The sequence below is a fragment of the Lonchura striata genome, chromosome 37 (genome assembly GCF_050655825.1).
Source record: "Lonchura striata isolate lonStrDom1 chromosome 37, ASM5065582v1, whole genome shotgun sequence".
NCBI lineage: Eukaryota > Metazoa > Chordata > Aves > Passeriformes > Estrildidae > Lonchura > Lonchura striata.
In genome coordinates, this window is record NC_140739.1 from 1,588,213 (window position 1) to 1,731,434 (window position 143,222).

General features: G+C 50.4%; 1 protein-coding gene and 1 pseudogene across 1 annotated transcript; both read right to left on the reverse strand.

The window, feature by feature from the left end:
• Positions 1 to 17,192: 17,192 nt before the first annotated feature.
• Positions 17,193 to 18,125, reverse strand: LOC144246404 (olfactory receptor 14A16-like). Its single transcript, XM_077783802.2, has one exon. It carries the CDS (start codon positions 18,123 to 18,125, stop codon positions 17,193 to 17,195), a length of 933 nt encoding a protein of 310 aa, XP_077639928.2.
• A 9,780-nt stretch (positions 18,126 to 27,905) lies between these two features.
• LOC146763953 (uncharacterized) lies at positions 27,906 to 81,228 on the reverse strand (annotated as a pseudogene).
• Between the last annotated feature and the right edge of the window lie 61,994 nt (positions 81,229 to 143,222).

The window sequence follows — 143,222 nt, forward strand, 5'->3', positions numbered from 1 at the left end:
TCCTCCTCCTCCTCATCCTCCTCGTCTTCCTCGTCCTCCTCCTCTTCCTAGTGCTCCTCCTCCTCCTCCTCCTTCTCTTCCTCCTAGTTTTCCTCCTCCTCGTCCTCCTCCTCGTCCTCCTCCTCATCCTCGTCCCCCTCCTCCTTTTCCTCCTCCTCCTCCTCCTCTTCCTCCTCCTCCTCCTCCTCTCCTCGACCTCCTTCTCGTCCTCCTCATCCTCCTCCTCGTCCTCCTCATCCTCCTCCTCCTCCTCTTCCTCCTCCTCTTCCTCATCCTCATCCTCCTCCTCGTCCTCCTCCTCCTCGTCCTCCTCCTCGTCCTCCTCGTCTTCCTCCTCCTCCTCGTCCTCCTCCTCCTCTTCCTCATCCTCCTCCTCCTCGTCCTCCTCCACCTCTTCCTCCTCCTCTTCCTCGTCCTCATCCTCCTCCTCCTCCTCCTCCTCCTCCTCCTCCTCCTCCTCCTCCTCGTCCTCCTCCTCCTCCTCGTCCTCCTCCTCCTCCTCCTCCTCCTCCTCATCCTCCTCCTCCTCCTCCTCCTCCTCGTCTTCTTCCTCGTTTTCCTCCTCTTCCTCCTCCTCCTCCTTGTCCTCCTCCTCCTCCTCGTCCCCCTCCTCCTTGTCCTCCTCCTCCTCCTCGTCCTCCTCCTCCTGCTCATCCTCCTCCTCCTCCTTGTCCTCCTCCTCCTTGTCCTCCTCCTCCTCCTCGTCCTCCTCCTCCTCCTCCTCCTCCTCCTCCTCCTCCTCCTCTTTCTCGTCCTCCTCCTCCTCCTCGTGATCCTCCTCCTCCTCCTCCTCTTCCTCCTCTTCCTCCTCCTCCTCCTCCTCCTCCTCATCCTCATCCTCCTCCTCCTCCTCCTCTTCCTCCTCCTCTTCCTCATCCTCATCCTCCTCCTCGTCCTCCTCCTCCTCGTCCTCCTCCTCGTCCTCCTCGTCTTCCTCCTCCTCCTCGTCCTCGTCCTCCTCCTCCTCCTCCTCCTCCTCCTTCTCGTCCTCCTCCTCCTCCTTGTGATCCTCCTCGTCCTCCTCCTCCTCCTCCTCTTCCTCCTCCTCATCCTCCTCATCCTCCTCCTCCTCCTCTTCCTCCTCCTCTTCCTCATCCTCATCCTCCTCCTCCTCATCCTCCTCCTCGTCCTCCTCCTCGTCCTCCTCCTCCTCCTCCTCCTCCTCATCCCCCTCCTCCTCTTCCTCATCCTCCTCCTCCTCGTCCTCCTCCTCCTCCTCGTCCTCGTCCTCCTCCTCATCCTCGTCCTCGTCCTCCTCCTCCTCCTCCTCCTCCTCCTCCTCCTCCTCCTCCTCCTCCTCCTCCTCTGAGTGTGGTTCTCAAGATTCAATGACTTTAGGACTCTGGAACCTGGAACTCTGGGATTCCATGGCTCTGTGACCCCATGGATGGATTCATGACTGTCTCCAAGGCCACAAGGGAATGTTGGTGCCAGCGGGAGGGGCTGCAGTGCAGGGGCACCAACAGCTGAGAGGCGACTGCAGCTGCTGCTGCTGCTGCTGCTGCTGCTGCTGCTGCTGCTGCTGCTGCTGCTGCTTGTGGGGGTGCTGATGGCAGTGGCAGGGCCCTGGTGTGGCTGAGTGTTGCCATCTCAGCCTGTGAGCTCCTGGGAGCTCAGGACAGGGCCAGGACTGACCCAGGTTGGCACTGCACTTGAGGACAGACACAGAGAATGGAAAGTGCCCATGGAGTGGTTCCGAGCAGATCTGTGGGAAGGAGGAGGGAGGGAGGATGAATCCCCTGCCCAAGGCTGCCAAGGGAAGGCTTTGGGAGGGAAAGGAAGCCTTGACCTGACACTAAGTCCTTCAAGGGCCCAGTTGCCCATGCTGAGCAGGATTTCATCGGGCTTTGTCTCATGACAGTGGCAGGGTCAGAAGTGGTGGGAGCAGCTGGAAAGCAGGGCTGTGTATTCCCTCCCCCCAGCCCATTTGGGAATATCTGGGCAAGGTCTCCATTGTCTGCCTGCAGCCAGCTTGGGGGGCCCTTCCTCTTCTCCTCCTGCTTGGGGGACTGGGCTTGGTTTCTTCTGCCATCTGCAATGCTGAGCTTCTCTCTCCTCAAACCTGGTTGCTCAGGTTTGTGTCCCTGTGTCTCGCACCTTCCTCCTCTTCCTCCTCACCACGTGCTCATGGAGCCTCTTTGGGCAGCTGGACTGGAACTGGCAGCAGCAGGCGAGCCCTGAGGAGCACCTCTGGCCTCCAGCCTTTCTGCAGGGCTGGCCAGAGCCTTCCTGCCAGGGGCGAGCCTCTTTCCTCTCTCCTCCCGAGGCAATATAGTCTGGATCTTGGCTCTGTCCTCCTTTCTTTCTCTTTCAGGGAAGGATCAGCCATGGCTGAAGGAATCTTCCATAGGTACCTGGTGCTGATGGCCATTGTCAGCATCAACCAGCCTTCTGGAAAGAATGGGATTTCTTCTGAGGACAGCAAAGGAATTTTCCAGAGGATGAAGGAGCAGGAGGTGATCCTTTGGCAGCACCAGCTGCACTTGGAGAAGGAAACTGCAGACCTGGAAGCCAGACAGGAGTGTCTGGCATGGCCTCTGTGGGAACTGGAGGAAAGATCCATTGTCACACATGCATGGTGGTTTGCTTGGCTGTCCCTGCCACATTCATGATCTGGAGGCAGCATAGGAATGGAGCCAGAGGGAAGCACAGAGAAGAAAAGACTGACCCGGGCTCCTGGGGAAAGCCTGGAAAGGATTGGCCTTCCCGACAAAGCCCTTTGTGCTTCTCAGGGCCATTTGTGTCTCCATGGGCAGAACCGGAGGATATCTTCCAGAATTTATGGATAGACTTGTTGAATTACCTTTTAAATTACTTCATTCCTGTAAGAAAAACTTGCTGCTTGAAATTCCTTAAGTTCCTTAGTTTAAGAATGTCCTTATTTCTGTGTAATGATTGTTAAATATGCTGTATTGATTGCTATAATCTCTGTATTGAATGTTAGAAATACTCTCTGTATTGATTGTTAGAAATACTCTCTGTATTGATTGTTAGATATACCCTATATTGTTTGAAATACTGTGTACTGATTGTTAAAAATACTCTGTTTTGATTGCTATCATCTCTGTATTGGTTGTTATATTCTGTATTGATTGTTAGAAATAGTTCCTGTATTGATTATATGAAATACTCTCTGTATTGAATGTTATAAATACCAGACTTCCATTAATAAGATGGATTTAAGCAAAGGAATAAACTTTTCAGAGTTGTTTCTTTGCAACCAGATGACTTCCTGTTATCTTTTGCCTCTGGCATTCTCCTTGCACCCTGTGCTCCCCTTACAGGCTGAAATGCAAACACCGCAGAAACAGAGACCCAGTGTGCAAAGCACAGCCAGGGGTGTGTGCTCCTCTGAAGGGACAGACATTTAGGGGAGGATGTTTCAGAAGGAGGCTGTGGACATTGTGGCTGGAAAGCAGGGAAGGAACAGTTTGGCAGGAGCTTTCCTTCAGCAGGAAGGGAGCACACAGAGGAGTTTGTGTCGAGTCTGACACTGCCATCCAGTGCTGGCAAGAGAAGTGGAGCAGAGAAGCTGAGAAAAGGGCCTCAGCATGTTTAGTGATGATGTCTGGACTTCAGTGATGGGGACAAAACCTTCCTAAACTGAACACTGAATCTCAAACCCATAGCATTTTGGGAAGGAATGCTACTTTCTTAACTGGTATCAATATATTTTCCTACCCTCTTCAGGTAAGAAAGGATTTCACTACTCAGCTGCATTAGTGGATGTTGGAATTCCTAGTGCTCCCTTCAGACTTCCAGGGATTGGAGGCTGCACTGCGGGCTGTGAGGAAACACTTCCCAGGCATGGCCCAGGTTGTACATCTGTTCAAACAAAGGGGAACTGGAGAGGGTTCTTTCAAAGCTTGACTCCTCCCTATTCCATCAGCAATAGTCTCACAGGATTTATGGGTCAGGAACATGTACAACACATGGCAGAGAAGCTGGGCAAGCAGTGAGTGCAAGAGCCAGCGCCAAACAGGCTGAGGCAGCCAGGCCAATCCCATCTTTCCAGGGCTCTGGTCTGAACACAGCTTCAATAACGTCAGGTGTGTTCCCCACAGAGCCTTCTTCAGAGCTCTGTGTTAGGACTGCCAGCTTTCCTCTTTATTTCATATCAGAAAGGGAAATTTTTCTCTTGTTTTGCCCATTTTACCTATGCAGATGTGATGGGAGGCCATCTCTCTGTTTGTGTAGGTGTTGAACCTGGGAAAGACAGTCTGTAGTGTCAGATGGATACCTGAGGGCTGTCACATAAGCAGTAAGTGTGAGCTGTCAATTTAAATCATGATAAGGAATGTAGTATGTTCCAATCCTTCTTAACATTAAAATTCAGTGCCACCTGTGGCTCCAGTGGGCTGTGGATCAGGCATGTGTCTTTACCAAAAATGTAATGGTTATTATAATACTTTTCAATTGGGATTGCGTCCAAAAGCAGGAGGGTCTTGGTGTGAAATTAGTATCCAGCCTAATCATTGCAACTAATTATGAGTTTTATTGAATAAATGCACATGTACAAATATGCCAGCAGTTAGTCTCTGTGATGAGTAGGTTTGAGGCATTTTTTCATTTAGTCTGTAGTGTGAACTTCAGTGCCTGCAGACTTACATATTAAATTTCTCTCTTGGTCACCACTTGATGATTATCGTCACTAGAATGAAATTCTTAGTGTAGTGAGAAGGTGGGAAATAGATAAGAAAGTCTGTTGGGTTTGCATGGCCAGGTTTTGGTAGGTGAAGTAATGGTTTCTGTAAGAAGCTGTTGGAAGCTCCCCCATGCCCACAGAGAAAATGCCAGCCGGCTCCAGGAGAGGCCCACTGGCCTGGGCCGGGCCCGTCAGGGATGGTGCTGATGCCTCTGTTATTGCTGTGAATATGTAAACTCACTGAAGAAGGGAAAAGCAATTGCAGCAAAGGAATTGTGTCCAGAAAGGAGCGAGGGTGTGTGAGAGGAGCAGCCCTGCAGACAGCCAGGTCCCTGCAGGAGGGGCAGGAGGTGCTCTGGGCACGGGGATGCTGAGATTGCCCTGCAGCCCTGGGGAGCCCTGGGGAGGCAGCTGAGCCCTGAGCACAGGGAGGGCACGGGGATGCTGAGATTGCCCTGCAGCCCTGCAGGAGCACATACTCCAGCAGGAGGATGCCTGAGAGGAGGCTGTGAGCCCGTGGGAGGCCTGTGCTGGAACAGATTGCTGGCAGGGACCTGCAGACCTGTGGAGAGAGGAGCCCACCCCAGAGGAGGTTTCCTGGTCAGACGTGTGATCCTGGGGGGACCCGAGCTGGAGCAGGCTGTCCTTGAAGGACTGCGCTCTGTGGAAGAGTGATCCCTGTTGGAACAGTTTGGGAAGAACTTGTCAGGAAAATTAATCCACAAACACCAGAGGTTTATGTCATTGTCACAGGCCTCCAGCTGGGTAATAATTAGCACTGACCCCATGATTCACAGAAGGCTGATCAACCTCTTTATTATATTATATATCATTATTAAGAAACCCATTGCTTTTATACAGTTATAATACACCTGGACCTAATTGGTCCACTAATTCAAACACCACCACCATTCGCTAATTAAAAAAAACACCCTTTGGCAAACAAATCTCCATAATACATTCCACATGTTCACAACACCATGTGCAGCAAGTGAAGATAAGAATTGTTTCTCATTCTTTTTTCTGATCTTCTCACAGCCTGCCCCCAGGACAATGCCTGGGAAAGTTGTTTCTCTCTGTGGCCAGAGAGCTGCTGCCACAGGTTTATGTCCTAAACAGAGACAGAGGAGTCCTTTGATTTTATTCAAATAAAGGGAGAGGCCATGGGGTATTCTCTTGAGGTCTTTCCAATTTTTGGAGGACACAGTCTCCTTTTTATCCTAATTTCCCTTCTGTCTTTCCACACTGGATGAGGTACTTAAGCGGTACAGACTTCCTGATATGCCTGATACCAAAGATTCCCCTCTAATGTATGACCTTCACTTTTAGATTTTAATTTTCATGGAATCTATGTTTTTTCCCCATCGTTTACTTAATCTTTCAATATCCAATTTCATTTATCAGTAAACCTACACTTCGTTTCTTGTCTGAGATTGAGAGGCCAGATGTTTTCTATTGCCATCTGTGTAGCAGTTGCCTCTGGACTGTTTTCCTTATCTCCTGTGAATGGGCCCATCAATGTCTCCCCACATGGCTCAGAGATAACTCCCTCCAGAGCCATTTCTGTTTAACAGGGGATCAAGTGTTGAAGCATTTCTGAGACAGAGGTCATAATTTATGTTTGGAATGAGATTTGAGCTACTCCAGTCTGGGCCTCATATTTGGGCCTTGTGAGGCCTTCCAGCCTCTGACGCAGTTAGAAATTAAGAGTTTGTGGTGCAGTTAGAAATTGTATTAAGGTGTGATGGGGAGCACTGGGCTGTCTGGGTGTGAAGTAGTATAGGTTTATAGTGTAAGGTTTCAGCCACCTTAAGACAAAGATAAACAATGTTAGCTTTCCAATCAGAGTGCCTTTTAAATTGTAAACTGTGTAGATGTGTATAAAAACTGCCATCTTCTCTCAAATAAGCGGAGAACGTGGCATTAATAATATTGGTTGAATGTGCGTTCTGTCTGCCAGCTTTCCTGTTTTATGATGTCCCTGGCTTTTATCAAGGACCCACTGTGTTACTCAGAATGACATCAGCCCATGGTGAGATGCTCCACCCAGGGGGAAGAGCTAAACATTCCAACCGAGATATGTCCTGGGATTTCTACACAGAGAGGCAGCCTTCCCACAGGTTTCCAAGAGGACACAGCTGGGGTTTTCCACTGGACCAACTACACCTTTTCTACAGGACCACTGCTCTCACAGAAACCAGCTTTGGCTGCCCTCTGGCAGATAAGCCCTTTTGGGGCACAGGTTTCTGGGGCAGGAAACGGGCACCGGTGCTGCCAGGGCTCGGGGGAACTCTGCTTGGGCAGGGACTGTGCCTTACCTGCTGCTGTCAGCGCTGCCCAGGCCCCAGGGCTCAGAGCAGCATTCCTGCCCTGGCCCACACGTTCCTGGTCTGTGTCCCACGGCCGTGCTTAGGATGGCCACCATGTGGGACGTGTCCCGAGGAGGCCGTGCCAGCTTCTGTGGAGGCCCCGTGCCCTTCCCGCCGCGGCTGCGTCGGCAGCTGCGGGGGCTCCTGCTGCTCTGAGCCCGCAGAGCAGGGCAGCGTTTGCTGATGGGCTGAGCCCTTCCTAAAGATCCTGTTGGGCTGTCTGACACACCTGGGGCAAGGCATTCCTTCCACCCTGGGCCACTCTGGGGGGCTGGGGCTGGCCCCAGGGCAGGTGGCAGTGCGTGCAAGGGCCCTTGGTGACACGGTGCAGCATGGTCACCGTGGAATGGAACGGGACAGGGGATCCAAGGGCCCTTGGTGACACGGTGCAGCATGGTCACCGTGGAATGGAACGGGACAGGGGATCCAAGGGCCCTTGGTGACACGGTGCAGCATGGTCATCGTGGAATGGAACGGGACAGGGGATCCAAGGGCCCTTGGTGACACGCTCTGGCAGAGGTGTTGGCAGTGACATGGCCATGCCACAGTGCTCAGTGCATGCGACAGGACAGGACAGGACAGAGCAGTGCTGTGAGGAGCCCTCGCACAGCCACTCGTTCCTGGCTGACCCAGAGCTTTTCCGAGGTATTACTCCTGCAGGTGAGCTCGTGGCCAGACCAGAGCACTTGGTGACCCCTGGCCTTCCCGAGGCATCTCTTCTGCAGCTGCCCTCGAGAGCAGACTGTGGCATTTGCTTTTCACTGTCCTTGACAGGAGTCTCCTGTCCTTGTGGCTGGAGCCCTCAAGACCAGAGTGCAGGACTTGCTGTCCTGTAGCCTTGCCAAGACTTCACTCTTGCAGGTGCCCTCAAGGCACAACTGCAGCACTTGCTGACTCGGACCTTTTCCGAGCCACCTTCTCCTACAAGTAGCCATGAATCCAGGCAGTGACGTAGAGCTCAGACCTGCGAGCATCCTATCCCATCCCATCCCATGCCATGCCATGCCATGCCATGCCATGCCATGCCATGCCATGCCATGCCATGCCATCCCATCCCCTGGGGCCATGCCCATGGACAGGATGGAATAGGGGCCGGGCAGACACCCCACAGCCGTGCTCCGTGCCCTGGGCCGTCACGGGGCTGTCCCTGCCTGGGCAGCGCAGGGCTGGGCTGTGTTCTCCGGCCTCTCCCGCAGACCCTCAGCTCGGGCTGCGCTCGCTCTTTGCCAGGTGCAGCCGTGCAGAGCACACGAGAGCAGGAACGCACCCGTGGTCGCTTCCGCAGAACAGCACAGGTACCTGCAGCCATCCCCACCTGGGCTGGGCCTGCTGGCACTGCTCAGCCCAGCAGCACGCCTGCAGCATGCCATGGCTTCTTGCCCTTCTCCTACAGCTCGTTTGCAAATTCATCCAGAGAATTCGGCAGGAAGAGACCAGCGCCATGGGCCCTGGGCTCAGAGCATACTCAGAGCTCCTCAGACATGAGACCAGTGCCGCCCTGCTGGATTTGCTTGTGCAGAGGGGTGTTTCCAGAGCACAGCAAGTAGGGAGCTGTGGCCAGGCTTCAATTCCCCCATGACTCACACGGCTTCCCAAGCCACAGTGCTGGGCCCTGTGAGCCTTTGAGGCCATCGCAGTGCAGTGGGAAGGGAAACACTTCTCTGGGGACCCTGGGAACACTGCTCCCTCTGGCAGCTTTCCAAGTCTCCCTGTGCCTTCTCCAGGTGCCCGCCATGGTGAGGTACATCCACCATTGGCTCATGGCCAATGATTCTGCTGAGCACAGGCTGGACACCGCCCTGCTGTATCTCACAGAAGCGCAGCCAAATAACGCAGTAATGACACTCCTGCTGTGGCCCTATCCTGTGACAGGTATGGGGCCCATCTGCCCAGAGGGCTCAGGGCTCACCCCAACCCATCGCCCTGTACAGCCTGTGCCAGGTGTCTGACCCACAGAGAGTCCCAGGGCCCTCTGGCTGCTCCCTTTCCAGGCCCTGGCATGTCAGCCCCAAGCCTGCTGCCATGCTCCCTCGTTGTCCCACAGGGGCCTGTCCCCACAGGGCTGGGCTGCCTGGCTGCTGCTGGAGAGGGGCAGTGGGCAAAGGCAGAGCCAGCGGTCAACCCAGGCCCCTAGAGATGCCCAGGCCACGGTGCTGTGTCTGAGATCCCCTGAGACAGATCTCTAACCCTGCAGAGCAGCCATGGCCATGCTGAAGAGCATCATGTGCATGCCCTGGACTGCAGAGCTGGCACAGCAGATACTCCTGGATGTGCTGGGGAGCTGGCCAGAGCACAGCACAGGCACCTCCGATAGGGACAAAACAGGTGTCTTTGTCCTGGCTGTGAGTTTCTGCCAGTGGCCTTTGCTGGCCCCAAGGCCGCCTGTCCAGCAGCTCTCCATCCTCCTTCCCCCACTGCATCTCCCTGCCTCAGGCACTGGCCTGAAAGCTGGCCTAGGGACAGCTGCAGGGCCACCAGGCCCGCTGCTCCCCCTGTGTCTCTCTGGGCCTCTCCCTGCCACGCTCAGACCCTGTCACATGAACACCTCGGCACTGAGCCCTGTATTGGGGGGGGCTTTGTCCTTTGCAGGCAACTGTGGTGATGTGGAAGATCCTCCAGCAGCCCTGTGTCCCAGATATAGTGGATGAGCATTTCCCGCAGTTATTTGTGCATCTGCTCTTCCAAGTGTTCTTCAGCTCCAAAGAGATGCCAGAGGCAGTGGATACCTTCTGGAAGGGATGCCAGGAAGAACACGGCCTTGCCACCAGCCCCAGCAGGTGCTCTATCCCAGTCCTTCTGTCCCTGCCACACGGCCAGGGCAGGAGCCAGTGCTCCCAATGTGACCCGGGCTTTGCTCTGCACTCAGGTTTGCAGTGAGGACCCTGAAGTCCCTGCTGTGCCAAATGGACTATGAGGATGTGGTGGTGTCAATGGAACGCAAGCGTGGCTGGGACACGCTGCCCTGTGCTGACACCCACATTTATGCCGTGGGTCTGCTGGCCAGGTGAGACCCCCTTCTCCTCATTGCTCCCAGCATTTGTGCTCTGTGTCTGGGGTATCCCACTCAGTCCCCATGGCCGTGGGCCAGAGGCACGAGGGACGGCCAAGCAGACTGGGAAAGGCTGGGAGAGGAGGGTGCCCAGTAGCAGCCACATCTCCAAGGGCCCAGGTCCCCCTGCAGGGTGGGGGGTAAAGACAAGAACTGCATCAGTCTGTCCTGGGAGGGGCTTCCCCCCAGCTCAGGGCCGTAGTGTTGTAGGAGCGGTCCCCCGGCCGGGTAATCATTATCACTGACTCCATGTATTGCAGATGTCTGATCAATAATAATCTTTATTAAGAAACCCATTGTTCTTATAGATAGTTATGATATAGGTTGATTTTAATTGGTTTTCTAGTCTAAACACGATCACCATTAGTTAATTAAGAAAGCACCCTTTGGTAGACAAATCTCTGTAACATATTCCACATGTTCAAAATACCAGGTGCAGCATGTTAAGATAAGAATGTTTTTTCATTCTTTCCTCTGATCTTTCTCAGACTTTCTCAGGGGATGCCTTGGAAAGTTGTCTGTTTCTCTCTGAGGCCAGAGAGCTGCTGCCACATCTTAGTGCCATTTTCCGCCTTCCAGGAAGATGCGCAATGAATCCATCTGCTTGTGCAAGAGCATCTCAGGCTGTCTCCTTGAGTTGCTCAGCAAAGAGATGCCATACTGGAACTTCCCTGCCATGGCATTCCTTGTGGAGGTGAGTCTGAAGGCCGGCGCTGCCTCCCAGCTCTCTGCCCTCTCGTAGCCGCAGCTGCCTGGGACGGTGCCCATGCCCTGTGCTGCTGCCTGGTCCCTGCCCTGTGCGGTTCTGGGCTCCTGCCGGCTGGGTCCCCTGTCACTGCCCTGTGCCTTTCAGGTCCTGCATTGCCTGGACTTGGGTGCATGCAGTGACAGCATCATGGATCTCTTGTCGAGACACTTGCTGAGTGAGCGCACAGAGATGCGCCGCCAGGTTCTAACGGCCCTCCTCTTGCTCAGGGATAATCCCTCGCTGGTAAGGAGGGGCAGCAGCTGAAGCCGTGCAGGCAGCGTGGGGCTGGGGAACGCAGTCGCTGGATCTTGGCTGGGCTTCAGGCACTGGGGCAGCCGCTCCCAGCTCTCCTGCCTCCCACTTCAGCTGCCCAAGTGCTGCGGGACAGGCCTTTGGCCTCTGGGTACTGTGGCAGCAGGGTGGCCTTTCACACACTTTTGTTCCAAACAGGCCAAAAGAATGTGGAGCCTGACTGAGGTCTTGCAGTGCTCACCAAGGATCCTTGGATGGTGAGAATGGGGCAGTGGCTGAAGCTGCGCTGGGCAAAGCAGCCCCTTGGGCTGGCAGGCTTCAGGAGCTGAGGCAGCTGCTCCCAGCTCTCCTGCCTCACCTGCCCCAGTGCTTTGGGACAGGCCTTCGGCCTCTCTGTGATGTCACAATGACCCTGTGAGGTCACAGAGGTTTTTGTGATGTCACAGTTACAACTCTCTGTGATGTCACAGTGACATCTCTGTGACGTCACATGGACATCTCTGTGACGTCACACAGCTCTCTTAGATGTCACATGGACATCTCTGTGATGTTACACAGCTTTTTGTGATGTCACATTGACACCTCTGTGATGTCAAACAGACATTTTTGTGATGTCACAAAGTTCTCTGTGATGTCACACGGACATTTCTGTGAAGTTACTCTGACACCTGTGTGATGTCACAGTGACCCTGTAAGGTCACACAGTTTTTTGGGATGTCACACTGACACCTCTGTGATGTCAAACAGCTGTCTGTTATGTCACACAACCTCTGTTGATATCACCGAGACATCTCTGTGATGTCACACTGACTTTTCTGAGTTGTCACACAATCTCCCTTGATGTCACAGAGACATCGCTATGATGTCACACAGCTCTCTGTGATGTCACAGTGATATCCCTGTGATGTCACACAGACATTTCTGTGAAGTCAGTCTGACACCTCTGTGATGTCACAGTGACCCTGTGAGGGCACACAGGTTTTTGTGATGTCAAAGTGACAACTCTGTGACATCACACACCTCTCAGTGATGTCACAAGGACATCTTTTTGATGTCACACAAGCTCCACTTGATGTCACATAAACATCTGTGTGATGTCACTGTGACATCTCTGTGATGTCACACAGCTCTCTCTCATGTCACGCTGACATCTCTGTGATGTCACACAACCTCCTGTGATGTCACAGACACATGTCTCTCATGTCACAGTGACATCTCTACAATGTCACACTGACACCTCTGTGATGTCACACAGACATCTCTCTGATGTCACACAACTATCTGTGATATCACATGGACATCACTATGATGTCACACTGATCCTGTGATGTCACACAGCTCTTTGTGATGTCACACAGACATCTCTGTGATGTCACACAACCTCCTGTGATGTCACAAAGTTTTCTGTAGTGTCACATGGATATGTTTGTAATGTCACACTGACATCTCTGTGACATCACACAGCTCTCAGTGATATCATATGGACATCTCTGATGTCACACAGCTCTCTGTGATGTCACACTGACATGTCTGTGATGTCACAATGACATGTATGTGATGTCACACAGCTCTCTGTGATGTCACATTGACATCACAGCCTGGAGCAGAGCCCGCGTGGCCTCGGGCTGCAGCAGCGGGCAGGGGCACAGTCTGCTCTGCAATTTCAGAGCTCTGTCCTGTGATGTCAAAGCCTCTCTGTGATGTCACTGAGATGGCCTATGATGTCATAACTTCTTGATGACCTCACATAACCCACTCTGTGATGCCATAGCCCACTCTGTCACCTCATGTTACCAGGTGATAAATTGTCTCCACCAGGTGAGCTGACACCTGGAGCTTGTTCTCCAAAACCCCAGGCCTATGGAAACCACACAATACCCATTGTGTGAGAAGAGGAACTGGAAGTTCACCAGTCTCAGTGTCTCAGTGTCCTGCCAGCTCAGCCAGGCCCATGGGAACATTGGGGTCCACGACCACCAGGGACCACCAGAGAGACCCCCAGGACAAAAGAACACATGGGTAAAGGGGAGGGGAAATATGTTAATGATTTTGGGGAAATGATTATCAGATGTGTGTTTAGTCCAGCACAATCAATGAATATGTGTGCAAAATACAGAAGATGAACAGAAACTTTCCTGTACTCAGCATGCTCGGCTTTGGGAGGAGCTATCCCCCGTGCATCCCCCTGAATAAAGAATGCTGCTTCTTAATGCTGCACTGGTGTTAAGGAGTTTTCTGTTTTACCCAATTTTTGGTAACACTCCACTCCCAAGGAAAGCTCTGTCTCCTGCTGTTCACAAACAGAGAAGGGGTGGGGGCAGATGTGGGGGTCGGAGGCTGCCTGGGGCACAGTGACCATGAAATAATCAAGTTTTCAATGATCTGTGAAAGAAGGAGGGGCAGCAACAAAACTTCCACACTAGAATTACGAAGGGTAGACTTTGGCCTATTTAGGATGCAAATTTAGGGAGTACCAAATCAGGTACTGATTTTTTAAGGGAAACAGCCTTTAAAAATAAAGGGGTCCAGGAAGGATGGACACAGTTCGAGAAAGTAATCTTATGCGGGAAGGAGCAGCCACTGCCAGTGTGGAAAAGATGAGCTGGTGAGGAAAATGATTGCCCTGGCTGCTCATAGAGCTTTTGTGGGAACTCAAGGAAAGAAAGAGGGTCAATTAACTTTGGACAGGTCAGACAACTTAGCAAGTGTTTAAGGATGTTGTTATGTCATGCAAAAAAAAAAAAAAAAAAAAAAAAAAAAAAAAAAAGGGGTGAAATCTCAATTAGAGACTAACCTGGCCACTTCTGTGAAAAATAATAAAAAATGTGTCTTATGAATAAACTAATATATGGGATAAGGAGAAATTCTGTTCTTTTTTGGATGCAGTGGAAAATATATTAACTAAAGATAAGGAAAGGCCAAGTTACTTAACATCTTGTTTGACACAGTTTTCAATGTATGGAGAGGTTGTCCTCAGGACAAGAGTTCTCCTGAGCTGGTAGATGGGCACAGGGAGCAGAACAGGCCCCTGTAATCCAGGAGGAAGCAGCTGGTGACCTGCTGAGCCACTCAGATCCTCACAGGTGTATGGGATCAGATGGGATCCATCCTAGGGGGATGAGGGAGTTGGTGGATGAGCTCCCCAAGCTGCTCCCCATCATTTGCCATCAGTCCTGGCTCACCAGGGAGGTCCCAGAGCACTGGAGGTGGAGGTGCCAGTGTGAGCCCATCCCCAGGAAGGGCTGGAAGGAGGATGTGGGGAGATCCAGGCCTGTCAGCCTGACCTCGGTGCCCAGCAAGGTTATGGAACAGATCACCTTGAGAGCCACCACAGGGCACCCACAGGATGGCCGAGGGGTCAGAGCCAGCCAGTGTGGATTTAAGAGGGACAGGTCCTGCCTGAGCAACCTGATCTCCTTTTATAACCAAGTGACCCACCTGTGGATGTGGGAAAGGCTGTGGATGTGTCCATCTGGACTTCAGCAAAGCCTTGGACACTGTCTCTGACAGCATTCCCTGGAAAAGCTGCAGCCCATGGCTTGGGCAGGTTCCCTCCTGGCTGGGAGATGGAAGAGCTGGCTGGAGGCTGGGCCCAGAGAGGGGTGGGGATGGTGCTGCACCCAGCTGGTGTCCAGTCCCTGGTGCTGCCCCCAGAGATCTGTGTTGGGCCCAGTCCTGTTTAACATCTTCACCGATGATTTGGGTGAGGGGATCGAGCCCACCATCCCCAAATTTGCAGGTGACACCAAGCTGGGTGTGAGTGTGGATCTGCTGGAGGGCAGGACAAGAAGACACAGCCTCCAGCTGCACCAGGGGAGGTTTAGGCTGGACAAGAGGAAGAAGTTCTTCACAGAAAGGGTGAGTGGGCATTGGAATGGGCAGGCCAGGGGGAAGGTGGCAGAGTCACTGTCCCTCTCCAGTGGCACTCAGTGGCATGGTCTGGGTGACAAGGCGGTATTAGGGCATTGGTTGGATTTGATGATCCCAAAGGTTTTTTCCAGCCTATTTGATTCTGTCATTCTGGGGTGATTGGGACACTCTGAGTCCATTGTGACACTGCAGGGCCCCGTGGAACTAAGCGGACCATGGTGACCCTGTGCAGCCCCATAGAACCAGGGCTCCATTGTGGTGCTCTGGGGCCAAATGGAACCAGGGAGTCCCCGTGACACTGGGTCCTGGTGGAACCACAGAGGCCATGGTGACACTGAGGGGCCTCTTGTGACCGAGGGGTTTCACCACTGTGACACTGCCAAACCAAGGAGAGCATTGGGAGAGTCCAGGGCCCAGGGGAACCAAGGGGCCCTTCTGACACTGCGGGGCCTCATGGAACCAAGGGGACATTGTGACACTGCAGGACCTTGTGTAACCAAGGGGCCACTGTGACACTCTGGGGCCTCAGGGAATCTGGAAGGCCATTGTGACACTGTGTGGCCTCGTGGAAACAAGGAGACATTGTGACACTGAGGGGACTTGTGGAAGCACAGAGAGCATTGTGACAGTGCGGGACCTCGTGTGACCATGGGGCCTTTGTGACACCCTGGGGCCCCATGGAACCAAGGGGCCACTGTGAAACTGCGGCACGAACGAGGACATTGTGACACTGTGAACCCCATGGAACCAAGTGCCTTGGTTTGACAAGACAGGAGTCTGTGAAGGAGGGCTAAAGCCTCCTGTGCAATGGAGAAGGCAAACCCCCTCCCTCCGAATTACTAGGATTTTTAAATTAAAAGGCTCTCAGGCAAAGATACGGGAATGGGAGTAACAATTCTTTACTAGGAGAAAACTAGATAACAATTTAAAAAGGCAAATGCAATCGGTACAAACAAAACTAGTGAAAAAAAAGTCCACAACCTGAGGATTCGGGGTGTTGGTAGCAGTCCGGTTGGGATGATTGCTCCTCTTGCAGTGGATGATGAATTGTAGCTGAAGTGGTGATCTTTAGAAGGGTATAGTTTTCTCTGAAGATCTGGTGGCAGTTGGGCCGGTCTTCCTCTGCACCGGGGCTGCCACTGGGCTCCGCCACCACTGCCTCACCGCGCTCCAGCCGCTTCTCTGGGAATCCCGCCGAAGGAGCCGCTTCTCTGGGAAATCCCACAAAGAGAGAGAGAGCTGCTTCTCTAGGAGTCCCGTAAAGAGAGAGAAAGCTGCTTCTCTGGGAAATCCCGCAAAGCGAGAGCTGCTCTGTCCCCCAAAAGGTACCCCTTTATACAATAAAAGAGTGCTTGGCTTCCCCCTCTGGGTGGAGCATCTCACAGTGGGATGGTGTTACGTTACCAGCCCTGCATTGAATCAGTCAATGGCCCATTAACAAACCATTACCTCTTCGGAGCAAACCATTGCTCTTGGAAGAGATAACAAACCTGCCCAACCTTAAACAGATGGCAAATAGAATACAAGCTTATCTTACAACCCAGGACACCAAGGAGTCCATTGTCACATTTTGGGGCCCCATGGAACCAAGGACATTTTTGCTGACAACACCAAGCTGGATGTGAGTGTGGATCTGCTGTAGGGTAGGAGGGCTCTGCACAGGGCCCTGGACAGGCTGATCCAGGGCCCAAACCCAACAAGGTGAGGTTTAACAAGTCCAAGTGCTGGGTCCTGCACTTTGACCACAACAACCCCTGCAGAGCTACAGGCTGGGGACAGAGTGGCTGGACAGCAGCCAGGCAGAAAGGGACCTGCAGGGGCTGATGGACAGCAGGCTGGACATGAGCCAGCAGAGTGCCCAGGTCGCCAAGAAGGCCAATGGCTCCTGGCCTGGATCAGGAATGGTGTGGCCAGCAGGAGCAGAGCGGCTGTGCCAGCCCTGATCTGCCGCCAGCTCTGCACACAGACATTGCTGCTGCAGCTCCAGAGAAGGCAACAAAAGGGCATCTCTGCAGAAAACTCTGCTGGGAGATCCTTTAGTTCCTTTAAATCCACTGAGAGGACAGCCCCTTATTGACAGAGTCTGTGGCCACAGGGAAGGTGGAGAGAAACAAAATTACAAATGGCGCAAAAATTACATTTATTGTGGACAATATGAAAAAAGGTAAAACACAGGAAAAAAAATCCCCACAACTAATTCAACAAGAAGTACCAAATATGACTTTTATTACAAGTGATTTCAAGAAATTGGCCGGCATTTTAATGTTTCTGAAAGCATCCAGTCATCAGTGTCCACACTGCAGCCTTGAGCTCCTGGTTCCTCAGGCTGTAGATGAGGGGGTTCAGGGCTGGAGGCACCACCGAGTACAGAACTGACACTGACAGATCCAGGGATGGGGAGGACATCGAGGCGGGCTTCAGGTAGGCAAACACTGCAGTGCTGACAAACAGAGAGACCACGGCCAGGTGAGGGAGGCAGGTGGAAAAGGCTTTGTGCCGTCCCTGCTCAGAAGGGATCCTCAGCACAGCCCTGAAGATCTGCACATAGGAGAAAACAATGAACACAAAACAACCAAATGCCAAACAGGCACTAACAGCAATGAGCCCGAGTTCCCTGAGGTAGGATTTGGAGCAGGAGAGCTTGAGAATTTGGGGGATTTCACAGAAGAACTGGCCCAGGGCATTGCCATGGCACAGGGGCAGGGAAAATGTATTGGCTGTATGCAGAAGAGCATTGAGAAAGCCACTGACCCAGGCAGATGCTGCCATGTGGGCACAAGCTCTGCTGCCCAGGAGGGTCCCGTAGTGCAGGGGTTTGCAGATGGACACGTAGCGGTCGTAGCACATGATGGTCAGGAGATAGAACTCTGCTGAGAGGAAGAACAGAAAGAAAAAAACTTGTGCAGCACATCCTGTGTAGGAGATGTTTCTGGTGTCCCAGAGGGAATTGTGCATGGCTTTGGGGACAGTGGTGCAGATGGAGCCCAGGTTGCTGAGGGCCAGGTTGAGCAGGAAGAAGAACATGGATGTGTGCAGGTGGTGGCCGCAGGCTACGGCGCTGATGATGAGGCCGTTGCCCAGGAGGGCAGCCAGGGAGATGCCCAGGAAGAGGCAGAAGTGCAGGAGCTGCAGCTGCCGCCTGTCTGCCAGTGCCAGCAGGAGGAAGTGGCTGATGGAGCTGCTGTTGGACATTTGCTGTGGCTGCACATGGGCACCTGTTCATGGAGAAAGGACAGGGACAAGTCAGGAGAGGCTGCTTGGAGCCAATCCTGGGCCATTCCCTGCAGCCTGTCCTGCTGGCACTCACCCACCCTTGTTCCTGCTCTGGGAAAACCTTTGGTTGCAATCAAAGCACAATCTCAATCCCAGACCACCCTGGGAAAAAGCATACCCTGCCCAGAGCAGAGGGATCCCTGAGTGTCTCACCCTCTCCAAAGGTCTCTGGGCAAGGTCTCAGCACCCCCTTGTGCCAAGGACACTCACGGATCCAATGGCCAACCAAGCAGCATTTCCTCACCTGTGGCAGCTCTGCACTTCCCTGTGGGACATTCAGAGAACTCCCAGAGGCTCTGGTACAGATCTGCACCCAGGAGGGCAGCTCAGAGCTGGAAAGGGCACAGCAAGGAGATCCCTGGCTGTGCCCATGATGGGATCTCAGGGAGGGGCTCAGCACATTTCCCTTTCCCATGGACTGCTTTATCCTCAGCCCCAGAGGTCCCAGGGAAGCTTGGACACCCCATTCCCATGGACAACCCTGCCTGGCAGGAATGGCAAGGGCAGTGTCTGACTCAGCTGCTGCGAATGCCAGAGCCTCCCTGAGAGCCCCAGATAACAGTGGCAATACCAGGGGAGTGCAGAAACAAGAGAAGATGTTGTGGGGCTGTGCCTGAGAGGGCAGGGCAGAGACAGCTGGTCACTCAGGACAGTGTTCCCGTGCCCAGCTCTGCCTGGCACCTCCCACAAAACAACACTGCCCTCCTGCCCCAGCACTGCTCTGTCCAGCCCCCTCTGCTTCCCTGAGCATCTCCCTGGGCCTGGACATCCCCTCCTGAGAGGTGCCTTGTCCCTGCCAGTGCTCACAGAGCCCATCTCACCCTGTGTGCCCTCGGCCCACCCTACAGAAACCTGCCTGTGTGCAGGGCCCTGGCTGGGGCAGGCTCTGTGTGCAGCTGGGCAAGGGCAGCTCAGGAGAGCCCTGCTGGGCCCTGCAGAGGTGATGCTGCTGCTGCCCAGGGCTGAGGAGTGGCTGAAGGCCCTTTGGGAGGCTCCCAGCAGAGAGACTGACCACCCAAAGTCACAGTTCTGGAATCTCTGTAAATGTTCAAACATTCCTTTGATGATTCTGTGTGTCCCTTTCAACTCAGATTGTTCTGTCACTCTGGTATTACAATTCCTGTTCTGCTTCTCTCATCCCTCTGCTGTCTATAATCAAAAGAGAAAAAAAACCCCTTGCAACAGCGTTAGAACAGTGAAGTAAAAACCAGACCTTTATTGCAAGCTTCCAGGTGTCCCAGGGGGGATGAGACAAAATCAGTCCCTGATTTCAACAATTCATTAAGGTTGATTAATTAGGATATTTAAAAGGGACATCCAATAGGAGATTCAGTTGCCCCACTTACACAACCCTGTCTCAACCCATTGGAGTAGGTCCAAAGAGTTCTTTTCCTTCACTTTTTTTATGCCTGGTCACATTATGGCCAGAAACCAAAATGTTGTTCTTGTAGGTCCTCTTCCTGATAATAAGACTATACAGTATTTCAGAACTGTGTTTACATGGTTAGCTTATTGTTATTATTATTCAGTACCCAGTTACACACCCCTGGCTCAACCCACTGGAGTAAGTCCAGGGCCTTTTTTGTCCCAGTTTTTGTTATCACTGCTCACATTCAAAAGCCAAAATATTCTTCTTGTGGGTTCTTTCCCTGATAAAAAGACTATGTAGCACTTTAAAAATGTATTTAGATAGGTTATAGTTCTAAAATCTAAGACAAGATAAGGAAAGGTACTAGAGTTAATTAAGGACTATAATTACATTAAGTATATAATAGTAGTTAAACAGAGTTAATTAAGAGTCTAATAGAGTTAGGTAAGGATTATAATTTTATAACTAAATAACAGTAATTTACAGAACTATGAATATATGAAAAATATATGAAAAGCAAAAACATTTTTGTCATCATCCCAAATTTCCCATCCTGCTCCAAGAAGGAAATTGAAAACACTCTCAGGAAAGCTCCTGATCATTACAGCAATCCCAGGCTTACCTTCTTTGGGAAGTGTCCTCCGGAGCTCTGCCCAGGCAGGTCTGGAGCTGGGAGCAGCCCTGCCCCAGCCAGCCCCTCTCAGCAGCAGCACCTGCCCTGCTCAGGGTGGCTCCTTCCCCCCACAGCTCCTGGCCAGCGCTGGGAGCAGCTCCAGGGCCGGCTGAGAGCTGTCCCTGGCAGGCAGCAGAGTCCCTGGCCCAGCACAGCGCCCTGGGCTGCAGGACCCTGCTCTGCAGGACAGCCCTGGGCACCCCTGGCTGCTCTGCACAGGAGATGAGCAGAGAATGCACTCACAGGGTCTGTGGGCATTGGCATGTTCCAGCTTTAGGAGATCTCTCCAGGAGCTGCAGCTGCATTGTCCTGCAGCCAGAGGTTCCTGTGCCAAGGGCTGGCAGTGATTCTGCCCCAGGCACTTCTCAGCCCCTTCCCAGCCCTGACTGATTGAAGCTCTCTGTGCCTCTGTGCTGTGCCCGCGCTGGCTGCAGGCAGTGCCCCAGCCCTGCTGGGCTGGCAGAAGAGCTGCTCAGCAAGAGAAATGTGCTTTTGAAGCTCTGCTTGGTTACCAGGCTCACCCTCTGTGCCAGGAGCCCAGCTCAGCAGCACAGACACAGCACAAGGACTTTAATGACCCTCTGGGGCTTTGTGCTCAGGCCCTGAACATCAGGCCCTGAGAGGCAGCTGCAGAAACCTCTCCAGAACTCCAAGTCAGAATCCAACTCCAAAGTTTCTCTGACTTTTAATGGGTCCCACTGAGGGACACGACTGAGAAAGTGTCCCCAGGCCCCAGGCAGAGCAGAGAACTGGAGGCACTGATGGCAGGTGGGGACAAAGAGAAGCCAAGTCTTGGTGCCCTGGGGCACAGCAGGGTCTGTGCCACCAAGGGCTGTGAGGAGACACCTTGTCCTGAGGCCCTGGGGCCTCCTGGCACAGCTCCAGCCAGGCTGGGCACTGTCAGCCCCTGCTCCTGCCCTCAGCATCCCCCCCATGCCCACATCCCAATGGCCTCAAGGATCTCCTGGAAGGAGTCCCTAGGGAGCCCTGGTCAGGAATGGCTCCTTCATGCTCCCAGAACTTCAGTTCTTTGCAGGTAATTGATATTTCCCATTTCATATAGACTCTGTGAGAGGTGTGGGCAATCATGGGCCCAATTATCTGCTTTAACAAGTCCCTTGAGAGCTTTGTACTGACCCTTAGTGGGGCTCATTAATGCTTTGAGATACTCAACTTTTTAAAGGTATTTTGGATTGTCCTTTCAAAACTGAGAGGTTTTTGTGCCATTTTCAGTCTCTGAGAGGTTTTTGTGCAATCCTGGACTCCAATTCTCTCCTCCAAGGAGTCCATGAGGAGCCTGTGTTGGGGATGGACCTCAGTGGGTCCCATTAATGGCTGGAGATACTTTGGGGTTTTCTTCTGACTTGGACTCCTGGAAAGGTTTGTGCAATCTCCTCTCAGGCCCTGAGGTTCCAGGGTTCAGCTCCAAAGGCACCATGGGGCTCATTAAGATCAAGCAAGTCCTGACAAACCATGGCTCTGCTTTGATATCCCTCTTGTCTTGGGCAGTTCATCAGGAAGTTTCTGTAGTGGTTTTGGTTCACCAATTTGAGATTTCTCGGCCAATGCATTAATTAGTGTAGTGGGTTCACTGTTGGCTAATTACCAGTGCACTCACTGGAATATACTTACTAATTTCCCGCTATGAGATAGGATTAGGAGAAAGGCATAGTAGGCTCAAACTTTAAGAGTATAAGGAAAAGTTTGTTAAAAAAACTAAAAGCAAGAGTGATAAGGATCAGAACAAAACTTTCAGAACACGTCCCCTCTCCATACAACCTTTTCTTACATACTGATTATATAAAAAGACAAACCAAAAAATTTTCAATCACTTTACCACCTCTAGAATAGTCTTTCTTTACTTCACTTAGGGAGTGGAGTCTCTCTTTCTTGCTATGGAGACTTCTCCACAAGAAAACAGTGCTCTTCCGGCTCTCAATTTCCAGAAAGAGCAGCTGCCTGGAGAAATCTGCAATTTCGAAGTCCCTCACATTTTTTCACAGCTTTTCCCAAGGCTGTGTTTATGGGTCGTATCAGCGTATGAGGTATTGGTTTAAAGATGAGCTGTTTAAGAGCAACACTTCTCTTAATCTCTTTCTGAAATCATCCTCATCTGTGGGAACAGAGGTCTTCTCTCCCTGGGGCACAGGGTCTCATCACTATGCTCTCTTTCTCTGTTGAAACATCTCATGAGATCACAGTTATTGCAATATTTGCTTAATTTAGCATGGAGACCATTAATGAAACAAGTCATCTCCCTATACTTTTCAATGCGTTATAGGGAAAAATAGAATCTGATGTATCAATGACATTCTTCTCCACAGCTTTACCAGAGGATTTCAGCCCCAAGATCAAGGCATCTCCTCATCTCTCCCATCTGGGACTCAACTTCCTCTTCAGTGCCCTCGGTGTGTCCATGTTGCTCCTCTGTGTGCCTGCCCTGTGTCCTTTTCTCTCACTGGAGGGAGGATGGCAGCACTGGCAGAGTCAATATCTCCTGGGGCTGCAGATGGTTCTGAGAGCCCCGCTGGGCTCGGTGCTTGCGGCCGGAGCTGTTTAGCCATGGAGGTTTCTGCAGTGGCTGCGCTGGGGCTGTGTCAGGCTGGGCCGCGCTGGGGCAGGGCCAGGATCTCAGCAGCCAGGCCAGAGCCCAGCAGCAGCACGGCCGGGGCCGATGGCTTCTCCTGCCCTGCCCGCCGGCTGCGGGCGAAGCCCAAGGGCGGCAGAGCCTTGGCCGAGCCGGCCCGGCCCGGGGCTGCTCCTGGGGCCCGGCGGATCCTGGCCGGGCCCGGGCTGGCGGCGGGGCAGGGCTCGGCAGGGCCAGATGTCAGCACCCGCAGCCACGGCCCGGCCTCGGCCCCGCGGCCTCCCCTGCCCTGCCTGGCAGCCGATGGCGCCTGGCGGCTCCCTGGGAAGGGGCCCGGCCCCACGGCAGGAGCCGCCCGGCCCCACGGCCGAGACGGGGCTGGGCCGGCCTCGGCACCTCTGTGGGGCCAGAAGGGACAGAGACCCAGCCAGGCTTTCTCATCTGCAACTTGTCCATATGTAGCGGTCATGTGCTTGAGCCCCCAAAACCTCTCATTGGGAGATCTCTGGGTCCTCTCCAAGGTATTTTCTAATAAAAATATTAAGCTCATGGTCTGTGAAAATTACCAGAGGACAGGGCTAACCCATCCTGTCTGTCCTGGCTACTTTTGTCTGGGGGCAATCCTTGGATATACGGACTTTAGGAGGCCACATTCTAATTTTGGCCATGGACCATGGAGAAGAAGACCATTTCTTTTCCACAGGAATGAAGGAACAGAGCCCCAGTGTTTCAGAGGCAGATGAAAGGTGACCACCACAGTGCAAGGACAGCCAGAGCTGGCTGTTTTTTCCTAAGACATAGCCTTGCATACAGGAAATTGTTTAGGGAGAGAACCAGTTTTGGCAATGGGCATCTGAACACAGACAGTTCTTTTCTATAGCAAGGAAAGCACAGAGCCCCTTTGCTCCAGGAGCTGATGAGAAGCAGCCCTTGACATCCCAAGATCAGCCAGACCTGTCAGGTGGCCCCTGGCAGGCCAAGCCAGCCAGACCTGTTCCATGTTCCCCTCATTCCATGGAGCCCCACAGTGTCCCAATGGTCCCTTGCTTCCAGGAGGCCCTGAGGTGTCACAATGCCCCCTTGGTGACACCAGGCCCTGAAGGGTCGGAATGGTCTCCATGGTTCCATCAGGCCCCACAGAGTCATAATGGTCTCTGGGCCCATGAAGCCCCACGGTGTCATCATGGCCCCTCGATTCCATGGGCTCCAGTGGTGCCACAATGGTCCCCTTGGTTCCATGAGGTGCCCACAGTGTCACAGGGATCTCCATGGGAAGGAAAGAACCGAGCCCCAGTGCGGCAGGGGCAGCCACCAGAGGCCAAGGGCAGCCAGACTTGATGGTACTGGCAGATTTTGTCTGGGAGCAACCCTTGGATATAGGGAATTTTAGAGGTGGAATCCCAATTTCAGACATGGACAGTTGAAGGAGGATGGTTCTTTCCATAGGAAGGAAAAGATGGAACACCAGTGTTTGAGGGGCAGATGAAAGGCAGCCGTCAGAGGCCAATGGCAGCCAGACCTCTCTTTCCTGGTAACTTTTGTCTGAAAGTAACCCTTGGATGTAGGGAATTTGGGAGGTGGAAGCCAAATTTCAGCCATTTCTGCATAGATAAGGACGGTTCTTTTCCATATGGAGGAAAGCACTGTTGTGTTCCGCCACAACAAAGGGCACAACAACTGCCCCAGGACCCAGAGTCTCAGACATCAGGCAGACACCAATAACCAACAGCGTAAGGAAGGCAACAGGACAGGTCTTGGTTTAAAAAAAACGAGGATTCTTCATTTTCCCACGGACCAACACAAGAAACGAGGTGGTAGGGTCAAGATTTTCTATTACAGGGTAGGGGTGGAGTTTAGGATCAAGGTCCAATATTAAGAGGAGCAGGAGACTGCAAAGGGGTGGATCGAGGAGGACAATCAATGGAAAAAACTACAGTGGTGACATTGCAGCACAATTGAAACCAATAAGGGTACAGAAAAAGAATATTCTGGGGCCTTTCCTCATTTGATCAGATAGGGTGGAGTGTCTTTTCCCAGGCTTTCAGGGGCACACCCCACAGCATGGAGGGGTGGAATCTTCTTTAAGTCACGCTCTCACCGGATGCTGTGTCTGGGTAGAATTCCTACCTCATTGGGCAGGGGCACTCTACACCTTTGGTGCCATTATTTCTTTCTCTGGCTGTTTTATACAATGAAATGAAACTCCAGCATTTGTGGAACCACCCTTCAATCCCTCCGAGGCTACTCCTGTTCTGTCCTCAGTCTGCACACAACTGAGCCCAGAGCCTGCAGCCTCTACCTGCTCGTTATGTGATGCAGCCTTCAAACCCCATCTTGGGAGATATTTGGGTCCTCCCCAAGATCTGTGAAAATGGAAAAATAGTTATCAAAATTATTTTCTCCCAAGTCTAGCAGTGGTCAATATCTCTAAACTGAATGAGAGTGGATTTAAATTTGTTAGAAGGAGGAAATATTTTACAGTGATGAGAGTGGCACAAAATGGCAACTGTTTTTTCCAGAGAAGTGGATTTCCCATCCCAGGAATGCTCAAAAATCAGGGCATGTGTGCAACCTGACCCAGTGAAATCCCCTCCCCTCCCCAAGGATGGAATTCCTGTTGTGTGGGTTCTCGGATGTGCTGGGTGCCCTCACAACTCTTCTGACCAGAATGTCTGCTGAGGGCAGCCAGGCTGCTGCAGGGCAGTGACCTCACAGCCATCACCATGGCAGCCCTGTCCCCTGGGCCTGGCTCTCCCCTTTCCTCTGCCCCTGCCTTGTCTCTGCTGGCATGAAGAGTTTTGTTGATAATATCTTGTCCCCAAGGTGGTGGGCCAATGGCTTCCCAGTCAGGCTCCTGGAGCAGAAGTGGCTTTTCAGAGCCCAGCCAGAAATGAGCCCTGAGGCAGCAGCTCTGCAGCGCTGGCCACCAGGCCGGGTTGCAAGGGAGGCTTCTGGCCATGCCCTGCAAGCAGCTGCTGCTGCCAAGGTGCCTTTGGTGCCTCGGGCTGTCCCTGGCACAGCTCCCAGCACGGCACTCTGCCCTTGTGCCCGAGGCCTTCCCTGTGCTGGGGCTGGCCTGGGACTGTTCCTGCAGCGGGACCTGCCCTGCTCCTGGCACAGGAAAGGCAGTTCCTGCTGGAGCAGGAAGCTCTGCCTGCAATGGGCTCAAACCACTCCAGCAAGGCCCTGCTGACTTCAAAATTGCTTCCTAGAGCAGAATATCCTATAATTGTTATAGATTCTGGACTGTGGAGTAAATAACTCTGGTTAAGAGCTTATTGTCTAATCATTATCAGATTGTATTTATATAAATATATCTGGTATTACATCATTAATCCTGTATGAAAAATTGCATTGACAAATTGTTCAATTCTACCTGTCCAATTGTTTATACATAAACCTTTGAGAAATTCTGGGGCTGGGATTGGATCCAGTCACTCCCAGTCTCCTCTCTTAAAAGGAATTTTAGAAGTCTGGGGGCTCTGCAGTGCTTTTATTACTCATGGTGGCTGCTGGGTGTCTCCATCTCATGACTCAGCAGGAGTTTCTCCAATAAAGAAATAAAGCTTTTGCCTGAAGCTCCCACTCTGCACATGACAGGAGTGTGTGTGACATCCTGGATCTTTGGCAGCCTGGGGACTCCTGGGATGTCACTGTGGAGCCCCCGTGAGTGCCTGTGACAGATCGGTGCCTTTGCAGCCCAAGGTGCCCTGGGATGTCACCATGGAATGGCTGTGACTGCCTCTGACCACACGGCTCTTTGCCATCCCCAGAAACCCTTGGGAGGTCTCCATGGAGCCCCTGTCTCTGTGTGTGACATTCCAGCTCTTAAACAGCCTGGAGACTCTTGGAAAGTCCCCATGGAACCCCTCTGAGGTCCAGTGAAAAATCTCATCCTAAGGAGGCAACCATCACCAGGAAACCCTGTTGCTATGGTCAGTTTCCACAGCAACCATCCCCAGTCCCAGTTGCTATGGTCATATTCCATGGCAACCATCCCCAGCCCCTGTTGCTATGGTCAGGCCCTGGGCAGCTCCATGGAGACCCCATGCCAGGGGTGGCTGCCATGGACACCAGCTCAGGCCTGGAGCCAGAATCTGTTTCCATGGCAACAATTGGCACACCCATCCCCAGGGTCATGGATCCCAGAACCACAGAATTGGCTGAGCTGGGAGGGACCCATCAGGATCCTTGAGTCCAACTGCTGGCCCTGCACAGGACACCCCAACACTGCCAGCCTGGGCCTGGCAGCACTGTCCAAACGCTGCTGGAGCTCAGAGAGCCCTGGAGCTGTGACCCTTCCCTGGGGAGCCTGGGCAGTGCCCCAGCAGCCTCTGCGCAAAAACCTTTTCCTGAGATCCAACCTAAGCCTGCCCCGACTCAGCTGCAGCTGCTCCCTCCACTCCTGTCCCTGGGCACCAGAGTGAAGAGGTTTCCTCAGCCCCAGCCAGGGACCCGCTCCCAAGGCTGCTGCCATGGCCACCAGGGCTGGCACCAGCTGGGATGCTCCATTTCCAGGGGCTGGGGTTCAGGAATGGGATTCCCCAATTTCCTGCTCCCACTAAAACCCCGCTGGCACTCATTGCCCTCCCACCTTCCATTGAAGGAAAAAAGGGAAAGATCCCTAGCTAGGATAAGAACAATTTACTGGGAACAGGAACAAGATAAGGAACAAAGAGAAACAGAAAAAATATTGACAACAGAAGGGATAAGAAAAACTATTTACAGGGAAAACTACATCACCATCAATTGTATCTTCCTGGCCACATGTTTCCTCCTGCATGGAAAGGACACCCGTCTCCTCAGGGAAAGAGAGAGTCCCTTTCCTGACCCTGGCAATGACCTGAGGTGGGAGTGAATGTAGTGACAGGGCCATGGACAGACCCTCATGTCCTTCAATCCAATATCAGGCCATTGGTAGGGGCAGGAAAAGGAACAGGTGTCTTCTCAGCATGGATCACAGGAAACATGGATCACCAAGGCTCTTCCCAACGTGGTCCTCCAATGGGGGATGAAGCTGGAGCAGTGCACAAAGCTCTTCCTGCAGCTGGGGAACTTTCAGGATTTCCCTTACTGGTGACTCTGTTGGTGTTTGGTCAAGTCAGAGCTCCAGGTGAAGCTCTTCCCACACTGGGGACATAAGTAGGGCCTCTCCCCAGTGTGGATGCGTTGGTGGCTGACAAGATTGGACTTTTGCTTGAAGCCCTTGCCGCAGTCGGGGCAGAGGAAATGCCTCTCCTCGGAGTGACTCCGCTCATGCCGGAGGAGATCTGAGCTGCTGTAAAACCCCTTCCCACAGGTGGGGCACATGTAGGGCCTCTCCCCAGTGTGGATGCGCTGATGTGTGACGAGGGTGGAGTTGCGCTTGAAGCCCTTCCTGCAGTCAGGGCAGCGGAAGGGCCTCTCATCCGTGTGAATCCGCTGGTGTCTGAGGAGACCAGAGCTGGTGTGAAACCTCTTTTGACACTCAGGACACTCGTAGGGCCTCTCCCCAGTGTGGATGCGTTGGTGGATGATGAGGTCGGAGCTCTGTCTGAAGCCCTTCCCACATTCCCCACACTCGTAGGGCCATTCCCCGGTGTGGATGTGTTGGTGGCTGATAAGGGGAGAGTTGGAGCTGAATCCCTTCCCACACTCCCCACACTTGTAGGGCCTCTCCCCAGTGTGGATGTGTAAGTGGCTGACAAGGTGGGAGTTGCAGCTGAGTCCCTTCCCACACTCCCCACACTCGTAGGCCCATTCCCCGGTGTGGATCATCAGGTGTCATTTCAGACTGTTGCTCTCCCTGAAGCTCTTCCCACACTCCGAGCACTTTAGGGCTTCTCCCCATCATGAAGCTTCTCAGGGACCACCAGCTCCGAGCTCTGGCTGAAGCTCTGCCCACCTTCCTGGCCCAGAGTGGGTCTTTCCTCCTCAGAGCATCCTGGGCTGGGCTTGCAGCCCCTCCTCCTGTGAGATCTCCAGGGATTTTCCTCCCTGTTGGATTCCTGCGCTGTGGAGTTGCTCAAAATGGCCTCTTCCATGAGGTTCTGCTGCAGGGATTTGTCTTTCCTGGTCTCCATCCTCAGCTCCTGATCTGGGGGAGGAAGGACAAGGAGTAGGTGGGATTTGCCTCCGTGCCACAGGGAAGGGCAAGGAGATCCCCCCAGTGCGTCCCCGGCAGGAGGGCACCGGCAGCGGGGCTGTCCTGCAGCTGGGAGCCAGGCTGGGCAGGGAGATGGAGCAGGAGAGAGGGGGAAAGGGGCACTGACTTCCTCCTCATCTGCCTCAATGTGCCAGGGCATGTTCCTCTTCCTCACAACCTTCTCCATCTGGCAAACGTTTGGGTATGGGAAATCCTGTTTTTGGAGGAAATCAAGGGATGAGCACAGTGAGTTTTGTACTGGCTTCAAAGCAAACCAGGGGGAGAGTCTAAGCCAGAATGACAATTGAATAAGAAAATTAAGATCACGGCAATGATACAGAAACACTGGTTTAAACTCACAGAGTCAGGATATAACCTGACACCCCGTTGGTCAGGGTGGTGGTAGCAGTCTGATGAGATGGTGACTGCAGTCCAGCTGGAGTGATGAACGTGATTCTGTCAAAGCGGCGATCCTGTAGAAGGGTCTGGTCTTCCTCTGAAGGTCCAGTGGTGGTTATGGAGCTCTTGTCCTCTGGGAATCCAGTAGGCAAGGTGGTCATGGTGTTGCAAGGGTGAGATTATATCCAGGCAGGAATCCTTGGTTCCTCCCCCTGGGCGGAGCATCCCCCAATGGGATGATGTAATTTTATCAGTGCTGCAGTGACACTCAGTGGCCCATTAACAGAAGATGGCCCCTGGAGGGCGTTATCAGGGCTGAGCCATGGAAGAGATAAAGAACACTGCCCCACCTGTTGACAACAGTTTATGGAGATGGTGACTGAAAACACTTTTGGTTACATCTGACATTGTAACCTGAAACAGTGAGGCAATCCCTGCTCAGGGTGGGGGGTGAACACCACCCCCCTTACCCAAACTGGCTCAGGTGTAAAACCCCCACCCTGGGAAGGCCACGCACACAGGGGACAATGTCACACTTGCCCCACCCCAGGGGAGATCTCTGTCCTTGTCACTCCCTTGCTCTCCCCCCTTTTCTTTTTCTTTCCATCTCTCTCTCTACCTCACATTTACTGTTCAATAAAATCCACTTTGGATTTGGTCTTGTGAGCACCTTAATTGGGGCAGGGGCATCTCTCTAACAATTTTATTAACCAGACTGCAATATTATTTTGCACAGTGAGTTCAGGGCACTGTTGTCTGACCCCAAGTTCCTTTGACAACAGCCTGGTTTCCTCCTCGCGGAGGTTCTGCCTCTTTCCAGAGGAACTCTTGGAAACTTGGATGCAGCTTCCTCTGAGCGACTTTTGGGAGAACTTATGAGGAAAGTGGAAGTTGTGGGTGGCCAGGGTAAAGAAAATATCAAAGACTTTTCCTTCTTTGAAAAGTCTGTTAAAATCACTGGAGGAAAGGGACCAAATTATACCAGCGAGACTGACAAGGATCGTTCACCCCAAGGTGAGAAACACAAGGCTACTAAAGTCCTACAAGAAGCCCAGCTCAAGTTATTCCCAAATAACTTCTGAATTCACATGCTTGGGGGGAGAATCATTATTTTCTTGGTCCCTGTCACCTTTGTGTTAGCTACACAGACCGTTCCCTTCCTTTTAATAATCTGTATTGGGTCAAATTTCCATATTTCTTTTTTTGGAACCTGCGAGCTGTGCAGAAACTGATGAAATTTGGAATTACCACAGAATTGCTTCTGTTGTTGGTCTATTAATGTTTGGGATTTGTTTGTGTTTCCATCAGAAGTGACTTGTGGGAAGAGCAAATCTTCCTCAAGGCATTTTATGGAGGGTTAAATTTGATTTCTGCTGAGTTTGTTTTGTCCAGTGCCCAGGGGATGCTCAAGGGGTCTCTAGTTTTGGTTTGGACCTAATTTTCTTCTGATTTGTCTTTATCACTTAAAAACACCTGAAAAATTACTAAAAAGAGTATTGATCAGAGATGTCAGAAGTCCCACCATTTTAGAGGTATTTGAGGTGGAATTTACTGTTTGGGAACATGTTCTGGAGGATTTGTGGGTTCTTGGGGGATATCTGGTACTATTCTCCATATCTTTGCACTCCAAAATCCAAGGTGGATTTATCTGTCACCTCAAAATTACTCAATCCCACTCAAAACCCCTCAATCTTACCGCAAAATGACTCAATCCCATCTCAAAATGGCTGGTTCCCACCTCACTCCCATGCCAAAAATACTGAATTCCTCAGCCTCCAGGATGAGATGGGGTTGGAAGGTGATCGGGAGAAGTGAGATCCAAATTTGAGGGTGTGAGATCAGGATTGTGTGGCGCTGGGTGGGTGTGATTTATTTTTATAATAAATAAAACTTTCAGAATTACTGATTTCTGTCCCATTCATTTTCTGTCAGTTCTGATTTGATTTTCAGAGTGCTGCCTTCTCAGCTGATTTTATTTGTGACCTCCTGTCCAAGACTGAAAAGCAAGATGTGTTCTATTTGCCATCTGTATGGCAGTTGTCCTGTGTTAAGTGGGCAGTTTTTCCTTATCTCTTCCACAATCAATCCTCCCTCAGGGGAGACATCTGCTGATAATGGGCTATTGAATGTCACTGCATGACTGAGAAGAACTGTAACATCCCATTGTGAGATGCTCCACCCGGAGGGAGGAGCCAAGAATTCCTACCTGCATCTAGGCTTGAGATTCTGGCCCACCAACACAGCTTTCTCTGTGCTGGATTTCTCAGAGGAACAGCTTCCTCTTCAGAAGAGGACTCCCATTCCTACAGGATCACTTCTCCAACAGAACCACACCTGACACTCCTGGAAGACTGCAGCCACCATTCCAATTGGACTGTGGCTGACACCCTGTCCAACAGGGTGTCAGGTTGTATTCTGACTCTGTCAGTGTTGTTTTAGTTCACTGCATTGTTTATTTTATCTTTTTTATTTTCTTCCCTAATAAAAAACTGTTATTCCTGCTTCCATATTTTTACCTGAGAGCCCCCTTTATTTCAAATTTATAACAATTCAGAAAGAGTCTACATTTTTAAATTTCAGGGGAGACTCCTGACTTCCTTAGAAGACACCTGTCTTTCCAAACTAAAACACCTCCTTTCTCTCCTGCTTTCCTTCACCTGCTCTGTTTCTCTCTCAGTGCCTCCTTTGACCTAGGGCAGCTCCGACCAAAGACCCTGCCCTGATTTAATTCCCAATCCATGAGCTACAACAACCATGGGTGAAGTTAGGAAGGCTGTCAGTGAAATGTCCCTGTAGGATCTTGCTCCACTTGGCTTTTGGCCCCCTCTTAAGAGCTTTGCCTTCAAGGGCAGGAACATCTTTTTCTGGCTGGGAACTGGACCCTGAGAGCATGTGCCATGGATCCCAGAGGGGCATTCCCGAGGCTCCCAGGGTGCTGCTCCTGCCGTGCCTCCCAAGGAGCTGTGCAGGGCAGGGGACAAGGTGCAGCAGCTGTGTTGGTTCTGCAGTGCCACAACAGCCCCGGGTTCCAGGAGTTTCTGCACTGCCATCAGCAGTTTCTGGGTTCCATGATGCCCTGCTGTGTCCCCATGGATATTTGGTGTCATGAAGTTCTTCAGTGTCACAATGGCCACCTCGCTCCATGAGCTTTTGCAGTGTCCAAATGGCCTCCTTGGATGGGCAGTGTCACCATGGACCATTGGCTCCATGCAGCCCCACTGGGTCACCATGGACTCCTTGGTTCCATGAGGTTCTGGGGTTGTCTCCATGGTCTCCTTGGATCCAAAGTGTCACAATGGGCCACTGGATCCACATGGCCCTGCTGTGTCACCATGGCCCCTTGGTTCCATGGGACCCCAGGGTCACTACTGACTCTTTGCTTCCATGTCACTCCCTCAGTGCCAAAATGGCCCCTTCGTTCCATGGGGGACATAAAAGATTTATAGAAACATTGAGCAAATCCTGCTTAACACAGCTGGGAATATCTGCCTGCATTCTAGAAAGAGGTTAAAGGTGAGGATGGCAGCAGCAGCTTCCATCTGCAACAGAGATCCAGGGGAAGGACAGGGACAGACAATTTAGCTGGGAGACTCAGAGAATTCTGCTTCCAGAGATAATTTCTGGCCACACTGTCCCTTGTAGAAAGGTGACACAATTCCAGGCAGCCTGTACTGAGCAGGTGGCTCCTGAGTGGGGTTTTGTGGTGGTGTGTCTTTAATTTGATTTTTGTTCAGTATCTGTTCCCCCCTCCCGCCAATCCCTAATCTCCGCCTCTCCCCAGTTGTCAGTCTTCCCTAGCTCTCCCCTAACCCCCTCATCTCCAAGTTGTCAATCCTCCCTTTTCCTGCCCCTTTCTCTGGAACCTTCCCTGTCATTCATCCTAGCCCCCTCCTCTGCTTCCAGAGCATTCCCTGTCTGTTTAGTGAGACTCAAAACCCTATTGCTTATTTTGTGTTATTTCACTTCCCTGCTCCCCCTGAGAGGTTTGTGATATGTTAGTTCTGCCCTAAACTCCTCCCCTGCTGTTCCCTCATTGGTTGCTGTTCCTACACCCGTCTCCCTGAATTCTTGTATAAAACCTCTGCTCCCGCTCCCGAGGGGGTCTTGGGGCTCACTGAATAAAACCATCCTGTTCACCCCCAAGTCCCGGGTCTCCTCCATCTGTTCCCGCACCACCGACTGGGACTGCAGAGCTTTGCAGGGGGAGCGGCCGCCCGTTCTCTTCCCTCTCACCGCCCAGCCCGGCACCGCTCGGGGAATCGCGGCGAGGGGAGCGCATTGCCACACTACAACAGGGTTTGTTGTTCAGGAAACCTGCTCAGGCTTTTCCATTCTTTCCTTCCCACGAGGAAAACTTCTCCTGGGCCTGTGTGCAGGCAGAGCCCTGAGGAGAGCAGGTGGGACACGGTGCAATGGGCTGGGACGTGGAGCTGCAGAGCTCAGGGACAAGGTTCTGCTGTAGGGCACAGGGATGTCAGTGCCAGGTGGGCGATGTCAGACATGGTGAGGCTGGGGGTGAGGAGCAGCTTGTCCAAACAGGGTCTGCTCTCACAGGGCTGATACTTCTACATGCCCAGACCTCCTCAGGAGAACTTCAGTGTCAAAATCACCTGGGGAATGCTTCTATCAGCTCTTCTCCAAACTGGGAAATAAAAAATGCTCTGTTAAAATAAATAATTAATGTTTTATTAAAACTCTCTTCTTAAAGGATCTTTAAACTGACTCCAATCTGCTGTACAGGGCCTGAAAACTTGTAGAGAATTGCAGGAAGAGGAAGCCTGCCCCAATGAGGGTTTTGTGTACTTTAATGAGCCCTACAATGGATCTTCAGCTGAGCACAGGAGACTCAGGCACTGAGAGAAGGCTGAAGGAGCTGCTCAAGGAGTCAGGAGCAAAAGTCCAAGTCCCTTGGAGCATCACAGGGCCCCACTGAGGACAGGGACTGCCAAAGGCTCCCCAGGGACTGGTGAGAGCAGATCCTTGAGGCCAGGATTGCAGGGAGCCCAAGGCTCAGAGCAGGGAACTGCAATGCTGTGCAAGGCCTGGGCTGGCTGGGGGAAGCAGAAAGGCCAAGCCCTGAGCCCAGCCTGGCACAGCAGGGCCTGTCCCTCACGGGTGGGTCAGGGTTGTTTGTGGGGCAGGGGGATGTGAGGGGCAGCAAGGACAAATGTCACAAACCTGTGTGACCCTGCAGATCCTCATGGAACCAAGGGGCTAGTGTGACACTGTGGGGCCCCATGGAAAAAAGAGGCCATTGTGAGTCTGCAGGGCTGTAACACCCCAGAACACTTTGGGGTCACCAAAGTTTCCTTTACTTGATTTTGTTGCACAAGAGAAACACCAGCCAGATATTCTCATCATGGCCAGATGCAAAGAATATTTTGGTAGGACGGGACCCACAAGGATCATCAAGTTCAGCTCTTAAGTGAATGACCCAAACTGGGATTAAACCCACAACCTGGGTGATACCGGCACCACGCTCCAACCAACAGAGCTAAGAGGTCAAAATGACACAAATTTTTACTGGCAAAACATAGACAATCAAGGAGCTTGAGCAAAGGGTTTCATACAACATCCACTTCAACATAAAACTCTTATCATAGCATTAACTTCATTAACTTTGCCCACTTTACCTAAAAACCTTTAACCCCCAAGATGTTACATTACCAAAAAATGTTCCAGGTAAGCAGGATTAGAAGGAGAAGAAATAGAGAACAGCAGAAAGGGAGGAGATCTATAGAAAGACACACTCAGGCACCAGCTGCTCAGGTTCCAGCATCACCAACAGAGGAACCCCAGGAGAAGGCAGGATCCAGACCATGGGCTGGCCTCGTGCTCCGGCTTTTAACCCCCTGGGCCTCCATGGGCCCGCCCCTGGGGTGGGACTGCCAGGTGATTGACCAATCAGAGCCAGGGTAGGCACCAGCTGCTGGTGTGTGATTGGTTGACAGCTCAGCCAATCAGCACCAGCCCTGCTGTGTGATTGACAGCTCTGCCAGGCCAGGCTGGGGGCGGGGCTCTGTCCCACCACAAACCAAGGCCTGACCCGCCCCCGCCCCACACGGGCATTCCGAGCATCCCAAGGTGTCTCGGGACATCGATCTCATCCAGCCTCTGACAGCGACCACGGTGACACTGGGGAACCTCATGGAACCAAGGGGCCATGGTGACACTGTGCTGCCTCATGGAATCAAGGAGACCATTGTGGAACTCGGTGACCCCAAAAGAACCAAGGGTCCATGGTGAGCTTGTGCAGCCGCAGTGTCACAGAGGAGCCGTTGTGACACAGCGAGGGCACACGGAGCCGAGGGGCCATTGTGACACATCAGGGCTCTGTGGAACCACGAATCCATTGTGACACTGCAAGGCCTCATGGAAGCACGGGGCCATTGTGACACTGGGGGGTCCCACAGAACCAAGGGAACATGGAACAGGTCTTGCTGGCTGGGCCTCCTGGGGACCACCTAACAGGTCCAGCTGACCTTGGCATGTCGAGGGCTGCTTCTCATCTGCCTCTGAAGCACTGGGACTCTGAGCTTTCCTTCCTATGGGAGAGAACTGTCCTTTTCCTTCAGGGACCTATGGCCAAAATTTGGATTCCTCCAAATTTCCTTATATGCCAAGATTGTTCCCAGATGAAATCTGCCAGGTCTGAGACAGGTCTGGCTGCCTTGGCCACCCAGGGGACACCTCTCATCTGCCTTTGAAACATTGGGACCATGTGCTTTTCTTTCTTATGGGAAAAATCATCCATTTTGACCAGGAGCCAAAGCCAAAATTGGGCATCTGCCTCCAGAATTCCTTATATCCAGTGATAGTTCCCAGAAAAATGATGCCAGGACTGACAAGTATGGATGGCCTTGGCTTCCTGAGGACTGGCACTCATGTGCCTCTGAAACACTGGGGCTGTGTGCTTTCCTTCCTAATGGAAAGAACTCATCTTCCTGTCCAGGCACCCACAGCCAAAATTGAGATTCCACCTCCAAAATGCCGTGTGTCCAAGGATAGCCCCTAGACGAAAGGTGCCAGGCGAAACAGCTCTGGCTGGCTTGGCCTAAGGGTGGCCACCTCTCATCTTCTTTCAGAACACTTGGATTTCACGCTTTTCTTATAGGAAAAAACCTTCCATCTTGACCAGGCACTCATGGCCAAAACTGAGATTCCACCTCCGAAACTCCATAAATCCACGAATTGCTTGCAAGTGTAATCAGCCAGGACAGACAGGTCTGGCTGCCCTTGGCCTCTTGAGAGATGCATCTCATGTGCTTTTGAAACACTGGGACTTGGCGCTTTCTGTCCAATGTAAATAGTTGTCCTTCTCAAGGTGACCATGGTCAAAATTGAGATTCCTCCTCCCAAATTCCATGTATCCAAGAATTCCTCTATAACAAAAGCTGCCAGGACAAACAGCTCTGGCTGGCTTGGCCCCCCAGGAGCCAACTCTCTCCTCTTCTGCCTCTGAAACACTGTGGCTCTGTGCTTTCCTTCCTGTGGAAAAGAACCATCCTTCTTGTCTTTGCAGAAATGGCCGAAGTTGGGGTTCCACCTCCCAGATTCCCTATATCCAAGGGTTGCCATCAGACAAAAGCTACCGGGAGAGAGAGGTCTGGCTGGCTTAGGCCGCTGGTGGCTGCCTTTCATCTGCCCCTGAAACACCGATGTTCTGTGCTTTCCTTCCTGTGGAAAAGAATTGTGTTTCTCCTCTGGGTGTCCATGAATGAAATTGGGATTCCATGTCTGAAATTCCCTATATCCAAGAGTTCCTCCCAGACAAAATCTGCCAGTACTGTCAAGCCTGGCTGGCCTTGGCTCTGGTGGCTGCCCCTGCCACACTGGGGCTTGGTTCTTTCCTTCCCATGGAGATCACTGTGACACTGTGGGCACCTCATGGAACCAAGGGGATCATTGTGGCACCACTGGAGCCCATGGAACCAAGGGGCCATGGTGACACCGCGGGGCTTCATGGACCCAGAGACCATTATGACTCTGTGGGGCCTGATGGAACCATGGAGACCATTCCGACCCTTCAGGGGCTTGTGTCACCGGGGGGGCATTGTGACACCTCAGGGCCTCCTGGAAGCAAGGGACCATTGGGACACTGTGGGGCCCCATGGAAGCGAGGGAAACATAGAACAGGTCTGGCTGGCTTGGCCTGCCGGGGGCCACCTGACATGTCTGGCTGATGTTGGGATGTCAAGGGCTGATTCTCATCAGCTCCTGGAGCACTGGGGATCTGCGCAATTCTTGCTATGGAAAAGAACTCTCAATCTTTTCAGATGCCCTTAGCCAATACTGACATTCTGCCTAAAACATGCCCTATATTCAAGGGCATCTCTCAGAATAAAATCTGGCAGCTTTGGCTGGCCTCGTCCTCTGGTGGTCACCTCTCATCTACCCCTAAAACATTGGGGCTTTGTTCCTTCATTCCTATGGAAAAGAACTGGACTTCATGTTCACGAACCATGGCCAAAATTAGAATTGGCTACTGAGCCCGGCTGGGCTCACGGAACCATCTGCAGGCCCCGGGGGGATACTAACCCTTCCAGTGCTGCAGGGTAAAGGTGAGCCCAGCAATAACATGTCAAAACAAACACTGGGAATCAGGAGATAATGATAATCAGATCCTGGGGCAGTCTGGACTCCACCCTTGCTGGCAAATTCTGTGCATATTAGTTATATGTTGTACCTGGCCTGGTCAAGGGGACTATGCATACCAGCCATTTAATTGGACTCTGACCAAAATAGACCAAGGGAAAGTTGTTGAGCATAATGCCACCACTGTAGCTCCTATTTTTTTTGTTACTAAGAAAGACTCGGCAAACTCTATGTGGGGATGGAGTAAACCTGAACTCCAGGCTACCTATTGGTGCCCTAGTTCCAATCCTGGGAGGGGATATTGTCATTATCCTGGGGAATATCTGTGTGGGTACTGGGGCTGTGAAACCATAGCAACTGCCTTGGCTGTCACCCATCCAGGTAAATGTTTAAAGGTCTCATGGTACCCTGAGGGGTGCAAAACTCTGGGGTATGGCACTCAAGGAGAAATTCTGTATAAGGGGGATTGCTGGTCCCGTAATATTGTTGTTACTAAATTTAACTTTCAGACCTTACATTGTTAATAAAATCATAGACATTGTAAAAGGAAGACTAGAGGCAGCTCATCTAATGCTTATTAGAGATAGGTAGGAAACATTGCCCAGGGACTTAGAAGTAGATGAAACCCTGGTCTTAAGCTACCAAGAGTTAAAGCGTTTTAATGAACAAATTGGTAAAGAGAAAAAGGGGGGATTGTAATAAATAAAAAGGTCTTTGTTCATCAAAATGAGCGTTAAAGGAGATAAGAATTTGAACTGAATAGGGAATGCAACTAGCATAAAAGACTGTGTAACTAATTATATACAAGTTAACTTTTAGGCCAAGGACAATCTGCAAGGAAGATGAGGAATCTTCATTCTTATGACCACCAAGGGCAGAAAAAAAGTCCCCCAAGCAACCAATTGCACCGGCGCAGAGTGCATTGAGAGAAAATACGCCAGCTGGAAAAAAAAAAGGGACTAGAAAAACAAAAAAGTCAAAGGGGGAAGGTGCGCCATGGCAGAGCAGAGCCTCCCCAGCCGCCCAGCGCTGTTCTTTTGCTTAATACCACTTGCTTAATAAATTCTTGTTAATTTATTTGTCTATAATTAGTCTCCCCAGTTGAATTTGTCCATAACAACCTGACATCCTGGTGTAGAATGTGTCCTGGAGGACCGTGCCGCACCCGAAGTCGATGAGCTTCGCCTCGCCCGTGACCAGGTTGACGAGGACTTTCTCAGCCTTGATGTCGCGGTGCAGGAGCCGCAGCTGGTGCAGCGCCGCACGGCCTCCAGCACCTGGCGGAACAGGCCCGCGCCACGGGCTCCGTCAGGAACCGCCGCTCGGCCAGCGAGTACCAGAGGTCCTGACAGCGCTGCGGATGCTCTGTGGCCAGCGCGGAGCCGTCGGGCAGCTCGAACCAGTCCAGGAGCTGCGGGAGCCAGGGCACGACGCCATCCACGGCAGCGCCGGCTCCAGGGGCACAAGGGCGCTGCTGCACTGCGGGGGGACCGCGATGCCTCAGCGGGGCCGGTGCTGTGCCGCGCCTCGGGCACCCCTGCCCGGCCCCAGCCCGCTCCCATTGCCCGGCCCGGGACGCTGCGGGCCCCGCTCGCTCCGCGCTCTCTCCCCTCGCAGCTCCGGCTGCCCCCCTGCCGGGCCTCGCCTCAGCCCCGCCCGGCACCCCCGCGGCTTCTCCCGCTGGCCCCGCTCACTCAGCAGCCGCGCCCGCTCCGAGATGCGGTCCCGGCACACTCGCTCGATGGCCACCTGCGAGCCAAGGCCAGCGCCGGGCTGAGCTCGCCGCCCGCCGCCCGCCGCCCCCTCCGAGCGGGTCCCGTCTCTTCCCGGGGCGCTGCCGGCGAGCCGGGTCCCGCAGTGAACGCTGCCGCAGCCGCCGCTGCCCAGCAGAGCCCTCCCCTCTGCGGGAGGGTCCCACGCATCCCGGCCCAGCGCCGGGGCTCTGCCGGCAGCCAGCACCGGGACCCCAAAATTCTGCTGTCCCGGGGCCACGGAGCGGGCACCCGGCCCTTGGCCCTGTTATAGATACATATTATAATATTGGCTTTTTGCAAATATTCCATTGGATTTTATATGTGTGGTGTTACAATAACTTTGTTATATAGTTTTTATTTCTGCTGTTCATTCATTAAGCTCAGACACAGTAGTGCCATAGCTGAGAGAAGCATGCTTGTGTTAAAATTCCTGCTTGGATGGGATAACATCCAGTGAGCACAGGATGAGGACACCTGTACAGATCTGCCGACCATCAGCACTCACCGCCTGAAGGCAGTGTGGGCCGGCGCCAAAACTGAAGAGGATGATAAAAAAGGACCAAAACCACAACCAAGGAATACACATGCCCTAAAAAGGTGGAACCGAGGAGGAGCCATGCTGAACAGTTCTTGGAATATGTAAACTAGCTTGGGAATAAGTTTACTATGCATAAGGGACTATGAATATGCAACCGGCTGGTGTAAGGGAAAAGGTATTCAAGGGGTATCTCCGGAGATAACCGTGTGCTCTTGGCTCAGTGCCGAGATGCACCCGGCCCTTTGCTCTATGGCCCTTGTCTCCTCTTGTCCTGTATTAAACTTTTTAAATGTTCCCAGGGGAGTGAAGGTGTTTTTCCCAGCCCCGAGCAGAGAGCTCTGCCCGGCGGCTCCCGGGAAAGGCGGCGGCGCTCGGCAGCGGCCCCGGCCCGCCCGGCCCGCGGGAATTCCCCGAAGCGGGACAAAATCCTGCCCCGAAGGAGCGCTCGGAACGCCGCCTGCGGCTCCTCCGTGCCCCGCAGGTGCCGCAGCTGCCCCGCTGCGGCAGGCGCGGCTCTGGAGCGGGGAGGCTCTGCGGGACCCCCGGGCTGTGCCCCTCCCGGGCCGTGCCCCGGGGCTGATGCTCGGCCCGGGCTCTCTCGCTGTCCCGGCTCCCGCAGGCTCCCGGCGGGAGCGGCACCGCCCGCCCGGCGCCGCAGGGCCGAGCCCTGCCCAGCAAAGGCTCCGTGTCCACGGCCGGGCCCTGCCGGGGCTGCGGCCGCTGCCCGGCCCGGCACAACCCGCAGCGCCCGGCGCGGCTCCCTCCAGCCGGGCACTGCGGCTCCAACCAGGCGGAATATTCAGCGCACGGAATCTCTGTCAGCGCTGCTCACATTGCAAAACCAGCTGCTGCCGAGGCAATCCCAGCTCCCACTGAAGCCTCCCACCCAAAATGCTGCCTTCAGCTCGGACACACCAGTAAGAAACCCAAGAGCAAACTGAAAGCTGATTAGAGAATCTTGCACAATCACACCCAAGAACATTTTGCTATAAAATCACAAATATTAACAGAAGCTGAGAAAGTCAACAATGTTAGAAAACAAGCTTCCAACAATGGGACTCGAAGAGCTAAGAGCATGTGTTTGAATGGAATGAACTTTCTCTTTCTGACATGTGAGCAATGCCATGGAATTTCTCAAACCAGAGAAATAGGGAGGCCTGGCAGCAGCAGCTTCACACACAGACACAGCAATGACACAGAACAGGGCAGGGCAAGAGGCTGACAAAACTCTAACTGCTACTTGCAATGAAGTACCTTTGTTTCCAGTTCTAATCTAGCCACTATTAATATAGAGTCCAAAAGACTAAAAATACTAGTAATAATAATAACTGTACCATTAATAGCAAAAATAGAGGTAATAGAAATAATAAGAATTAATAGTGGTAATAAAACTCTACCATACTTATACCAGGTTTGCATGGCCAGGTTTTGGTAAGGGAGGAGCTCTAGGAGCAGCTTCTGTGAGAGCAGCTGTTCCTCCATGTCCCACAGAGTCAATTCTAGCTGGCTCCAGGACAGACTGGCTACTGGCCAAGGCTGGCCCTGTTAGAAATGGTGGTAACGCCTTTGGGATAAGAGATTTAAGGAAATGGGTGATCCTGGAATTGTGGCTGTGAGCAGGGAGGAGCAGGGTGAGGATGTGTGAGGGGAACAGCTCTGCACACCCCCAGGGCAGGGCAGGGCAGGAGGGGCAGGAGCTGCTCCAGCTGCTGGAGCTGATTGCCCTGAGATTCCCTGGTCAGTCCCTGGTGAGGCAGCTGGGCCCTGCAGCCTATGGAGGGCACGGAGGGCAGAGATGCACCTGCAGCGCCTGGAGGAGCCCGTGCTGGAGCAGGGGGATGCCTGAGCGGAGGCTGCGACCCCATGAGAAACCTGTGCTGGAGCAGGGACCTGGCAGGGACCTGCAAACCCCTGGAGAGGAGCCCACGCTGGAGCAGGGCCCTGCCAGGACTTGTGAGCCCATGGAGGAGCGAGCCACGCTGCAGCAGCTTGTGGAGAACTGCTGTCCGTGGGATGAACTCACCGTGGAGAAGTTCATGGAGAAGTGTCTCCAGAAGGGACCCCTGGCACAGCAGGGGAACGACTCCTCTCCCCAAGCAGCAGGAGAAACAACCGGGGATGAACTGACCAGAGCCCCCATTCCCTGTCTCCCTGCACCCACTGTGGGGGGAGGTAGAGATGGGAAGGAGGGAGGGAAGGGCAGAAGGTGTTTTTAAAGCTTGGTTTTACTTCTTACTATCCTGCCCTGATCCAGATAGCAAAAATTCCATTATTATCTCCAATTTTGAAAATGGTTTGCCCATGATGGCATTTGCTGAGTGATCTGTCCCAGTCCTTAGCTCAACCCATGAAGACTTCATTCTGTTTTCTCCCTCCTGTCCATCTCTGGAAGGGAGTGAGAGAGCACCTTTGGTGTGTGCCTGACATCCAGCCAGGGTGAACAGCCAACTCTTCCTTTCCTTCATTCATTCTTTCTTTCCAGAGGTCACTGTGTAGGGGTAGAGTGGGTTTGAAGGAGGGAGTGAAGGTGGTGGGGAGTGGTGGGGACAGGAGCCACAGGGACGAGGGACAGGCATCAGAGGGGCCTGGGCAGCTGGCAGGGGGCACAGCCTGTCCCCTGGCCCAACAGCAGGGGACAGGGGGCACAGCCTGTCCCCCGGCCCAGCAGCAGGGGACAGGGGGCACGGCCTGTCCCCCTGGCCCAGCAGCAGCCCCGTGCCCTGCCCAAGGTGCTCCCAGCAGGGGCTGGGCCCCAGAGACAGGGAGAGACCCCAGTCCCGGGGCAGCGTTTCTGCCCCGTCCCCTGTCCAGCCCAGCCTGCCCCGTGTGCGCAGTGACCGCTGGCACGGGCTGCCCTGGACACTGTGACCTGCTGGGGACACTGAGAGCTGCCCCGCTGTGACACTGCCCTTGGGATTGCACAGGCACCAAACAAACCCCAGCCAGCACCGCCCCTTGTCATGTCCCAGGCACTGGAGAGCATCAGAGCCAGCCCCGCTCCTGGTGATGTCCCAGGCACCAGAGCACATCCCAGCCCCGCTCCTGGTGATGTCCCAGGCACCAGAGCACATCCCAGCCCCGCTCCTGGTGATGTCCCAGGCACCAGGGCACATCCCAACCCCACTCCTGGTGATGTCCCAGGCCCTACGAGTGTCCCAGGTGTGGGAAGAGCTCATCACACGGCTCAGCCTTGACCCCAAACCAGCAGAGGCACCACGAAGTGCAGCCCTGCAAGTGCCCCAGAGTGGGAAGAGCTCCGTGCACTGCTCCAGCTCCATCCCCCACGAAAGGACCCGTGGTGGATGATCCCCAGTGAGCCCCAGTGGGCAGAGTCCTGGTGACCCATGGTGCTGCTGATCCATGTTGGGAAGACACCCGGCTGGGGGGCTCAACATCCTCCTGGCTCCCCGTGGCCTAGATTTTCTTTTCATTTCTCTTTGCCCTTTCAAAACTCTTAAAAGCAGGTTAAAATAAAGATGTTGAGCGAAGACAAGGATGGGGACATGGGGGGGGTCTTGCAGGGGATGTGGGGGATGCTGGGTTTGAGGGACTTGAGGGTTCCTGGGAGGGACCTGGGAGTTGCTCAGGGCTTTGGGCACCCCAGGCTGAGCGGCTCCAGTTGCCCTGGGAGACCCTGGTGGAGGTTCTGGGCAGCTGGTCAAGGACCCCCTGCCCTGGAACTGTCCCCATGTGCCCCATCCCAATGCCTCGTCCCCTTGCAGCGGCTGCCCAACTCCTTACTCCCCTTCCATACTCCCCTTGCCCCTGCCTGTTCTCGTGTCCCCCCTGTCCTGTTCCCGTCCTGTTCCCATCCCAATCCTGACCCCATTCTTGATCCTTGGACAATATTCCCTGTCCCTGTCCCCATTTCTAGTCCTATTCCCTGTCCCCATTCCTGGTCCCTGTCCCCATTCCCTGTCTCTGTCACCACTCCCAGTCCCTGTCTCCATTCCCATTCCCCATTCCCATTCCCCATTCCCATTCCCTGTCCCCATTCCCATTCTTTCTCCCCATTCCCGGTGAGACATTAATTTTGAAGAATTAAGAATTTTAGGAAAGTTAAGATGATAGTTAAACTGGATGTTGCTGACTTATCGGAAATAGATAAATCAACTTTGTTCATGGTTAACAGTAGTTGAATCTTAGATAAGATATCCAGGATCTATTAACTCATTGCTTGCCAGCTTTATATTTGGGTAGCTGTGCTTATCATGAGAAACAGAATGTGATAAACAGATTTCAGGGACACAAAAACAGTTGCAGTCTTCCCATACTTTAGGAATCCTTTAAGCACAGGAAAATGGCAAGGATTCATTTCTCATGTATGCATGGGAAAGGCAGAAAGGTCAGAACGAGGAAGACTTATTTTATTTCTTCATTTTGGAGACCCCTCCCCAAAATGGACCCCTGACTCATTTCAGGGAACAGAACTACACATGCTTAATTGCCTTTTTGCCAATTAGCATATGAAGCGGAGCAGAGGAAGTGACAGGGATATGAATATGCATTCATATTTTGTGTATTCAGGACTTCTGTAAATAAAAAAGCTTTGTAATACCTGTGATTTTTCAGTGTGCATTAGGGAATTATCCCAGGTACTGCCCGGCTGTCTCAATAAACATACACTTTCTAACTTTAAACTCTTAGAGAGTTTTTGTCTGTATTAGTTGTATATCGATATTAGATCGATATTCATATTTTAGTAAATCATTGTCTTAAAGAAGTCCTAGTATGTGTATTAACATGTATTTTCTTAATATTCGAGTAATTATTCTTGCATTGCTTCAAGATAAACTGGTATGATTCAAAGAATATCCACTGAAGTACACATAGAACATTGATTTGTCACAAGCAAATTGCAGTTGCAAAGTTTTTCCACTGATATTCTGCCATTTGTAATCATTTTAAAAGTGAAAAGTCTTATTAAAGTCAATAACAAAATATCTAACTTCTAACAAAGGGGGAAAAAGTATATGGTTTGCACTAGATAAAATATAAATAGAGAAAATGTCTCCCAACAAAGTTCCTTGCCCTGATCAAAACATCTCCTGTTAGAGGGATGCTGCGGGAGACAAGACTCATGATATCATGATCATCAAGTCTCAGTTTATTGTGACAGATTACACAGTTTATATATGTTCGTTAATTAGCTCATACATATTGCAAAAGCCAAGCTCATGATTGGTTGCTATGTGACTTGTACTATTATCTTAAAACTATATTTGTGAAAGATACATGCCTGTCCAGCTGGCCTTGCAGTTAGAACAGCTTAGTACTCCTTTGTTCTTCTCTATCTACTTCTACATACCAAGCAGTTTCAATATCCTGCTTTCTGCACACCATCTACTCTTCAGGGCCATGCGAACTTTGCAGCAGTCACGTAGCCCTCCCTACTTGAATTAATTTTACAGTATCATGTCCCTTGTTGTTCAACCATTCCTCTGTCAGGCTCTCTTCATCTCCCCCGTTTTCCTTTTGTACAAGAAGTTGTGCATTCAGCATTTTTTGCAAAAGCTGCTGCATCAAGCCTTGCAAGCAAGTAAACACACAGGGCAAAACACGCAAAAGTATCACAATTATGCTTAGAACTATTATGCCGTATTTGATAATGTCTCTTAACTATGGTCCGATCCCCAATCCTTTTAGCTATCTTTTTAAATGTAATCTATCTTCTGCCTTTAACTGTTGAGTTAGCTCGGTCAATTTTCGTATTTGCTTATGGATAGATGTAGAGTGATCAGATAAGTTCATACAGCACATTCCTTCAAATTCTTCACAACCATGACCTTGGGCTAGAAGAAGTAAATTAGTGGTAGCTGCTCTGTTTTGCAGAACTGCATGACAGATACTACTTATATTTGTGGCAAGCTCACTCAACATTTTAGATGGAATACTAATTTACCTTTTTGTCCAGTAGGCTAGGATTTTCAATTGTGGGAGAGCTTGCACTGAAGCAACTCGTGGGGTGAAAAATGAGGTTAGTATTACAGAAGTGCACCCCACTTCATATTTCTCATGTTTTTGATTGTTCTGTTTAACATGAAAGGAACAAACTTAATTCTAAATACAAACTATATTTATGATAAACTTAATGTTATGCTTTTGATTATCTAATTGATTGTCCCTCTTTTTCTTTTGCCATTGAAAAGCAATGGCAAAATGAACAGAAAAATCACAGGCATTACTAAAACTCATTAAAACTTAGCAAAAAAAGTCTATAACATAATTAAAAACACACTTATGAAAAAACTTAAAAGCTTACAATCTTCTGTGGGTGAAACACAAGTCTTTGTACAATCCACTTTTGCTGTGCATCCTCTGATTTACTTGTGGAGAGATTAGTGTTCTCTTGAAATTGATAAGTTTAACATTCTTCACTGAAATCTATCCAGATTCTGCACCTGCTAAAACACAAACAAACTCAACCCCCCCCACAGGGACTGGAGGGTCCTCTCTCAATTCTGTTTCCTAAAATTTGCATGAAGAAATGGAAATATCAACATCTGTGTTATAAACATGAAAAAACATCAAGAACAAAACAATGCATATAGTAAAGAAACTAACAACAAATAAAAATCAATCAGATAATACACAATTAATATTACATATAAAATCATATTTACCAAGTGCTACACTATCAAATTGTCATCTCAGAGTCTGAAGCAGCTGATAAACCTTAAAACAACAGAGATTTGGATAAAACATGTCCGGATCATGTCTCTCCAAAACTCTTTTTGATGCTCAGCTGCCCTATATGGTCAAATTGTTAAGCCAAAAGGACTTGAATACTTTTTGATGCAGAAAACACCTGGGTCAATCACACCATCCACGTAGAGCCAGAGCTTGGCCAGAGCTCAAACTCTAATTGGAGGATATGTTTTAACACATTATAAAACAAAAGTCTTAGAAATAACAGTTATAAGTAAAAAACCTTATTATTAAAAATTTATCAAACTATCAAATAATTGAACCTGTCTAAAATCTCTTTCAAGACAAAAATTTTCTCAATATAACAAACTCTTTCTTCAGAAATCTGAAAATTTGAAGTCTGAAATCTTGAACTAAAATTTGGACAATGAATTTTTAAAGGAAGATGAATTGCAGCTGCATAAAAGATTGGATAAAGAAAACACATGAGTAGTTAAAAAATCAAAAACACAGGATCCTGAAAAAACATCTTGTAATCAATCACCTAAAGAGACAATAAAACATATGAAAACTGACTGTAAATACTATAACAACACCTTAATACCTTAATAATAATTCTTATCACAAAAATCAGACAACTCACATTTTATGATCAACCTATTAACAAGAAATGTTTAAAATAGTTTAAGACAATTCTTTTAAAGCACTCATATAACATTAGTAACAATCACTACTTATCATTACTTACAAAAACTTAACAATCACTATTTATCGTATTATCTATAAAACTTAAAAATCACTATTACTTATATTATTATCTATAAAAACCCAAATACAGAGATTACAAACTCAATACTAAAATTCTATCAGATGACATTTTCTCAACTCTTTGTTTTCAGAGACATCTTTGGTAATTAAATCATTACTAACATTTCTATCTTTATACAGTGATTTTTATCTATATCATATTTGAAATAACATTGATTCACATAATGTTCATCCTTCTTGGTATCTTGGAAAACACTCGGTACTGCTGTACTTTTTCATTACGTCTTCTGACTCTTGTAAGAAATTGGGAAGATGCTGTTGAAATTTTTGCTGTAGTGTTGCGATCCCGCCACCGGTGGCGCTTCTGCTCTGGGCGTTGTCGCTGCCATGGCAACCAGGACTGTGCCGCCATCTCCGCCGCCATTGCTGGGCGCTGCGGGGAGATGAGGGGCGGCGCCGCCTTGCTCCCGTCCTTGTTGTGTCACCTTGTGGATGGTGTTATAAATTGTGACACGGCAATTTGAAGTGTCTTAATTCAATAAAGCAATTTTATTTAAAATTGGCAAGCGAGTAAGGCAGGCAAAAATTCAGCGCTGGGCGGCCAGGGAATCTCCTGCTCTACCAACGGCGCGCAAAAATGTTCTGTCCCAACCTTCCTTTTATCTCCCCTTTTCTCCTTGCAGACGTGAGTCTCTAAATGTAGTCTGAGTCTGGTCGTTGTGATAGCTTCTAAGTCTCTTCTTTTGAGATACAGCAAGCAGACTAGATACACACACGCCCAGGACTTTAATCTCAACCTCCTTATCACCTTGTAAGCAAATAAGCATTTCAAAGACACACCAGTACATTCTTAGCCACTATCTTATGCAAAACAAATTAGGTTAACATACCACAGTACATTCTTATGCAAACTAAGACAAGCAAGCATATTACAGTGAACAAATTATCTTCTACTTATCTCAATTTCCCCCTTTTCTTGTTCATCTTTATTTTGTTCACTGAATCTTTGTAACTCCTGGTGACTTAGTATTAGGGTCTCATCTACATTGTGTATGGGTTCATATTTTGCCCTAATGAGCATTAAATGTGCTGCCTCTAATCGTCCTTTTACTATTTTTATTGCCTTATTGAAGATGCATGGCCCAAAGGTCAGTCCCAATATTATCAGTATCAGAGGTCCTGCAAGGGTGGATAGCAAGGTAGTTAACCAAGGAGATTGATTGAACCATGATTCATACCAACTTTGCTGTGCCTCTCTTTCCCTCTTTCTCTGCTCTAATCTTCTCCTTAATTCTGCCATGGTGTCTGTAACAATTCTAGTATGATCAGCGTATGCACAGCATTCCTCCTTTAGGGCTACACATAATCCCCCTTGTTGTAATAATAGCAAGTCTAAACCCCTTCTGTTCTGCAACACTACCTCAGATAGGGACCTTAATGATTTTACCAATCCATCGATGGCCTGCTCAATTTTACTCAGATCTTCATCTACTGAAATTCTTAATGCTTTAAATTCTTTTTGTTGATTTACTAGGGATGCCACCCCAGTTCCAGCTATTGTTTCACAACCCCAATATGCACAGTAATATTGTCCAGGACTATTGCAATACCCTTTACCAGGATTTGAAGCAGGACACATATAAAACGATGAAACTCAATGGGAACCCCAACCAGTACCTAAGGATGCCACAGGTAACTGGAAAGTGGGAGTTCCAGCTGTAGTATTGCTCCTTATAACTCGTGAATCTTCCTATCTTCCTAAAGTCCACTTGAAAGGTTCATGAGTAGTTACTTCCGCAGTATTACAATATATATAAAGGAAAATCACAAGCAGTAAGCAAATGGCATGTGGGGTCTGGTTTCTCACACTGCAACAATTATACCTTTGAGCCCAAAAACTATTTCTGCCTTTGTTACTCCCAGTCCCGGGGTAGTTCCGCAAATATTGCTTGCGTATTCCATCCTGAGGGCTCCTTCCTCCACAGCTGTTTACTCCTCTGCCTCGCCTGTCGACTCGGGTGCTTCGAGCCACAGGTTGTACCATCTTCTTGGCAGCAAGAGTATTCTTCAGGAGGGGATTTATGCCCTCTGGTGCCTTGCCGCATGCAATAAGAATGCCAATTCTGATCTTTTACCTCTGGTGCGGTACAACTGACCCCTTTTAGGTCTTTCTTACAAAGGCCTTTTATGATCTCTGCCACAAATGGGCTCAGCTCGTTTGTATGGTAGCAGTAATTTGAGAAAATTTCCCACCACTCTTTAGATTCCAATCGGATTTCCCCTCTAGTCACTTTACAAGTTAGTACCCAAGCTGTAATCTCTTTTTGTACGTTCCAACAGGAATTGCAAGTTCCTCGTGGAGGATACCCTCTGTTGCAATGTGACCACTACCGTTCCCCACACACCTTACAGATATAACATACAAAAGGATAGCAATTACAATTTTGATTTTTACACTTTACTCTAACACTTGAATTACTAATTAGCCCACTATCTAAGTAATATAAGTCTGATGTGTATTCAATCTGATAAGAGTCCATTAGTTTTTCTGTAACTTCAATTTCAGGTTCCCGGGAGGACTGGTTACTTGCTACACAGTGTTGTTAACTGGTCCTTTTACTCGACTGGCATGTGTCTATCTTCTTTCTGCAGTCCGAATTGCAGTTTCTGTAGTGAGTAACACAAGATAAGGACCTTCCCATTGTGGGGTTAGTGTAGATTCTTTCCAGGATTTTATTAACACATAGTCTCCTGGGTGTATTTTATGTATTTTTAAATCTAAAAGGGGTCTTTGCGTAATGATTCCTTTTTCCCAAAGTTTATTGCGGCGTTTCATTAAGGCAATAATATATGAGGTTATTTTATAGTCTTTTAACTGGGGGTGGTCTCGGGGTTCCTCTAAATCATATGGCATCCCGTATAGCATTTCAAAAGAGGAAATCCCAACATCTGCTCTGGGTCTTGTTCTTATGTACAATAGGGCTAAAGGGAGACACTTGACCCATGTCAATTTTGTTTCAATTATTAATTTGGTTAATTGCTTTTTTAGTTCCCCATTCATTCTTTCTACTCTTCCCGAACTCTGGGGATGCCATGGGGTATGGTATTCCCACTTAATTCTTAGAGCATGTGAGATATCCTCAGTTATTTTGGACACAAAGTGAGGTCCCCTATCAGAATCTATTGTTTCTACTATCCCATATCTAGGGATTATTTCTTCTAATAATATTCTGACTACTGTCTGAGCAGTAGTCCGAGTAGTGGGGTAAGCTTCTACAAAATGGGTGAGATGATCTACTATTACTAATAAATATTTATATCTACCCACTTTAGGCAATTCAGTGAAGTCTATTTGTATTTTGGCAAAAGGCCTGTGAGCTAATTCCCTTCCTCCCATGGGTCTTTCCCTAAGATGTTTTCTGTTTACTTTTTGACAGATCAGACAATCTCCCACTACTCTTTTAGCCAAATCATAGATTCCAATACTCATATATTTAGTGGCAAATTGATCTACTAATGCCTGAGTTCCCCAATGAGTCTGGTCATGCAATCTTTGCAAAATTTCTGAGGCCTTGCTTTTAGGTAAAACAGTTCTCCCATCTGGGAGCTTCCATTGTCCATCAGACCCCTCCTCAATTTCCATCTTTTGTAATTTTTCCTTTTCTTGAGTGGTAAAACTATATATTTGCCATTTTTCTTTGGGGGAGTTCACAGATACAGTGTCGCTCTGCCCCATGTTCCCCTGAGTTCGTAGGGCTGCTTTTTTGGCTTCTTGGTCAGCTAAATTATTTCCTCTGTTTCTAAAGTCCAATCCTCTCTGGTGTCCCCTTAAGTGGACCATAGCAATTTGAGCCGGGCCCCTTAAGGCATTTAAAACTTGGACAATTAGCTCTTGATGAATTAGATCTTTTCCCTGTGAGTTTATAAGTCCCCTTTCTTCCCAAATTTTTCTAAATGTGTGCACTACCCCATATGCATATTTAGAGTCTGTGTATATTGTTCCAATTTTTCCTTTTAATAACCTTAAAGCCCTGAGTACTGCATATAATTCACAAGCTTGTGCAGACCAGGAGTTACTTAGTGGTCCGGATTCAATTACTTTTAAATCTTTTTATGGATTTGTAACTACTGGAAACCGGGCCAAAGTCCTCTTATTTATTTCTCTTAAATTGTGCACCAATCTGTAGGACCCATCTGACTTCTTTACAGGCAGGATGGGAGTATTGAAGGGAGACATACAGGGCTCTAAAAAGCCCTTTTTCCAATAGTCTATCTATTTCAGGTTTTAGTCTTAATTTTTCCTCCCTAGGGATAGGGTATTGTTTTATTCTTATGGGTTTGCCAGGATTACTTATTTCTACTGAGAAAGGCTTAATCTGCAATTTCCTCACCGTTTCTGGGGTATACCACACTTCAGGATTAATTTTCTTTTCATCCTCCACCCTTAAAGGGCAGAGCTTTATCTGTAATTCTTTATTTACAACTTCTAAATTAATACCCAATTCTATTATTAGATCTCTTCTTAATAAATTGTAATCTGCTTTAGGTACCAGTAGTAAAGAACCTATACCACATTTGGAATTAGTTTCTGCCATCACATCCTTGATAACAGATACCTTAAAGGGCTCTCCTTTTGCCCCAATTATATGTACAGTGTCAGATGACTTTTTACATCTAAGCGGCAAGGCTTGCACTGTGGATCTTTCAGCCCTGGTATCCACTAAAAATTCTATCTCTTGTTGTTGGGGTCCCACTTTAAGCTTTACCAAGGGCTCCTTATGATGTTTCTTTACATACGTAAATAACCCACCTATTTTAAAGTATCATAGCTTAAATAATAGTGTGTACACAATGATTTCAAATTACTTCCACAGAAATGCAAGGGGGAAGAATAGTTTTTGTAGTAGACATTTCATAAAATGACTGCACACTAAGCTGAATTTGTATAAGCTGAGGCAGGAATTCACTCTTCTAAGTTTAGATTGTCCTGGCATTATTCCAGCTTAGGGGGAGAGGATGGAGTCCACAACATCATTGATGTGGCTGCTGTCATTTTTAAATGCACGAGGTTTCACAGCATACAGCAGGAAAGCAGAGACCGCATTTGAAGATCATACAAAGGATCAACCAGTTTTTGCTTAAGAACACTTTTTTTTTTTTTTTTTTTTTTTTAGTGTCTTCCCTTAAATGCAGAAAATAAGTATCAAACGAATGAACAGCCTTACTAAGAAGTTGTTACAAGCTCATTAACTGTGTTTACATCTGAAAGGAAAGGGCTTTTTGCCTTTCAGAAGCAAATGAGCTGAATTACTCAGGTCATGTTTTGCACTCCGGCTGATTTTACCAGTGCAGGCACCAAGGCTTCAACACATGCAGTTCTGACAATGTCTGCAATTACTTGTGAAAACTATTCTTGCACACATTGTTTCCCTGAATCTCAGACTTACTTAAAATAGACATAATGCTCTGGCTGATAGCAATTTCAGTATTTTGAAAGTAATAAGGAAGAACTGCTTAGAAGAAGTTATTTGTGCTGTAACTAACAGTTGTTTACAATGTCTCTAGGCACAAAACCCTATAATCTGTCATTAGCAGACAGTGATTTTCAGTGATGATATCAAAGTACTGGTTATTGAAAGGGAGCTCTTTCTATAGTACACTTCCCTGGACCATGCTCCCTGCTAGGGAGACTTACCTCAATACTTACTTCACTGTGTACCTAAGAAAACAAGTTAAGCAGAGCTCAGAATGAATTGACTAATCTAAGAACTTCAAAAAGCGGCTTCCCAACCTTAATTTCTGTTCCCCCAGACAGTAGCAGCAGCAGTGTGGGAAGTGTCCTGAAAGGGTGGAGGTAGGACCATGTTTGAACAGTAAGTTATGTGACAACTGTACAATTAAATGACAATAACAATACATTTGCATTTAAGAATTGAAGCTGCAGAAGCAAAAGGCTTCTTAAGGAGGGCAAGATAATGTGGTCCATTCTAAAAAGTAAGTAAAAGCACTGCCAGCGTCTCACCCCATATAGGCTCTACTGCATGTCCCAAAATCTTGAAAAGGCTGAGCAGCTACACTGCAGTGTGGGTGGAAGCAGAAATTTTGGCACTGGAGAGTAATGCAAGAGTGCAGCTGTCCAAACAAGGGTGGTTTACACCATAAGCTCCATCAGGTTGACATTTCTAACCCCACTGCCACCTCTGGGGCTGGCAGTGAAGGGACCTTGCTGCTTCTCTGCTGGCCTGGGGCCTCACACCCCTAATCTTCCTTAAAGGCCTTCTCATCCACTATCTACATTCCTTGCATGGGAATTAGGGTTAGGCCCTTCCCGCACACTTCCATACAATAATGTATCATTTTAACTTTGTCTTTCCCTTTTCTAGATGGGAAAGCATCTCAATTAATTATCATCAAACCCAAGGGGCTTGGGAATCTGGGGAAACTTAGCATGGGTCCCCTCTCCCATGGAAGCAGAGGGCTTGCTTTTCCTCTGTCCCATCTTCCGGAGTGCACTCAATTTCTCACACATGTGCTCCCCTGGTTCGTGGCCCAGCCCCTCGCGGGGAATGGAAAACGCACTAATACAGAGTCCGCACTCACTTGGTCTCCACGAGACCTCTCACACACAGCACTCCGGGAAAACCACCCCAAACCGAGTGGAAAACCGGCCTATACTCACGCGTCCTACGCCTTCGCTGGTTCTTCGTGCACAAAGATTACAGGGGTAACCGGTTCTCTTTTGCCCGTTACTCAATTTAGGTTCGTCGGTGGAGAGTGATCAGAAAGCCTGGGGCAGCCGGACCGCCATAAGGGCGGGGCGCATCCCGATCGTCCCGTAGCGACTGATCTACTTCTCCATCTGAGTCACGGCACCAAATTGTTATAAATTGTGACACGGCAATTTGAAGTGTCTTAATTCAATAAAGCAATTTTATTTAAAATTGGCAAGCGAGTAAGGCAGGCAAAAATTCAGCGCTGGGCGGCCGGGGAATCTCCTGCTCTACCAACGGCGCGCAAAAATGTTCTGTCCCAACCTTCCTTTTATCTCCCCTTTTCTCCTTGCAGACGTGAGTCTCTAAATGTAGTCTGAGTCTGGTCATTGTGATAGCTTCTAAGTCTCTTCTTTTGAGATACAGCAAGCAGACCAGATACACACACGCCCAGGACTTTAATCTCAACCTCCTTATCACCTTGTAAGCAAATAAGCATTTCAAAGACACACCAGTACATTCTTAGCCACTATCTTATGCAAAACAAATTAGGTTAACATACCACAGTACATTCTTATGCAAACTAAGACAAGCAAGCATATTACAGTGAACAAATTATCTTCTACTTATCTCAGATGGGAGAAGAGACACCCCCGCCACGGCCGCGCCCCGCCTGCTCCGGCTCCAGCGTGACTGAGCCCCCAGGAACGCCCCTCTCCCCCCTTGCGCTGCTGCTCGGCAGCAAGGAGCCTTCCGTCTCTCGGCTGATGTCCGCTCCGCCCTGGGCTCGCCTCCGGCTCGGTGCTGGCTGGCCCCGCTCTGTCTGGCCCCGCGCCTGCTCCGTTCTACCTGATTCCCATTCACAAAAAGTGAATTTGGGATTCCAGTCCCGTTGCCATAAAGCAATTTGGATCTCAATTTCCAGCACCTCAATGCTACTAGTGTCTATGGGAGGTACAGGCATTTCAGAAGCAGAGATGGGAATGGGAAAATTTGTGAGAACCGGAGGGTTTGGCTCACTGGAGAGAAGCGAGGGTTTACATTCCTTATTTTTCTCCAGAGCTGTCCGTATCTCTTCCACCGCCCTCTTTTCTGCCTGACACATTAACAATTCGTTATCAACCACTCTCGAAAGTTTACTCATTTTCTTGTCCAGTTTATCCTCATCTAACACTAATTCCCACAATTTATCCCTATATCTTCTCCATTCTGAAAGTTCATGAACACTATGGGGGTTAAGGAAAAAGCCGTAAGACTCAGCATGATGCAATAGCGAAGGGAGATCCTTATCTAAGTCAATCCCCCTAATCTGCCTTTTTCTAAGAGAAGCACTAAATAAATCATATGCTGCTTGCCTTTCCATGATTACGTCGGTACCGTTGCTGGCTCCTTCAGGCTTCGGCAGCACGTATCGGCTGAGCTCGCCGCTGCGGTCACTCAGGGCGCGGAGCAGAGCGTTTCGCCTCTTCTCTTTATTTCGCCGTCCTTCCAGCTGCAGGACCCGAACTCCAACGCAGCACCTCTCTCGCCTTTGGCTCAGATGAAGTCCCTGTTTTCGGGCGCCAGTTGTTAGAGGGATGCCGCGGGAGACAAGACTCATGCTATCATGATCATCAAGTCTCAGTTTATTGTGACAGATTACACAGTTTATGTATGTTCATTAATTAGCTCATACATATTGCAAAAGCCAAGCTCATGATTGGTTGCTATGTGACTTGTACTATTATCTTAAAAGTATCTTTGTGATCGATACATGCCTGTCCAGCTGGCCTTGCAGTTAGAACAGCTTAGTACTCCTTTGTTCTTCTCTATCTACTTCTACATACCAAGCAGTTTCAATATCCTGCTTTCTGCACACCATCTACTCTTCAGGGCCATGCGAACTCTGCAGCAGTCACGTAGCCCTCCCTACTTGAATTAATTTTACAGTATCATGTCCCTTGTTGTTCAACCATTCCTCTGTCAGGCTCTCTTCAACAGTAACCAAAAGAAAGAGTAAGAAGGATCAGAACAAACTTTCAGAACTCTTCCTCTCTCCATAAAACCTTACAATATAAAGAGAACAAACCTAAAATTTCAGGTCAGTTCAAATAGGGAGAGAAGTTCCTCGTGTTAATGTTATGAAGACTTATCCACAAGAAAACAGTTATGTCATGGCTTTTTATTTCCATGGATTACAGCTGCCTCGAAAAATCTGCAATTGTGAAGTCCCTCCCATTTTTTCACAGCTTTTCCCACGGCTGTGTTTATGTTCCATGTAAATTTAAGGGATATTAATTTACAGATGAGCTGTTTAAAAGCAAAGGCTCTCTTCATCTATTTCTGAAATCATCTTCATCTCTGGGAACAGAGGTCTTCTTTTCCTCTCCCTGATGGTACAGTGTGTCATCACTCTGCTCTCCTCTGTTCAAACTTCTCATGGGATCATAGCTACTGCAATATTTTCCCACTTGAGCATGGAGGCCTTTGCTGAAACAAGTCATCTCCCCATACTTTTCAATGCCTTATAGGGAAAAAGAGAGTCTGATATATCAATGACATCCTTCTCCAGAGCTTTACCAGAGGATTCCAGCCCCAAGATCAAGGCATCTCCTCATCCCTCCCACCTGGGACTCAACTTCCCCTTCCCTGCCCTCAGTGTGTTCATGTTGCTCCTCTGTGTGCCTGCCCTGTGTCCTTTTCTCTCACTGGAGGGAGGATGGCAGCACTGGCAGAGTCAATATCTCCCGGGGCTGCAGATGGTTCCGTGAGCCCGGCCGGGCTCGGTGCTTGCGGCCGGAGCTGTTTTGCCATGGAGGTTTCTGCAGCGGCTGCACTGGGGCTGTGTCAGGCTGGGCCGTGCTGGGGCAGGGCCAGGATCTCAGCAGCCAGGCCAGAGCCCAGCAGCAGCACGGCCGGGGCCGATGGCTTCTCCTGCTCTGCCCGCCGGCTGCGGGCGAAGCCCAAGGGCGGCAGAGCCTTGGCCGAGCCGGCCCGGCCCGGGGCTACTCCTGGGGCCCGGCGGATCCTGGCCGGGCCCGGGCTGGCGGCGGGGCAGGGCTCGGCAGGGCCAGATGTCAGCACCCGCAGCCACGGCCCAGCCTCGGCCCCGCGGCCTCCCCTGCCCTGCCCGGCAGCCGATGGCGCCTGGCGGCTCCCTGGGAAGGGGCCCGGCCCCACGGCAGGAGCCGCCCGGCCCCACGGCCGAGACGGGGCTGGGCCGGCCTCGGCACCTCTGTGGGGCCAGAAGGGAGAGAGACCCAGCCAGGCTTTCTCATCTCTAACTTGTGTCTGCACAGAGGCGTCTGCAGCTTCCTTAGTGCTTTAACAGACTGTCAGCTCTCAAAGCTAATTACTGATTGGTTTTTGTCTGACACACAGGAAACTGCTAGCAGCTTCTCTCAGGACATCACTTCTGTGATGCAAAACCACCACAGCAGCACAGAGCACAGAGATCCTTTGTCCATATGTAGTGGTCATGTGTCCGAGGCCTCAGAACCCCTCCTTGGGAGATCTCTGGGCCCTATCCAAGGTGTTTTCAAATGAAAACATTCAGCTCATAGTCTAAGAAAATTACCAGAGGACAGAGCCAGCCTGACCTGTCTGTCCTGGCTACTTTTGTCTAGGAGCACTCCTTGGACATGCGGAATTTGGGAGGCAAATTCTAATTTTGGCAATGGTAACTGGAGATGAAGACCAGTTCTTTTCCATAGGAATAAAGGAACAGAGCCCTAGTGTTTCCCTGGGTGGATGAGAGATGATCACCAGAGGACATGGCCAGCCAGAACTGGGAGGTTTTTTCTGCAAGATACACTTGCATATAGGAAATTTTTTATGGAGAGTACCAATTTTGACAGTGGGTATGTAAAGAGAGGGACAGTTCTTTTCCAAAGCAAGGAAAGCACGGAGCCCCAGTAGTCCCAGAGCTGATGAGAGGAAGCCTTTGGCATCCCAACATCAGCCAGACCTGTCAGGTGGCCCCTGGCAGGCCAAGACAGCCAGACCTGGTCCATGTTCCCTCAGTTCCATGGGGCCCCTCAGTGTCCCAATGGTCCCTTGCTTCCAGGAGGCTCTGAGATGTCACAATGCCCCCTTGGTGACACCGGGCCCTGAAGGGTCGGAATGGTCTCCACGGTTCCATCAGGCCCCACAGAGTCATAATGGTCTCTGGGTCCATGGAGCCCCGCGGTGTCACCATGGCCCCTTGGTTTCATGGGCTCCAGTGGTGCCACAAGGATCCCCTTGGTTCCATGAGGTGCCCACAGTGTCACAGTGATCTCCATGAGAAGGAAAGAACCAAGCCCCAGGGTGGCAGGGGCAGCCACCAGAGGCCAAGGCCAGCCAGACTTGATGATACTGGCAGATTTTGGCTGGGAGCAACCCTTGGATATAGGGAATTTTATAGGTGAAATCCCAATTTTAGACATGGACAGTTGAAGGAGGATGGTTCTTTCCATAGGAAGGAAAGCATGGAACACCAGCGTTTGAGGGGCAGATGAAAGGTGGCCACCAGGGGCCAAGGGCAGCCAGACCTCTCTGTCCTGGTAGCTTTTGTCTGAAAGCAACCCTTGGATATAGGGAATTTGGGAGGTGGAAGCCCAATTTCAGCCATTTCTGCATAGATAAGGACGGTTCTTTTCCATAGGGAGGAAAGCACTGTTGTGTTCCGCCACAACAAAGGGCACAACAACTGCCCCAGGCCCCAGAGTCTCAGACCTCAGGCAGACACCAATGGCCAACAGGGAAAGAATGGCAACAGGACAGGTCTTGGTTTAGAAAACTGAGGATTCTTCATTTTCCCAGGGACATACACAAGGAACGAGGTGGTAGAGTCAAGACTTTTATATTACAGGGTAGGGGTGGAGTTTAGGATCAAGGTCCAATATTAAGAGGAGCAGGAGACTGCAAAGGGGTGGATTGAGGAGGACAATCAATGGAAAAAACTACAGTGGGGACATTGCAGCACAATTGAAACCAATAAGGGTAGAGAAAACGAAGAACATTCTGGGCCCATTCCTCATTAGATCAGATAGGGTGGAGTGTCCTTTCCCAGGCTTTCAGGGGCACACCCCACAGCATGGAGGGGTGGAATCTTCTTTAAGTCACGCTCTCACCGGATGCTGTGTCTGGGTAGAATTCCTACCTCATTGGGCAGGGGCACTCTACACCTTTGGTGCCATTATTTCTTTTCTGGCTGTTTTATACAATGAAATGAAACTCCAGCATCTGTGGAACCACCCCTCAATCCTTCCCAGGCTACTCCTGTTCTGTCCTCAGTCTGCACACAACTGAGCCCAGAGCCTGCAGCCTCTACCTGCTGGTTACGTGATGAAGCCTTCAAACCCCATCTTGGGAGATATTTGGGTCCTCCCCAAGATCTGTGAAAATGGAAAAATAGTTATCAAAGTTATTTTGTCCCAAGTCTAGCAGTGACAGAACAATGGTCAATATCTCTAAACTGAATGAGAGTGGATTTAAATTTGTTAGAAGGAGGAAATATTTTACAGTGATGAGAGTGTCACAAAATGGCAACTGTTTTTCCAGAGAAGTGGATTTCCCATCCCAGGAATGCTCAAAAATCAGGGCATGTGTGCAACTGACCCAGTGAAATCCCCTCCCCTCCCCAAGGATGGAATTCCTGTTGTGTGGGATCTCGGATGTGCTGGGTACCCTCACAACTCTTCTGACCAGAATGTCTGCTGAGGGCAGCCAGGCTGCTGCAGGGCAGTGATCTTACAGCCATCACCATGGCAGCCCTGTCCCCTGGGCCTGGCTCTCCCCTTTCCTCTGCCCCTGCCTTGTCTCTGCTGGCATGAAGAGTTTTGTTGATAATATCTTGTCCCCAAGGTGGTGGGCCAATGGCTTCCCAGTCAGGCTCCTGGAGCAGAAGTGGCTTTTCAGAGCCCAGCCAGAAATGAGCCCTGAGGCAGCAGCTCTGCAGTGCTGGCCACCAGGCCGGGTTGCAAGGGAGGCTTCTGGCCATGCCCTGCAAGCAGCTGCTGCTGCCAAGGTGCCTTTGGTGCCTCGGGCTGTCCCTGGCACAGCTCCCAGCACGGCACTCTGCCCTTGTGCCCGAGGCCTTCCCTGTGCTGGGGCTGGCCTGGGGCTGTTCCTGCAGCGGGACCTGCCCTGCTCCTGGCACAGGAAAGGCAGTTCCTGCTGGAGCAGGAGGCTCTGCCTGCAATGGGCTCAAACCACTCCAGCAAGGCCCTCTTGACTTCAAAATTGCTTCCTAGAGCAGAATATCCTATAGTTGTTGTAGCTTCTGGACTGTGGAGTAAATAACTCTGGTTTAGAGCTTACTGTCTAGTCATGATCTGATTGTATTTATATAAATATATCTGGTATTCCATCATTAATCCTGTAGGAAAAATTGCATTGACAAATTGTTCAATTCTACCTGTCCAATTGTTTATACATAAACCTTTGAGAAATTCTGGGGCCAGGATTGGATCCAGTCACTCCAAGTCTCCTCTCTTAAAAGGAATTTTACAAGTCTGGGGGCTCTGCAGGGCTTTTAGAACCCATGGTGGCTGCTGGGTGTCTCCATCTCATGACTCAGCAGGAGTTTCTCTAATAAAGCAATAAAGCTTTTGCCTGAAGCTCCCACTCTGCACATGACAGGAGTGTGTGTGACATTCCGGCTCTTTGGCAGCCTGGGGACTCCTGGGATGTCACTGTGGAGCCCCCGTGGGTGATAGTGACAGATCAGTGCCTCTGCAGCCCAAGGTGCCCTGGGATGTCACCACGGAATGGCTGTGACTGCCTCTGACCACACGGCTCTTGCCATCCCCAGAAACGGTTGGGAGGGCTCCATGGAGCCCCTGTCTCTGTGTGTGACATTCCAGCTCTTGAACAGCCTGGAGACTCTTGGAAAGTCCCCATGGAACCCCTCTGAGGTCCAGTGACAAATCTCATCCTAAGGAGGCAACCATCACCAGGAAACCCTTTTGCTATGGTCAGTTTCCATGGCAACCATCCCCAGCCCCTGTTGCTATGGTCAGTCCCTGGGCAGCTCCATGGAGACCCCATGCCAGGGGTGGTTGCCATGGACACCAGCTCAGGCCTGGAGCCCGTTGCCATGGCAACCATTGGCACTCCCATCCCCAGGGTCATGGATCCCAGAACCACAGAATTGGCTGAGCTGGGAGGGACCCATCAGGATCCTCGAGTCCAACTGCTGGCCCTGCACAGGACACCCCAACACTGCCAGCCTGGGCCTGGCAGCACTGTCCAAACGCTGCTGGAGCTCAGAGAGCCCTGGAGCTGTGACCCTTCCCTGGGGAGCCTGGGCAGTGCCCCAGCAGCCTCTGCGCAAAAACCTTTTCCTGAGATCCAACCTAAGCCTGCCCCGACTCAGCTGCAGCTGCTCCCTCCACTACTGTCCCTGGGCACCAGAGTGAAGAGGTTCCCTCAGCCCCAGCCAGGGACCCGCTCCCAAGGCTGCTGCCATGCAGCCAGGGCTGGGACCAGCTGGGATGCTCAGTTTCCACAGGCTGGGGTTCAGGAATGGCATTTCCCAATTTCCTGCTCCCGCTAAAACCCCGCTGGCACTCGTTGCCCTCCCACCTTCCATTGAACGAAAAAAGGGAAAGATCCCTAGCTGGGATAAGAACAATTTACTGGGAACATCAACAAGATAAGGAACAAACAGAAACAGAAAAAAATATTGACAACAGAAGGGATAAGAAAAACTAGTTACAGGGAAACTACATCACCATAAATTTTACCTTCCTGGCCACATGTTTCCTCCTGCATGGAAAGGAAACCCTTCTCCTCCGGGAAAGAGAGAGTCCCGTTCCTGCCCCTGAAAATGACCTGATGTGGGAATGAATGTAGTGACAGGGCCATGGACAGACCCTCATGTCCTTCAATCCCATATCAGGCCATTGGCAGGGGCAGGAAAAGGGACAGGTGTCTTCCCAGCATGGATCACAGGGAACATGGATCACCAGGGCTCTTCCCAACGTGGTCTTCCAATGGGGGATGAAGCTGGAGCAGTGCACAAAGCTCTTCCTGCAGCTGGGGAATTTTCAGGACTTCCCTTACTGGTGGCTCCGTTGGTGTCTGGTCAAGTGAGAGCTCCGGGTGAAGCTCTTCCCACACTGGGGACACTCGTAGGGCCTCTCCCCAGTGTGGAAGCGTTGGTGGATGATGAGGTAGGAGCTCCAGCTGAATATCTTCCCACACTCCACACACTTGTAGGGCCTCTCCCCAGTGTGGATGTGTAAGTGCCTGACAAGGTGGGAGTTGGAGCTGAATCCCTTCCCACACTCCCCACACTCGTAGGCCCATTCCCTGGTGTGGATCATCTGGTGTTGTTTCAGATTGTTGCTCTGCCTGAAGCTCTTCCCACACTCCGAGCACTTTAGGGCTTCTCCCCATCATGAAGCTTCTCAGGGACCACCAGCTCCGAGCTCTGGCTGAAGCTCTGCCCACCTTCCTGACACAGAGTGGGTCTTTCCTCCTCAGAGCATCCTGGGCTGGGCTTGCAGCCCCTCCTCCTGTGAGATCTCCAGGGATTTTCCTCCCTGTTGGATTCCTGCGCTGTGGAGTTGCTCAAAACGACCTCTTCCATGAGGTTCTGCTGCAGGGATTTGTCCTTCCTGGTCTCCATCCTCAGCTCCTGTTCTGGGGGAGGAAGGACAAGGAGAGAATGGGATTTGCCTCCGTGCCACAGGGAAGGGCAAGGAGATCCCCCCAGTGCATCCCCGGCAGGAGGGCATCGGCAGCGGGGCTGTCCTGCAGCTGGGAGCCAGGCTGGGCTGGGAGATGGAGCAGGAGAGAGGGAGAAAGGGGCACTGACTTCCTCCTCACCTGCCTCGGGGTCCCAGGGCATCTTCCTCTTCCTCGCAACCTTCTTCTCCATCTGGCAAATGTTTCGGTATGGGAAATCCTGTTTTGGGAGGAAAACAAGGGATTAGCACAGTGAGTTTTGTACTGGTTGGAAGGCAAACCAGGAGGAGAGTCTAAGCTGGAATGACAATTGAGTAAGAAAATTAAGATCAAGGCAATGATACAGAAACACTGGCTTAAACTGACAGAGTCAGGATTTAACCTGACACCGCGTTTGGTAGCTGTGAGATGAAATGGTGGCTGCAGTCTGGATGGAGTGATGAACGTGATTCTGTCAAAGCAGTGATCCTGTAGAACAGTATGGTCTTGCTCGGAAGGTCCAGTGGTGGTTATGGAGCTCTTGTCCTCTGGGAATCCAGTAGTCAAGGTGGTCGTGGTGTTGCAGGGGTGAGATTATATCCAGGCAGGAATCCTTGGTTCCTCCCCCTGGGCGGAGCATCCCACAATGGGATGATGTAATTTTATCAATCCTGCAGTGACACTCAATGGCCCATTAAGAGAAGATGGCCCCTGGAGGGCGTTATCAGGGCTGAGCCATGGAAGAGATAAAGAACACTGCCCCACCTGTTGACAACAGTTTATGGAGATGGTGACTGAAAACACTTTTGGTTACATCTGACACTGTAACCTGAAACAGTGAAGCAATCCCTGCTCGGGGTGGGGGGTGAACACCACCCCCGTTACCCAAACTGGCTCAGGTGTAAAACCCCCACCCTGGGAAGGCCACGCACACAGGGGACAATGTCACACTTGCCCCGCCCCAGGGGAGATCTCTGTCCCTGTCACTCCCTTGCTTTCCCCCCTTTTCTCTTTCTTTCCATCTCTCTCTCTACCTCAAATTTACTGTTCAATAAAATCCACTTTGGATTTGGTCTCCTTAGCACCTTATTTGGGGCAGAGGCATCTTTCTAATTATTTTATTAACCATATTGCAACATTATTTTTGCACAGTGAGTTCAGGACACTGTTGTCTGACCCCAAGTGCCTTTGACAACAGCTTGGTTCCCTCCTCTGAGGAGGTTGTGGTTCTTTCTGAAGGAACTCTTGGAAACTTGGATGCAGCTTCCTCTGAGCGACTTTTGGGAGAACTTATGAGGAAAATGGCTGTTGTGGGTGGCCAGTGTAAAGAAAATATTTTCTTGTCCTTCCCTGAAAAGTTTGTTAAAATCACTGGAAGAAAGGGAACAAATGATACCAGTGATAATGACAAGGATCATTCACCACACGGTGAGGAACGCAAGGCTAATAAAATCCTACAAGAAGCCCAGCTCAAGTAGCTAAATTCCCAAGTAACTCCTGAATTCAGAGGCTTGGGGGGAGAATCATTATTTTCTTTGTCCTTGTCGCCTTTGTGACAGCTACACAGACCTTTTCCTTCCTTTTAATAATCTGTATTGGGCCAAATTTCCATGTTTCTTTTTTTGGAACCTGCCTGCATATGAGTTGGAGCTGTGCTGGAACTGATGAATTTTGGAATTGCTTCTGTTGTTGGTTTATTAATGTTTGGGATTTGTTTGGGTTTCCATCACAAGTGACTTGTGGGAAGAGCAAATCTTCCTCAAGGCATTTTATGGAGGGTTAACTTTGATTTCTGCTGAGTTTGTTTTGTCCAGTGCTCAGAGGATGGTCAAGGGGTCTCTGGTTTTGGTTTGGCCCTAATTTTCTTCTGATTTGTCTTTATCACTTAAAAACACCTTAAAAATGGCTAAAAAGAGTATTGACCAAACATGTCAAAAATCCCACCATTTAAAAGGTATTTGAGGTGGAATTTATGGTTTGGGAACATATTGTGGAGGATCTGTGGGTTCTTGGGGGATATCTGGTAGTATTTTCCATACCTTTCCATTCCAAATGCAAAGGTGGATTGGTCTGTCACCTCAAAATGACTCAATCCCATGCAAAACTCCTCAATCTTACCCCAAAATAGGTGAATCCCACCTGAAAATGGCTGGTCCCCACCTCAGTCCCATGCCAAAATAATTTGATTCCTCAGCCTCCAGGGTGAGATAGAGTTGGAAGGAGATTGGGAGAAGTGAGATCCAAATTTGAGGGTGTGGGATCGGGATTGTGTGGGGCTGGGCGAGTGTGATTTATTTTGATAATAGATACAACTATCAGAATTATTGATTTCTGTCCCATTCATTTTCTGTCAGTTCTGGTCTGCTTTTCAGAGTGCCGCCTCCTCAGCTGATTTTGTTTGTGACCTCCTGTCCAAGACTGAAAAGCAAGATGTGTTCTATTTGCCATCTGTATGGCAGTTGTCCTGTGTTAAGTGGGCAGTTTTTCCTTATCTCTTCCACAATCAATCCTTCCTCTGGGGAGACATCTGCTGATAATGGGCTATTGAATGTCACTGCATGACTGATAAGAACTGTAACATCCCATGGTGAGATGTTCCACCCAGAGGGAGGAGCCAAGCATTCCTACCTGCATCTAGTCTTGAGATTCTGGCCCACCAACACAGCTTTTCCTGCGCTGGATTTCCCAGAGGAACAGCTGCCTCTTCCTCTTCAGAAGAAGACTCCCATTCCTACAGGATCACTTCTCCAACAGAACCACACCTGACACTCCTGGAGGACCGCACCCACAGTTCCCATTGGACTCCAGCCAACACCCTGTCCAACAGGGAGTCACATTGTATTCTGACTCTGTCAGTGTTGTTTTAGTTTACTGCATTGTTTATTTTATCTTTTTTATTTTCTTCCCTAATAAAAAACTGTTATTCCTGCTCCCATATTTTTTTACCTGACAGGCCCCCTTAATTTCAAATTTATAACAATTCTGAAAGATTCTACATTTTTCCATTTCAGGGGAGGCTCCTGCCTTCTATAGAAGACACCTGTCTTTCCAAACTAAAACACCTCCTTTCTCTCCTGCCTTCCTTTGCCTGCTCTGTTTCTCTCTCAGTGTCTCCTTTGACCCAGGGCAGCTCCAACCAAAGACCCTGCCCTGATTTCATTCCCAATCCATGAGCTACGACAACCATGGGTGAAGTTAGGAAGGCTGCCAGTGAAGTATCACTGTAGGATCCTGCTCTACTTGGCTTTTGGCTCTTTCATAAGAGCTTTGCCTTCAAGGGCAGGAACATCTTTTCCTGGCTGGGAACTGGAATTCCAGCCCCTGGAAGTGTGTGCCATGGATCCCAGAGGGGCATTCCTGAGGCTCCCAGGGTGCTGCTCCTGCTGTGCCTCCCAAGGAGCTGTGCAGGGCAGGGGACAAGGTGCAGCAGCTGTGTTGGTTCTGCAGTGCCGCAACAGCCCCTGGTTCCATGAGTTTCTGCACTGCCAACAGTGGTTCCTGGGTTCCATGATGCCCTGCTGTGTCCCCATGGATATTTGGTGTCATGAAGTTCTTCAGTGTCACAATGGCCACCTCGCTCCATGAGCTTCCGCAGTGTCCAAATGGCCTCCTTGGATGGGCAGTGTCACCATGGACCATTGGCTCCATGCAGCCCCGCTGGGTCACCATGGACTCCTTGGTTCCATGAGGTTCTGGGGGTGTCTCCATGGTCTCCTTGGATCCACAGTGTCACAATGGACAACTGAATCCATGTGGCCCTATTGTGTCACCGTGGCCCCTTGGTTCCATGGGACCCCAGGGTCACAATTGACTCCTTGCTTCCACGTCACCCCCTCAGTGCCAAAATGGCCCCTTCGTTCCATGGGGAACACAAAAGATTTATAGAAACATTGAGGAAATCCTGCTTAACTCACCTGGGAACATCTGCATTCCAAAAAGAGGTTAAAGGTGAGGATGGCACCAGCAGCTTCCATCTGCAACAGAGATCCAGGGAAAGGGCTGGGACAGAGAATTCAGCTGGGAGACTCAGAGAATTCTGCTTCCAGAGATCATTTCTGGTCACACTGTTCCTTGTAGAAAGGTGACACCATTCCAGGCAGCCTGTACTGAGCAGATGGCTCCTGATTGGGGTTTGTTTTTTAGGAAACCTGCTCAGGCTTTTCCATTCTTTCCTTCCCAAGAGGAAAACTTCTCCTGGGCCTGTGTGCAGGCAGAGCCCTGAGGAGAGCAGGTGGGACATGATGCAATGGGCTGGCACATGGAGCTGCAGAGCTCAGGGACAAGGTTCTGCTGCAGGGCACAGGGATGTCAGTGCCAGGTGGGCAATGTCAGACATGGTGAGGCTGGGGGTGAGGAGCAGCTTGTCCAAACAAGGTCAGCCCTCAGGGGGCTCATTCTTCTACATGCCCAGACCTCCTCTGGAGAAGTTCAGTGTCAGGATCACCTGGGGAATGCTTCTATCAGCTCTTCTCTGAACTGGGAAATAAAAAAATACTCACTTGATTGAAGAAAAAAAAAAAATCATGATGTGTACTTTGAAATCTTCCTCCTTAACAGAACTGCAGACTGACTCCAATCAGCTGCACAAGGCCTGGAGCACTGAAGACGATTGAAGGAAGAAAAAGAGCCTCCAAGGGCTTTCTGTATTTTTATGATCCCCACAGTTGATTTGGGCCCCTGTCCAGGATCATGAGGCACTGAGAGAAGGCTGAAGAAGCTGCTCAAGGAGTCAGAAGCAAAACTGCAAGTCCCTTGGAGCATCACTGGGCCCCACTGAGGGCAGGGACTGCCAAAGGCTCCCAGGGACTGAAGAGAGCAGATCCTTGAGGCCAGGATTGCAGGGAGCCCAAGGTTCAGAGCAGGGAACTGCAATGCTGTGCAAGGCCTGGGCTGGCTGGGGGAAGCAGAAAGGTCAAGCCCTGAGCCCAGCCTGGCACAGCAGGGCCTGTCCCTCATGGGGGGCTCGGGGATGTTTGTGGGGCAGGGGATGTGAGGGGCAGCAAGGACAAATGCCATAAACCTGTGTGACCCTGCAGATCCTCATGGAACCAAGGGGCCAGTGTGACACTGTGGGCCTCATGGACACAAGAGGCCATTGTGAGCCTGCAGGGTTGTAACACCCCAGAGCACTGAAATGCTGGGGGTCACCAAAGGTTCCTTTACTGGGATTTGGTGCACAGGAGAAACACGAACCAGATATTCTCACAATGACCAGATGCAAAGAATATTCTTGGTAGGAAGAGACCCACAAGGATCATCAAGTCCAATTCTTTAGTGAATGGCCCACACAGGGACTCAACCTACAGCCTTGGTGCTACCAGCACCATGCTCTAACTAACAGAGCTAAGAGGTCAAAATGACACAAAATTTTACTGACAATATATAGACAAGAATGGAACTTTAGCTAAGGCTTTAATACAACACCCACTTCAACATAAATCTCTTACCTTAGCATTAACTTCAGTAACTTAATCAATATAACCTAAAAACCTTTAACCCTTAAGATGTTAATTTTTCAAAAAATGTTCCAGGTAAGTAGGATTAGAAAGAGGAGAAATAGAGAACATCAGAAAGGCAGAAGATCTATAGAAAGACACGCACACAGGCACCAACTGCTCAGGTTCCAGAATCACCAACAGAGGAACCCCAGGAGAAGGCAGGATCCAGACCAGGGGCTGGCCTCGTGCTCCGGCGTTTAACCCCCTGGGCCTCCATGGGCCCGCCCCTGGGGTGGGACTGCCAGGTGATTGACCAATCAGAGTCAGGGTAGGCACCAGCTGCTGGTGTGTGATTGGTTGACAGCTCAGCCAATCAGCACCGGCCCTGCTGTGTGATTGACAGCTCTGCCAGGGCTGGGGGCGGGGCTCTGTCCCACCACAAACCAAGGCCTGACCCGGCCCCGGCCCCACACGGGCATTCTGAGCATCCCAAGGTGTCTCGGGACATGGATCTCATCCAGCCTCTGACAGCAACCACGGTGGCACTGGGGAACCTCATGGAACCAAGGGGCCATGGTGACACTGTGCTGCCTCATGGAATCAAGGAGACCATTGTGAACTCAGAGACCCCAAGGAACCAAAGGTCCATGGTGACCTTGTGCAGCCGCAGTGTCACAGAGGAGCCATTGTGACACAGCGAGGGCACACGGAGCCGAGGGGCCATTGTGACACATCAGGGCTCTGTGGAACCACAAATCCATTGTGACACTGCAAGGCCTCATGGAAGCACGGGGCCACTGTGACACTGCAGGATCAAGGGGAACATTGTGACACTCCAGGGCCTGATGTGCCGCGCTCCCGCCCCGGTTCCCTTTGTCTCAGCCCCGGCTAGCTCTCATCCTGGGGCGAGGGCGGGCGATGGAGGCACCCTCCGCCGCTCCCAGATGGGGTTTGGAGAGTGCCTTTGTGGGTCCCGAGCAGCGCTAGCAAGCCTCGCGGTGGTAAATGAAGAGCGGATCCTGCTGGGGGCTAAGTCCGAGTTTATTGTAGCTCAACGGGGCCAAATGTCCTAGAACGATGCCAGCCAACAGGAACAAGCACAAGGTGCTTGCACTGGCTTATAAACTGTAAGGGAGGGGTATCCAACGACCAATGGGGACAGGGATAGGGGGTGGCTCCGGGATGGGGGGATATGGTGGGGTCCAATGGGGGAAGGATATGGGGGGAGCCCCAGGTCCTCGCCCAATCACCCGGTGCCCTGAGTAGAAGCTTCTGGATGGATGGGAAGGGGCACCGAGTGATAGACAAGGCACCCGGGGGGGGTAAAATGCCTCTTTCAGGGTGATGGATAGATACTGGGAAGGCGGGAAGGGCGGACAAGGCGGGAAAACTGGGGATAAACCAAGTTGCACACGGGGGTACAAAGGAATAAACCAATACATAATACAGGGATAATAAAACATATACATAACACAACTCCACATCTCCTCCTTTTTTTGTTTAAAAAGAAAGAAAGGTGAAGAGGATAAAGTAAGTCTTTAAACGGGGGCTTCACAGTCACTGGGCTCATTTTGAAACTAGATGTTTCCTTTTTTTGGAAATTCTTCTTCTTGAAACCCTTCTTTGTTCAAGGGTTTCAGTTCATCACTATGTTAAAGCTTGTAATAAACACAATGAGTCCCAGCAGCAGCAAAAGTCCTGTTTCTTTAGAAAGCAACTGAAATTAATAGTCGAGGTAGGGGAGGTCTAACTCAAAGGGGAACAGAGAATCCCAGGAGCCAGGGAGGGAAGAGGGGGGACCAGGTGAGGGGGACCTTTTCCGCCGTCGGAGGGCGGCGTACCCAACTTGAGGACTGTCCGGTTTTCTCTTCTGGGTCTTAGGGACATATGGTCTGACGAATTTGGAAGGGACCCATCTCAGGTCTGAGGGCGTGGATACGCAAGCGTACCCCCGTCCCCAGGTGACCAAGTCATAGGGTCCTTCCTGCCGCCAGGTCTCAGGGTTTTTAATGAGAACTGGCGGCTTTTCCCTGACCTTGCTCTGCTCGTAGGAATTAAAGTGCCTCACGATGGGGGGGTTGAGGCACTCGAAGGAACAGTTTAAGAAATTGATGGTAAAAAGGGCCCGCGCTAACTGAACTTGGGGGGACTCATTTTTAGCTGACGACTGTTGTTGTTTAAGCATCCTTTTGATGCTTTGATGAGTCCTCTCTACCACGGCTTGACCTGTCGGGGAATAGGCGATGCCAGTTTTATGTTCTATTCCCCATTGCTGCAGGAAGCCTGCGAATTTCTTGGATGTGTACCCGGGGGCATTGTCTGTTTTTATCTGTTTTGGGACGCCTAGCATGGAGAAGGCTTGTATCAGGTGTTTCTCTACTTCCTTGGCCTTCTCCCCTGTGTGGGCAGAGGCGAAAACTGCTCCAGAGAAGGTGTCCACGGAGACATGGACGTACTTCATCCTCCCGAAGGAGGGGATATGAGTAACGTCCATCTGCCACACCTCACAGGACTTCAGACCCCTAGGGTTAGCCCCTGCGCTCACCGATGGTAGTGGGAGCGACTTACAGGACGGGCATGTGGCCACAATGGCCTTGGCCTGGTCCCGGGTTAGATGGAACTGCCGGACCAGACCAGGCGCATTTTGATGGTAAAGCTGGTGGCTTATTTTGGCTTGCTGGAACTTGTCCGGGAGCGGCGCCAGCTGTGCGGGGGCGGCAGCGAGGGAATCGGCACGGCGATTGCCCTCGGCTAAGAACCCCGGCAGGTCGGTGTGTGACCTGATATGCATCACATAAAACGGTTGCTCTCGGTGGGAGACTAGCCTTATCAGCTTAGAGAGCAACCTGTTAAGGGCATCGCTGGAGACACCTTGCAGGATTGCATCCTGTGCTCTAGACACTACACCTGCTACATAGGCCGAATCAGTTACCAAATTAAAAGGTTCAGAGAACCGCTCAAAAGCTCTAACGACTGTGGCCAACTCAGCTACTTGAGGGGATCCTTCTACTTCAACAACATCTGCCTCCCACTGCTGAGTTTGAGGATCTTTCCAAGTCACTACTGACTTGTGGGACCCTCCGGACGCGTCCGTAAAAACTGTTAGAGCCTTTAAGGGTTTTTTGCTCTGAATTTGTTTTGTTGACAGAGTGAATTGGATTTCGGAATTGAAAATTTTGTGGGCCGGTCTCAAAACAGAAATTTTTCCAGTGTAGCTGTCCAGTGCAAACTGCAATGATTCATTCTCTTGCAGCAGGTGTTCTAACATTGCCTTTGTGAATTGGCCCGATTCTAATTTCAAAGGAATGTGGATGTGATCAAAGTCACACCCCGCCAGCTCCCGAATCCGCGTTCTCGCTTTGCGGATTAGCTCTGCCACCAGCTCTTGTGGCCGTGTCAACCTTTTGGATCGTGAATGACTCAGGAATACCCACTCTATGATGGAGAGTGGGTCCCTTTTGTCCTGATCCTTGCCCTTTCCTAGGGTGTCTGCCCATTGGAAGATGACACCGTGGAGGTGTGGCAGTCTGCCCAATATGATGAATCTGAAGGGCAGGCCCGGATCGTACCTGTGGGCCTGCCTGGCAGACATTGCCTCCTGAACCTTCTGCAAAGCAGCTTTGGCCTCTGGAGTGAGTTCCCTGGGAGAACTAGGCTCTTCCCCCCCTTTCAATAAATTGAAAAGAGGGGCTAGGTCTTCGTTGTTAATACCTAACCAGGGTCTCACCCAGTTTAAAGACCCACACAGCTGCTGCACGTCGGCTAGAGTCTGAATTGAATTTTTTATGGCCAATTTCTGCGGAACAATGGTCCGCTTGTTTATTTCTAAACCCAGGTACTTCCAAGGTGGCATTCTTTGAATCTTATCCTCTCGCAGCTCGAACCCTACAGCAACCAACGCACTGGTTGTCAGTTCAAGCGCGTGTGTAAGTAGATCGCTGTTGGGGGCACAAATAAGAATATCATCCATATAGTGCTGGATGATCACGCCCTCGGTGGCTGCACGCACAGGGGACAGCAATGAAGAGACGTACCACTGGCAAATGCTTGGGCTGACTTTCATGCCTTGGGGAAGAACTTTCCAGTGGTATCTCTCCATTGGGGCTTCTCGGTTGATGGAAGGAACCGAGAAGGCGAACCGTGGTGCGTCATCAGGGTGTAGGGGAATTTGGAAAAAACAATTTTTGATGTCAATGACAGCTAATTCCCAATTTTCTGGTAACATCGTGGGGGACGGCATCCCTGGTTGGAGAGGACCCATGTCTTCTATTACATTGTTGATGGCGCGAAGGTCATGAAGGAGGCGCCACTCGTCTTTGCCAGGTTTTTTCAGGACAAAGACAGGGGAATTCCAGGGGGATGTTGTTTCCTGGATATTCCCTTTGGCAAGTTGCTCCTTCACGAGCTCCCGAAGCGCTTTTAATTTCTGTTTATTGAGCGGCCACTGCTCTACCCACACTGGTGTATCTGTGAGCCAATTAAGTTTCTGGGTAGGACGCTCTTCAGTGACTGTTGCCCGAAAAACCTGGGGGGTCGGGATGTTAATTGTGACCCCCCACTGGGCCATCAGGTCTCTCCCCCATAAGGGTTCTGTGTAATCTAATACGAACGGGCGTAAATAGGCTGATTGTCCGTTCGGCCCCTCAAATTTTACGATGTTTTTTGATTGCTTTGCCAATTGAGAACCCCCTACACCTTGAATTTTCCCCGCCACGTTTTGCAATTCCCAGCGTGACGGCCAATCCCGTGCGGGAATGACTGTCACGTCTGCTCCTGTATCTAGGAGACTGCTTAGGTGTTTGTATTCCCCATCCTTCCGCATATAGTAGGAGAGCTTTGGTCTTTCCTTCCCTATGACCTGGGCCTGGCACACCTGGTAGCTCTTCTTCGCTGACTTCTTCTATAGATCCTCAGTGTGTGCCGGAGGCCCAGATGCTGGAATGGCTTGGGCGATGATTTGGCCCTTGGGAAGGAAGACTGGAGGATGGGGGCAGTGTAGCCACACCACTAATCGCTCGGTGTTCCTGGATGTCAGGGATGGTGCAATAGTGACTTCGAGAGGCGTGAATTTTGTGGCCCCAAGAACGATGTACTTACTGTGGAGGTTCCTCCAGGTTCTTGGGTCCTCTGTGTTGACAGCGATGGAGTGCCAGTCGCTGTCCCTTAGGTGCAGAGCTTCAGTCAGGGCCAACCTATATGGGGAGAAACCAGATATGATGTTAAGTATCGGCTTGGGCTGGTTCGGGCCTCGACCCAGCCAAGCAGTGGGAATGAAATCCACATCTTCTCTCATATAGGCTGGTTTGTCAGCCATAATTTGGTGTGTCAAGTCCAGTGAAATGTCCTCAGGTGGGCATTGCAGGTAGTCGTCCCTCCCCTCCTCTGATGTTATAGAACCCACCATATTTATGTCCTCGCGCAGGGAGGGACTGCGCTGATGACTCAGTTTTTTTGTTTTCCCCCCGAGTTGGGGGCACTCTTTTCTTGTCGCTGCTGTTTAAACCTAAAAAACTCATCCCTCAGCGGGCATTGGGAAGCCCAATGTCCCTTCTGCCTACATAGATTGCAGGCCTGATGGTGCTGTTGTCCCCTCGGGGGTGCTCCTGTAGGGCGGCGATCTGGAGAAGGGGTGGCTGGCGGTGTCACGGCTTCAACGAAGGCTACTCTCTTTGTTGGTGGTTTAGGAGTCTCTGGAATGTCTTTAGCAGGAACTGTCACCTTTCTCGCACAGACTTGTAGTATGCTTTGAAGGGTAGGCTCAGGGTCCAGGGGCAGACTGAGGATTGCTTGCCGGCACGCGTCGTTAGCGTTCTGCCTCGCAACTGTGGCAAGCATCCCCTCTCGCAGCCTCTCGTCCGGGACCTGAGCCTCTATCGCATGATGCAAGCGATCCATGAACGCGACAAAAGGTTCTAGGGATTCCTGCTTTAGGGACAAGAAGTTAATAACCGTACCGCTGGGTCTTAACTTAAAAAACGCCTTTTCTGCTGCCCTAGTGCTGACCTGCAGCGCCTCTCTGGGGATTTTTTCCGCCTGCTTGGTCCCCATTTTCCAATCCCCCTCCCCGCACAAGTGGTCTAGCGATATTACAGCCCCATCCTCATCCCTAGAGCTATCTGCATTGGCCCAGAGGTCAGGTAACACCTTTCTGATCTCCCGCTTCCACTCGGACTCCCAGATGAGGAATTCTCCGTGGGTAATTAAACAGGAGAAGAGAGTTCGCATGTCTGCTGGGACATATTCTTTGGAGGAGAGGGTTGCTTTTAATAAGCCTCGGAAGTATTCGCTTTCCATCCCGAACCCCTTCTTGGCCTTGCAGAGCTCTTTGATGGTCTGCTGGGGGATGGGGGACCACTGTGTAAGGGGCCTACCCCCCTGCCGCGGGGTACAGGTGACAGGTGCGGCCGAGAAGGCAGGTAGGGACTGGGGTGGATCGGGGTTCCCACGCTCCCCCCCCCCGGAACCGAAAGCGTGGGAACTGGAAGTGGGGTCGTGGGAACCAGGGGACGAGGTGTGGTCTGGAGCAGGAGGAGTGGTATGGTGGGGACTCCCCTCCCCGGGGGTGGAGCTGAGGGGTGGGGTGTTGAATAATTCAAGGGAGGGGGAGTTGACGGGGGGTGGAGGAGGGAGGTGGGCGGAGAAATCCGGGGAGCAGAAGGGGTTGGTCTGCCGGAAGGGATTATGGGAGGGGGGAGGACAGGGATCATGGGAAGAAGGAGCACGAGTGGCGGGAAAACCCACGCGGTCACCTCCATCTTGTGTCCTGGGGAAGGGGGAAGAAGGGGAGCCATTTCGTGGGGTTTGGGGATGGAGGATGGGGGAAGAGGGATCTTCGGGGGTCTGGGATAACTGAAAACGAACGGAGTTTCTACGGGACGGGGCTGTACAGCGCGGGGAAGAAGGGGAACGGGTAGAAGCAGAGACAGTGCCTGCACTGCTCTGCGGGGTGTCTAGGGTATTCTCAGAGGGGCCAGAATCTGCCTGCGGGCAATGCCGGGATGCCTGTCTGATAATACCCGACTTCGGGAGAGAGGGAGAGTTTTGCCGCAGTTTTCCCGCAGCGCCCGCCGCAGCCGCAGCCTCGGGAGCAGCGACAGCAGCTGCCCTGCGCCCCGCTGCAGCGGCGAGCGCTGCATCGTACTGCAGCGACCGGGCTGAGGGACAGGGAAGCGGAGTAGGGTTATATGAACTACCCGCCGAACTGGGGATCGGTTTGTTTGCGGCTGGCTGTGGTAGACTTTTGTAGCGATATTTAATTATATCGCGAATTTGGAGAGCCAAATGGGTGAATATGGAGAGAGAGAGATCTGACTGTTGCAGGATCTTCCCCGCTACCTGTTCCCAAAAAGGGGCTTGGTATAATTTAGCTGGCGAAATGTCAGGGAAAGTTTGCGACAACCACTGAACGAACCGTTTTACTTCAGATTTTCTAACCTTAATTCCCCCCACTAAAAGGATACCCACAACTTGGGAATAAATGCTCTTCTGCGGCACGGACAGCCTTGCACCCATGGCTGTTAGATGTTAAATCGTGCTGCAGCGCCTACGATTGGGAAAACACGAACGAAAAACAAAAGACCACACTTCCGGCTTTGTCGCGGTCCTTAAGCTTCCCGCCCGGAAAGGGAAGCACCAAAAACAGGAATTTTTTCCCCGAACCCCGGGGAAAAAGAAACCCACCAAAAAGGGATCCTTCCCCTAAAACCTAGGGGAAAGGAACCAACCAAAAAAAAAGGACCGGGAAAGCCCCAGGGGCCCCTATACTCACAAACCACAGGGGTCCGAGAGGGAAGGGTGGAAAAGAAAAACCAATCGCAGGGCTTCTCCGCGAGAGAATTGACTCCGGAGGTGCTTTCCAGAGCTGCCGATCCTGTCCCCAAGAGTGCCACCCACTAAAACGTGGGTCTGCTCTCGCCGGGGTAGCTGACGGCCAGGAGGACGATTCTTCGGGTCCGCACGACCCTAAAATCCTCAAACGAGGGTCCAACGCCGCGAAAACGGGGCCCCACGTTGGGCGCCAGCTGCCGCGCTCCCGCCCCGGTTCCCTTTGTCTCAGCCCCGGCTAGCTCTCATCCTGGGGCGAGGGCGGGCGATGGAGGCACCCTCCGCCGCTCCCAGCTGGGGTTTAGAGAGTGCCTTTGTGAGTCCCGAGCAGCGCTAGCAAGCCTCGCGGTGGTAAATGAAGAGCGGATCCTGCTGGGGGCTAAGTCCGAGTTTATTGTAGCTCAACGGGGCCAAATGTCCTAGAACGATGCCAGCCAACAGGAACAAGCACAAGGTGCTTGCACTGGCTTATAAACTGTAAGGGAGGGGTATCCAACGACCAATGGGGACAGGGATAGGGGGTGGCTCCGGGATGGGGGGATATGGTGGGGTCCAATGGGGGAAGGATATGGGGGGAGCCCCAGGTCCTCGCCCAATCACCCGGTGCCCTGAGTAGAAGCTTCTGGATGGATGGGAAGGGGCACCGAGTGATAGACAAGGCACCCGGGGGGGGTAAAATGCCTCTTTCAGGGTGATGGATAGATACTGGGAAGGCGGGAAGGGCGGACAAGGCGGGAAAACTGGGGATAAACCAAGTTGCACACGGGGGTACAAAGGAATAAACCAATACATAATACAGGGATAATAAAACATATACATAACGCAACTCCACACTGATGGAACCAAGGAGACCATTGTGACACTGTGGGGTCCCACAGAACCAAGGGAACATGGAACAGATCTGGCTGGCTGGGCCTCCTGGGGACCACCTGACAGGTCTGGCTGACCTTGGCATGTGGAGGGCAGCTTCTCATCTGCCCCTGAAGCACTGGGATTCTGTGCTTTCTTTCCTCATGAAAATAACTCTTCTTCCTGTCAAGGTGTCCATGCCTAAAACTGGGATTCCACCTCCAAAACTCTGTAAATCCAAGGATTGCTCTTGTGGAGAGTTTTATGGATGAATGGCTTCGTGAGAAAGGACATGACTACATGCAGTTAGTGAAGCAGTAGCTGAAAATTGCATAGTGCAGCAATAGCAGATGTAGCAACAATATCTTATGTCCTTGGGTAAGCTGGTTCCCAACAGTAGAATGGTCAGCAAAAAGATAAATGTAAGGGAAAACAAAGCAAGCTTAGAAAGCTCCAAAGGCGGGGTTGACCTGTTTCTAATACACCAATGATGAGCCTAAGTTTTGCAATATGCATGAGCTTCATTATAACAGGTATAACTGTACATGTGTGCTTGGAATAAACTGAGACTTGTTGACATTATAGAATGGACTTGTCTCCTATCATTTTTTCCACAAAAATGGTGACCCGATCGACATGATAGGCGCCACGGTGGAGTGACGAAAAAGGGTTCGGGTCCTGATGCAGCCAGGACGGCAAAAGTGCTGAATTGAAATAGAGTGCACCGTGCCACAGGTGACTGCACAGGCAAGCCTGGCCGATACGTGCTGCCGACAACCTCGGAGGGCTGCAACAGCGCTGACAATATAGGTATGGAGAGGCAAGCAGCATATGATTTATTTACTGCATTCTTGCAGAGAAGGCAGATTAAAGGCATTGATTTGCATAAAGATCTGCCAGGGTTATTAACATATGGGTATTCTAAGGCCTTCTTTGTAAATCCTCATACAGTACATGAGTTGTCTGAGTGGCGTAAGTTCGGGGATAAACTGTGGGAGGAAGTTTTAGATTATGATAAGACAGCTAAAAAGCTGGGAAAATTGTGGAAGGTAGTTCACAATGAGTTATTACAACATCAGGCAGAAAAGAAAGCTGCCGAGCAGAGAACTTCAGCACTAGAGAAAAATAGAGGTTTTAGCGAGGAGGATTGGTTGCCTGGTGTTTCCATGCCACCTGCTGTGTCTACAGTGGAGTTACCTCCATTGTGACCTGTGTCTGAGGATACGGAAACAGAGTCGCGTTGTGAGCCCACGGCTCCTCCAGCCCCCCCAAAACAGAGATCGCCGGTTTGTCGAGGTTTGTCTGCCAGTAAGCCGATCCCTAGGGCAGAGTCTGACCTAACGGAGGCTCTGGCCAGGGAACGGAGGGAAGTTTGGGCGACTTTGGCAAGAGAGGAGCTGGACAAAGGAGATGGGCAGGCTTTGGAACTAGCAACAGAACTGGCTTGTCCTGTAATTTTTCAGCAACAGGCAGGCGGGGGGTTAACAGCTCAGATTACACCATTAGATTGGAAATTGTTGTCACAGTTGCGAGCTACAGTGAGTCAATTTGGAGTTACTAGTGAACCGGCTAGGCAGATATTGGATTATGTTTGGAGTACTAATATATTGCTACCAGGAGATTGTAGAAGTCTTGCTAAGATTATTTTCTCACCGCATCAGAGGCTTTTGTTTGGTGCACACTGGCAGGCAGAGGTTAATGAAGCTGTAGCTATACAAAGGCAGCCTGGAGATCCTCTTCATGGAGTAACTGTAGATGAATTAATGGGCTTAGGACCATATTTTCGCACTGAGGCACAAGCTATGCTAGGACCTGAGAAGTGTTGAGATGCAATGCGACTAGCTCGAAGGGCTATAGATAAGGTGAAAGACTCGGGAGGTTTGCCAGCGTATATGGGAATTAAACAAGGAAGGGATGAGACTTTTGGAGCGTTTATTGATAAGGCAGCGGCAGCAATAGAGAGAGCTGGAGTGCCTGAGTTTATGTGTGGATTATTGTTGAAGCAGTGTGCTTTGCAAAATTGTAATGCTTCTACAAGAAGTATGCTAAACACATTAGGAGCTAATTGGACTATAGAAGATGCATTAGAGAGGATGGCTACTATACCAACGGGGCAGCAGGCATTTTTAGTTGAGGCCATTAAAGAGCTGGGGGAGGGGTTAAAAGATCAGGCAAAAGCTTCACAGACACAAGTGTTAGCTGCTCTTGCACCCCTCCAAGCGTTGGTAGCAACCCAGGGAAATGTTTACAGCAGCCGTATGAGATGTTTCCGATGTGGAGGGACAGGACACGTTCGGCGAGAATGCTCTGCCGCTGGAGTATGGTGTCCTAAGTGCAAATCGGATACTCATAACATTGCTGCCTGTAAGAGGAGACCGGGAAACGCCCGAAACAGCGCGAACAAGAGCAGCCGCGCTCCGACACAAATAGCTGCTCCAGCTTGTCCAACAGGACACCTTGCGTCCAGCCACAAGAGAGAGCCTCGGGATGGACTTGGCAGCCGCAGTAGAAGTGACTTTAATGACACCACAGCCACAGAAGGTCCCCACTGGAATTAATGAACCTATTATAATAGAGGGCAGGACAATGGGAGCTTTGTTATTGGGAAGATCATCGGCCTCTATGCTTGGATTATTTGTGCTGCCTGGTGTCATTGATGCAGACTATACTGGTGAAATTATGATTATGGTTCATACTCCATTTCCTCCTATTCGGATTAATAAAGGACAAAGGATCGCTCAATTGGTTCCTCTGGAGCAAGTTACTAAGGCTGTATCCTCACGGAAAAGCCGTGGAGGAGATGGATTTGGATCTACAGGAGGCTTGACTCTATTAACTTTGGATCTAAATGACAGACCAAGAAAAGAGGTTTTGTTGGAGTATAAGGGACAAAAATGCATGCTTACAGGTTTGCTGGACACGGGTGCTGATTCAAGTATTATTGCACCACAGTGTTGGCCTGCACATTGGCCCTTACAGCCAGCTGCTATAGCAGTAACAGGAGTTGGAGGTTTAACTCTTGCAAGTCGCTCGCCACCTCTTACTGTCTCAATAGATGGTAAAGTCATAAAGGCAATATTTTCTGTTGTTCAGTTACCACCTACGGTGCAATGCCTAGCTGGGCGAGACATTTTAACACAGTTAGGGGTTGTCCTGACAAATGAGCACCCTTTGGGATAATAGCCATTGCTTGGACTTTCCCGATTCCCATAATTTGGAAAAGTGATGAGCCTATATGGGTAAAGCAATGGCCTTTAAAAAGGGAAAGTCTGCAACATGCTCATACCTTGGTCACTGAACAATATCAACAAGGGCATCTGAAATTGTCTACAAGTCCTTGGAATACCCCTATCCTTGTGATAAAGAAAAAGTCAGGGAAATATCGTTTGCTACATGACTTGCGGGAGGTTAATAAACAGATGGAGCCAATGGGTGCACTACAGCCAGGTCTGCCTAATCCAGCAATGTTACCTGAAGGATGGCCTCTATTGATAATAGATCTCAAAGATTGCTTTTTCACAATAGCTTTGCATGACAGGGATACAAAGCGCTTTGCATTTACTTTGCCAGCTCTGAACAGAGAAGGTCCAGATCAAAGATTTGAATGGACAGTTTTGCCTCAAGGGATGCGTAACAGCCCTACTTTATGTCAACTTTACATAGATTCTGCACTACAACCATTGAGACAACAGTGGCCACAAGCTATCATTTATCACTATATGGATGATATTTTGATTGCTCAACCTAAGTCATTTACGAGTCAACAGGTTAAGCATATACAAAATTTGCTGGGACGTTTTCAACTTGTTGTGGCCCCAGAGAAAATACAGCTAACTCCTCCTTGGAAATACCTGGGATGGATATTGTCTCAAAGCTTGGTAACGCCTCAGAAATTAGAACTGAAAACACAGATTGTTACTTTAAATCATGCTCAGAAATTACTAGGTGATTTACAATGGCTTAAACCTATAGTGGGCCTTCCAAATGAACTGTTAGATTCTCTTAGACCCTTATTGAAGGGCACAGACCCAACAACACCAGTGACCCTTAATCCTCAGCAGAAAAGAACTCTTCAGCAAATTACAGACTTTGTGGTTCAGGGTCGTGTACATCGGCGAATACTAGGAATCCCGCTTAATCTCACTATATGGTGTGGTGAAAAACATTTGCTGGGAGCTTTAACACAGCTAGAAACAAAAACAGGGGAGATAAGGGTGTTGGAATGGCTATCCCCTCCACTTCAGCAAACAAAAACTTTAATTCAAAAAATTGAACTGTTAGCAGCTTTGATAAAACGGGGTCGTGAGAGAATTTTGCAGGTTGATGGGCGAGAGCCTGAATTAATACAGATTCCTATGAAAAAGGACTCTTTACAATGGTATTTGGTCAATAGTGAAGAACTGCAGGAAGCTCTGCTAGGAGTAGGAGGTGCTGTCATAACTGAAAGTATTAAAAATCCTCCATTACAGTGGATTGGAAAATTGAGTTGGATGGTACGGCCACAGCGACAAAAGGAGCCGATTCCTGGTGCAATAACGGCATGCACAGATGCAGGGAAGAGGTCAAGAACAGAAGCAATTACATGGCAGGAGCAGGGAGTCTGGAATCATGAAATTCTTACTGCAAATGACACAGATACCCTTCAGACCTTGGAGTTAGCAGCTGTGGTATGGGCTCTAACAGTCCTGAAGGGGCCTTTGAATATTGTTACAGATTCCTTGTATGTAGTTGGTGTTGTGGAAAGAATAGAGGATGCTGCTATCAAGGAAGTACGGAATCAGAGACTATTTGAACTGTTCATACAACTTCAAAAAGCAGTAAAAATCAGAGAACATCCTTATGCTATCATTCATATAAGAAGTCACAAATGGGAAATTGGCTTAGGAGAGGGTAATGCCCGGGCAGATAAGCTCGTCACAGCGACTCAAACTTCTCCTTTATCAGGGCAAACGCTCGCTAGGGAGGCACATTCTATGTTTCATCAGAATGCAAAAGGGTTACAACAGGAGTTTGGAATATCCCATGCAGATGCTACTGCTATAGTGAGAGCTTGTCCTATCTGTAGTCATCATAATGGGGGTCATGGCATGGGATGGGGAGTTAACCCACGAGGTCTTTCATCTAATGAACTCTGGCAGATGGATGTTACTCATGTAAATAGTTTTGGTCGCTTGAAATATGTTCATGTTACTATAGATACATATAGTAAATTCATCTGGGCAACAGCTCAAGCTGGAGAAAAAGCATTACATGTTATAAGGCATTTGTGTAGTTGTTTTGCAGTAATGGGAGTGCCAAAGCAGATCAAGACAGACAATGGTCCTGCATACATTGGTGGCAGGGTGAATAGATTTTTAAAATCATGGGGAATTAAGCACATTACAGGAATAGCACATTCTCCCACTGGACAAGCAATTGTAGAAAGGGCAAATGGAACTTTGAAGAGATATCTGGAAAAACATAGAGAGATTAGAGATGTTCAGGAAAGATTAATGAAAGTGCTCTTTGTTCTTAATAATTTGTGTGTATTTGGGGATTCAGAGGCACCACCTGCAATGGTACATTATGGACAAAAAGAAATAAACAAAAAGGGCAAAGAAGTATGGGTCAGGTATAGGGACCCTAAAACAGGTATTTGGCAGAACCCAGCAAAGGTCCTATATTGGGGAAGGGGATATCTTTGTGTTTCCACCCCTACAGGTTCACTCTGGGTGCCAGCAAAGTGGACCAAACCAGCTCTGGATGAGTCGTCTCTTAGCTCGCCTGACGGATCAGGACCAGAGGAGAATTGAAGAGAAGTTGATTCGCACAGTGGGACCTATTCTTCAAGAGATAAGAGGACTTTCCCCAGTGATTGATCAATTTTTGCCTTCAGAGTTAACTTTTACGGCAATTGTTACAGCTATTGAGGCTTTACAGACTGTTCATATTCCAGGACCAAAGAATCCTGAGTGTCTTAGTTGTGGGAATTTTAATTGTAACAGTTGGATTGCTTTTGTTTGTGGGGGTTGTGGAAAAACATACTGGGAAGATCAAGTATTTTTAAAACAACATTTTTGGTGTAAACATTGTGACTTTCAAAAACGAGGAGATTCTTGGCAGAGAGATTTAATACAAGACACAGGCTTAGGAGTTGCTATAGCTTTACAGTTATTTGAAGCACCAGAACAAAAGATATTAGCTTTTTATAGGTGGGAAGCAGAATACGCTTGTGATAGATTAATTAAGCAAGCAAATTCAAAAGTTTTATCAACAAGGTGTCAAAAGCAAGTGAAGGTATCTATAAGATCTTATTTAGGAAAACCAATAGTAGGAAATCCAGACATAGAATTAGATAAGCTTATTAAATATGTGCAGACACTAAAATTAAAATTCAAGCAAAAGAAATCATGAGGGCGATAAGGTGGATAATCTATCTTGTTCTTTTGACTAATCTTTGTCATGGACTAATACAATTTAATCAGTCCAGAGAAAATATTTGGGTAACCTTGACTAACATGACAAATCAAAGTTCGCTATGCCTTAGCTTGGAAGGAGTGACAAATCCATTTCGTACCTGCCTAACAGGTGTTCCTGTCTGGAGACCAGAAGAATTTTTTGGATTAATAAGGAATCAGACGCTTTGCAATAATTTTGCAAAGGTGAAAGGGCCAGACAAGAATATTGATTACATAGAAGCTCAACGAGATGGCTATAGGCAATGTTTGTTGGTACTGTCACTTAAAGAAACATTGCAATCTCCACCAGAGGAATTAGATCTCTTTGGAAGTGCTAATGCTAGTTTAGGGAATGTTTCAACAGGAGGATGGTTTAGCTTTGTTCCATTGAATTTGCAGAGTGTAAATAACCCAAGAGACAAATGGGCTTCTCTGGACTCTTCATTGGACTCAGGTAGGGTAGCATCACAGTTATATTCCAACTGTGATGGTTCCAAGATACCCAAACCCTTAAGGTTGCCAAAGGGTGTGTTTTGATCTGTGGAGATAGAGCTTGGAATGGAATACTGGTAAAACCACAAAAGGGACCCTGTTACCTAGGAAAACTAGCGCTGTTCCATCCTAATATATCATTGCTAATACAATGGGACAGGCTAGGGAAGACAAGGAAGAGGCGTGATGTGCATGACTTAAAATGTGATCAGGTTGGACAACCTCAATTTTGGAGTACTTTAAAACAAGTAATAGTGGCAACCCTGTTACCAGGAGGAGCTGCCAAAAAGGCTATGGTGTTAGCTGAACAATTGGGATGCTGGACTAAAGATGAACTTAACAAAACATCAGAGGTTTTATCTATGCTTGCTATGGATGTACAAAGTGTAAATCGTGCTGTGCTACAGAACAGAGCAGCAATTGATTTTTTATTGTTAGCCCAGGGACATGGATGTGAAGAATTTGAAGGAATGTGTTGCATGAATCTCTCTGATCATTCTGTATCAATACATGCTAAGATTAAAGAACTACAACAGGGCCTTCATCAATTAAAAGAAGAAGATGGTCTGGGGATAGAAGAATGGCTTAAAGGTTTAGGGATTGGTCCTTGGCTAAGAACTTTTATCATGTATGCAGTAGGAATCTTGATTGTTGTCTTACTACTCTTGCTGATTTTGCCCTGCCTGTTTAACTGTCTTCAGAAGCTGGTAGAACGCATGGTTCAAAAGATATGGACAACTAACTTAATGGTCCAAAACAAAAACGGGGGAAATGTGGAGAGTTTTGTGGATTAATGGCTTCGTGAGAAAGGACATGACTACGTGCAGTTAGTGAAGCAGTAGCTGAAAATTGCACAGTGCAGCAATAGCAGATGTAGCAATAATATCTTATGTCCTTGGGTAAGCTGGTTCCCAACAGTAGAATGGTCAGCAAAAAGATAAATGTAAGGGAAAACAAAGCAAGCTTAGAAAGCTTCAAAGGCGGGGTTGACCTGTTTTTAATACACCAATGATGAGCCTAAATTTTGCAATATGCATGAGCTTCATTATAACAGGTATAACTGTACATGTGTGCTTGAAATAAACTGAGACTTGTTGACATTATAGAATGGACTTGTCTCCCGTCATTTTTTCCACACTAAATTAAGCAAATATTGCAATAGCTGTGATCTCATGAGATGTTTCAACAGAGAAAGAGAGCATAGTGATGAGACCCTGTGCCCCAGGGAGAGAAGACCTCTGTTCCCACAGATGAGGATGATTTCAGAAAGAGATTAAGAGAACTATTGCTCTTAAACAGCTCATCTTTAAACCAATACCTCATACGCTGATACAACCCATAAACACAGCCTTGGGAAAAGCTGTGAAAAAATGTGAGGGACTTCGAAATTGCAGATTTCTCCAGGAGGCTGCTTTTTGTGGAAATTGAGAGCCGGAAGAGCACTGTTTTCTTGTGGAGAAGTCTCCAGAGCAAGAAAGAGAGACTCCACTCCCTAAGTGAAGTAAAGAAAGACTATTCTAGAGGTGGTAAAGTGATTCAAAATTTTTTGGTTTGTCTTTTTATATAATCAGTATGTAAGAAAAGGTTGTATGGAGAGGGGAGGTGTTCTGAAAGTTTTGTTCTGATCCTTATCACTCTTTCTTTTAGTTTTTTTAACAAACTTTTCCTTATACTGTTAAAGTTTGAGCCCACTATGCCTTTCTCCTAATCCTATCTCAGAGCAGGAAATGAGTAAGTATATTCCAGTGAGTGCACTGGTAATTAGCCAACATTGAACCCACTACACTAATTAATGCATTGGCCAAGAAATCTCAAATTGGTGAACCAAAACCACTACAGAAACTTCCTGATGAACTGCCCCAGACAAGAGGGATATCAAAGCAGAGCCATGGTTTGTCAGGACTTGCTTGATCTTAATGAGCCCCGTGGTGCATTTGGAGCTGAGCCCTGGAACCTCAGGGCCTGAGAGGAGATTGCACAAACCTTTCCAGGAGTCCAAGTCAGAAGAAAACTCCAAAGTATCTCCAGCCATTAATGGGACCCACTGAGGTCCATCCCCAACACAGGCTCCTCATGGACTCCTTGGAGGAGAGAATTAGAGTCCAGGATTGCACAAAAACCTCTCAGAGACTCAAAACGGAACAAAAACCTCTCAGTTTTGAAAGGACAATCCAAAATACCTTAAAAATGTTGAGTATCTCAAAGCATTAATGAGCCCCACTAAGTGTCAGTATAAAGCTCTCAAGGGACTTGTTAAAGCAGATAATTGGGCCCATGATTGCACAGACCTCTCACAGAGTCTATATGAAATGGGAAATATCAATTACCTGCAAAGAACTGAAGTTCTGGGAGCATGAAGGAGCCATTCCTGACCAAGGCTCCCCAGGGACTCCTTCCAGGAGATCCTTGAGGCCACTGGGATGTGGGCTAGGGGGGGATGCTGAGGGCAGGAGCAGGGGGTGACAGTGCCCAGCCTGGCTGGGGCTGTGCCAGGAGGCCCCAGGGCCTCAGGACAAGGTGTCTCCTCACAGCCCTTGGTGGCACAGACCCTGCTGTGCCCCAGGGCACCAAGACTTGGCTTCTCTTTGTCCCCACCTGGCATCAGTGCCTCCAGTTCTCCGCTCTGCCTGGGGCCTGGGGACACTTTCTCAGTCGTGTCCCTCAGTGGGACCCATTAAAAGTCCATGAAACTTTGGAGCTGGATTCTGACTTGGAGTTCTGGAGAGGTTTCTGCAGCTCCCTCTCAGGGCCTGATGTTCAGGGCCTGAGCACAAAGCCCCAGAGGGTCATTAAAGTCCTTGTGCTGTGTCTGTGCTGCTGAGCTGGGCTGGGCTCCTGGCACAGAGGGTGATGCTGGTAACCAAGCAGAGCTTCAAAAGCACATTTCTCTTGCTGAGCAGCTCTTCTCCCAGCCCAGCAGGGCTGGGGCACTGCCTGCAGCCAGCGCGGGCACAGCACAGAGGCACAGAGAGCTTCAATCAGTCAGGACTGGGAAGGGGCTGAGAAGTGCCTGGGGCAGAATCACTACCAGCCCTTGGCACAGGAACCTCTGGCTGCAGGACAATGCAGCTGCAGCTCCTGGAGAGATCTCCTAAAGCTGGAACATGCCAATGCCCACAGACCCTGTGAGTGCATTCTCTGCTCATCTCCTGTGCAGAGCAGCCAGGGGTGCCCAGGGCTGTCCTGCAGAGCAGGGTCCTGCAGCCCAGGGCGCTGTGCTGGGCCAGGGACTCTGCTGCCTGCCAGGGACAGCTCTCAGCCGGCCCTGGAGCTGCTCCCAGCGCTGGCCAGGAGCTGTGGGGGGAAGGAGCCACCCTGAGCAGGGCAGGTGCTGCTGCTGAGAGGGGCTGGCTGGGGCAGGGCTGCTCCAGCTCCAGACCAGCCTGGGCACAGCTCCGGAGGACACTTCCCAAAGGAGGTAAACCTGGGATTGCTGTAAAGGTCAGGAGCTTTCCTGAGAGTGTTTTCTATTTCCTGCTTGGTGCAGGATGGGAATGTTGGAGTGGTGACATAAAGATTTTTGGTTTTTATACTTTTTTCATATACTGTAGCTCTGTAAGTTACTATTTTATAATTATAAAACTATAATCCTTACTTAGCTCCATTAAACTCTTAATTAGATTTATCAAACTACTATTACGTACTTATGTAACTGTAATCTTTGCTGACACTAGTATGTTTCCTACATTTCTCTTAGATTTTAGTACAATAAATTGACTGTCTAAATACATTCCTGAAATACTGTATAGTCTTATTATCAGGAAGAGTGTCTACAAGAAGAATATTTTGGTATTTGACCACAATGTGAACCATCATAACTAAAACTGGGGCAAAGAAGTCCTCGGACTTACTGGAATGTGTTGATCCAGGGGTGTGGAATTGGGGCAACTGAATCTCCTACTGGACGTTCCTGTTATATATCCTAATTAATTAACCTTAATGAACTTTTGAAATCAGGGGCTGGGTGTTCCTCATCCTCACTGGGACACCTGGAAATTCCAATAAAGGTATGGTTTTTACTTTACTGTTCTAACACTGTTGCAAGGGTTCTTTTTTTGTCTTTTGATTATAGGCAGCAGGGGGTTGAGAGAAGCAGAACAGAAATTGTAATCCCAGAATCACAGAACATTCTGAGTTGAAAGGGACACACAGGATCATCAAAGGCATGTTTGAACATTTACAGAGACTCCAGAACTGTGACTTTGGCTGGTCAGTCTCTCTGCTGGGAGCCTCCCAAAGGGCCTTCAGCCACTCCTCAGCCCTGGGCAGCAGCAGCATCACCTCTGCAGGACCCAGCAGGGCTCTCCTGAGCTGCCCTTGCCCAGCTGCACACAGAGCCTGCCCCAGCCAGGGCCCTGCACACAGGCAGGTTTCTGTAGGGCCGGGCCGAGGGCACACAGGGTGGGATGGGCTCTGTGAGCACTGGCAGGGACAAGGCACCTCTCAGGAGGGGATGTCCAGGCCCAGGGAGATGCTCAGGGAAGCAGAGGGGCTGAACAAAGCAGTGCTGGGGGAACAAACCCATCCAGCCCCTCACTTGCCCTCAGCCACAGGGAATCCTTTGCCTCTCACATCTCTCAGTGGCAAACTCTGAGTGCAGCAGGAATGCTGGGGATTTCTGACCTCAGAGAGCCAGCAATTGTGAGTGGGTAGGAACACAGTTCCAAAAACCATCTCCTTCCATCCTTTTGACCTGGGAGTGCAGATGGTAGCAAGCCTTTCTGCAGTAGGAGTGATTCCTGTGACAAATCCTGAATATCCAGCCTTGTCCCTCTGCCAAATGGCCACAAACCCAGGGCAGCAGGGCAGGGATGGCTCCTTGAGAGCCCCCACACACAGCCCTGACTGCTCCTGGCACACTCAGCCAGCACATCTGGAGCTCAGGCAGGGACCTGGGTGAAGGTTTTCCCAGAGCAGGAACAAAGGTGGGTGAGTCCCAGGAGGACAGGCTGCAGGGAATGGCCCAGGTTTGGCTCCAAGCAGCCTCTCCTGACTTGTCCCTGTCCTTTCTCCATGAACAGGTGCCCATGTGCAGCCACAGCAAATGTCCAACAGCAGCTCCATCAGCCTCTTCCTCCTGCTGGCACTGGCAGACACGCGGCAGCTGCAGCTCCTGCACTTCTGCCTCTTCCTGGGCATCTCCCTGGCTGCCCTCCTGGGCAACGGCCTCATCATCAGCGCCGTAGCCTGCGGCCACCACCTGCACACGTCCATGTTCTTCTTCCTGCTCAACCTGGCCCTCAGCGACCTGGGCTCCATCTGCACCACTGTCCCCAAAGCCATGCACAATTCCCTCTGGGACACCAGGAACATCTCCTACACAGGATGTGCTGCACAGCTCTTTTTCCTTCTGTTCTTCCTTGGAGCAGAGTATTCCCTGCTGACCATCATGTGCTACGACCGCTACGTGTCCATCTGCAAACCCCTGCACTACGGGACCCTCCTGGGCAGCAGAGCTTGTGCCCACATGGCAGCAGCTGCCTGGGCCAGTTCCTTTCTCAATGCTCTCATGCACACAGCCAATACATTTTCCCTGCCTCTGTGCCATGGCAATGCCCTGGGCCAGTTCTTCTGTGATATTCCACAGATCCTCAAGCTCTCCTGCTCCAATTCCCACATCAGGGAACTTGGGCTTCTTGTGGTTACTAGCAGTTTATCATTTTGTTGTTTTGTGTTCATTGTTTTCTCCTATGTACAGATCATCAGGGCTGTGCTGAGGATCCCCTTTGAGCAGGGACGACACAAAGTCTTTTCCACCTGCCTCCCTCACCTGGCTGTAGCCTCTCTCTTTGTCAGCACTGCAGAATTTGCTCACCTGAAGCCTGCCTCGATGTCCTCCCCATCCCTGGATCTGGCCCTGTCAGTTCTGCGCAATGAAATCCTGCTCAGCGTGGGCAACTGAGCCCTTGAAGGACTTAGTGTCAGGTCAAGGCTTGCTTTCCCTCCCAAAGCCTTCCCTTGGCAGCCTTGGGCAGGGGATTCATCCTCCCTCCCTCCTCCTTCCCACAGACCTGCTCGGAACCACTCCATGGGCACTTTCCATTCTCTGTGTCTGTCCTCAAGTGCAGTGCCAACCTGGGTCAGTCCTGGCCCTGTCCTGAGCTCCCAGGAGCTCACAGGCTGAGATGGCAATGCTCAGCCACACCAGGGCCCTGCCCCTGCCAGCAGCACCCCCACAAGCAGCAGCAGCAGCAGCAGCAGCAGCAGCAGCAGCAGCAGCAGCAGCAGCAGCAGCAGCAGCAGCAGCAGCTGCAGCAGCAGCAGCAGCAGCAGCAGCAGCAGCTGCAGTCGCCTCTCAGCTGTTGGTGCCCCTGCACTGCAGCCCCTCCCGCTGGCACCAACATTCCCTCGTGGCCTTGGAGACAGTTCTGAATTCATCCATGGGGTCACAGAGCCATGGAATCCCAGAGTTCCAGGTTCCTGGAATCCTAGAGTCATTGAATCCTGAGAACCTCACAAAGAGGAGGAGGAGGAGGAGGGGGAGGAGGAGGAGGACGCGGAGAAGGAGGAGGAGGAGGAGGAGGAGGAGGAGGAGGGGGAGGAGGAGGAGGACGCGGAGAAGGAGGAGGAGGAGGAGGAGGAGGAGGAGGAGGAGGAGGAGGAGGAGGAGGAGGAAGAGGAGGAGGACGAGGTGGAGGAAGAGTGAGAACAAGGACAAAGAGGATGATGATGAGGAGGAGGAGAACGAGGAGGAAGAGGAGAATGAGGATGAGGAAGAGGAGGAGGAGGAGGACAATGACAAGGAGGATGAGGAGGGGGAGGAGAAAGAGGAGGAGCAAGAGGAGGAAGAGGAGGAGGAGGAGGAAGACAACAAGGACTAGGGCAAGCACAAGAAAGATGATGAGGAGGAGGAGGAGGAGGACAAGGAAGAGGAGGAGGCAGAGAAGCATGAAGAGGAGGAATAGGAGGAGGAAGAGAGAGGACAAGGAGAAGGAGGATGATGAGGATGAGGAGGAGGAGGACAGCGAGGAGGAGGAGGAAGAGAAGAAGGATGAGGACGAGGACGAGGAGAAGGATGAAGATGAGGTAAAGGATGAAGATGCAGAGGACAAAGAGGACGAGGAGGATGAGGACGAGGTGGAGGAGGAGGAGGAGGAGGACAAGGACGACGAGCAGGACAAGGAGGACAAGGAGGAGGAGGACGAGGAAGAAGAGGACGAGGAGGAATAGGAGGATAAAGAGGATGAGAATGAGGATGTGGAGGAGGACAAGGAGGAGGAGGAGGAGGAGGAGGAGGAGGAGGAGGAGGAGGAGGAGGAGGAGGAGGAGGAGGAGGAGGAGGAGGAGGAGGATGAGGATGAGGACGAGGAGCAGGAGGAGGAAGAGGAGGACGAGGACAAGCACAAGGAGGACGAGGAGGACGAGGAGGACGAGGAGGAGGAGGACGACGACGACGACGATGACGAAGAGGAGGTGGAATATGAAGAGGAGGAATAGGAGGAGGAAGAGAATGAGGACAAAAAGGATGATGAGAAGGAGGAGGAGAACGAGGAGGAAGAGGAGAATGAGGATGAGGAGGAGGAGGAGGAGGAGGACAATGACAAAGAGGATGAGGATGGGGAGGAGAAAGAGGAGGAGCAGGAGCAGGAAGAGGAGGAGGAGGAAGACGAAAAGGACTAGGGTAAGCACAAGGAAGATGAGGAGGAGGAGGACAAGGAAGAGGAGGAAGCAGAGAAGCATGAAGAGGAGGAATAGGAGGAGGAAGAGAGAGGACAAGGACAAGGAGGATGATGAGGATGAGGAGGAGGAGGAGAAGGATGAGGACGAAGAAAAGGATGAAGATGCAGAGGACAAGGAGGACGAGGAGGAGGAGGAGGAGGAGGAGGAGGAGGAGAAGGAAGATGAACAGGAGGAGGAGGAGGAGGAGGACAAGGATGAGGAGGACCAGGATGAGAAGGACGAGGAGGATGAGGATGAGCAGGATGGGCAGGACGAGGAGGAGGAAGAGGGGGAAGATAAGGAGGAGGAGAAGGAGGAGAATGAGGATGAGGAAGACAATGAGGAGGATGAGGAGGATAAGGATGCGGAGGTTAAGGAGGAGGAGGATGAGGAGGAGGAGGAGGACGAGGAGGAGAAGGATGAGGATGAGGAAAAGGATGAAGATGCAGAGGACAAGGAGGATGTCCTCGTCCTCGTCCTCCTCCTTGTCCTCCTCCTCCTCCTCGTCCTCCTCGTCCTCCTTGTCCTCCTCGTCCTCTTCCTCGTCCTCATCCTCCTCCTCTTCCTCCTCCTCGTCCTCGTCCTCCTCATCCTCCTCGTCCTCGTCCTCCTCCTCGTCCTCCTCCTACTCTTCCTCCTCCTCCTACTCCTCCTCATTGTCCTCCTCCACATCCTCATTCTCATCCTCTTTATCCTCCTATTCCTCCTCCTCCTCCTCGTCCTCCCCATCCTGCTCATCCTTATCCTCCTCGTCCTTCTCATCCTTGTCCTCCTCATCCTTGTCCTTCTCCTCTTTATTCTCCTCCTTGTCCTCCTCCTCCTCCTGTTCATCTTCCTTCTCCTCCTCCTCCTCCTCATCCTCCTCGTCCTCCTTGTCCTCTGCATCTTCATCCTTTTCCTCATCCTCATCCTTCTCCTCCTCGTCCTCATTCTCATCCTTCATCTCCTCCTCCTCCTTGTCGCTGTCCTCCTCCTCCTCATCCTCATCATCCTCCTTGTCCATGTCCTCTCTCTTCCTCCTCCTATTCCTCCTCTTCATGCTTCTCTGCTTCCTCCTCTTCCTTGTCCTCCTCCTCCTCCTCATCTTCCTTGTGCTTGCCCTAGTCCTTGTGGTCCTCCTACTCCTCTTCCTCCTTCTGCTCCTCCTCTTTCTCCTCCCACTCCTCATCCTCCTGGTCATTATCCTCCTCCTCCTCCTCTTCATCATCCTCCTTGTTTTTGTTCTCTCTCTTCCTCCTCCTATTCCTCCTCCTCATCTTCCACCTCCTCTTCGTCGTCGTCGTCGTCGTCCTCCTCGTCCTCCTCCTCGTCCTCCTCCTCATCCTCATCCTCGTCCTCCTACTTGTCCTCCTCCTCGTCCTCATCCTCGTCCTCCTCGTCCACCTCATCCTCCTCCTCGTCCTCCTCTTCGTCCTCCTCCTCCTCTTCCTCCTTCTCCTCCTCTTCCTCCTCTTCCTCGTCCTTCTCATCCTCCTCGTCCTCCTCCTCCTCGTCCTCCTCCTCGTCCTCCTCCTCCACGTCCTCCTCATCCTCCTCATCCCTCTCCTCCTGGTCCTCCTCATCCTTGTCTTCCTCCTCTTTATTCTCCTCCTTGTCCTCCTCCTCCTCCTGTTCATCTTCCTTCTCCTCCTCCTCCTCCTCCTACTTGTCCTCCTTGTCCTCTGCATCTTCATCCTTTTCCTCATCCTCATCCTTCTCCTCCTCCTCCTCCTCATCTTCATCATCCTCCTCTTCCTTGTCCTCTCTCTTCCACCTCTTATTCCTCCTCTTTATGCTTCTCTGCCTCCTCCTCTTCCTTGTCCTCCTCCTCCTCCTCATCTTCCTTGTGCTTGCCCTAGTCCTTGTCGTCGTCCTCCTCCTCCTCATCCTCTTCCTCCTCCTGCTCTTCCTCTTTCTCCTCCCCATCCTCATCCTCTTTGTCATTGTCCTCCTCCTCCTCCTCCTCATCCTCATTCTCATCTTCCTCCTCGTTCTCCTCCTCCTCCTCATCATCCTCCTTGTCCTCGTTCTCCCTCTTCATCCTCCTATTCCTCCTCCTCATCTTCCACCTCCTCTTCCTCGTCCTCTTCCTCGTCCTCCTCCTCTTCCTTGTCCTCCTCGTCCTCGTCCTCGTCCTCGTCCTCCTCCTCGTCCTCGTCCTCCTCCTCGTCCTCGTCCTCCTCCTCTTCCTTCTCCTTGTCCTCCTCATCCTCCTACTCCTCGTCCTCATCCTCCTCGTCCTCCTCGTCCTCTTCGTTCTCGTCGTCGTCCTCCTCCTCCTCTTCCTCCTCCTCCTCGTCCTCCTCGTCGTCCTCGTCCTCGTCGTCCTCGTCCTCCTTGTCCTCCTCGTCTTCCTCCTCATCCTCCTCCTCCTCCTCCTCCTCCTCCTCCTCTTCCTCCTCCTCGTCCACCCCATCCTGCTCATCCTCATCCTCCTCGTCCTTCTCTTCCTGGTCCTCCTCATCCTTGTCCTCCTCTTCTTTATTCTCCTCCTTGTCCTCCTCCTCCTCCTGTTCATCTTCCTTCTCCTCCTCCTCCTCCTCATCCTCCTCGTCCTCCTTGTCCTCTGCATCTTCATCCTTTTCCTCATCCTCATCCTTCTTCTCCTTGTCCTCATCCTCATCCTTCTTCTCCTCCTCCTCCTCCTCGTTGTCCTCCTCCTCCTCATCCTCATCATCCTCCTTGTCCTTGTCCTCTCTCTTCCTCCTCCTGTTCCTCCTCTTCATGCTTCTCTGCCTCCTCCTCTTCCTTGTCCTCCTCCTCATCCTCATCTTCCTTGTGCTTGCCCTAGTCCTTGTTGTCTTCCTCCTCCTCCTCTTCCTCCTTCTGCTCCTCCTCTATCTTCTCCCCATCTTCATCCTCCTTGTAATTGTCCCCCTCCTCTTCCTCTTCCTCATCCTCATTCTCCTCTTCCTCCTCGTTCTCCTCCTCATCATCATCATCCTCCTTATCCTCGTTCTCTCTCTTCCTTCTCCTATTCCTCCTCCTAATCTTCCACCTCCTCTTCGTCGTCATCGTCGTCGTCGTCCTCCTCCTCCTCCTCCTCGTTCTCCTCCTCATCCTCCTCGTCCTCCTCCTCATCCTCTTCGTCCTCCTCGTCCTCATTGTCCTCCTCCTCCTCGTCCTCCTCCTCCTCGTCCTCCTCGTCTCGTCCTCCTCGTCCTCATCCTCCTCCTCCTCGTCCTCCTCCTCCTCGTCCTCCACCTACTCATCCTCCTCATCCTCGTCCTCCTCGTCTTCGTCCTTCTCCTCCTCTTCCTCCTCCTTCTTCTCCTCCTCCTCCTCCTCCTTCTTCTCGTCCTCCTGCTCCTCGTCCTTCTCCTCGTCCACCTCCTCATCCTTTTCCTCATCTACCTCCTCCTCCGCCTCCTCCTCCCCCTCCTCCTCGTCCTCTTCCTCCTCCTCCTCCCCCTCCTCCTCCTCCTCCTCCTCCTCTGTGTGTGGTTCCCATAATTCAATGACTCTAGGATTCCTGGAACCTGGAACTCTGGGACTCCATGGCTCTGTGACCCCATGGATGGATTCAGGACTGTCTCCAAGGCCACGAGGGAAGGTTGATGCCAGCGGGAGGGGCTGCAGTGCAGGGGCACCAACAGCTGAGAGGCGACTGCAGCTGCTGCTGCTGCTGCTGCTGCTGCTGCTGCTGCTGCCGCTGCTGCTGCTGCTGCTGCTGCTGCTGCTGCTTGTGGGGGTGCTGCTGGCATGGGCAGGGCCCTGGTGTGGCTGAGCGTTGCCATCTCAGCCTGTGAGCTCCTGGGAGCTCAGGACAGAGCCAGGACTGACCCAGGTTGGCACTGCACTTGAGGACAGACACAGAGAATGGAAAGTGCCCACTGAGTGGTTCCGAGCAAGTCTGTGGGAAGGAGGAGGGAGGGAGGATGTATCCCCTACCCAAGGCTGCCAAGGGAAGGCTTTGGGAGGGAAAGCAAGCCTTGACCTGACACTAAGTCCTTCAAGGGCTCAGTTGCCCACGCTGAGCAGGATTTCATTGCGCAGAACTGACAGGGCCAGATCCAGGGATGGGGAGGACATCGAGGCAGGCTTCAGGTGAGCAAATTCTGCAGTGCTGACAAAGAGAGAGGCTACAGCCAGGTGAGGGAGGCAGGTGGAAAAGGCTTTGTGCCGTCTCTGCTCAGAAGGGATCCTCAGCACAGCCCTGACGATCTGTACATAGGAGAAAACAATGAACACAAAACAACAAAATGATAAACTGCTAGTGACCACAAGAAGCCCAAGTTCCCTGATGTGGGAATTGGAGCAGGAGAGCTTGAGGATCTGTGGGATATCACAGAAGAACTGGCCCAGGACATTGCCATGGCACAGGGGCAGGGAAAATGTATTGGCTGTGTGCATGAGAGCATTGAGAAAGGCACTGGCCCAGGCAGCTGCTGCCATGTGGGCACAAGCTCTGCTGCCCAGGAGGGTCCCGTAGTGCAGGGGTTTGCAGATGGACACGTAGCGGTCGTAGCACATGATGGTCAGCAGGAAATATTCTGTTGCAGCACAGAAAAGAAAAAAAAACTTGTGTAGCACATCCTGTGTAGGAGATGGTGCTGGTGTCCCAGAGGGAATTGTGCATGGCTTTGGGGACAGTGGTGCAGATGGAGCCCAGGTCGCTGAGGGCCAGGTTGAGCAGGAAGAAGAACATGGACGTGTGCAGGTGGTGGCCACAGGCTACGGCGCTGATGATGAGGCCGTTGCCCAGGAGGGCAGCCAGGGAGATGCCCAGGAAGAGGCAGAAGTGCAGGAGCTGCAGCTGCCGCGTGTCTGCCAGTGCCAGCAGGAGGAAGAGGCTGATGGAGCTGCTGTTGGACATTTGCTGTGGCTGCACATGGGCACCTGTTCATGGAGAAAGGACAGGGACAAGTCAGGAGAGGCTGCTTGGAGCCAAGCCTGGGCCATTCCCTGCAGCCTGTTCTGCTGGAACTCACCCACCCTTGTTCCTGCTCTGGGAAAACCTTCACCCAGGTCCCTGCCTGAGCTCCAGTTGTGCTGGCTGAGTGTGCCAGAAGCAGCCAGGCCTGTGTGTGGGGGCTCTGGAGAAGCCATCCCTGCCCTGCTGCCCTGGGTTTGTGGCTTTGTGGAAGAGGGACGAGGCTGGATATTCAGGATTGGTCAGGGGAATCACTCCTTCTGCAGAAAGGTTTGGTACCATCTGCACTTACACTTCTAAGAGAAGTTGATGGCAGGGGTTGGATTTAGGAATTGATTTCCTACCCACACACAATTCCTCTCTCTTTGAGGTCAGAAATCTCCAGAATTCCTGCTGCACTCAGAGTTTGCCACTGAGAGATGTGAGAGGCAAAGGATTCCCTGTGGCTGAGGGAAGGTGAGGGGCTGGATGGGCTTGTTCCCCCAGCACTGCTCTGTTCAGCCCCCTCTGCTTCCCTGAGCATCTCCCTGGGCCTGGACATCCCCTCCTGAGAGGTGCCTTGTCCCTGCCAGCGCTCACAGAGCCCATCCCACCCTGTGTGCCCCCGGCCCGGCCCTACAGAAACCTGCCTGTGTGCAGGGCCATGGCTGGGGCAGGCTCTGTGTGCAGCTGGGCAAGGGCAGCTCAGGAGAGCCCTGCTGGGCCCTGCAGAGGTGATGCTGCTGCTGCCCAGGGCTGAGGAGTGGCTGAAGGCCCTTTGGGAGGCTCCCAGCAGAGAGACTGACCAGCCAAAGTCACAGTTCTGGAGTCTCTGTACATGTTCAAACATTCCTTTGATGATGCTGTGCATCCCTTTCAACTCAGAATGTTCTGTCATTCTGGGATTTCAATTCCTGTTCTGCTTCTCTCATCCCCCTGGTGTCTATAATCAAAAGAGAAAAAAAAGAACCCTTGCAACAGTGTTAGAAGGGTGAAGTTAAAACCAGACCTTTATTGGAAGCTTCCAGGTCTCCTTGTGGGGATGAGGAACACCCAGCCCCTGATTTCAACAATTTGTTAATATTGATTATTTAGGATATTTAACAGGAACATCCAATGGGAGATTCAGTACCCAGTTACACACCCCTGGCTAAACCCACTGGAATAAGTCCAGGGCCTTCTTTGTCCCAGTTTTTCTTATCACTGCTCACATTCAAAACCCAAAATACTCTTCTTGTGGGTTCTTTCTCTGATAAAAAGATTATATAGCACTTTAAAAATGTATTTAGACAGGTTATAGTTCTAAAATCTAAGAGAAGGTAAGGAAACATACTAGAGTTAATTAAGGATCATAAATACATTAAATATATAATAGTAGTTAAAAAGAGTTATTTAAGAGTTTAATAGAGTTAGTTAAGGATTATAATTTTAAAACTACGTAACAGTAATTTACAGAATTATGAATATATGAAAAATATATAAAAAGCAAAAATATTTTTATCATCATCACAACTTCATCATCTTTCTCCAAGCAGAAAATTGAAAACACTCTCAGGAAAGCTCCTGACCTTTACAGAAAACCCAGGCTTACCTTCTTTGGGAAGTGCCCTCTGGAGCTGGTCTGGAGCTGGAGCAGCCCTGCCCCAGCCAGCCCCTCTCAGCAGCAGCACCTGCCCTGCTCAGGGTGGCTCCTTCCCCCCACAGCTCCTGGCCAGCGCTGGGAGCAGCTCCAGGGCCGGCTGAGAGCTGTCCCTGGCAGGCAGCAGAGTCCCTGGCCCAGCACAGCGCCCTGGGCTGCAGGACCCTGCTCTGCAGGACAGCCCTGGGCACCCCTGGCTGCTCTGCACAGGAGATGAGCAGAGAATGCACTCACAGGGGCTGTGGGCATTGGGATGTTCCAGCTTTAGGAGATCACTCCAGGAGCTGCAGCTGCATTGTCCTGCAGCCAGAGGTTCCTGTGCCAAGGGCTGGCAGTGATTCTGCCCCAGGCACTTGTCAGCCCCTTCCCAGCCCTGACTGATTGAAGCTCTCTGTGCCTCTGTGCTGTGCCTGCGCTGGCTGCAGGCAGTGCCCCAGCCCTGCTGGGCTGGGAGAAGAGCTGCTCAGCAAGAGAAATGTGCTTTTGAAGCTCTGCTTGGTTACCAGCATCACCCTCTGTGCCAGGAGCCCGGCCCAGCTCAGCAGCACAGACACAGCACAAGGACTTTAATGACCCTCTGGGGCTTTGTGCTCAGGCCCTGAACATCAGGCCCTGGGAGGGAGCTGCAGAAACCTCTCCAGAACTCCAAGTCAGAATCCAACTCCAAAGTTTCTCAGACTTTTAATGGGTCCCACTGAGGGACACAACTGAGAAAGTGTCCCCAGGCCCCAGGCAGAGCAGAGAACTGGAGGCACTGATGCCAGGTGGGGACAAAGAGAAGCCAAGTCTTGGTGCCCTGGGGCACAGCAGGGTCTGTGCCACCAAGGGCTGTGAGGAGACACCTTGTCCTGAGGCCCTGGGGCCTCCTGGCACAGCCCCAGACAGGCTGGGCACTGTCAGCCCCTGGTCCTGCCCTCAGCATCCCCCCCTAGCCCACATCCCAGTGGGGTCAAGGATCTGCTAGAAGGAGTCTCTGGGGAGCCTTGGTCAGGAATGGCCCTGGGGGCTCCTTCATACTCCCAGGGACTGCAGGTTTTTCAAAGGACTTTGGCTTTTGCTTTTGCCTTGCAGTCTCTGAGAGCTTTGTGCAATCATGGCTTCCAATTATCTGCTGTAATTAGTCCCTGGAGAGGCTTTGTCAGTAACAACACTCAGTGGGGCCCATTAATACTTCAAGGTACTCAATTCTTTTAAGGTACTTGGTGTTTCACTTTTGTTACAGACTTTGTGAGAAGTTTGTGCAATCATGGCCCCAATTATCTGCTTTAATATGTCCCTTGAGAGCTTTGTACTGACACTCAGTGGGGTTCATTAATACTCTGAGATACTCAACTTTTGTGAGGGTCTTTGAATTCTTCTTCCAAAACTGAGAGGTTTTTGTGCCATTTTGAGTGTCTGAGAGGTTTTTGTGCCATCCTGGCCTCCAGTTCACTCCTCCAAGGAGTCCATCAGGAACCATTGTTGGGGATGGACCTCAGTGGGTCCCATTAATACCTCGAGAAACTTTGGGGTTTTTTTCTGACTTTTGCCTCCTGGAAAGGTTTGTGCAATCTCCTCTCAGGCCCTGAGGTTCCAGGGCTCAGCTCCAAATGCACCACGGGATTCATTAGGATCAAGCAAGTCCTGACAAACCATGGCTGTGCCTCGATTTCCCTCTTGTCTGGGGGAGTTCATCAGGAAGATTTCTATGGTGGTTTCCATTAGCCTATTTGATATTTCTTGGTCAACGCATCAATTAGTGTGGTAGGTTCAGTGCTGGCTAATTACCAGTGCACTCACTAGAATATACTTACTCATTTCCCGCTGTGAGATAGGATTAGGAGAAAGGAAAAGTGGGCTCAAAACTTTAAAAGAGTGTAAAGAAAAGTTTATTAACAGTAACTAAATTAAAGAGTAATAAGAATATGAACAAAACTTTCAGAACACATCCTCTCTCCATACAACCTGACAATGTAGAGACAAAACCTGAAATTTTCAAGTCAGTTTACTGCCTCTAGAATATTCTAATCTTTCTTCAGTTCACATCAGGAGAGAAGTACCTCTTGTTAATGTTATGGAGAATTCTCCACAAGAAAACAGTTATCTCATGGCTTTTCATTTCCATGAATAGCCACTGCCTGGAAAAATCTTCAATTGTGAAGTCCCTCCCATGTTTTCACAGCTTTTCCCACAGCTGTGTTTAGCGGCCATGCCAACTTATGGGGTATTAGTTTCAAGATTTGCTGTTTAAGAGCAAAGGATCTCTTCATCTATTTATGAAATCATCTTAATCTCTGGGAACAGACGCCTTCTTCTCTCCCTGAGGGCACAGGGTCTCATCACTCTTCTCTCTTTCAATGTTCAGACTTCTCATGAGATCACAGCTACTTCAACATTTCCCTACTTTAGCATGGAGGCCTTTGCTGAACAAGTCATCTCCTCATACTTTTCAATGCATTGTAGGGAAAAAGAGAGTCCTATGTATCAATGACATCCTTCTCCATAGCTTTAGCAGAGGATTTCAGCCCCAAGATCAAGGCATCTCCTCATCCCTCCCATCTGGGACTCAACTTCCCTGACCTCAGTGTCTTCACGTTGCTCCTCTGTGTGCCTGCCCTGTGTCTTTTCTCTCACTGGAGGGAGGATGGAAGGTCTGGAAGAGTCAATATCTACCCCTGGGCCTGCATATGGCTCTTTGACTCCAGCTGGGCTTGATGTCCAATTCTTATTTTGGCCATGCTTCCTGGACATGAGGACCAGTTCTTTTCCATAGGAATGAAGGAACAGAGTCCCACTGTTTTAGGGGCAAATGAGAAGTGACCACCTAAGGACAAGGCCAGCCAGAGCTGCCAGATTTTGTTCTTAGAGATACCCTTGAATACAGGAAATTTTTTAGGCAGAGTATCAGTTTTGACAATGGGCATCTGAAAAGACAGACAGTTCTTTTCCATACAGAGGAGAGCACGGAGCTGCAGTTCTCCAGGAGCTGATGAGAAGCAGCCCTTGACATCCCAACATCAGCCAGACCTGTCAGGTGGCCCCTGTCAGGCCAAGACAGCCAGACCTGGTCCATGTTCCCTCAGTTCCATGGGGCCCCACAGTGTCCCAATGGTCCCTTGCTTCCAGGAGGCCCTGAGGTGTCACAATGCCCCCTTGGTGACACCAGGCCCTGAAGGGTCGGAATGGTCTCCATGGTTCCATCAGGCCCCACAGAGTCATAATGGTCTCTGGGTCCATGAAGCCCCACGGTGTCACCATGGCCCCTTGGTTCCATGGGCTCCAGTGGTGCCACAATGGTCCCCTTGGTTCCATGAGGTGCCCACAGTGTCACAGTGATCTCCATGGGAAGGAAAGCACCGAGCCCCAGTGTGGCAGGGGCAGCCACCAGAGGCCAAGGCCAGCCAGACTTGACGGTACTGGCAGATTTTGTCTGGGAACAAACCTTGGATATAGGGAATTTTAGAGGTGGGATCACAGTTTCAGATATGGACACCTGGAGAAGTACAGGTTTTTCCGTAGGAAGGAAAGCCCAGAGCCAAAGTGTTTCAAAGGCAGATGAAGAAAGAGGTGGCTTCTGGGAGGCTGAGACAGCCAGACATGATCTTCATGGCAGCTTTTGTCATGGAGGAATCCTTGCATACACAGAATTTGGGAGGAGGAATCTCAATTTTTATCACAGACATCTTGAGAAGAAGGACAATTCTTTTCATTGGAAGGAAAGCACTAAGCCCCAGTGTTTCAAAAGCAGATGACAAGCAGCTCCCAAGAGGCCAAGGGCAGTCAGACCTGTCTGTTCTGGCAGTTTTCACTTGGGAGCAATCCTTGGATGTACAGAGTTTTGGAGGAGGAATCCCAGTTTTGGCCATGGCCCATGGAGAAGGAGAGTTCTCTCCCATAGGAAGGAGACCCCAGAGCCCCAGTGCCTCAGGGCAGGTGAGAAGCAGCCCTGGACATGCCAAGGTGGCCAGGTGGTCCCCAGGAGGCCCAGCCAGCCAGACCTGGTCCGTGCTCCCTTGGTTTGGTGGTGATGCCTTGAGAGGCTGCCTAGAACAGAGCTAGGCAGTGTTAAAGGAATAAAGCAGGTATTCATTAAAAGGCCTTCAAGGGATACACCTTGGGCAGTACAAGAGCCTGGCCCTGGCTCCATCCTAGATGGAGTCCAGGTCACAAGTTTTAACTGGGGCAAAGAGGGGGATTTGGTCTGGCAGGATGTGTAAAACAATCTCCTGTAATATCTACCTGTTCTCACACAGAGCACTTGGCTGCAGGGACACATTCCCATCATTCCTGCCCAGGTTTCAGGATTCAAACACTCCTGTCCTTCCCAGGAGCTGTTCTTCAGCTGCCTCAGGAGGGCCTTTTGGCCCATGGACCCACACTCTGGCCCCATTATTAGCACTGCTGGATCCAAAGCCTTTATCTCCACCAACAGCAGTGATTTGAGGTGGATCTCCTTTTTTCCCAATTGTTTTAAACACTGACAATATCAATAACTGTGCTACCCTGTCATGGGTTTGAATAATCCAATCTTGTTCAGTATTCTTTAACCAAATTACTTCATTTTCTCCTTGATAATCTGCATCAGTTCCTCCTCCCATGGCATGAGCACTTTGCAAGGCCAAGCTCCAGTGAGCAGTTACCAAACCAAAGTGTCCTGGAGGAATCTGGATTCCTGATCCTGTATTTTTAACTCTCCTTTGCTTCTGATTTATCCTAACTAATTCCAGTGGATGAAGGTCCAGCCCTGCAGCCTCTGGGCTGGCCCTGCCAGGGCCATCACACCCAGAACAATTTCCCAGGCAATCCCAGTCTCACTGCCCAGGGCTGTATTTGCACATTGGGAGCAGCCGTGCACAGCCAGGGGGTTTCCATTTCCCCAGGGGCCATTGTTAAGGGCATGGAGCACATCTGGAGATGGGTTCTCCATGGGGACAGGTTCCCAGAACTCATTCTTTAACTGCTCTTTTAACAACCCCTTCTCTGCCTCCTCCTCCTCATCCTCCTCATCTTCCTCCTCCTGCTGGTCTTCCTCGTCTTCTTTGTCCTGTTCCTCCTCCTCGTCTTTCTCCTCCATTTACTTGTCCTCATACTCCTCATCCTCCTCCTCCTCATCCTCGTCCTCCTTGTCCTCCTTGTCATCCTAGTCCTCCCCCTCCTCCTCCTCCTTGTCCTGCTCATCCTTATCCTCTTCCTCCTCATCATCCTCCTCCACATCCTCATTCTCATCTTCTTCCTCCTCCTATTCCTCCTCCTCATCTTCCACGTCCTTTTCCTCCTCCTCCGCCTCCTCCTCCTCCTCTGAGTGTGGTTCTCAGGATTCAATGACTCTAGGATTCCAGGAACCTGGAACTCTGGGGTTCCATGGCTCTGTGACCCCATGGATGGATTCAGGACTGTCTCCAAGGCCACGAGGGAACGTTGGTGCCAGCGGGAGGGGCTGCAGTGCAGGGGCACCAACAGCTGAGAGGCGACTGCAGCTGCTGCTGCTGCTGCTGCTGCTGCTGCTGCTGCTGCTGCTGCTGTTTGTGGGGGTGCTTCTGGCATGGGCAGGGCCCTGGTGTGGCTGAGCGTTGCCATCTCAGCCTGTGAGCTCCTGGGAGCTCAGGACAGGGCCAGGACTGACCCAGGTTGGCACTGCACTTGAGGACAGACACAGAGAATGGAAAGTGCCCACAGAGTGGTTCCGAGGAGGTCTGTGGGAAGGAGGAGGGAGGGAGGATGAATCCCCTGCCCAAGGCTGCCAAGGGAAGGCTTTGGGAGGGAAAGGAAGCCTTGACCTGACCCTAAATCCTTCAAGGGCTCAGTTGCCCACGCTGAGCAGGATTTCATCGGGCTTTGTCTCAAGGCAGTGGCAGGGTCAGAAGTGGTGGGAGCAGCTGGAAAGCAGGGCCGTGTATTCCCTCCCCCCAGCCCATTTGGGAACATCTGGGCAAGGTCTCCATTGTCTGCCTGCAGCCAGCTTGGGGGGCCCTTCCTCTCCTCCTCCTGCTTGGGGGACTGGGCTTGGTTTCTTCTGCCATCTGCAATGCTGAGCTTCTCTCTCCTCAAACCCAGATGCTCAGGTTTGTGTCTCACACCTTCCTCCTCTTCCTCCTCACCACGTGCTCATGGAGCCTCTTTGGGCAGCTGGACTGGAACTGGCAGCAGCAGGCGAGCCCTGAGGAGCACCTCTGGCCTCCAGCCTTTCTGCAGGGCTGGCCAGAGCCTTCCTGCCAGGGGCGAGCCTCTTTCCTGTCTCTTCCCGAGGCAATATAGTCTGGATCTTGGCTCTGTCCTCCTTTCTTTCTCTTTCAGGTAAGGATCAGCCATGGCTGAAGGAATCTTCCATAGGTACCTGGTGCTGATGGCCATTGTCAGCATCAACCAGCCCTCTGGAAAGAATGGGATTTCTTCTGAGGATGATAAAGGAATTGTCCAGAGGATGAAGGAGCAGGAGGTGATCCTTTGGCAACACCAGCTGCACTTGGAGGAGGAAATTGCAGACCTGGAAGCCAGACAGGAGTGTCTGGCATGGCCTCTGTGGGAACTGGAGGAAAGATCCAATGGCACACATGCACAGTGGTTTGCTTGGGTGTCCCTGCCACTCTGGAGGCAGCATAGGAATGGAGCCAGAGGGGAGCACAGAGAAGAAAAGACTGACCCGGGGCTCCTGGGGAAAGCCTGGAAAGGAGTGGCCTTCCTGACAAAGCCCTTTGTGCTGCTCAGGGCCATTTGCATCTCCAAGGGCAGAACTGGAGGATATCTTCCAGCATTTGTGGATAGACTTCTTGAATTAACTCTTCAATCGCTTCACTCCTGTAATACAAACTTGGTGCTTGAAATTCTTTAAGTTCCTTAGGTTAAGAATGTCCTTATTTCTGTGTAATGATTGTTAAATATACTGTATTGATTGCTATAATGTCTTTATTGATGGTTAGAAATACTCTACATTGTTAGAAATACTTTGAATTGACTGTTAAAAATTCTCCATATTGGTTGTTAGAAATAGGTTCTGTATTGATTATAAGAGATACTCTTTGTATTGAGTGTTAGAGATACCCTATATTGTTAGAAATACTCTGTACTGATTGTTAAAAATACTCTGTTTTGATTGCTATCATCTCTGTATTGATTGTTATACTCTGTATTGATTGTTAGAAATAGTTTCTGTATTGATTATTAGAAATACTCTCTGTAATCATTGTTATAAACAATAGGCTTCTATTAATAAGATAGATTTAAGCAAAGGAATAAACTTTTCAGAGTTGTTTGTTTGCAACCAGATGACTTCCTGTTATCTTTTGCCTCTGGCATTCTCCTTGCACCCTGTGCTCCCCTTACAGGCTGAAATGCAAACACCGCAGAAACAGAGACCCTGTGTGCAAAGCACAGCCAGGGGTGTGTGCTCCTCTGAAGGGACAGACATTTAGGGGAGGATGTTTCAGAAGGAGGCTGTGGACATTGTGGCTGGAAAGCAGGGAAGGAACAGTTTGGCACGAGCTTTCCTTCAGCAGGAGGGGAGCACACAGAGGAGTTTGTGTCAAGTGAAGTCTGACACTGCCATCCAGTGCTGGCAAGAAGGGTGGAGCAGAGAAGCTGAAAAAAGGGCCTCAGAATGTTTAGTGATGATGTCTGGACTTCAGTGATGGGGACAAAACCTTCCTAAACTGAACATTAATTCTCAAACCCATAGCATTTTGGTAAGGAATGTTACTTTCTTCACAGTATCAATATATTTTCCTACCCTCTTCAGGTAAGAAAGGATTTCAATCCCTGTCTGCATTAATGGATGCTGGAATTCCTAGTGCTTCCTTCAGACTTCCAGGGATTGGAGGGTGCACTGTGGGCTGTGAGGAAACACTTCCCAGGCATGGCCCAGGTTGTACATCTGTTCAAACAAAGGGGAACTGGAGAGGGTTCTTTCAAAGCTTGACTCCTCCCTATTCCATCAGCAATAGTCTCACAGGATTTATGGGTCAGGAACATGTACAACACATGGCAGGGAAGCTGGGCAAGCAGTGAGTGCTGTACCAGCAGGGCCAGAACGGTGCAAGAGCCAGCACCAAACAGGCTGAGGCAGACAGGCGAATCCCATCTTTCCAGGGCTCTGGGCTGAACACACAGCTTCAATAACGTCAGGTGTGTTCCCCACAGAGCGCTCTGCATTGCTCTGGGTTAGCACTGCCAGCTTTCCTCTTTATTTCATATCAGAAAGGGAAATTTTTCTCTTGTTTTGCCCATCTTACCTATGCAGATGTGATGGGAGGCCATCTCTCTGTTTGTGTAGGTGTTGAACCTGGGAAAGACAGTCTGTAGTGTCAGCTGGATACCTGAGGGCTGTCACATAAGCAGTAAGGGTGAACCATCAATTGAAATCATGATAAGGAATGTAGTATGTTCCAATCCTTAACATTAAAATTCGGTGCCACCTGTGGCTCCAGTGGGCTGTGGATCAGGCATGTGTCTTTACCAAAAATGTAATGGTTATTTTAATACTTTTCAATTGAGATTGGGTCCAAAAGCAGGAGGGTCTTTGTGCGAAATTAGTATCCAGCCTAATCATTGCAACTAATTATGAGTTTTATTGAATAAATGCACATGTACAAATGTGCCAGCAGCTAGTCTCTGTGATGAATAGGTTTGAGGCTTTTTTTCATTTAGTCTGTAGTGTGAACTTCAGTGCCTGCAGACTTACATATTAAATTCCTCTCTTGGTCACCACTTGATGATTATCATCACTAGCATTAAATACTTAGTGTAGTGAGGAGGTGGGAACTAGATAAGAAAAGTCTGTTGGGTTTGCATGGCCAGGTTTTGGCAGGTGAAGTAATGGTTTCTGTAAGAAGCTGTTGGAAGCTCCCCCATGCCCACAGAGCAAATGCCAGCCGGCTCCAGGAGAGGCCCACTGGCCTGGGCCGGGCCCGTCAGGGATGGTGCTGATGCCTCTGTTATTGCTGTGAATATGTAAACTCACTGAAGAAGGGAAAAGCAATTGCAGCAAAGGAATTGTGTCCAGAAAGGAGCGAGGATGTGTGAGAGGAGCAGCCCTGCAGACAGCCAGGTCTGTGCAGGAGGGGCAGGAGGTGCTCTGGGCACGGGGATGCTGAGATTGCCCTGCAGCCCTGGGGCAGCCCTGGGGAGGCAGCTGAGCCCTGAGCACAGGGAGGGCACGGGGATGCTGAGATTGCCCTGCAGCCCTGCAGGAGCACATGCCCCAGCAGGAGGATGCCTGAGAGGAGGCTGTGAGCCCGTGCAAGGCCTGTGCTGGAACAGATTGCTGGCAGGGACCTGCAGACCTGTGGAGAGAGGAGCCCACCCCAGAGGAGGTTTCCTGGTTGGACGTGTGATCCTGGGGGGACCCGAGCTGGAGCAGGCTGTCCTTGAAGGACTGCGCTGTGTGGAAGAGTGATCCCCGTTGGAACAGTTTGGGAAGAACTTGTCAGGAAAATTAATCCACAAACACCAGAGGTTTATGTCATTGTCACATGCCCCCAGCTGGGTAATAATTAGCATTGACCCCATGATTCACAGAAGGCTGATCAACCTCTTCATTATATTATATATCATTATTAAGAAACCCATTGCTTTTATACAGTTATAATACACCTGGACCTAATTGGTCCACTAATCCAAACACCACCACCACTGGCTAATTAAAAAAACACCCTTTGGTAAACAAATCTCCATAACACATTCCAAATGTTCACAACAGCAGGTGCAGCAAGTGAAGATAAGAATTGTTTCTCATTCTTTTCTCTGATCTTCTCACAGCCTGCCCCCAGGACAATACCTGGGAAAGTTGTTTCTCTCTGTGGCCAGAGAGCTGCTGCCACAGGTTTATGTCCTAAACAGAGACAGAGGAGTCCTTTGATTTTATTCAAATAAAGGGAGAGGCCATGGGGCATTCCCTTGAGGTCTTTCCAATTTTTGGAGGACGCAGCCTCCTTTTTATCCTAATTTCCCTTCTGTCTTTCCACACTGGATGAGGTACTTAAGCGGTACAGACTTCCTGATATGCCTGATACCAGATTCCCCTCTAATGTATGACCCTCACTTTTAGATTTTAATTTTCATGGAATCTATGTTTTTTCCCCATCGTTTATTTCATCTTTCAATATCCAATTTCATTTATCAGTAAACCTACAGTTCGTTTGTTGTCTGAGATTGAGAGGCCAGATGTTTTCTAGTGCCATCTGTGTAGCAGTTGCCTCTGGACTGTTTTCCTTATCTCCTGTGAATGGGCCCATCAATGTCTCCCCACATGGCTCAGAGATAACTCCCTCCAGAGCCATTTCTGTTTAACAGGGGATCAAGGACACACCCCGTGACTCAGAATGGCACCAGCCCATTGTGAGATACTCTGCCCGGTGGAAGAAGCTAAGCATTCCCACCTAGATATATCCTGGGATTTCTAGACAAAGGAGCAGCCTTCCCAGAGGTTTCCAAGAGGACACAGCTGGGGTTTTCCTCTGGACCAACTACACCTTTTCTACAGGACCACTGCTCCAACAGAACCACATCTGCCACTCCAGGAGGACTGCAGCCACTCCAATTTGGGCTGCTACCAACACCCTGGCCAAAGGGTTGCCAGGTTTTATTCTGACTCTGTGAGTAGGTTTTCTTTTATATTATTGTATGGTTTTGTTTCTTTTCCCTTTTCCCAATAAATTGTATTTCTGACCTGGAGTCTCTCGCTGGTTTTCCTTTCAAACCAGAACAGCTGGGTGCCAGCTAAGTGGGTAAAGCCCTACTTGAAAACACAGACATCAGTCCATGCTATCCCCAGAGGCCGAACATTGGCAATCACACTGAGTCCGGATACATCCGGATCCACTCCTCCAACACCTGACAGCTGATCAACGCTCGGAATTTTTCCCACGGCTGCTGGAAATTGCAGGAGCAGGATGGACACCTGGACCTAAAGTAACTGTAACTGGTACTGATGCTTTACCACCACTCCCATCACAGATTGTAAATCAGATTGAAAATGCTTGCCCTGTGCACAGCTATGCATATAAGCCATGGCTTCAGGTTCACTGTGTAAAATGTAATTCGAAATCTTGGCGGCAAATTTGCCAAGAAAACAATCTAATCTTGGCTTAAAAGAAAAAGCAGAGATTTAGTTCCACAGACTTAGCATGCAATAGATGCTTTAACATACTTAACACACTTACCCCAGAAAATGCACTTTCCATATTTTTAGGGCCTAATCATCAAAGACAGCCTCCTACTGTCCCTTTGGAGGGAGCATTTTTACAACAGTGGAATTTTAGACAAGATTTATCTTTGATAGGAACACAGGATCAAAGAGGCCTGCTTTGTATTCAATTTCACTTGGCCAGACAAGCCATAGCAAATCAGATTTTATTGCAGTATCAGATTACTGAGTGTGGAGAAAGGATAGCAATACCACAATGACAGCATGTTCCTGACAATCAGTGGGACGAGACCAAAGACTATTGGGCAAGGTGTGGGTGCAATCAACAATGACGGCGATAACGCAATAGTCTGGCAGGTAATAACAATGATAATCAGTGCAATGATCAGGGAAACACAGGGATTATATAACATTGATCATCAAACTAACATGTGGGTCACATGCATCAGTTATCCTAGCCTCAAATTTTACACCAGGAGTAGCCCTCTCTCAGGTCCTTACACAATTGAAACGATTAGCATATTGAGCAGGAAAAACAAATTAGCATTACGTATCCACTACTGAATGAACTCGCCACTGATGTAGGTGGCATATGCCACGCTGTGTTACAAGATAGAGCTGCCACAGATTTTTTAATTGCTGGCACAAGGACATAGGTGTGAGGATTTTGAAGGAATGTGTTGTGTGAATTTCTCTGATCACTCTGAATCCATTCACAAGAAACTTTCACAGCTTAAGCAGAATATGAAAACGCTCACAGTAGTTGAGAACACTTTTGACAAATGGCTAAAACCTTGGGGCATAATGGGCTGGCTTAAGGACTTAGTACGCTTTGGCGTTATGCTACTCTGAATTCTTGTAGCAATTTTGTTATTATTCCTTGCTTATTACACTGTGTGTGAAAGATAACTGATGATGCTATTAATTCAGTCTGGCTTGTGCAGAAACAAGAAGGGGGAATTGTTGAGGATTTTTTGCAGGACAGTGGACACAATCAGCAGATGCACAGTCCAGCCTTCTGGTAACCAAGTAACCAGTTCAAGAAACGGGGTCAGGGAATCCTTGAAGACAGGAAAAGAAGAACAGGAAGCAAGAGTCAGCAAAGTTGTCAGCAAAATTTGAGAAATGCAAAAGAGAACTCAGAGCCAGACCAAAGCAGGATGCCTGAAGAATCAGGTGATCCAATCAGCATTTAATTTTAGACACGGGGACAGTTAGGATTAACCAATTATGTATTAGCTAGAGGAGCATGGACAGCAGAACTTATTATAAATACAGGCTTCTGTACAATAAAATTGTCTTCCTTTGATTATATTGATCATGGCATGATGTCCCATTTTTGATCCTCCGCACTGCAATATGCTACATAATGGGGGGCCTTGGGAAATAAAATCTCTCTGTTGCCCCATGAACTCGGGAGGAGCAGTCTTTGTCTCCTGTGTCCTCGCTGCCCCACGAGACCAAAGAGATGTTCGCCAGGGCCCTCCCTGTTTGTGGCCATCCATTGCCCAGCTGAGCAGGCAGCCAGTTGTGTTTGCAGTGAGCTGCCACAGGAAGACACACAGCAGCTGGAGATTTGAATAACAGGGTTTGGGCCAATTCTTTTTCTTTCAGAGTGCAAGAAAGACACAGAAGCACAAGGAAACATGACAGTGTTTTGGTGGAGTCTCTTTGTCCTGTGAAGTACAGTAGTTGTTGGTGTTTCTGTGCTGCTGCTAATCCCTTCCATGAAAAAATCATTCCGGGAAGGAGCAACAACATCTGACAAGCACCAAGTGCTGCCACCAGTTGCTCCAGGTGCTGCTCCCAACAGCCCCTGTAGGACGGAGCACAGCCCCCAGTGCACACCAGCTTTGGCTGCCCTCTGGCAGAGAAGCCCTTTTGGGGCACAGGTTTCTGGGGCAGGAGACAGGCACCGGTGCTGCCAGGGCTCGGGGGAACTCTGCTTGGGCTGGGACTGTGCCTCACCTGCTGCTGTCAGCGCTGCCCGGGCCCCAGGGCTCAGAGCAGCATTCCTGCCCTGGCCCACACGTTCCCGGTCTGTGTCCCACGGCCGTGCTTAGGATGGCCACCATGTGGGACGTGTCCCGAGGAGGCCGTGCCAGCTTCTGTGGAGGCCCCGTGCCCTTCCCGCCGCGGCTGCGTCGGCAGCTGCGGGGGCTCCTGCTGCTCTGAGCCCGCAGAGCAGGGCACCGTTTGCTGATGGGCTGAGCCCTTCCTAAAGATCCTGTTGGGCTGTCTGACACACCTGGGGCAAGGCATTCCTTCCACCCTGGGCCACTCTGGGGGGCTGGGGGTGGCCCCAGGGCAGGTGGCAGTGCGTGCAAGGGCCCTTGGTGACACGGTGCAGCATGGTCACCGTGGAATGGAACGGGACTGGGGATCCAAGGGCCCTTGGTGACACGGTGCAGCATGGTCACCGTGGAATGGAACGGGACAGGGATTCCAAGGGCCCTTGGTGACACGCTCTGGCAGAGGTGTTGGCAGTTACAGTTACACTCCACAGTGCTCGGTGCACACGACGAGAGAGGACGCGAGAGAGCGGTGCTGTGAGGAGCCCTCGCACAGCCACTCGTTCCTTGCTGACCCAGAGCTTTCCTGAGGTATTACTCCTGCAGGTGAGCTCGTGGCCAGACCAGAGCACTTGGTGACCCCTGGCCTTCCCAAGGCATCTCTTCTGCAGCTGCCCTCGAGGGCAGACCGTGGCATTTGCACCATCCTTGACAGGAGTCTCCTGTCCTTGTGGTTGGAGCCCCAAGAGCAGAGTGCAGGACTTGCTGTCCTGTAGCCTTGCCAAGACTTCACTCTTGTAGGTGCCCTCAAGGCACAACTGCAGCACTTGCTGACTCGGACCTTTTCCTTTTCACCTTCTGCAAGCAGCCATGAATCCAGGCAGTGTCGTAGAGCTCAGACCTGCGAGCGTGCCCAAGCTGGCCTGGGGGAAGGAGGAGAAAGAAGGCCCTGGAGCTGCCCCAGCACAGCAGCCTGAAGAGCTGGAGCAGTTCCAGCCACGGCAGAAGGGTGAGTGGCAGAGCTGGGCCACAGGGCTGGTGTCTGCAGCCAGCTTGGCCCCATGCTATGCCATGCCATGCCATGCCATGCCATGCCATGCCATCCCATCCCATCCCATCCCATCCCATCCCATGCCATCCCCTGGGGCCATGCCCATGGACAGGATGGAATAGGGGCCGGGCAGACACCCCACAGCCGTGCTCCATGCTCTGGGCCGTCGCGGGGCTGTCCCTGCCTGGGCAGCGCAGGGTTGGGCTGTGTTCTCCGGCCTCTCCCGCAGCCCCTCAGCTCGGGCTGCGCTCGCTCTTTGCCAGGTGCAGCCGTGCAGCGCACACGAGAGCAGGAACGCACCCGTGGCCGCTTCCGCAGAACAGCACAGGTACCTGCAGCCATCCCCACCTGGGCTGGGCCTGCTGGCACTGCTCAGCCCAGCACTGTGCTCGGAGCACTCCATGCAGCATCCCGGGCTTCTTGCCCTTCTGCTGCAGATGGTTTGCAAATTCATGAAGAGGATTCGGGAGGAAGAGAGCAGCGCCATGGGCACCGTGCTCAGAGTGTACTCTCCCATCTTCAAAACCAAGACCAGCGCTGCCCTGCTGGATATGCTTGTGGAGGAGGGTCCTTCCAGCCCAGAGCAAGTGAGCAGCCTGTGGCCTGGCTATTCTTCTCCCAGCAATTGCTTGGCCTCCCAAGCCACGCCTGCTGCTCCCTGGGAGCCTTTGAGGCCATGGCAGTGTGGTGGCAAGGGAAGCACTTCTCTGGGGTAGCTGGGCACATTCCTTCCTCCGGCAGCTTTCCAAGTCTCCCCTGCCTTCTCCAGGTGCCTGCCATGGTGAGGTACATCCACCAGTGGCTCGTGGCCAATGAGTTTCCTGAATACAATCTGTACAGGCCCCTTCTGGATCTGACAGAGGCACAGCCCTCTGACGTGGTGATGGCTCTCCTGTGTGTGGCCCCATTGTGTGACAGGTACGGGGCCCACCTGCCCAGAGGGCTCAGGACTCAGCAGCCCTTCCCCCTGTGCAGCCTGTGCCAGGTGTCTGACACAGAGAATTCCAGGGCCCTCTGGCTGCTCCCTTTGCCAGCCCTGGCCCCTGCCAGCCCCCCAGCGTGCTGCCATGCTTCCCCCCTGCCCCTCAGGGGCCAGTGCCCACAGGGCTGGGCTGCCTGCGTGCTGCCAGTGAGGGGCAGTGGGCAGAGGCAGGGCTGGCAGAGCAGCTCAGCTGCCCGCTGCCGCCCAGGCCACGCTGCTGTGTCCCAGACTCCTCTGAGACTAAGCTCTGACCCCACAGAGGTGCCATGGCCATGTGGAAAAGCATCATGTGCTCGCTGAGGACTGCAGAGCCGGCCATGCTCGTGCTCCTCAATGTGCTGGGGAGCTGGCCAGAGCACAGCACGTGCACCTCCGATGGGGACCACACGGCTGTCCTTGCCCTGGCTGTGAGTTTCTGCCTTTGCTGGCCCCAAGGCCACCTTTCCAGCAGCTCTCCATCCTCCCTCCCCCACGGCGTTTCCCTGCCTCAGGCGCTGGGCTGAAACCTGGCCTCGGGGCAGCTCCAGGGCCACCAGGCCCGGTGCTCCCCCTGCGTCTCTCTGGGCCTCTCCCTCCCGTGCTCGCGCCCTGCCACACGGACACCTCGGCACTGAGCGCTGTCTCAGGCTGCTCTGTCCTTTGCAGGCAACCGTGGTGATGTGGAAGATCCTCCAGCTGCCCTGTGTGCCACATGTAGTCACCATGCATTTCCCCGGCCTCTTTGTGCATCTGCTCTTCCAAGTGCTCTTCAGCACTCTGGATGTGCCAGAGGAGGTCAATACCTTCTGGAAGGGATGCCAGCAGCAACACGGTCTTGCCACCAGCCCCAGCAGGTGCTCCATGCCAGTCCTCCTGTCCCTGCCATGTGCCCAGGGCAGGGGCCAGTGCTCCCAGTGTAACCTCAGCTTTGCTCTGTGCACAGCTTTGCAGAGCAGACCCTCAAGGCCCTGCTCTGCCAACTTCACTATGAGGATGTGGTGGTGGCCATGGAAGACAAGCGTGGCTGGGACACACTGCTCTGTGCTGACACCCACCACTGTGCTGTGGGTGTGCTGGCCAGGTGAGACCCCCTGCTCCCCAGCTGTCCCCGGCATGTGTGCCCTGTGCCCGAGGTGCCCCACACAGTCCCCGTGGCCGTGGGCCAGAAGGCCTTGTCACCAAGGGACGGCCAAGGAGGCTGCAAAAGGCTGGGAGAGGAGCGTGCCCAGGAGCAGCAACCTCCCAGAGGGCTCAGCTGCCCCTTGCAGGGTGGTGGAGAAAGGCCAGAGCTCTGTGAGGCAGTCCTGGGAGAGGTTTGCCCCCGCTGGCTCAGGGCTTTGACTCGTGTTTCCTCCTGTCAGAGAAATGCACCGCGCATCCGAAGCCGCGTGTTCCGGGATTGCGTTCCACCTGCTCGGGCTGCTCAGCAAGGACACGCCGTGCCGGGATTTGGCCGCCCTGGCGTTCCTTGTGGAGGTGAGCCTGAAGGCCGGCGCTGCCTCGCTGAGCTGCCTCCCGGCTCTCTGCCCTCTCTTGGCCGCAGTGCCTGGGACGGAGCCCGCGCCCTGTGCTGCTGCCTGGGCCCGGCCCTGGGCGGTTCTGGGCTCCCGCCGGCCGCTCCCCCGTCACCGGCCTGTGCCTTTCAGACCCTGGAGCACCTGAACGTGAGTGAGTGCCGGGACAGCGTCCTGCAGTTCCTGTCCAAGCACCTGCAGAGCGAGTGCAGGGGGAGGCGTCGCTTGGCACTCCGAGGCCTCGTGGCGCTCGGCACCACCAGTGTCTCGGTGAGAAGAGCGCAGGGGCTGAAGCCGTGCTGCCAGCGTGGGGCTGGGGAAGGCAGTCCCTGGGGCTTGGCTGGCCTTGGGGCACTGGGGCAGCTGCTGCCAGCTCTCCTGCCTCCTGCTGCAGCTGCCCCAGGGCTTTGGCACAGGCCTTGGGCCCCTGGGCCCTGTGGCAGCAGGATGGTGTTTCACACAGTTGTGTCCCACAAGTAGATGGCCATAAGGATGTGGAGCCTGCATGAAAGCCTCGTGGAGCTCCTGAAGGAAGATGACAGCACCATGCTCAGGATGACCACGGTTCTCCTCAGGGGTTTGTTCCTGTGCAATGGTGCCCCAGTAACCAGCACCCTCGCCCTGCAGCTGGCTGAGGCGCTCCTGCCACTCTTTGACAACGTAAGGCTCTGCGGCTCCAGCCACGGCCAGCGGGTGCTGCCCACACACTTTGTGCCCTGTGCACTCACAGGCTGTGCCCAGGTGGGCCTGAAGCAGCTGACGCTGAGGCCTTTCTTCCTCCCATCCATACAGGAGGACAGCCAGGTGCAGTTGTGCTCCATGTTTATCTTCAAGGAGATGCTGGATGTTTTTCCAGAACAGGAAAAAGAGGTCCTGAAGGCACATGTGCGCCAGAGCCTGGTGCCACTCTTCTTCCACTGCCACGATGAGAACCAGCGAGTGGCAGAGGTGAGGACTCGGCAGCTGCCGCTGGCCCCTGGCAGGGGCTGGGCTGGCCCTGCCCTGGCGCCTCGCAGGCTGCAGCCCCTGCTGGCCTTGGCACAGGGACGGGGTCCTGCGCCCTGGGCTGTGGGGCCATCTCCGCGTCTCTGCTGCTCTCCAGGCTTCTCAGGAAACGCTGCTCTGTGCGGCCGAGTTCCTCAGGAGGAGGGATTTTGGACAGCTGGTGCAGAACCAGAAGCTGTGCCAATTCACCGAGTGCCTGGTAAGGAGGGCCGGGAAGCCGCAGCCCCAGCCTGGAGCAGCCCCTGAGCGCGGTGCTCGGTGTGCGGGCTGGCAGCTGTGCCCCTGCCCGCTGCTGCAGCCCGAGGCCGCGCGGGCTCTGCTCCAGGCTCCTGCGGCCCCAGCCGGGTGCCCATGGAGCCCCGGCCTGGGGGGCTGCGGGGCCAACCCTTCCCTCCTGCTGCTCTCTCCAGCTGGCAGAGGACAGCATCAGTGTGGCCGAGCACCTGCGCCGGGCCCTGCCCTACCTGCAGAGCCCACAGGAGCCCCTGCGAGAGGCGGCCGTCAGGTTCATGGGTGAGCCACGAGCTGGGGCAGGAGGGCGTGTGGGCACAGGGCTGGCAGAGCCGCTGGCAGGGAGCTGTGCCCTGGGCCTGACAGACTCTGTGTTCCCAGGGACGGCCGGGCGGCACCTGAGGGGGAGGAAGGAAGAGCTCCAGCTCCTCTCTGAGGGTGAGCGAGGGCAGTGGGCTGCCAGCGGGGGCTGCCGGGGGAGCTGCGAGCCCTGCCCCGGCTGCGGAGGGCTCTGCTCCCTGTGCGGACCAGGGCCGGCGTGGGCAGAGCACACAGAGCTTTCAGGGCACCTGGGGGATTCGTGGCCAGCAGCTTTGGGCTGATCCAGCTGATCCCTGCTCCCTGCTGGCCATGGCCAGAGCCGGCTGGGATGGCCCTGGCACAGGGATCTCCTCGGGTCCCCTCAGATGCGGGAACTGACCATGGCTCTGTTCCTCTCTCTTTCAGCCCTAGAAGACACGGCCAATGACATCAGTGTTGCCGTTGCGAGCCTGGCAGTTCAAACATTGTCTGTCCTCCAGGGAATAGAGAGAGCTCGATATTCCCGCTTCCACAGCCTGCATGATCGGCTCTGCAGGGCATGGAGGAGACGGCCTCGTCTGTCGGGGCTCGGCTGGCTGCGCTGCTGCAGCTCTGCAGAGAGCTGATCCCAGAGGCTCTGTCTGCTGGGACCACCCGAGCCAGCAGGAATGTTTCATTTATTCAAGATAGCTCTTTCCATTTTTTTCTTTTTCTTTAGCATAGAAATATAGGATGTGTTGTAATAGACAGACTCCCAGGATCTTTCTTTTGCTGCCCAGGCTCTGCAGGGCCTAGGGGAAGAGGGAGAAAAGGGTTCCTGGGCTCAGCAAGCTGCCCAGGCATGCAGGGTTGCAGGGAAAATGGCCAGAAGCCCCTTGGCCTTTGGTGGTTCTGCTGAAGCCTTTGTGCTGCCCACAGAGCAGATGGGCAGGGGCTGGAGCTGTGGGGATCTCTGTGAGAGCGGTGCCTGGAGATGGCCACAAGCCCTGTCCCAGGCAGGAAGCGCCATCCGTGTCCTCCTGCCCGTGTGTTGCTGCCTGGAATGCTGAGGGCTCCCAGGTGCCTCTTGATGGGGCAGGTTGGCCAGGCTGGGGGAGACCCTGAGGGGACGGGGCAATGAAGGGATGAGGGGCTGTGGAAGCCCCGACAGGACAAGGCAGTGGGAAGGCACGGGGGGGACGTGTGAGGGAGTGGGTAACGTTGGCTCAGGGAGGAAAGTGGATTGGAACCAAAGGCACCACTCACCCTCACAAAAATATCACCAAAAGTCCTCACAAAAATATCATCAAAATCCCATAAAAATCCCCCCCAAAACACCCAAAACCCAACTAAAATCTTCCTAAAAAATCCCCCAAAACTCCCCAAAATCCGATAAAAATCTACTCAAAATCCTCACAAAAAATCCCACCAAAAATACCATAAAAATCCCATAAAAATTCCACCATAGAATCCTTGAAAATGCCAGAAAAACCACACAAAATCCCAGGTAAATCTCCACAAAAATTCCACCCACAAGCCCACAAAACTCACCCAAAAAAATCCCCACAAAAATCACCCCAAGGCTCACAGAAATCCCTCAAAATCCCCATAAAAATCGCCCCCAAAATCCCCTTAAATGCCACTCAAAAATCCCAGAAAAAGTCCCACTAAATCCCCATGAAAATCCCACAGAATCCACAGAGAAAAATCTGTACAAAAATGCAGCCAAAAATCCCCCAATCACACAAAATCCACACAAAAAATCCCACCAAATCACCCAAAATATCCGACCAAAATTTCCCCAAAACCCCCGAAAAATCCACACCAAATCCACTCAAAAAATCCACGCCGAAATCCCACCAAACCCCTCTCAAATTCCCCAAAAAATGCCCCCAAGTCCTATCACATCCCACCCGAAGTGCGAGGAAATCCACCCAAAAAATCCCCACGAAAACTTCCCTCAAAATCCCAGCCAAACCTCCCAGGAGCAGCCCAAGAATCCCGCAGAGATCGCTCCGAGCGCCCGAATCGCCCGGAACAATCGCCGAGCCATCCCCGGCCGGCCCCGCGCTCCGGCCCCGCTCTCTGTGGGGCCGGGGCCTCTCCCCCCTTGGCTCTGCGCTGGTCCCGTTCGCGCTCCGCTCCCGCTCCCGCCCCACCAGCGCTCCCTGCCCTGGGCCGCGCTGGCCGAGCCCGGCCGGGCGCGCTGGATCCGCTGGGACGGCGCATCCCGGCCCCGGCCCCGGCCCCGCGGGGCTCCCGGGGCAGCTCCGGCCGGGATGCGGCACTGCCGCGGGGCTTTGGGCTTTCCCGGCGCTGCCCGGCGGCTCCCGGGGATCTGCGGCTTCCCGAGGGACTCGGGGAGCTTCCAGAGGGGACCTGGGCTGGCTCCGGGGGGATTTGGGATCACTCCGGGGGGAGCTGGGGACGGCTCGGGGGGTTTGGGGTTGTTCCCGAGGATTTTGGGGGGATCTGGAAGAGGCTCCAGAGGGGATCTGGGGCTTTCTGAGGGATCTGGGGGAATTCTGAGGGATTTGGGAGAGTTTCAAGAGGGATTTTGGGGTCTTCCAAGGGATTTTCAGAAGTTCTGAGGGATTTGGGGATGCTCCAGAATGGATCTGGGGCAGTTCCAGAAGCAATCAGGGACGTTTTTGAGGGATTTTGGCAAGTCCTAGAAGGAATTCAGGGAATTTCAGCAGGATTTTGGGGTAATTCAGAGGAATTGGGGAGGTTCCAGCAGGGATTTGGGGTCATTCCCAGCAGATTGGGGGGTGGATTTCTGGTGAGATTTCCGTTTCTTCCCCAGATTTCAGGCTTTTTCCCAAGATTTCCTGTTTTTTCAAGAATCTGTGGATTTTTCCCTGAATTTGGGTCTCACTGTGGGGTAGAAGGGGAAGGTTTGGGAGATTCAGGGTGAATTCTTGGGGGCTCCTGGATGGATTTTGGGTGGGTTCCCAATTGAATTTTGTGCTTTTGTCCCAGAATTACAGGATTTTTCCCAAAATTTGGGTATTTGCCTGAAGATTCTGCTATTACCACTGGTTTGTCCTGGAAGGGGAAGCTTTGGCGGGTGGGGGAGGGGGGGGGGCGTTAGGGTGAATTTTAGGGATAACTGAGGCTGGATTTGGGTTTTTTCCCAAGGATTTTGGAGTTTTTCCCAGAATTTCAGGATTGTTCCCAAAATCCCAGGACTTCTACTCTGATTTGTCTCTTACCATGGACATTTGGTAGAAGGGGAAGCTTTGGGGCGGTTCTTGGTTGGATTTTGGGGATATTTGAGGCTGCATTTTGATTTTTTTCCCCCAGGAATTAAGGATTTCTCCCAGAATTTCAGGATTTTTTCCCAAAATGTCAGGATTTTCCCAAGGATTTGGGTCTCACCATGGACTTGTCATAGAAAGGGAAGCTTTGGGGGGTTCCTGGTTGGATTTAGGGGTGTTTCCAACTCAATTTCAGGGATTCTTGATGGGATTTTGGGGGGAATCCTGGTTGGGTTTGTTTTTTTTCCTCAGGATTTTGGGTTTTTTCCATGAGAATTCCAGGATTTCACCCAGCATTTCTGTCTTACCATGGGCTTGTCATAGAAAGGGAAGCTTTGGGGTGCTCAGGGTGAATGAATTTGGTGGGATTCCAAGTTGGACTTTGGGGGTATCTGAGGCCAGAGTTTGGCGGTTTTTCCCCAGCATTGCAGTTCTTTCCCCAGTGCCAGAACTCCCCCAGTCGCTGTCTCCCCACGGGTTGGCCGCAGGAGGGGAAGCCCTGCAGGGAGCGCAGGGCGTTGGTGGCGCTGCTCATCTCCCTGAAGGTGAGGAAGGCCTGGCCCCGCAGGCCGAGACTGCGCCGCACCAAAATGTCCAAAATCTGCCCAAACGGCGAGGAAACGGCGCAGAGGGACTTCTCCAGCTCGGGGACACCCAGGGGACAGCCTGAGCCCCTGGGGACAGGCACGGACACTCTCAGAGCCCCCAGGACCCCCCAGCCATCCCCGTCCTCCTTGGTGTCCCGGTTCAGGTGGTTGATGGAGATGCTGGGCTGGGGCCGGGGGTCCTGCACCGCCAGGGCCGGGACCCCTCTGTGGGGACAGGGGGGCTTCAGGGGGCGTCTGGGGGGCTGCGACCCCTTCACCCCCTGGCACCCCTTTAGGTGTCCCCAGAGCCCCAAATCCACCCCAGACCCACCTAAAGCCCCCAAATTACCCTCAGATCCCCCCACTTTACCCCAAAATTGACCCCAGAGCCACCTCAGAACCCCCAGATCCCTCCAGTTCCTCTCACAACTCCGCCAAAGTCCCCTCGGACCCCCGCAATTACCCTCAGATCCCCCTAAACCCAACGGAGAACGCTCCAGAAGCTCTCAAGCTCCCCCAAAGCTCCCTAAAGCCCCCTCATTCCCCCAAACCCAGCAGACACACCCCTATTTCCTGTCAGTTCCCCCAGAAATCCCCAATTTCTCCCCGAGCCGCCCCAAACCCCCCGTTCAGTTTCCCCGGCCCCACCTCAGCCCCTCCTCAGCCGCGCTCCCCTGACAATTTCCCGCCTGCACCGCGCGCGCGGGCTCCTCCAGCCAATAGCGGCGCGCCCCGTGCCGAACCAACCAATCAGCGCGCGGCTGCAGCCAATCAGAGGGAGCCGGGAGCGGCGCCCCTCCCCCGGCGGCCCCGCCCCCCGGGCTCGGGCGGGCCCTGCGGGCGGCGCTGCCAGAGCGGGGGAGGCGCTGGGAGAGGCGGGAGCCGCGGGAGCCGCGGGGGCCGCAACGCTGGGGAGGGGGCTCCGCACAGGGGCCGGGGGCTGGGAGGGGCTGGGGGGGCTGGGGAGGGGTCCTGGGGGGATCGGGGGCCTTTGGGGAGGGATCCGGGGGGAGTTTAGGGAGGGCTCTGGGGGGTCCTGGATGGCTCATGGAGGAGTCCTCGGGGGAGTCTGGGCGTCCTGGAGGGCTCTTGGGTGGGGGATCCTGAGGGGTCCTGGAGGTGTCAGGGAGAGTCTGGGGAGGGGTCTTGGAGCATTGTGGGGGGACCTGGGGGGTGGGGATGGGTCCTGAGAGGGGCCTGGAGGGGGGGTCTTGGGAGGGTCTGGGCGGAGTTGGGGGAGCGGTTTGGGGGATCCTGGGGGCGTCCTAGGAGGTTTTGGAGGTTTTGGGGAGGGGCTTTGGGGGATCTGGAATGGTCCCAGAGAGGGTCTGGGGGGCGGTTGGGCGTTTTCGGGAAAGGTCCTGGAGGGATCTGGGGAGAGGCTGGGGGGTCCAGAGTTGGGTTTGGGGCGGGGTCTGGAGGGTCCTGGAAGGGTCCTGGGTGGGGTCTTGGGAAGGGTCTCAGGGGGCATCCTGGGCTGGGTGCAATTGGGGTCTGGGGGGCTCTCAGGGGGTCCTGGGCCAACTTTGGGGGGGGCTCTGGGGAGGATTAGGGTTCCTGGAGGGGGTCCTATGGAGATCTGGGGGTCCCAGGCAGTCCCAGGCAGTCCCAGGCCCACCCTGAATGGGGTATGGGGGATTCGGGGGACGGGGGCACAACAGCGGTGATTTTTAGGGGATTTTGGGGCTTTTTAGTGGAATTTTGGGGGCCTTCATGTAGTAAACAGGGCTCGTGCCTTTATTAATGTTCAGCTCTTTATTCAAAAGATCAGCAGAGCAAGGGAGCTCAATACAGAGCTCACCCCCGCTGTTGTAGCTTTTTCCCAGTAGCCAAAGGGCGAGAAGGCTGCAGAGTCTGTCCCTGGAGTCTCCGTGGCACACTGGTAGCCGGAGGTGAAGAGGTGTGCAGTCTGTGTCTGAAGTCCTGGTAGCCGAAGGGTGAGGGGATGTGCAGAGCCTGCTGCCAAAGTGCAGCAGCAGCTGTCCCCTGTCCTTCCCTCCTGGGAACACCAGGAAGAGTTGTTCCTTTGTTCCTGCTTCCCACAGCCCCATCCAGTCTGGTCCCCTGCAGGCTATGGTGACAGGTCAGACACAGACCAGGGATGTGGTTCCCTTTTCCCCAACCAGCTCACCCATCCAGCCCCCTCCACTGTGCCCAGCCTTCCATTTAGGGGTGTTTTCATCCCCAAAACCCCCTCCCATGATTCCACCGGTCTCTCTATTTTGCATCCCAGTCCTAGAATGGTAGTGTGGGTGGGGGTGTAGGTGATTCCCAGGAGCAATTAGCTAATTAATATTTCAATGTTGTCCTGGGTTGTAAAATAAGCTTGTATTCTATTTGCCATCTGTCGAAAGGTTGGGCAGGTTTTGTTATCTCTCCCAAAGACAATGGTTTGCCCCGTAGAGGCAATTGTTTGTTTATACACTATTGACTGACTCACTGCCGGGCTGGTAAATGTAACACCGTGAGGGGTCCCACCCAGAGGGGGAAGCCAAGCACTCTATTATTGTTTAAAGGGGTAGCTTTTTGGGGAGACGAGGCAGCTCTCTGGGCGGGACTCCGAGAGAAGCAGCTCGCTCTCTCTCTTCGCGGGATTCCTGGAGAAGCAGCTCTCTCTCTCTTCTTCGCGGGATCTCGCAGCGAAGCAGCCGGGGAGGCGGCGGCGGCGGAGCTCGGAGGCAACCCCGGCGCAGAGGAAGACCGGCCCCACTGCCACCAGATCTCCAGAGGAAAACTATACCCTTCAAAAGATCACCACTGCATCTGCAGTTCATCAACCACTGCAAGGGGAGCAATCGTCCCAGCAGGACTGCTACTGGCACCCCGAATCCTCAGGTTCTGGACTTTTTTCACTGGTTTTGTTTGTACTGATTGCATTTGCCTTTTTAAATTGTCTAGTTTTCTCCTAGTAAAGAATTGTTACTCCCATTCCCATATCTTTGTCTGAGAGCCTTTTGATTTAAAACTCCTAGTAATTTGGAGGGAGGGGGTTTACCTTCTCCATTGCACAGGAGGCTTTAGCCTTCCTTCGCAGATTCCTGTCTTGTCAAACCTAGACAAATGTCAGTACTTAGCGCAAACCGAAGTGTCTCAGCAAGGCTGTTTTGTTCATAATAAATCCCTCCACTATTTCTTTGATCGGGCTTAAGCCCGCATCAACTTACAGTCTGGCTTTTGAGGGTTACCTTCTTTGGGTAATTCTCTTAATTCCTAAAAACAAAGTAAGACTGAATAATATTCTAACTAAAAATTTCTTCAGTTGACTTTTTTGGCTAAAGGACACTTATTAAACAGTTACGAAGTGCTGAAACTTTTACTGTGGTACTTTAACTCAGAAACGGTTACTACTACCTTACTGTATATCAGCTTCTAGCAAGTTTTTTTAAAATTAATTTTAAGTCTTCTGGTCCCCTAATTACCGTCCATATACAAGAGGAGGTGGGTGACCCTGTTGGGTCTGGTCTGGTGTCTGGGGATGGCACTGGTCCTTTTACTCTGGTGATATGGGTTCAGCCTTTTTCTTGAACACCTGACAAGGTCCTTCAAATTTGAGGGTTAGTGGAGTGGTGGTGTTCTAGGATGTTATTCACACCCAATCCTCAGGACTGATGTGGGCATTGGTATGCAGACGGGAGGTTTGCGGGAGATACCCCTTCTTTCTGAGGCCTTCTAGGGATTTTCTTATGATTTTTAAATGATTTTGAGTTGCTGCCTCCCCTTCTAAATAATCTGCAGTACTGAAAGGGGTGATTAGAAGAGGGAGTCTAAACATTATTTCATAAGGAGAAGCCCCTATGTCGGACCGAGGTCTTGTTCTGATGCGCAAAAGAGTAAGAGGTAAATACTTGAGCTAATTAATTTTTGTCTCTTTAATTAATTTGGTTTTTACATTTTTAAGAGTTCTATTCATCCTTTCTGCCCTTCTCGAGTTTTGAGGATGCCATGGGGTGTACAATCTCTACCTTATCTCCAGGGTTTTTGTTACTTGATGCAAAGTTCAAGCGACAAAATGTGGACCTCAGTGCGAGTCAATGTTATTGACTAGCCCGTATGGAGGTATGATATTTTCTAAGATTATTTTTGCAACTTCTTGTGCAGTTTCCTTTTTGGTAGGGAAAGCCTCTGCCCAGTGAGTGAGATGATCTACAATCACTAGTAAATGTTTGTACCTCTGCACAGAGGTCATTTTACTGAAATCTACTTGTATGTTTTGGAAAGGTCTTAAAGCAAGTTTTCCTCCCCCATGTGCTGTTTTTCTCATTACCTATTGGTCAGTTTTCAGGCAAATCGCACATCCACTTGTGACTGCCTTTGCCAGGTCATACACTCCAATGCATAAATTTTCCCATAAAAAGTGGTCTCACAAACCTTGGATTCCCCAGTAGGTCAATTCATGACTTGAACTATTATCTTTTTATCTCGTGGGATGATCCTTACCCTTAATTGGATTTGCAAGTTGTGAGAACCCCGGGTTTGGTTTGGGGTCTCGTGTGGTGGTAAAGTCTCTCTTCCAACCTGTGCTTCCAAAAAAAAACTCCGCAGTCTCTTGTCGTTCGGTCTCAAGACAATTTATTGCTAGTTATCTAACAGATTATGTTCTCGGGCTGCGGCTGTTTGATCAGCGGCCCGGGCAGAGATGCACACACTCCTGACACCCTGACTGTCCAGTGTCTTCTTCTTCTCCCTCCCCGCCCAGGGCTACTGCTATCTTTTATAAGATATATTACGTATAACATGTTTACAATTATTGCCCAATACCTACTACCTATATTCCCAAGTGCTTTTCTACTCTAAACCAATCTGTGAGTGCCAACATCACCAAGAACATGGATGTAATGAAGAAGAAAGGGGAAGGACAGGAACAGCCCACTTTCCTCCTTCTTAGAACTTCTGACCCCCATGTACAAAGTAAAAACCCCCCTGTACATGTGCTAAAACCCCCCTGTACAATACTAAAAAAATTTCCCCTCTACTTTGTAACTACATTTACTATACTATCTAACCCTTTATAACTGCTTGTTTCACCTTCAAAGTTGGTAATTCATTCCATGGTTCAAACTCAAAATCACAGCTGTTTCCAGCTGCCTGCCGGGGTCTAGAATGCCTCTGACCAAGTCCTGGAACCTCTAAAAATGTCTGAGAGACATTTTGAGTTCCCACATCTCCCCTCCCTGTTTGAACCAAAAACACCTGCTTTGCCACTTTGTTCAAGGCCCTTAGAATACACATGAAAATGCATGGCATAAGAAGCAGAAGAACTACAAGCCCTATAACAATGTAAGATATTATTTTTAAAATTTCTTTCCACACTGGTGAGAGATAAAAAAGGTTAAAGAAATCATCCCACCAGGATCCTGTTACTTTTTTCAACTTGGTGATACTACTTTCTATCTGGTTTATATTTTCATGAATGGATTTTGAATGATCTGACAAGTTCATGCAGCACATCCCCTCAAATTCTTCACATCCGTGCCCATGTGACAGCAACAAATAGTCAATTGCCACCCTGTTTTGAAGCACTGCCTGTCTTGCACTGCTGATATCTGTTAACATGTCACTCAGTGCAGACGAAATGGCACGACTGTGTTTGCTCAACCAGCAAGCTATGTGGTCCAATTGTGTCAAGGCCACCCCTGATGCTGTTTGGGGCAAGAAAATTGCAACTGCAATTCTCCGAGCCTTGTCCCAGGTATAAACATCATCATCACAATTCGGACTCTATTGATCAAAGGATCTTTTTCTCTTTGCATGTCTGCTCCTTTAAAGTTTTCAAATCAGGTGTTATCAATGAGAGCTCCCCAATGCTGCATGGACTGCCCTTGACTTTTGCAGGGATAGCAGGACAAACTCTGTCCCCGCAAATCAGAAACACTCCCTTCGGTAAAGTGGCTGGGTGTTGAAGGGATGATTTGCTCGTCACCTTGGTGTAATTGCAGCAGGATGATGCATTTTTATAAAAAGGCTGAATTGGAGTGACATCTATTGTATGATTATCTGTCTTTGCCACTCCCACTGGATTAAATTTGATGCAGTATTTCATTTTTGTTGACCCAAAAAGGTCCAACTCTGGGGGTTCCAGGTGAGGCACAGGGAGGTACTGTGTCCAAACATGCCATCCTTCCATAGGATCTGAAAAAGTTTTCAAAACCTTTGGAGGGATATTTTTTGGAATTGGCCACTCCTTCACTGGCACACCTACCAAACATGTTGAAAATGGTTTCCCTGGCTTTGAATGAGTCAGACAAATACTGTCCAGACCCGCTGCCTTTGCCAAAGTTTCCCACACATTTTCCCTCGGTTGTTTCATGGGAAAGTCTGTCTCATTGCCCAAAGCAACAGCCAAGAGGAGACACATGAACACTGCCTGTCTAAACTCCATGTCCATGTCCCCAACCTCTGTGAAAAACCCTGCAATACAGCAACACTCAAATAACACTTAATTTACCTGAAAAAACACCAAGTCTCTGGGTAATCAATCATTGTCTGACGGGATGTCTGCAGCGTCGTTGTCTGCCTCCGTCTGCGTGCTCTCTTCTTTGCTCCTAGGGTCCGCGTCCACCTGCGTCTGCACCTGAAAAGGTTTCACATGCCTTGCCGACACCCACTTCGGTCCTCGCTCTATGGAAACACAAGAGAAACCCTTGCCCCAAGTTATTAATGTAAATGGACCTTCAATTTGTCCTGATTCTGGATTTCTGATCAAAACCAAAGGATTTTCCCTTAACTTTGCTTGTGCACTGTTTTTAAAATGCCTGACAATTGGTGGTGTGGGCTCTGAGAATGAGCCATTTAAAAAATTCAACACATACAGAGCTTTGTTCAGCTGCATATAAGGTGTTGTGCCTGCCTCTCCCCTTTTCTGTTTATCCAAAAGAGATTTCAGGGTGTGATGTGTTCTTTCAATGATTGCTTGACCTGAGGAAGAATAAGGAATACCAAAAGTGTGTTTCACTCCCCATTTTTTCAGAAATTTGTCAAGCACCTTGCCTGTATAATTGGACCATTATCTGTTTTTATTTCTTGTGGCACCCCGAGTGATGCAAATGCTTGTAGAAAGTGTCTGCAGGCATGTTCTGCGGTTTCCCCTGTATGTAATGATGCAAAAATCGCCCCTGAAAATGTGTCTACTGAAACATGGATATTTTTGAGCCTCCCAAAGGATGGGTATTTTGTGAAATCAGCTTGCCAGAGCTGAAGACTCTGCAATCCCCTTGGATTGACAGCTCCTGTAGATGCAGGAGGCTGCACAAGCTGACAGTCTGGACAAGCACTGATGATCTCCTTTGCCTGACTTTTAGAAAGGCAAAAGGATTCCATCAATACCTGTGCATTTTGATGGAAAAATGCATGGCTCAATTTTGCCTGCTCAGAAATATCTGGCAATGTCTGAGATATGGTCATTTTGAGCTTGTCTGTGTGAGCATTTCCTTCTGCTAAGAACCCTGGGAGTGATGAATGTGCCCTGATATGTGTAACAAAATATTCGTGTTCTCTACCTTCTAGAATTGTCCTCATGCATGACAAATATGAATACAAAATTTCATTGTCAGTGTGTTTCAAAAGTGATTCCTCTAACTGTTTGACCACATTCACAACATATACTGAATCTGTGATCAGATTGAGAGGTTCCTGAAACAACTGAAAAACCCTGACCACTGCTGCCAATTCCACAATTTGTGGCGAACCCTGTACCATTTTAATGTCTGATTCCCACTCCCTTGTTTTTGGGTTTTGCCATGTAACTACTGATTTGTGAGTTTTTCCCGAACCATCAGTGAATACTGTCACCCCATCCACTGGTTCCTGGCTTATTTTTGGTTTTCCCCTGAAACTTACTTTTGCATTCAGCATCCTGTGAGCTGGAAAATTAATTGTACAAACTCCCGGATATCCTAACAAAGCAACTACAAAATCCTGTGATTTCTGCATCGCCCATTCAAAATACACTATTTTCAAAGGAACATGAATAACTGAGAAATCTCTGCCTGACATCGTCAGCAACCTGGTTCTCGCCTTGATAATAATCTGTGCTACCATTTCTAGATCTGTGAGAATTGTTTTTGAGGGCCTGTAAGCTAAAAAATCCCACTCTATTAACAAAAGAGGGTCCACTTGAGACAAATCCCACTGAGAAATCAACCCATATAACTGTGCTGTTTCCCCCAACACTGCTAAATGAAAAGGCAATGATTCTACAAAGCGATGTGCTTGTCTCTGCTGAATCATGTCTGTGATCTTTTCAAGGTCTCTTTTTGCTTCAGGCGTCAGAGTTCTGGGAGATTTGATGTTGTTGTCCCCTCTCAAAAGATCGAGCAATGACGAGATGTCATCATTGGTGATTCCCAGGATCGGTCTCATCCAGTTGATCTCCCCCAAAAGCTGTTGCAAGTCCTGGAGATTGGTGACCTTTGTGTTGATTTCCAGTTTCTGTGGCCTTATTGTTTGTTTCGTGATCTTCCACCCCAGGTATTTCCAAGGTGCAATTTCCTGTATTTTTGGTGTACTAATTTCCAGTCCTGCTTTTTGCACCTGCGCAATCACACAGTCACGAACCTCTTGCACCTCCTGTTTTGTTGGTGCTGCAAAGAGCAAATTGTCCATATAATGGATAATATTTTTTTGAATGTTTCTCTCATGCTGGATGCAAAGCTTGGGCCATGTACCATTGGCAAATGCTTGGAGAATTTTTGAGCCCCTGTGGAAGAACTGTTCAGTGGTATCTTTGCAGAGGTTCTTCTCTGTTGATGCTTGGGACAGAAATTGCAAAGCGTGGAGCATCATCTGGATGAAGTGGAATGCTGAAAAAACAGTCCTTGAGATCAATGATCACAAGCGACCAGTCCCTCGGGATCATCGAGAGAGATGGAAGCCCAAGCTGCAGTGACCCCATGTCCTGATGACCTCGTTGATTTTCCTGAGATCATGAAGCAGTCTCCAAGACCCTGAAGTTTTCTTGTGAATGACGAACACTGGGGAATTCCATGGGCTGTCTGTTGGTTTGATGTGTCCCTTCTGCAGCTGTTCCTGGACCAACTTTTTCAACGCACTCAATTTTCTCCACTCCAGGGGCCACTGATCCACCCAAACAGGATCATTTGTTTTCCAGGTCAATTTCAGAGTGGCGAGTGCCACAGTGACCCCTGTTAAAAATCCAACTCTAATTTCAGTCCCTATTGTGCCAAAAGGTCCCTTCCCCACACTGTGATGGGCTTTTGCACGATGAAAGGATGGATAACTGCTGTCTTTTTTCCTGGGCCTGTGACAACAATTGCATTCTCACTCTGCATGCACAGGGAACTCCCCCCTATGCCCGTGAAAGAATGCAAAGGTGCAACCAAGTCCCATTCCTGAGGCCAAAAAATGTATGAAATAACTGTAACATCCGCTCCTGTGTTAGGCACCCCTGTAATAGCAATTGTCTTTTCGTTACAAGTCAACTGACAAGTAACGATGGGTCGATCCCGGCTCAAATGTTTCACCCAAGATGCATGCACGTCTGCTTGATCACCAGGAAAAGAGTCCCGTTTGTTGAACATCGGCATGGCTTGCCTTTCTGGATGAGATGGCAGAGCCATAGCTCGAGCAATCGGTGTGTTTTGTGGAATTGTCAGAGGTGGTCGCAAGGCTTTTGCCGTGACCATCAGCTCCTCATTATGGTTTGCTGAAATCAAAGATGGATAAACAACAAGTCCAAGGATAGTTCTTCTGTCCCTGGCCATTATTAAAAAGTCCTGCCTTTTCCAAGAAGTCCCCGTGACAGCTGTAGGTATCACTGCATGGCTATTGTCCAAAAGACACGTCAATTTGGAGGTTGCCAAGACGCATTGGAACCCAGGTGGTACCAAGTCTGGGTTGCTGGGGATTTTGGAGATTGCTCTGCCGAGGGGTTCTGTTTGTTGCTCCCCAAGGATTGTTCCTGTTGGTTCTGTGTCACCGCCAGGATTTTTGCCTGAGCGCGCTGGCGTTGATTCGCGCTCTTTTTCCCATTTCCCGGAATCGGGAGAAGTTTCCCATCCACATCTGTCTGTGAGTGACACTCACTTGCGAGATGTTTCCCTCTCCTGAATCGATGGCAAAGGTCTGGTGGCTTGTTGGGCTTTGCAAGTTGTGGGCAGTTCCTTTTAATATGTCCTTGTGTCCCACACCCAAAGCACCGTCTCTTTGCCTAGAGTTGCCCTTTGTATAATTTGCAAGAACTTCCCTAACACGTTTTTCAATTTGATCCCCCAAGTGTTCCTCCATGATGGAAGCAACATGTTGTGGTGTTCCCACCTTGCTGCATGCCCCGATCATGTCTGCCAAGGTGGCCTGGTGCGGCATCATGCTGATGATCCGTCTGCACTCCGGATTGGCATTGGAGAATGCGAGGCTTTTGACCAGGTGTGGTTTTGCTCCCTCCTCGGTCACCTGCCGCTCCACTGCCTGAGAAAGACGATCCACGAATGAAGAAAACGGCTCTGAAGGACCCTGTTTGATCTCCGTGTAGATGTTGTCCTGGACCCCCGTTGGAGCAATCTGAAGAATTGCCCTCCGTGCTGCCTCTTTGATGTCGCTGAGCACGTGATGCGGGAGCCTCACCGCCTGTTGAGTTAGACCGTCCTCAGGAGGATCACCAGCAAGCTGCACCATGGTGAGGTTTGCATTTGGCCTGCCCTGGTATCTGGCTCTCAGCTCCTCCAGGGATCTCCTCCACGCCTTCTGCGACATGAGAGATTGGGTGTCTGTAAGAACTGATGTTGCAAGATATTTAAGATCATACGGTGTTAAGTCATACATTCCAAAAATACTCTTTAACATCTGCTTGAAATATGGTGATGACAACCCATTGTCCCGAATGGCCTTAGCTAAATCTTTGATTGCTCCACGATCCAGGCGTTCCCATCTCGGGTTTTGGCCCTGAGCGTCATAGTTCACTGGCATCATTATGTTTCCCGAGCCCTGTAATAAACCTTTCTCTTTCTCCAACTCTGCTCGAATGTCCTGCCAGTCCACTTTTGTGCTCTGCAAAGCTGTAAATTCAGTGGGTACTTGCCTGTAGAGTGGAGTCATCTGTTGTGGCTGCAGCTCTGGTGCAGCAGCACTCACCGATACCAACGGCGTCTGCAGCATCTGCGAAGATGAAGGCTGAGAGTCTCTGGAGAAAAGTGAAGCATCTGCTGCGGAGAACACACGACTGCCCTGCATTATTTGGAAAATTTTTGGAAGATGAACTAACAGTTCTTGCTGTGATTCCAAGGCTGTGCTTAAGTATTGTAAAAGAAATTCAACAACCCCCTTTGATATTAAAATCGACTCTCCCTGCCCCAAAATTTTGGCAGACCTTGATTTTGGAATTGTCCAAGCTGGGACACCCTCCAAAGCAGTGATGCGTATCGTTTCATCCCGTTGCTGCGCCTCAGCAGAAGTGTCCTGAGTCCCTCACTGTTCCGGTGTCAGTGGAGGTTCCTGCTGCCGTGCAGATGTGACCTTTTTCACCCTGGAGTTTTTCTTATAAGAAACTGGAAAAAAGTCCTGCAATGTCACAGTCTCACCACTGGGTGGCGCAGTGCCTTGACCGGACAAGTTCTGCGAAGCCTGTTGCAATGTTGTGGTTCCGCCGCTAGATGGCGCTGCCGCCTGACCAGCTGAGGTGGGAACCGCACTCTGCTCTTCAATCTGCACTTCCGATAAACATTTGAGCATTTCTTCTGACAATTGATTTACATTTGCAAATCCCGCAATATTCCTGATAAACCTTTGAGCATTTCTCCTAACAACTGATTCACGTTTGCGATCCCTGCAGTCGGAGAAACTGACTCTTGTTGCAATAACTGTTCTAACTTGGCCATATCTGAAGCTGACTGGGATTGGCCGTGGGCTTGGGCTGTCTGTTGCCATGGGAACGATGACAGAACCGTGTCCTGAGGAATTTTTACATCCTGGCCACGCCCCGTCGCTGCCTGCATCATCACGGGGGATTGAACATTTTTGCTCCGACCTCGGCTATGCTTTGGCCTCACTCCGCTCCACACCGCCTCTGATTCAGAGCCACTGTCGTCTCCCCCGAGACTGACATAACCACTCTCCTGTTCCCATTCCGGCCCTGATGTTTCTGTCTCGCTTTGCCCGTCTCCTGGCTCTGTGGCAGCACCCACAGCCTGCACGCGCCGGCTGCGCCCCATCTGTGCTCATCCCACGCGTTCGAAATGTGAGAAATCCCCTCCACCCATGGCTGTCGGGTTCTGCTCGACCTTCACGCATGTGCCCGCCATCTCAGCTGCAGCGAGGAATGCCTCCCACTGTCCCTCTGCCGCTTTCTCAGCAGCCCTGGCTGCCGCGGTCAGGGATCTATCTTCCCGCGCCTTTTGGGCAGCCGCTTCTGTGGCCTCACGGATTCTCGACATTGAACGTGTCACCGGGCGCTCCGAGCGTACCACCGTCGCACTCGCACTCCCCGCTTTCGCCCCGATCCGTCCCGCCCCATCTGCTCTCCCCGGCTTCGCCTTCTGCGCGGGCTGTTTTGAACTCCCAGCCTGTGCAGATGCAAAAGCACTTTCCTCTCCCTCCTCCCCCTGCTCTGCACTCACGTTCGCACCTTCCCCCACCGGAGCTGGTGCCACCGCCACCGCTGCCCCCCTCACCGTGGGTTTGGACTTGGGCAATGCCTTCCTCCCACTGAGGGTCGCAGCTGTGCCGGGCTCGCTTGCCTCCATCTTGGGAATTTCTGCGTCGGAGGAGCTTAGGGACTCCTGGGAAACTGAGGAACAGTGAGAACCCGGGGACACGGGACGCGATTGGGTATCATCTCCCTGATTTTCCACTGCCTCTGCTATGCCTGTGTTGAGAGGGGCTGTCCCAGCTGCTGGCTGGACTGTCCCCCACCCTGTTTTTCACCAGGAGCCTTAGATGCCTGGCTTGGGCTGCCGCGTTGTGAGAGTGACTCTAAAACTGTTCTTGCTGAAGGTAAAAGTTTTGCGGCAACCTTATGATTTCTTATAGCCTGATAATATAATTGCTTATTAATTTCCTGCCAAAAATTTGGCTCAAACAACAAATCTGGATCTGAGTGTGGGAAGTTACACCTCACCCACAATAATAAATCTTTCAGCTCCTTTAGAGCGATCTCCACCGGATAGGCAGAGATGATGCCCTGGAAGGCAGATACAATTTCTTTTTCTTCTTGGGAGAATTCTCCCCCAATGTTCTTAATTTTGACATTTCTCACCAAAAGCTGAGTTGGCCCAAGGTCAGTCCGGAGATTGGCACTGATCACCGTCCAGCAGGTCACAGGTGAGAGATCCCAGGCGCGCTTCTGTGTCATCTCCTCCCTGGAAAGTCCCCGAGACGAGTTGTTTCAGTGAAGGTCAGGTTCTTATCTCGAGCTGTCTGCTCCCTCTCTTCTTGGAATTTGCTGCGAGTGTGTGTGATCTGCTCTTCTTTTTTTTTTTTTCTTCTCTGCTGATGAAGGTTGGAGGTTATTTGATGTTTCTTTTCATTCTTCTTGCTGATGCCCACACAGGGAGGCCCGATGTGAGAACCCGAGTTTGGTTTGGGGTCTCGTGTGGTGGTAAAGTCTCTCTTCCAACCTGTGCTTCCAAAGAAAAACTCCGCAGTCTCTTGTTGTTTGGTCTCAAGACAATTTATTGCTAGTTATCTAACAGATTATGTTCTCGGGCTGCGGCTGTTTGATCAGCGGCCCGGGCAGAGATGCACACACTCCTGACACCCTGACTGTCCAGTGTCTTCTTCTCTCTCCCCCCCAGGGCTGCTGCTATCTTTTATAAGATATATTACGTATAACATGTTTACAATTATTCCCCAATACCAACTACCTATATTCCCAAGTGCTTTTTTACTCTAAACCAATCTGTGAATGCCAGCATCACCAAGAACATGGATGTAAGGAAGAAGAAGGAGGAAGAACAGGATCAGCCCACTTTGCTCCATCTTAGAACTTCTGACCCCCATGTACAAAGTAAAAACCCCCCTGTACATGTGCTAAAACCCCCCTGTACAATACTAAAAAAATTTCCTCTCTACTTAGTAACTACTTTTACTATACTATCTAACCCTTTGTGACTGCTTGTTCCACCTTCAAAGTTGGTAATTCATTCCATGGTTCAAACTCAAAATCACAGCTGTTTCCAGCTGCCTGCTGGGGTCTCGAATGCCTCTGACCAAGGCCTGGAACCTCTAAAAATGTCTGAGAGACATTTTGAGTTCCCACAGATGAGGAGCCTTCATTCCTATGACCACCAAGGGCAGAAAAAAAAAGACCTCCTAGCAACCAATTGCACCGGCACAGAGTGCATTGAGAAAAAAAATATGTATACCAGAAAAAAAAGATAAAAAGAAAAAAAGGACTATAAAATCAAAAAGGTCAAAGGGGGAGGGTGCGTGCCATGGTGGAGAGGAGACTCCCCGGCCACCCAGAGCTGCCTTTTTTGCTTAATACTGCTTGCTTAATAAATTTTTTTATTGATTTATCTATAATTGGCCTCCCCAATTGAATTTGTCCATAATCCAGGCATCCAGGGAGTGTCTTTTTGCCTATGCGAGGGATTGAAAACAGGCAAGTGGCTGAGAGAGGAGGCTGCTCTGTGCCCTTGGGGGCATGGATAGAGCAGGGAGGGGGCCCAGGACATTTGTCATAAAACTGTTGCCCATAGAGAAAACACAAAACAACTGAAGTCGTTTTTTGCGGTGCTTTATTGAGGGCCCTGGGAGCCTGAGGATTAATGTCCAAAGTCAGAGCCCCCGGAGCTAACAAAATCATTGCGTTTATATAGGGTCTATATCAACGGTTGCTCAATTCAGCACATATTTGTCTACGTTACACTCCAACAATCAAATTAATTCTTGTTTAAATTGACCATTCTTTATGATCATAAATTCTTCTCACTCCGTTAGAGAAAAACAATGTATCCCCCAAGATCTACCTATCCATCTTGTCTACTACTGCCCATTCTTGGAATGTATTTTGAGATAAGTTCCTACTTCCTCAGCATTCCGCACTGCCCTTGCCTAACAACTGTTTCTAACAACACACAGCCTATGGCCCACTAAGAAATTCTAAACCTTAGCAGAACTACTTCTACTAAACTCTTATTAGTCTGAAATGCAACAAGTCCCCCGTTTTGAGCATCCTTCAATCTTCCAGTTGCAAGGATGCTCGATCAGTCGTCTTCAGTCCGTCTTCTCGATTCACTGAAGGAGATGGAGGAGGCGTTGTACTCCTTGTCATTGCGTTGATCAATCTCCGGGTATGAAGTCGTTCTTTGCTGACGATCCCTGCCATACACTTGTAAGCTCTGAGCACAACAAAAGTCAAGATTAGCAGCATTATCACATATTGAATTATTGACGAAATCCAACCAGAGACCTGGAGCCCCATAGAACTAAATACTTCCCCTACCCAATTGTGTTCTGCCTGTTGTTCTAATCTCTGGGTCTTATCTTCTACTTCTAATTGAGATATGTCTTGTTCGACCTTGACTGTTACATTTGGAATATGGATACAACAGTGATCACTTTTCTGATTCAAATATCCACATACCCCATGCTCCTTTAATAGCAATAAGTCTAGTGCCATTCAGTTTTGTAAAGTCATCCTGCTAGTGGCTTGCAATTGTAAATTTAAATCTTTAAACCCCTTTTTGGTGATGGCAGTTAATCTTTCGGTCTGCCCTATCAGTTTATATAGCATATCCCTATTCCGATAAGCTGCTATTGGTGAGAAGCGTGATTTTAGTGCCCATCCAAATTTTACACCTCCATCAGGTTCATGCCACTGGTCTTCATCATTTATACCTCTTTTAATTTTTGATTTTAACTTTGATTGTTTCCTCAACGGGCACAAGGTGCGAATTCCTAAAGTTACCTGAGTGACTGGTCCGTCAATGGGCATATGTGTGGTCCATTCTCCATGTCCCATTACCCATACCAAATTCCCTGGACTCCTAATGGTTGTAGACTTACAGATGATGATTCTTTTACCATCTTTATCTCCCTTAGTCTCTCCTCTTATGGTATGATTATATCCCCTACACTCGCATCCCCATTTTAACAAAACTCTCACTGGTACTAACCCAATCTGGGTCTCAGGGGTATCGCAAGTTATTACTCGAGTACAGTTCCATATTTCCTTCTGTTCCCTAACCTGTCTTTTTGTAGTATGTAGATTCATTACGCTTAAGTGAGTCTGATTCTTAGTCCTGCTCCATTGGACGCACCAATGAACTTCTCCCAAATAACTGTAGGTTTCTAAAAGGCTAGGTCCCCAAATCGCTCCCCATTCCTCTTCTAAGGACTGCGTTTGAGTAATATTTTGGCAAACTTCTTCTTTTTCCCTTTCAGTTCTTAATGTTATTCTGCTACAGTGATGGTTTAATACTGGGGCAGATCCTGAAATGACACATTGATATTGTTGGATCGGAGTCTCTAACCATGTGAAATATCCTGACATCCTTTGACAATATTCCCTAGTGACTTGTTCAAGTATTAAGCATCCGTGCTGCCACTCATGATATTTTGAGGAACAAGTTTGCAACTCTGTGTCACATTTATGTAGGCCTCAGGCACATCCCCAACCGGTATAATTCCCCAGGGGATTGGCTCTCCTGCTGATTGAGTTAGTGGTAGACAGGCTGTAATCTTTGTCACGTTCTGAATTACTCCAAAATCTCTTATTAATCCTACTATCAAATTTTCTTGCTTTGGTCTAGGGTAAAATGTCATAGTCCTGTTCTCTGCCTCTCTGATCCTTCTGAATTTTGCTTCCCCTCGGGAAAAAGATACAGCTGTTCTAGCATGTCCCCACCATGCATCCTGAGCTACCCAACACCAATAATTCCCTTCATCCGACACCTGGGTATCCTTTATCACCAAGATCAACACTCCTCCCAACCGATTCCTTATTTGATATTTCTTTCCTAAATTTACATTCCCTGACTGAAGCCACCATCCGAATTCTGAATAAGAAATACTATTGTCTATTATACACGTCAGAATTGTTGATGTCCCCTGCACAGCCCAGTACCTTCCATGGGCAGGGCGTATTTTCTTTCCTAAATGACTCCTTCCTTGCACCTCTCTTCTGCCGTATGTACCATCTGTTCCACATACAACCACACAAAGGTACAAACCCTCGTCTCTTCCTAGCCTTGGCTGAGTATAATTCAGCCACCCTACACCTTTTCCATCTTCTTCCTAAAAATTGCTTCTTCCATCCGGTTTTTCCCAATTTCCTTGTTTATTGAATTTCCACCAGGTGACCGTGAACCTAGATCCGCACTCTTGCCGTATGGTAAACAAACAATTTATTCTAAGAGGGGGTCCATCCCACATGTCTATTTTTGCCCAATAGGGTATCATGGACACTTTTGGATTCTCCTGTTCCCATGATTGAACTCTCAACCTAATATGTTGAAAACTATAGCTCCCCCGTATTCGAATTAGACAAACATAGATGGCAGTATCTGCGTGGGTTACTCGAGTCAATTCTAAAGTAGTGTTACCTCTCTGGGTTTCCATATTCCACACTGTAACAGAAGTGAGGTTTTTAAATACCTGCCCTTTTTTCCAAAACACAACTATTTCGTTGGCTCCAGCTCTCTGGTTGTCAGAAAATTCATAGACCATCCTTACAGATTTCCCTTCCATAGCTCCGATCACAGGTTCTGAAACAGTGACAATGACATGCCCATCAGTAAACACAAATCTGGAAATGGTGATTGAAACAATTATTAAGAGTACTTTGCCCGAAGAATTAGCCGCGTGGGAGTTACTGCTTGAGACACCCATTGAGTCAGTGCCTTCTTGATGCGGGTGTAGTGTATCCAAGAATCGATTCCGGCCACTTTGATTGCGGTGAATGTAGTCAGGATCACCTGATGCGGGCCATCCCATGTTTCTCGGAGAGGATCAGTAGACCAGTTCTTTATATATACGTGCTCCCCAGGCTGTACATCATGGACCGGGTTTTCCAGGGAAAGAGGACTGTTCCACCTCAAGGCTCCTCGTAGAGCACTGAGAATTCTGTGTAGTGAAACAACATAATTATATACTGGGTAAGGTTTCCCATACAAAATCTCATAAGGGCTTACTCCTATTCTTTCCCTAGGTTTTATTCTAATTCAGAGAAGAGCTAGGGGTAAGGCCTGTGGCCATTGTATTTTAGCTTCCTGGCAGATTTTCTTAACTTGCCCTTTTAAAGTCTGATTCATCCTCTCTACCTGCCCACTGGATTGGGGCCTCCACGGGGTATGCAAATTCCAAGTTATATCTAACATTCGGGCAACCTCCTGAACTATGTGAGCAATAAAATGAGGACCCCTATCTGATGACAATCCTAAAGGTACCCCAAATCTGGGTATTATTTCCTTTAACAAAGTCTTAACTACTTCCTTAGCCTGATTTGTTCTGCATGGGAAAGCCTCAGGCCAACCAGAAAATGTACAAACGTACACTAAGAGATACTTGTATCCCTGCGCTCTTGGTAACTCAGAAAAATCTACCTGCCAGTAATCTCCCGGTTCTGGTCCTATTTGTAACCTTCCCATTTGTATCTGCCTCCTAACAACTGGATTATTCTTCAAACATACTGGGCACATTGCATTCACCCGTTTTGCCAGACTTAACATCTGGTTGGAGACTATTTCACCTTTTAAAAACTTCACCAATGCTTCTGCACCCCAATGACTCTTATTATGTTCCGCTACTAGGATAGCCTTCATTACCCCCGAGGGAACGACCACTTGTCCAGTGTCAGTAACATACCAGCCAGTAGCACCTTTCTTGGCCTTCAGTAGTGCTGCCAGCTTCTCATCCTCGCTGGAGTATCTCGGAGGCTGGTACAAGTAAGGGGTAGCTGGATTTGTCCTAGTAGTTACTAAAGCCATCTGAGTCCATACCTGCCGTGCCGCCTCCTGCGCTGCCGCATCTGCCAACCGATTGCCTCGGAAGACTTTCCCATCTTCCTTTTGATGTCCACGGACATGCATCACTGCCACCTGCTCTGGTTTATGTATCACATCTAATAGAGCCAAAACTTCTTCCCGATGCTTTATAGCAGTCCCTTGGGAGCTCAACAACCCCCTCTCCTTCCATAGTGCACCATGAATGTGCAGCACCCCAAAAGCATACTTGGAGTCAGTCCATATGTTCACCTTTTGTCCGGAGCTCAATATTAGTGCTCTGGTGAGCCAAATAATTTCAGCTTTCTGAGCCAACGTACCAGGTGTCAATGCACGCGCTCCTATGACCTGTAATTCTGTGACAACGAAGTATCCTGCGTACCTGATTCCGTTTTCCACATAGCTGGATCCATCCGTAAACAGCTCCCAATCTGCGGCATCCAGAGGCTCATCCTTAAGATCTTGTAGACTGGAATATACCTGTTCAATCACTTCTACACAATCATGCACAAGCTCATCCTCGTTCACCTGACTGCGAAGAAACTCAGCTGGATTAAGATGGCTAGTTGTTTGAAGTTGCACATCATCTTGCTCCCTTAGAATAGCTTGATATTGCAGCATTCGGCTAGATGACAACCAATGACCCCCCTTCTGTTCCAAAACAGCCATTACCATGTGGGGAACATAAACATCTATCTTTCTTCCCAAAGTTAATTTCCGGGCTTCTTGTATTAAGAGCACCGTAGCCGCAACAGCCCGCAAGCAAGGCGGCCAGCCGGTACTTACTGCATCTAGTTGTTTGGGAAAATACCCCACAGGTCTCTTCCAGGATCCCAGTTTTTGTGTTAGGACTCCTAAAGCCAATTTCTGCCTTTCGTACACATACAATTGAAAGTCTTTATTTAAATCTGGCAGCCCCAGGGCTGGGGCCTCTTTTAGTGCTTGTTTCAAGTCCAGAAAAGCCTTTTTCCTGATGGGAGTCCAATCCAACTGGGGTTCCTTCAGAGCCTCATACAGAGGTTTGGAAATGAGTCCAAAATTTAGAATCCACAGTCTGCACCACCCCACCATACCTAGGAAGGATCTCAATTCTTGATGAAACCTAGGGAGGGGAATCGAGCAGATAGCTTCCACTCGATTAGTTCCCAGGCGTCTCTGACCCTGAGCCAATTCACAACCTAGGTACAAGACATTTTTCCTTACCAATTGAGCTTTTTATTTGGAGACCCGGTATCCCGCCTGTGCCAACATATTCAGCAGAGCGATGGTAAGGTCAACCAATGCAAGTTCCTTTGTCCTGTGTGGCTAAAAGGATGTCATCAACATATTGCAGTATTATGTAAGAAGTAGGAGATCCCTTTACCTGGGTTGTCTTTCATTCCTCCAGCTCTTTTGCCAGCTGATTACCAAAAATAGTAGGGCTGTTTTTGAAACCTTGTGGTAAGCGGGTCCAGGTGAGTTGCTTCTTCCTTCCTGTTGTTGGGTCCTCCCATTCAAAAGCGAAATACTTTATGCTTTCTATTGCCAGTGGGATGCAGAAGAAGGCATCTTTTAAATCAATTACAGTGAACCACTCAAATCGCTCCGACACAGATGTTAGCAAGGTATACGGATTGGCAACAACCGGGTGAATGTCCTTAACTATTTCATTGATGGCCCTTAAATCCTGCACTAACCTATACTTACCATTTGGTTTCCTCACCGGAAATATTGGGGTATTATATTCCGATTCACATTCCCTTAATAGTCCTTGGGTTACAAATTGAGTGATCATTGGGGCCACCCCCCTTTGGGCCTCTAATTTAATGGGGTACTGTTTGATTCTCACCGGTTTTGCTCCTTCTTTCAGCTCTATTACAACTGGGTGTGCTGCCTTGGATTTCCCGGGGGTTCCTGTTTCCCATACCCAAGGCACCACGGCATTACTGATTTCATCAGGGATTGGATCCGGATCCACTTCTTGTATTACAAAAATTTTCCCAATCTCCTCACGTGGGATCTCCAATTTAACACGGCCTCCTTCAAATAATATTTTGGCATTCAACAAAGATAGTAGGTCCCACCCGAATAAAGGTTGGGGGCAATTTGGCATATGTAAAAATTGGTGGTCTAATTCCTTTCCTCCAAACTTTAAACTTAAGGGTTGCAAAAAGGGTCTTTCCTCTAATTGACCCATAGCCCCTATTACCTGTACCGTGGTGTCACTAAGGGGTCCTAATCGCTTATTTAAAACTGAATGTGTGGCTCCCGTGTCAACCATGAACTCCTGTTCCCTTCCAGCTACCTCTATTCTTACCCTTAAATCCCGGTCTAGTCAGCTCTGATTCTGAAAATTTCCAAGCATCATCGCCTGAGCCTGTGCTTGGGCACCATCTACTGGCATCACTGGGAATCTTCCCATTAATCCAGCATTATTCCCTATCCCATTCCACACTGGACACTCATTTTTCCAATGTCCCAATTGGCGGCAAAAAGCACATTGGTTAGGCCCTAACCCATTCCGTCTTCCATTATTTGTCCCTGGTAACCCTGAGTCTTGGAAGCCCCCCCTTCCTACCCCAAATCCTCTACCGCGACTCCTTCCGCGACTCCTGCCTCGTTGTCCTCCTCCCCGTCACACAGTTTGTTGAATTATTGCCAATATCCCTGCCTGCTGCCGCTTAGCTGTTTCCTTTTCTCTATTATTATACACTTTCCATGCCACCTCCAGCATTTTATCAAGCCTTCGGGTGTCCATCCCCTTCCAACTTTTGTAGCTTCTTCCTAATACCATCCTGCGATTGTCCCAAGAATAATAGGGCTAATTGTAGTTGACCTGGTTCCTCATCAATTTCTAAGTTAGTATACCGCCAAACAGTTTCCCTCAGTCTCTCTAAAAAGGCTGAGGGTGATTCATTCTTTTCTTGCCTTATCGAATATAACTTAGACCAGTTCAATGTTTTAGGCATCCCCGTCCAAATCCCCTCTATTAATAAGTCTTGATACTTTCGTATAGCTCTATAGCCCTCCGCGCTATTCGGGTTCCATCCTGGATCATCGCTAGGAACCAGCTCATCCACAGTTCCTCTAGTCCTCTCCAACCTTATTTCTTCCCTGGCCCTTTCCTTGGTTGCCCGTAATACCATTTCATTTTCTGCAGAATCCATTATGGTGTCCAATAACACCTGTAAATCATTCCAATCAGTATTCTGAGTTTTAATCACCATTTTCACTACTCGTGCTACCCTTTCAGGGTCCTCCCGATAACTGCCAGCTAATTGTTTCCAAATTACCAAATCACTCAGGGAGAAAGGAACCTTTATGAGGACCCTTCCCCCTTGAGGACCCATGGCCTCTCTCAAAGGTGCTATCATATGAGGCCCTTCATTATTCCGCCTCCCATACCGAGTCCTTGCTGCAATAGGGGTTCTTTGTTCAACGGGGGAACGGGTGTGAGAATTAGAGTTGGTAGGGGCCTGCATCTCAACATGACTCCCCGGAGAATCATCAAAATGGGTAGTTTCCCTCTCATCCTCATCTTCATCAGAGTCGGTCCCTAACTCCTCTTGCTCCTGCTCCGATCTTTCCCTAGGGAGTGACGGCGCCGAGGGAACGGGACGAGAGGGAGGAGCAACTAATAAGGACAAATCCTCCTCCCGTCCAGGGATTTTTACAGCACATTTTACACATACCTCCCTTGCCTTACATCCAGAACACTCATCCTGATTATCTTCAACCCTTAATACCATAATACCACACTCTTTCTGCCATTCAGTTTTCTGTCCCAAATAATAAAACAAATCCAAATACGGTATCTCATCCCATTTCTCATTTTCTCTCAGATATTGCATTAAGGGGGTTTTCACCAAAATCTGTCTAGGTTTGACAAGACAGGAATCTGCGAAGGAGGGCTAAAGCCTCCTGTGCAATGGAGAAGGTAAACCCCCTCCCTCCGAATTACTAGGAGTTTTAAATCAAAAGGCTCTCAGGCAAAGATATGGGAATGGGAGTAACAATTCTTTACTAGGAGAAAACTAGACAACAATTTAAAAAGGCAAATGCAATCAGTACAAACAAAACCAGTGAAAAAGTCCAGAACCTGAGGATTCGGGGTGCCAGTAGCAGTCCTGCTGAGATGATTGCTCCCCTTGCAGTGGTTG

Bases quoted from the DNA above. Each gene is read 5' to 3' on its own strand.
- LOC144246404 (XM_077783802.2), bottom strand. From the start codon at position 18,125: ATGTCCAACAGCAGCTCCATCAGCCACTTCCTCCTGCTGGCACTGGCA.